Here is a 134843-nt window from a genome sequence, read left to right on the forward strand (position 1 = left end):
ATTAGTTATAGGATAGCTAGTCTAACCCTATTTAGCAGGCAGTCAAGCAATACTATTAAATAGCTATCTAGTAAATTAAATTCCTAGGAAGGGTAGTTAAATTATAGTAGGAAAGTTACTATCTAGTTTACTTTTTTAAATAAAATAGTAAGTTTTTATTTCTTTATTTATTTCTTTCCTAATTAGAAAGTTTATTTACTAATTTAAACTTTAAGATCTAAATTACTAGATCCTTCTATATTTACTAGAATTTTTGCCTATTTATTTAAAAATTACCCTAAAAATGCTACTTGAGTAGTTTAACTTAAGTAATTTAGGACTTCTTTAGGTAACCCTATTCTAGATATATACTATTTTAGGTATTTTCTACCTACTAAGGTTTATAAGGATCCTAATAAAAGTAATAAAGGTCTTACATGCCTAGCACCTGACCTAGTTATATTATTATAGATCCTGACAAAGCAGAATTTGGATTAAATTCATGCAAACCCTACTAGATATTAGAGGGTTGAAATTCTGCCTAAAAATCTAGGTAATCAGACCTTTCTAAAATAGAAATGGGATCTAGATACTAAAATTACTAAAGGAGCCCTTTATTTCTATTACTTTTTTTTAAATATATCTAAATTACAGCCTAAAATTATATAGGGCCCTAATATAGTTTAGATTTATTTTATTTATTTTATTTATTTTATTTATTTTATTTATTTTATTTATTTTATTTATTTTATTTATTTTATTTATTTTATTTATTTTATTTATTTTATTTATTTTATTTATTTTATTTATTTTATTTATTTTATTTATTTTATTTATTTTATTTATTTTATTTATTTTATTTATTTTATTTATTTTATTTATTTTATTTATTTTATTTATTTTATTTATTTTATTTATTTTATATTTCTATACTAGCTACTATTGATATTTTAATTTTAAAAAATGTGGCCTGAAAAATAAGGCATCAACAGTTGCTGCCTAGTAAATAAGGCACCTATATGGTTGCCTGACCCATCTAGTTAACCCTAGGGTATTAGGGTTACCTAAATAGGTCTAGACTACCCACAGCTTGGCATACCCCATCAAAAAAAACCTGTTTTTTTATTTTGACTTTCTACCTTCTAAATTAGGAAATTTTCAATTTTTTTTTAAATATTATTAAAATTTAATTAATTAGCTTTCTAAATATCTAATTTTTATTAAAAAAGACCTAATATTAGTAATTTTAGACCCAGGGTCTATATTAGACCCAGACCCTCCCCCCTGGAGACCCTAAAATTTTGCGCAGACCCTGGGGAGGGTCTGTAACAGAATAGTATTAGTCAAGTTACTAGTATAGTATAGGCAAGTCAATTATGGGCTTACAGCTCAGCGTGGGTAGAAAAAAACTCCGCGTGGGTAGAACTCTGGAATGGATTAACTCTCAGCATGGGTAGAGATTCTACCCATAATAAGGTTAGCCTATACTAGCTCTACCTATAATAAGCTATATTCTTCTAAATTCTCTACCTATAATAAGCTATTACTTAAAATTAGTATATTTTTTACTATATACTAACTATTTATATTAAAATTTAAAGTTAGAGAATTATACATGATATTCTCTTATTATAATTAAACTAGATACTATAGATCTAATTATTATAGCTAAACTAGATACTATTAATCTAACTATTATAACTAAATTAGATACTATAAATTATATTATCTATTTTATAAATAATATTTTACTTAAGGTAAAATATTTCCTTAATATTTTATTTATATATTAAGTATTATATTAAGTATATATTAAAAATATAAAAAATAGGAGCCTAATAGTAATACTTTAGATATAAAATCTAAAATATTAAATATTCCTATAAATATACTAAATAATACTAATAATAAGAATAATCTAGAATTAAGCTATTCTAAACTACCTATCTTAATAAGATTAGATCTAGTATTTATTTATATTATCTATATATTTAAATTATTTTATACTAATATTAATTCTAAGTAGAATAGTATATTAATATATAGTCTTACTATTACTTTAAATAATTAGAGAAAAGTTTAAATTAATTAGATTAAAAAATATTTAATAATTCTAGATTATCCTACTATATAAGATTCTAAAATTAGAATTCTATACTTTATTTATTATTTAAATCTAGTTCTTTTATTATTAGAATCTACCCCTACTATTTCTGATTTAAATTAAATCTTTATAAAGGAAATATTTAAGGTAAGTTTTCTTTATATTAAATATATACTTATTATATATTAAAATTATTATTAAAATAGATTTAATTTATAATAAGCTATAAGAGAAATTCTAACTTAGTCTATTTATCTCTTCTTTCTAAGCTTAGAGTAATAGAGAATTTTAATTAAGTATAGTATTAATCTTATTAATATAGAGGTATTAAATTTTATAAATATATTAATTTTAATATTATATATTCTCCTAACTCTAATAGCTTGAATATTAATATTTAGTATTTTAACTATATTGATTTATTATACTTTTAAATAATTTAAAAGATAAAGTAATTATTATATAGGTTATTATTTATTAATCTTCTAAAATAAAAAACTAAAAAGTATATTTATAAGATATATATTTTATATATTTTTACTAATTTTACTAGATTTTATTATATATTTATATATAACTAGAATCCTAAGTAGAGCTCCTATTATATATATACTTAATATTAATATAAAGATAATATTATATTATGTAATATAAAGGTTCTAGTTATTTTTACTAGAAATTAAGTATATTCTTTATATATCTCTAGTATATACTTAAGGTATTCTAATATTATTTTTAGGTTAAATTTATTAGATACCTAAAAAATTCTAATCTTAAATTATAATATATAGCACAGTCTATTAATAAATAGACTATATAAGTTAATATATATTATCTTAAATAATTAATTAAATAAGGCTATAATAAGCCTAATTAAGATAAATATATATATTTTATATATCTATTTTCTAGATAAGTATTCTATAGTATGGATTTTAAGCTTATCTTTTAAATATATTAATTTTATTTAGATTAGTACTATAAAAAGGGAGTAAGTTAAATTTAACTTTCTTATTATAATTTATTATTTAATATCTATATTTTATTAAATTAGACTAGATTTTTATTTATAATTTTAATTACTCAGGAATAATATACTTATCTATTACTATTACTAATATATCTACTAATATATTTAGCTAATAAGATTTAGTATATTCTTAAAAAGGAAGACTATCTTACTTTAATTCCTAGTAAGTATAATCTAAGTATATACTTAATAGATCTAAAGATTATAATTAATATTTATTCTATTAGAATACTTCTTATTATCTTCCTATTTTATAAATATTTATAATTAATTTAGACTATCTACTCTTTATTTTCTCTATTAAAGTTTAAATATTGAAGATTATATTACTATATTAATTTAAAAATAATAATTACTTTATTATCCTAAAGGCATAAGTTTAATAAGTATATTTATAAATATATTCTTAAATTTAATTAATATTATTCTAGGGGTACTATAAGAATATACTTTTAATAAAAAAAAACTATATAATTAATAGATTTAGAATATTTATTTTTTTAATAATATATATTAATATTATATAATTCTTTACTATATTAATAAGCAAGCCTGTACTTTTTAAAATATCTAGTATATTAAAATTAATTTATCCTTTAAAATAATATAGGAGAATATTAATCTATTTAGTATTATTAGTTAGAATTAATTAATAAAATTTTTAAATACTTATGCATATACCTTTATTAATTTAGAGATATAAAAGGCTTATTATATTATATTTTTAAAGATATTTTAAATACTAAGTATAATTAGTTAAGAAGATATTTATTTTCCCTATATTTATAATAGAGACCATAAAATTTAGATAATTATTATAAATATATATATAAAGTAGGCTAGAGATATAAGTTATTTTAATCTTATGTTTAGTATATACTAATTATATATAGGATATAGGTCTTGGGGATTTTCTATATAATCTAGATCTATTTTAAAAATAGGATGAGTATTTACTCTATATCTTAATATTTTATAAAGTATATATATAATATAATTTTTAAAAAAAATTTAGAAAGTATCTAGTAAAGTTTTATCTTTAATAAATATAGAAAGCTAAATTAAAGAATAAATTTCTTAAGTATATTTAAAATATATACTCTCTTTATTCTAATTCTAGATTAAAATAATAGCTTGACCATAAATTAAAGCCTTAGATTTTAGGTACTTTATATATTAGTTAATTAAAAATTTCTTATTAATATTAGAAAATTACTTGCCTCTATACTAGTATTAGTAAGAATAGTTATTTTTAAGATAATTATTTTACTAGTTAAAAACTCTCTATTCTTGCTACTATTCTATAGTATATATATATATATTAAATATATACCTATACTATACTCAATATTTATTAAATATATATAAATAATCTTTTAAATTTAGACTAATTTTCTACAGGCTATAAAAATATTTTAAGGAGACTTTTGCTAAAGTATAAGTTTAAAATTAAATTAGAATTAAGTTAACCTAGTATAATAATAGTATATATCTTTATTTAGTATAGTATATATATAAAATAGGTATATTCTTAAAATATTTTTATTTTTTAGTTAATATATATTAACTTAAGTAATAGATTTAAAGCTATAGAAGGCTATATAAAGATATTAAAATTATTTAAATATATTATTTAATCTATATAATCTATATAATATATCTATTTTACTATAATCTTTATAGATTAATAAAAATACTAATACTCTTTTAATTATTAGTTTGAAATATTCTAATTAGATATCTCAAGCTAGATTAGTAAAGATAATAATAATTTAAAATACTATTTTAACTTCTTAAAAATATTATTTTTATTAAGAATCTGCAGATATTATTCCTAAGATAAGATATTTAATAGAATTAGTTACTTTATAAAAATAATATATGCAGGCTATAGAAGAAAAAAGGTAAAGATAGGAAGTTTTAGAGTTAAAAGAAAAGCTAGACTAGCTTAAATAGGAAAATAATATAATTTTAAATTTAGAAATTTAGATTTAATAATAATTATAAGACTTTATTTAAAATATAATTTATATATTTAATATATATACCTTACTTATTTATTATTATTAAAAATATCTTATTATATAGTAGAATCTCTAGTAGAGATTACCTATTCTATAGTTATTCTAGTAATATCTACCTGCTTACCTTCTTATAATTTACTTTCTTTCTTAGGGGTGGAACTTATATTAGTTACTCTATTAATAGTATCTTCTTATATTAAATCTATTTAATATATTATTTATAATAAGTATAAATAAAACTTATATCTTACTATAAATAAGTCTGGTATTCCAGCATAAATCTAGCACTGGCAGCATTTATGGCAGGTAAGGATTATAAGGGGACTATTTAGAGTATTTAGATTATACTATTCTCTATTTAATATTATATATATTATATAATTAATATATAATAAGTATATATATAATACTTATATAATATAATCTATAAATAAGAATAACTACTATAATAATATATTATAAAAAAAACTTAATATATACTAAATATATATTATAAATATACTTATATTCTAGTAAAAATATATATTAAATTAAGTTATAAAATTAATATTAAATCTTCTACTTATATTTAGTATATATTTATTATAAGCTTAATATATTTCTTATATAATTTCTTTATATATAGATATATAATAGTCTACTAAGCTATTAATAGGACTATAACTAGGTTTAAATAAAAAATAAATATTATACTAGCTATATAATAAGATAAAGTACTTTAAAGTACTATATATTATTAATATTTACTTTAAATATATAAAATATATATATTTTTAACTAGTAATTAATTTAATTATATAAATATTCTAATAATTAATATTATTAATTAAAATTTTTAGTATATAAAGAGTATAAAGAAGAAATAAAACTAATTAATATTTAAATATTAAGTTCTAATATATCTTTAATATATAGATATATTACTAAATAATATACTATATATCTAGTTACTATTTATAGTAATCTAGTAACTAATATAGTTAGTATATACTCTTTATATTATTAAAATATTATATTATACTTATATTCTGCTATTTAACTTGGATAAAGATAGATGTAGTCTAGTACTATAGTAAATTAAACCTAATATTTCAGTATATTACTAGCATAAGCTAGTATTATATATACTATAGTAGAATCTATAAATAGATAGGTTTACTATAAATACTACCTCTAGGTTATTAAAATTATTATAATTTACTATAATTAATTAAAGTATAAGCAGAATAAAAATAAAAATAAAGTTAATAAAATATAGAGAAGTAGGGAAGAAGAGATAGGAAAGAAGAAAAGTTTTTATTAGAGATAAAATAAATAGATACTTTATTTATATATATATTTACTTTATTTATATTTACTATTACTATATTAATATAAAGATTAATTCTAGTAAAAAAATATAAATAAAGGAATAATAAATACTATATATATTAAAATAAAATTATTATTATATAGAATTCTAGTCTAGTTTTTATTAAGTATATGCCTATCACTAGTATATTACTTACTCTATAGAAGTAAAGCTAAAACTAAACTAATAAATATTTTATTTATATAATATAAATTAATAATTAGGTATATACCTTAATAATAAGAGATAAGCTTATTATAGGTAGAGAATTAATTTTCTACCCATAATAAGGTTAGACCACGCTAGCTCTACTCATGCTGAGGTCCAGAGTTCATCATGAGTAGAACTAGCGCCATGCTAGTTCTACCCACGCGGAGTTTTTTTCTACCCACGCCGAGCTGTATCCCCGTCAATTATTACTATTCTCCTAAATACCCTTGGTTACTCAGCATGTGGTTCGGCATGTGGTTGCGTGTCATGTGGTCGCCGTGACAATAACTAACTATATATTCTTAATATAGAAGAATTAAAGGTAGAACTAATATATAAATACTATAAGAATATAATTACTAGCTACTAAGGTAGATTAAAGATCTATAAATTACTATTATAATTATACTACTAGCCTAGAATACTATAGTTTATAAAAAAATAAATTTATAATTATTATACTTATAAATAATCTATATCTTACTAAGATAGGTATTAAGATATGCTCTATTCCTTACTTATACCTAAGGGTCCCTAGAAAGATATATTTATTAATTTTATTATATATTTACTCTAAAGTTTAGGCTTTAATACTATTATAGTAATAATTAACTAGTTAATAAAGTTTTAATACTATATTCCCTATAATAATACTTATAATATTAAGAGAGCTACCTACCTATTCTAAAACTATATTTAGAAATTTTATAGATTTTCTAAGTTTATTATATTTAATTAAGGATCCTAATTTATATTAGTATTTTAAATATATTTAAATTATATTTTAAAGATAAGATTACTTCTATTTATTACTTATTATTCTAAGATTAATAGATAAATTAAATATATAAATACTATTTTAAAATAATATCTATAAGTTTATATTAATTATTTATAAGATAATTAGACTAAATAACTATTTATAATAAAATTTACTACTAATAATACTAGTTCTAAGATTACTAGATATTCCTTATTCTTTATTTTATATAGTTTTAACCCTTATATAAGATTTAAGCCTATCTTACTTAATTACTATTTATAAACTTATAATACTTATTAATTTATCCTAATTATAAAGTAAATATAGAAATATTATTATATTATTATAGTTATTACTTAAGCCTATTATAAATACTATACTAATTAGAAATACTATCCTACTAGATATTATATTAAGAACTAATTAGTCTAATTAAATATTAAGAATATTATAATTCTATATCTTTAAAAAAAATTAGACTAGAAAAATCTAGATTTCTTCTTTATTAGAAAAATTATTAGTCCTTATATCTATAAATTAGACCTACTTAAAAGTATAAAAATATATCTAATATTTTATATTAAATTATTATACCTAATTATTAAAGACTTATTATCTAGATAAGAGAAAATTAAATCTCTATATATTAAAATTAATAGTATTAAGAAATAGAAGATTAAAAAAATAATTAATTTTTATTAAAATTATTATAATTAAGATAGCTACTTATATTTAAAATATATTATTAAGTAAATTAGATATCTTATAATTATTAAAATTCTTACTAACTATCTAAAGAATATTACTAAATATATTATTATTTTTTATTACTATTATTCTAAAAAGCCTAGATTTTAAGAATACTTTACTAGAGCTTAGCCTAAAAAAAAAGATACTATTATAGTATAGTTATATACTTATCTAGTTAGATTTTACTTTAATTATTTATCTTTATTTCTATATTTAAGCTATATTACTCCTAATCTTATTATAGCTCTTTAAGCTATATTCTTATCCTAACCTGATCCCTACCTATTATACCTATATATAGATAGCCTAAATATACACCCTGCTGTTAGCTACACCTACTGCCTGCCTGCCCTCTGTGACAGTTAAAGTAAGATAGGAATTTAGATTATTAAACTTATTATTAGTTTAATATTTTAATTATTATAAAATACTCTAGATTTCTATAATTAATTATAATCTTAATTAAATATTAATATCTTTTTAATTTTAGGGTTTATTTTTCTAAATAATAAATAATTACTAGTAACTTCTTATTATATATCTTATAATTATATTTAGTTAAAATTATTTTCTTTAAGTAGAATTCTACTAGGTATAGAATTCTATTATTATTATATTATAATAGTACTCTAGTAGATATAAAATCTAAGGTATTAATTTTTAAAATAATTAGTTAATTCTAATTAAAGGATCTTAATATTAGTTCCTTAATAAATTCTACTTTTAGTATTTTAAAAGTAATCTAGTAAGTTAGAGTCTATAAAAATAAGATTTTTTTTTTTTAAAATAATAATAGATATAAGAATCTATAAGAATTCTTTAATAAAATATTAGTAAAATTTAGTAAATTTTATAAAATTCTTAATATTAATAATTATTTTAAGTAACTTCTAATTTACTATAGTCTTAATTTTCTCAGGATCTATATAAGTACCTTCTCTTTTAATAATAATATTTAGGAATTTAACTTCTAATTAGTAGAATTTATACTTAAATATTTTTATATATAGATTATTATTTTTTAGAATTTATAATATTTATCTTAAGTATTTAATATATTTTTTTTTTTATATACTTATAGATTAGGATATTATCTAGAAATATATTATAAAATATATCTATATATTATTATAGGATATTATTTATAAAATATTAGAAAATAGCTAGAGTACTAGTTAGGCTAAATAATATAATTAGAGACTTATATAATCTAAAATAGATTTAAAAAGTAATTAAGTACTCTAACTCCTTCTTAATATAAATATTATTAAAAGTAGTTACTAGATTAATTTTAGAGAAATATTATATTTTTTATAAATTATTTAGAATTTCTTTAATTAGGAATAATAAATAATAATTCTTAATTAATATAGTATTTAGTCCTTAATAATCTATATATAAGTAGAGGCTACCTCTAGATTTATTAATAAATAAGATAGAAGAAATAACTAGAAATAAGCTAGAATATATAAAATCTTTCTTTAGATTCTTTTCTAGCTATTTCTTTAGAATAATTAATTATACTTATAATATTAAATATAATTTACTAAATAAGAGCTATTTTCTTTCTTAAATTTTAATATTATAATTATATAATTAATATAATAGTAGCTTCTTTATTTCTTAAAAATTAAATATATCTTAGAAATCTTATAATTCTAGAGAAAGTATAAATAGTAATTTAAGATTAATATTTTTATACTTTAATTCTTTATTAATTTTATTTAATAAAATTTAATATAGTTTCTATACTAGATAGTAAGTATATATAGCTAGTACTCTTAAAAATATTTAATATATTTTTATAAATATAAAAAGTTTTAATTTTAATAATTCTTTTTATTAATTTAGTTACTTAAGTTAATTCTTTTAAGAAATATTTATTAGGGCTCTTACTCTTATAAACTTAAAAGATATATTATAATATTTATAGTAATATTAGCTATTAAATATAATTATTTAGTTAGAGAAATATATTTTTAAGTTATATATAATAAGCTAGGCTAGTTCTAAAATAATTAGATAATAGAAGAAATAAATAATATAAAAGATAGATTTTTAATTATAATAATTATTTAATAATAAGTTAGCCTTTATATAATAAGTTATTATATCTTTTTCTATCTTCTTATTATAAAAATTAGATAAAAGTATTAAATAAGAAAGTAAAATAGTCTTTAATTTATATATTTTTATTTATTAGTAATCTATAAAGTTAATTTCTTTAGCTCTAGAATTAGTTATAATATAAGTTAATATTTTTAGATTTTTTTAATATAATTATACTTACTATACTATTAGATTAGTATATATATAATAGAGATTAAAGAAATTAGTTAATTTAATAATAATATAAGATAAGTAAAGTAATATATCTAGTAATAAGGGCTTCTATATATATTCTAATACTAGATAGTAATTATAGCTAGGTAGACTCTATTTTTTAAGTTAGGTAGAATATTAGGGGAGTATAATTAGTTAGGTTCCTTTAAAGTAGTAAGGTAGTTATTCTAAATTATAGTATAAGAAGTAAATGATATTATAGTAAGAATTAAGCTAGAATAATATACTAGTATATTTATTTATTTTTAGATTTATATAAGATATTAATTAAGTAAGAAATAATTTTTTATATAATATATTTTATTTTTATAATAAAAATATTTTTTATACTTATATTATTCTTTTTTAAAGAAGTATAGTATATAGTAAGTATAAGATAAATTTATAATATCTAAATCTCTTCTAGGTATAGGAGGTGTAACTAGGTAATTAAATAAGATAGAACTAGGGAAATTCCTTAATATTACTAGACTAGGGTAGTAGGAACTAGATATTAAATAAGAATAGGATATTTATAGCTAGTATTAATAATAGTAATTTTCTAGTAACTAGAGATAATTAATATATTTTTAAAAATCTTAAGATAAGGTAGGATTATAAAGTAATATATTTTAAAATTTAATTAAAATATTTTAAATTAAAAAGAATATTAAAGATTTATTAAGTATTTTTTTTTCTAAAATAAAATAATAAAACTCTATAAAATAAGTATTAAAGTCTAAATTTTTTTATTTTTAATTATAGAGGTAATTTTAAATATTTTAAACTTAATTAAAATCTCTAAATACTATTTCTAGATAGTTAAGTAAGTTAGAATAGTCTAGGAATTAAAGTGTCAGGGGGCAGAGTCGGATTCAGATATTCATTAACTAGGAGCTAACCAGATAGAACAGTAGAATAGTAGGTATCAGGTAATAGATAGGATATAGCTTAAAAAGCTATAATAGGATTAAGAATAATATAGCTTAAATATAGGAATAAAGGTAGATAATTAAGATAGAATCTAACTAAATAAATATTATAGTTTTATACTATAATAATATTCCCCTTCTTAAGATTAAACTTTATTAAGACTAAGGAGGAATTAACTAGGGCTTTTTAAAATAATAAAAATAATAATTATTTACTAGTTAATAAGTATTTTTTAAATATTTAATAGATTTTTTAATTAATTTATTATATTTAATCTACTTAATAATATATTATAACTTAAGTTTGCTATAGCCTTAATAAATTTATTAAGAATTAAGAACTTTCTTAACTTTTTATTTTTTAATCTTTCTATTTTAATAAGTAATAGTAAATCAGGATATTAATTAAGTAAAAAGTTATTAATAGTAGAATAGAATAAAAATATATTAAATATAAGATAGATTCTTATATTTTTAAATAATTTAAATTTATAAGTATATAGGCTAATAATCTTTTTAATATAATATAGCTTAAAATTCTTCTAGTCTAATTTCTTCTATAAATAAAATATTTAAATATTATAAATATCTAGCTAGACTTCTTATCTTATAATATAGTAATATATAGATTATTTTTAATAATTAACTTATATTTTATAATAAGCTTAAGTAAATAAAATCTTAATATAAATAAATTTATAAATCTTATATATAATATTAATAAATTTCTTAGTATTTTTCTTAATAAAGTAAATAATAAGATAACTTAATTTAAATCCTAATATTAAATAAAATCTATAATTAGCTATAAATAGTAATACTCCTATAGACTTAGAGTAAATAGAGTTAATAATAAACTTAATTATTAATAATTATTTAGACTAATTATTTTATAGATATAATATATATACTTATAAGTATTATTCTAAGATAGTATTAATATATTTAATTTAATTATTAATTTTAGAATAATAAGTAATAAATAATAAATTATAAATTTTTAAATAGAATATTAAATATTTTTAGAAAGTAATAATAAACTAGACTCTATAATTTAATATAATTATTTTAAGGATACTATAGAGTTTCTAAATATACTTAAAATATAGGTTAGCTATTCTTTTAGTATTAATTATTCTAATATAAGAGAGGAAGTACTTTATCTTTATTAGATAATTAATTATAACTAGAATAATATTATAATTATTACTTAATAATAAGTATATAATAAAATCTATACTTATATCTTATTAAATATATTTAAAAATTAGTAAAGGCTTTAATACTTCTTACTTTATTTTTTAAAAAAAAGTAATTTAATAATAGAAATAATAATTCTAAATTTATTAATTAATATATTTATAAATCTTAAATTAGAAATATTTATATAATATTAGTTTATATATCTTAATTTTTTTTAAAATATCTAGTAATAGTGTCACAGCGCGAAGCTGTAGTACCTATCTAGTTAGATTCTACCTTGACTATCTGCCCTTATCCCTGTATTTAAGCCATGTTATCCTTAATCCTGTTATAGCTCTTCAAGCTATATCCTGTCTATTACCTAGCATCTATTATTCTACTGTTCTATCTAATTAGCTCCTAGTTAATAAATATCTAAATCTAATTCTGCCCCCTAATATTATATAACTCCTCTTTATTAGAAGTTAATTACTACTATTATGCCTACCTTACTATTTATACTATCTAAAAATATAAAAACCCTTTTATATAATGCCCCTAATAAATTAAGATAGTATATTACTAAGATATACTAATTCTTTATTATTACTATAAAAGAACTTTATAAATTATCTATCTTATACTTTACTATTACTAACCTTCTTAACTATATTTAATAGAAAGATAGTATAATTAAGTACTAGAAGATATAAGCTAAAAAAATCTAATAGAAGCTATTTAAAGTACTTACTTAGAATAATATATTTTTTTAATTATTATTTTTTTCTAAAAAAAATACTAATATTACTACCTCCCTTATTATTATTATTACTCTTACTATACTTATTCTTACTACCTAAATCTCTAAATAACTTCCTGACCCTAATAAGTTTAATAGTTAATAAAGTAATCTAAGATACTTTACTTCTTAAATTTACTAGAAAATAATTATAAATCTTAACTATTTTCTAACCCTAAATAATAAAATAGTTTATATAATTAGTTACTTTAAAGAAACTTTATATACCTAAATCTTATTATATATCTAAGATAGAACCTGTAAATTAAGTAATTATATTAAGATTTTAGAAATCCTAGAGAAAGCTTTTAGAGACTTAAATCTAGAAGCTAATACTTATATTAACTTATTCTATCTCTAATAAACTTATTATAAGTTTAGTATCTTTTTTACTAAATTCTAATATCTTATATTAAAAGAGAATATAAATAAAGATATCTTACCTATAATTCTAGAATAAGTTATTAGCTAAGAACTTTAAGAGATATTAATATATTTTAAGATTTTATTATAATATTATAATTTTACTAATTATCTATAAAATCTAAAAAATTATTACTATTATTACTTAAGTACTACCCTATTCCTATTTATAAAGAATCCCTAGCCTCCCTAATTTATTTTAAAACTAACTCCTACTACCTAAATTCCTATAGTCCCTATTAATCCTATTATTACTACTACTCCTACTAAAGACCTAATAGACCTGTTTATTATTTATTACCTTAATTATTAAACCTAATACTTATATTACTATTATAGTAGTACTAATTATCTAGTAAGTAACTATCTATACCCTAACTAAAGACTAACTAGCTATACTTTTATATTTATTACTAAACTAGACTTATACTCCCTATTAACTAGAACCCTGCCTATTAAATACCTTATATCCCCTAAATTAGAAAATAGAGTATTCCTAACTTAAACTATAATTAGGAATACTCCTAATACTCCCTCTACTTATTAAAGGCTATAATAGCTAGAATAATAGTAGAGGAAGAAAGTTACTAATCTAAATTAATAATCCTGTCTATTAACCTAGAAACCCTTAATAAGACTTTATTAATCTTTATAATAATTAATTCTAGAGCTAAGAGTAAATATTTTATAGATTATAATTAAATTATAAATAATTAATTAGAGATACTATTATTAAGGAATCCTATCTTATTAAGGAGATTTAATAATACTCTAATAAAATCTAGTTATATTACTTATTTTATTTATTTAATCTAAAGAATTTATAATTATACTAAAAAGAATATTACTTTTCTTATAATTTAATTTATATATTTTCTTATTATTCTTAACTTATTTTAGTTAAAGACTTATAATTCCTAGATTAGATTTACTAATTATATTATTCTATTTAAAAGTCTTTATTATAGGAAGTACTATAATATACTTTTAAAATTTATAAAAATTTTAATATTATATAATATACTATTAAAAGTTTCTCCCTAATATCTTGATTCCTGCCTTAAATCTCTAAAAAACTAAAATATTACTAGAGTCTTAATTACTACCTATATTATATATACTTACTATAAATACTAGATATTTACTACTACTATTATTAATATTAAAGTTACTCTAAACCTTATTACTATTACTAAATCTAAGCTATAAGAGTAACTACCCCCTAAGTTTACTAAGTTCTATAATATATTCTTACTAAAGGAGGCTAAGTGCCTGCCATCCTACTAATTTAATAATTATAAGATTAAACTATTATCTAGAAAAATCCTACCTTTTAAAAGCCTATATAACATGTCCTAAGATAAATTAAAAATTCTAAAGAAATAGATTAAAGAAAATTTAAGAAAAGATTTTATTTACTCTAGTTTCTTCCCTATTATATTTCTTATCCTATTTATAAAAAAACCTAAAGGAGGCTTATAATTCTATATAGATTATTAAGCCTTAAATATAATTACTATAAAAAATTATTACCTACTATTATTAATAAAAGAGATACTAAATAATCTAAAAGAGATAAGATATTTCTTAAAAATTAATATTATTTCTACTTTTAATAATCTATAGATTAAAAAAGAATAAGAATATCTTATTATTTTTTAAACTTAATTAGGCTTATTTAAATTCTTAATAATATTATTTAAGCTTACTAGAGCCCTAGTATTATTCTAAAGATTTATTAATAAAATCCTATATAATTACCTAGATATCTTTTATACTATATATTTAGATAATATTCTAATTTATAGCTAAATCTATATTAAATATACCTATTATATTTAATAAGTATTAGAATACCTATAAGTAGTAAAATTTTATACTAAATTTAATAAATATAAATTCTTTATATATAAGATAAAGTTTCTAGGACTAATTATAAGTAAAAATAGTTTTTAAATAAACTTTAATAAAGTAAAAATAATTATTAAGTAAGAAATACTAACCTATTTAACTAATATTTAAGCCTTTATTAGCTTTAGGAACTTTTATTACTAATTTATTTATAATTTTTTAAAAATTATTAGACTATTAATTAACCTAATTAAGAAGGATATTAATTTTAACTAGATACTTATCTATTAAGAAGTATTTAAATAACTAAAAGCTACTTTTATAAATATCCTAATACTAAAATCTTTTAACTAGTTAAAAAATATAATTCTAGAAATTAATATCTCTAATTATATATTTACTAGAATATTATTATAATATAATAATAAAAATATATTATATTTTATTATATTTTTTTCTAAGAAATATTTTATAATAGAATATAATTATAAGATTTATAATAAAGAATTATTAGTTATTATCTACTATTTTAAAGAATAGTATCCTAAACTAGAAGAGACTCTATTACTTATAAAGATTATTATAGATTACTAGAATCTAAAATATTTTATATTAATTAAGTTACTAAATTATTAATAAACCTACTAGTCTAAATTTTTATTAAGATTTAACTTCTAAATATATTATTATTCCAGGAAATTAAGTACTAAGCCTAATATATTAATTAAGAGGTTAGAGAATCTATTTAAGAAAAGAAATAAATAATTCCTTTACTAGAATTAGACTATTCTAAAATCTAAAAACCTGCTACCTAAAACTATTACTAATTTAAGACTAAATACTAATAACTAATATTAAATATACTTTACTAAATAACCTACTACTAATAAACTAATCTCCCTACTACTAATATTATAACTACTATTTAATAGAGCTTATTTATAAGATAAGAAACTCTAGTCTATTTTAAATACTCTAAAGAATAGTTTACTAAGATATCTTAATATTATACTAGCTAATTATAAATATACTAGTTTATACCTAAAATACTAAAACTAACTTTATATATCTAACTATAATAAAATAAAAGCTAAAATATTAAGACTTTATTATAAAAACCCTACTACTAAATATTCTAGAAAAATTAAGATATATAAACTAATATTATATAAATATTTCTAGTCTAAAATCTATAAGTATATTAATTAATAGATCTAGAACTATTATCTCTACTATTAAATTACTCCTTCCTAAAAAGTAAAGTAAGAAATACTAAGACCTCTATTAATTCCTAAATATACCTAACAAGATATAAGTATAGACTTTATTATATATTTATTATTAAGTAATAATTATAATATTATTCTAGTTATAATTAACTATCTAATAAAGATAAAATACTTTCTTTCTTATACTAGAATAATTAATATTAAAGAAGTAATTAATCTATATCTTAAGTATATTTAGAAACTCTATAATATCTTTAAAATAATTATATTAAATTATAGAGTCTAATTTATTATTACTTTTTAAAAATACCTAATATCCTGCCTAAAAATTTATAATCTATTATTTATTATTTATTATTCTAAGACTAATAACTAAACTAAATATATTAATACTATTCTAGAATAATACTTATAAGTATATATATTATATCTATAAGATAATTAGTTTAAATAGCTATTAATAATTAAGTTTATTACTAACTTTATTTACTCTAAATCTATAAAAATATTATTATTTATAGCTAATTATAGATTTTATTTAATATTAGAATTTAAATTAAGTTATTTTACTATCTATTCTACTAAAAAAGATACTAAGAAATTTACTAATACTATATATAAAATTTATAAGTTTATTTATATTAAAATCTTATTTACTTAAGCTTATTATAAAGTACAAGCTAATTACTAAAAGTAATCTATATATTACTATATTATAAAGTAAGAAGTCTAGCTAGATACCTATAATATTTAAATACTTTACCTATAGAAGAAATTAGACTAGAAAAACTTTAGACTATACTATATTAAGAAAATTATTAGCCTATATACTTATAAATTTAAATTATTTAAAAGTATAAGAATCTATTCTATATTTAATATATTTTTATTTTACCTTATTACTAATAACCCTCTACTTAATTAATATCCTAATCTACTACTACTTATTAAAGTAAAAGAATTAAAAAAATAAGAAGTTAAAAAAATTCTTAATTTCTAATAAGTTTATTAAAGTTATAGTAAATCTAAACTATAATATACTATTAAATAAATTAGGTATAATAAGCTAACTAAAGAGCCTGCTAAATATCTAAAAAATACTTATTAACTAGTAAATAATTATTACCTCTATTATCTTAAGAAATCCCAGCCAATTCCTCCCTAGTTTTAATAGAGCTCGACTCTAAGAGGGGGGGTACTATCACAGCATGAAGCTATAGTACCTATCTAGTTAGATTCTACCTTAACTATCTACCCTTATTCCTATATTTAAGCTATATTGTCCTTAATCCTGTTATAGCTTTTCAAGCTATGTCCTGTCTATTACCTGGCATCTACTATTCTGCTGTTCTGTCTAGTTAGCTCCTAGTCAATGAATATCTGAATCCGACTCTGCCCCCTGACAAATAGGATTTTTATAATAAAGTCTTAGTATTTTAGCTTTTATCTTATTATAATTAAGTATGTAAAATTAGTCTTAGTATCTTAAATATAGACTAGTATATTTATAATTAGCTAGTATAATATTAGAGTATCTTAGTAGACTATTTTTTAGAATATTTAAAATAAACTAGAGCTTCTTATCTTATAAATAAGTTTTATTAAATAATAATTATAATATTAATAGTAGGAAGATTAGTTTATTAATAATAGGTTATTTAATAAAGTATATTTAGTATTAATTATTAATATTTAGTCTTAGATTAGTAGTAATTTCAGGTAATAGGTTTTTAAATTTTAAAATAGTCTAATTTTAATAAAGGAATTATTTATCTCCCTTTTTAGGTAGATCCTCTAACCTTCTAGTTAGTATATCAGGCTTAATATCTAACTTCCTAGAATAATAATATATTTAGAAGTTAAATCTTAATAGAAATTTAGACTAGCAGGCTTATTAATAATTTAATAATTTAATTAATATAAAATACTTTAGATTCTAGTAATTTATAATAACTTTTATAAGTAATAAAGTCCCTTCTAATTTAGAATATTATTCTTTAAAATAATAAATAATAGCTAATAATTCTTTATTATAAATCTTATAATTATATTCTATTATAGAATATTTCTTAAAAAAAAATATAATAGAATATAATATATCTTTATTATTATATTATAATAATACTCTAGTAAATATATAATTAAAAATATTAATTTCTAGAATTATATTTTTTAATTAGTTAAAAGATTTTAATATTAGGGTATTTATAAAAGTAGCTTTTAATTATTTAAATATTTTTTAATAAGTAAATATCTAATTAAAGTTAATATCTTTCTTAATTAGATTAACTAATAATCTAATAATTTTTAAAAAATTATAAATAAATTAGTAATAAAAGTTTCTAAAGTTAATAAAGGCTTAAATATTAATTAGATAGATTAGTATTTCTTATTTAGTAATTATTTTTATTTTATTAAGATTTATTTAGAAGTTATCTTTATTTATAATTAATTTTAGGAACTTTATCTTATATATAAAGAATTTATATTTATTAAATTTAGTATAAAGTCTTACTATTTATAGGTATTCTAATATTTATTAAATATAATAAATATATTTAGTATAAGTTTAGCTATAAATTAGAATATTATCTAGATATATAATATAAAAAATATCTAAATAATTATATAAAGCTTTATTAATAAATCTTTAAAATAATATTAAGACTTTAATAAGCCTAAATAATATTATTAAGAATTTAAATAAACTTAATTAAGTTTAAAAAATAATAAGATATTCTTATCTTTTCTTAATTTATAGATTATTAAAAGTAAAAATAATATTAATTTTTAAAAAATATTTTATTTTTTTTAGATTATTTAATATCTCTTTTATTAATAGTAATAAATAATAATCTTTTATAATAATTATATTTAAAGCTTAATAATTTATATAAAATTATAGATTTTTTTTAGATTTCTTTATAAATAAAATAGGAAATATAGTAAAAAAAAAACTAGAATAAATAAAATCTTTTTTTAAATTCTTTTTAATTTATTTTTTTAAAATTTTTAATTTATCTTAAGATATATTATATAGGCTCTTAAAAAATAAAGTTTTTTTAAATAATAATTTAATCTTATAATTATTAGATTAATAAGATAGCAGGTACTTAGCCTCTTTTAGTAAGAATATATTATAGAATTTAATAAATTTAGGAGGTAGTTACTCTTATAACTTAGATTTAATAATAGTAATAGGATTTAGAGTAATTTTAATATTTATAATAATAATAGTAAATATTTAGTATTTATAGTAGGTATATATAGTATAGATAATAATTAAGACTCTAGTAATATCTTAGTTCTTTAGAGATTTAAGATAGGAATTAAGGTATTAAAGAGAAGTTTTTAGTAATATATTATATAATATTAAAATTTTTATAAGCTTTAAAAATATATTATAGTATTTTTTATAATAAAAACTTTTAAATAAAATAATATAATTAATAAATCTAATTTAGAGATTATAAATCTTTAATTAAAATAAATTAAGAATAATAGGAAAATATATAAATTAGATTATAAAAAAAATAATATTTTTTTTAATATAATTATAAATTCTTTAAATTAAATAAATAAAATAAATAATATAATTAAACTTTACTAAAGTATTATTAAATTTCCTTAATAAAATAAGATTTCTTAATAATAATATCTTTAATTAATTATTTATAATTTAATTATAATTTATAAAATATTTATTTTTAGCTCTAGAATTAATTATAGTAAAGATTAATAAAATCTTATTAAGAATTTCTAGATTAATAAATAAGATTATTAATTTAGATTAATAATTTTCTTTTTTTATTATTATTCTAGCTATTATAACCTTTAATAAATAAAGGAAGTACTAGGGGTATCTTTAATTATAATTTAGGTTAAGAATACTCTATTTTCTAATTTAAGAGATAGAAAGTATTTAGTAAGTAAGATTCTAGTTAATAAAAAGTATAGGTCTAGTTTAATAGTAAATATAAAAGTATAGCTAGTTAGTCTTTAGTTAGGGTATAGGTAGCTATTTACTAGGTAGTTAGTACTACTATAGTAGTAATATAGGTATTAAATTTAATAATTAAGATAATAAATAATAAATAGGTTTATTAGATTTTTAGTAAAAGTAATAATAATAATAAGATTAATAAGATTTATAAAAATTTAGGTAGTAAGAATTAATTTTAAAATAAATTAGAAAGGCTAGAAATTTTTTATAAATAAGAATAAAATAATATTTATATAATAATAATAATAATTTTTTAAATTTTATAAGTAATTAATAAAATTATAATATTATAATAAGATTTTAAAATATATTAATATTTTTTAAAATTTTTAATTAATAATTTATTTTAAAATTATAGATAAGATATCTTTATTTATATTTTTTTTTAATATAAGATATTAAAATTTAGTAAAAAAAATATTAAATTTATAATAAATTTATTAAAAATAAAATAAATTAGTATAAATATTAGTTTTTAAATTTAGATTTCTAAAAACTTTCTTTAGAATTTTTAAAATCTTAATATAATTATTTAATTTATAGATTTTATCTTAAATATATAATAAGATTTAAGTATATAAGATTTCTTTAAAATAACTAGTTATATAAATTATTTTATTATTTAAGATTAGAAAATAATTAAGATTTATAATTATTTTCTAGTAAATTTAAGAAGTAAAGTATCTTAAATTACTTTATTAATTATTAAACTTATTAAGATTAGGAAGTTATTTAGAGATTTAGATAATAAAAATAAATATAATAAAAATAATAATAATAATAGAAGAAATAGTAATACTAGTATTTTTTTTAAAAAAAAATAGTAATTAAGAAAATATATTATTTTAAATAAGTATTTTAAATAGCTTTTATTAAATTTTTTTAGCTTATATTTTCTAGTACTTAATTATATTATTTTTCTATTAAATATAGTTAAAAAGATTAGTAATAATAGAGTATAAAATAAATAATTTATAAAGTTTTTTTATAATAATAATAAAAAATTAATATATTTTAGTAATATATTATTTTAATTTATCAGGAATATTATATAGGAGGGTTTTTATATCTTTAAGTAGTATAGGTAATAAGATAGGCATAATAGTAATAATTAATTCCTAATAAAGGAGAGTTACATAATATTAGGAGGTAAAGTTAGATTTAGATATTTATTAATTAGAAGTTAACTAGATAGAATAGCAGAATAGTAAGTATTAGGTAATAGATAGGATATAGCTTAAAGAGCTATAATAGGATTAAGGATAATATAGCTTAAATACAGGAATAAAGGTGGATAGTCAAGGCAGAATCTAACTAGATAGGTACTATGGCTTCGCGCCGTGACATAAAGAATATTAAGTCTTATTTTAAATAGAATTAGTTTATAAGCCTTTTTAATTAGATATCTTATTATATAGATTAGTTAGGCTTTAATAGTTAGAAAATAATCTAAATTAGTATTTATTTTATTATAGATCTATTATATAAAATAATAAAGATTAAAATAAGTATTATTAAATTCTTATAAGTTAGGAAGTTTCTTATTAAAATAGATACTAGAAAAAGAGCTAATAAAAATAAGTATAAGTACTTTTATTATATTAACTATTATAATTTTAGTAAGGAAGGTATATTTAGTAAGAGTAGGGATAATAATAAAAGTAAGTATAATAAAAATAATAATAATTTATAATATAGTAAATATATACTTAAACTTAATTAATTTTTATTAGATTATTTTTAATTCTTTTTTCTAATATAATATTATTTCTTTTTTCTTAACTAATTCTAGGCTAGCTTTATTAATTTAGTTTTAGAAAGTATAAATCTTCTTTTCTAAAAAATTAATATATTTATTATAAGACTTAAAGTAAATAATCTAAATAATAAAATTATTAATAATATAATTTATAAATTTCTTAACTAAATCTATAATTAAGGATAGTTTAGATTATTTTAATATATTAATAATAGCTATATCTAGAGTAGGAGCTATATAATATTATAGAGGGTAGGTAGGTAATAGATATAGCTAATAATAGAGTATATATTTAAGCTATTTATATATAGGTATAATAGGTAAGGATCAGGTTAGAATAAGAACATAGCTTAAAGAGCTATAATAAGATCAGGAGTAACATGGCTTAAATATAGAAATAGAGGCAGGTAGTTAGGGCAGAATCTAACTAGATAGGTACACAGCTACGCTGTGACATAAGATTTATCATTATTTTCTAGTAAATTTAAGAAATAAAGTATTTTAGATTACTTTATTAATTATTAAATTTATTAAGATTAAAAAATTATTTAGAGATTTAAATAATAAAAATAAATATAATAAGAATAATAATAATAATAAAAAAAATAATAATATTAGTATTTTTTTTAAAAAAAAATAATAATTAAAAAAATATATTATTTTAAATAAATACTTTAAATAATTTTTATTAAATTTTTTTAACTTATATTTTCTAATACTTAATTATATTATTTTTTTATTAAATATAATTAAAAAAATTAATAATAATAAAATATAAAATAAATAATTTATAAAATTTTTTTATAGTAATAATAAAGAACTAGTATATCTTAATAATATATTATTTTAATTTATTAAGAATATTATATAAAAGAGTTTTTATATTTTTAAATAATATAAATAATAAGATAAATATAATAGTAATAATTAATTTCTAATAAAGAGGAGCTATATAATATTAAGAGATAAAATTAGATTTAGATATTTTGTTACAGGGAGCAGGCGGGCAGTAGGTGTAGCTAATAGCAGAGTGTATATTCAGGCTATCTATGTATAGGTACAACAGGTAGAGATTAGGTCAGGATAAGGATATAGCTTGAAGAGCTATAATAGGATTAGGAGTAATATAACTTAAATATAGGAGTAGAGATAGATAATTAGGGTAGAATCTAACTAAATAAGTATATAATTATACTATAATAATATCTCCTTTTTTAGATTAAGCTCTAGTAAAGTATTCCTAAAATTCAGGCTTTCTAAGGTAGTAATAATAATAAGTAGTAATATATTTAATAGTATTCTCTAGGTAGCTAGTAGAAATTTTAATAATAGTAGAGTATCTAATCTATTTAATAATATACTTTAAATATAAGTAGCTATTTTAGTTATAATAGTTCTAGTAGAAATTAACTACTTCCTTAATCTCCTATTTCTTAATACTATTAACTTTAATATATAGGGATTTAATTTCCTCTTATTTAAGTAATAAGTCTTTAGTAATTAGGTATAATAATTTAATATAAAATACTAGATATATTTTCATGCTCTTAAGTAAGTCTAGTTTATAGATATAAGGGCTAATAATCCTCCTAATAAGAAAAGGGCCTAGATTTTTCTAGTCTAATTTTTTTTAGGGGTACAGGATTATAATATTCTTAATATTTAACTAGATTAATTAGCCCTTAATATAGTATCTAGTAGGGTAGTATTTCTAATTAATATAATATTTATAATAGGCTTAAATAATAATTATAATAGTATAATAATATTTTTATATCTATTTTATAATTAGAGTAAATTAGTAAGTATTATAAGTTTATAAGTAATAATTAAATAGGATAGGCTTAAATCTTATATAGGGGTTAAAATTATATAGAATAAAGAATAAAGAATATTTAGTAATCTTAAAATTAATATTATTAGTAGTAAATTTTACTATAAGTAGCTATTTAGCCTAATTATTTTATAAGTAATTAATATAGATTTATAGATATTATTCTAAAATAATATTTATATATTTAATTTATTTATTAGTCTTAGGATAATAAATAATAAATAAGAATAATCTTATCTTTAAGATATAGTTTAAGTATATCTAGAATATTAATATAAACTAGGATCCTTAATTAAATATAATAGACTTAGGAAATCTATAAAATCTCTAAATATAGTCTTAGAATAAATAAATAGCTCTTTTAATATTATAGATACTATTATAGAGAATATAATATTAAAATTTTATTAACTAGTTAACTATTACTATAATAATATTAAAGCCTAAGCTTTAAAGTAAATATATAATAAAATTAATAAATATATTTTTCTAGAAATTCTTAAGTATAAATAAGGAATAAAATACTTTTTAATATTTATTTTAGTAAGATATAGATTATTTATAAATATAATAATTATAAACCTATTACTTTATAAATTATAGTATTCTAGGCTAGTAATATAATTATAATAATAATTTATAAATCTTTAATTTATTTTAATAGCTAGTAATTATATTTTTATAATATTTATATATTAATTTTATCTTTAATTCTTCTATATTAGGAATATATAGTTAATTATAATAAAATAAAAGTCTAGAATAATAAATATATTTAAATAATATAATTAGTAAATAATAATTATAGCCCTTTTCTAGACTTTCTAAAATATTATTAAGGGCTAGATCTTATTTATAACCCTTATCTAGATACTTTTTTAGCTATTTAAGGAGCTAGATAGTCTCTTCTTCTTTAAGCTTAAGTAGCTAGAAGTATACTAACTTCCTTCTAGTAATAGCTTGGAGCTAGATTAATTATAATATTTACTAGCTTTATAACTTCTCTAAATATTTAAGTAGGAAACTTACTAAGTTTTTTCTTTTTAATATTATTTAACTCTAGTATAGTAAATATTTATTTCCCTCTTTAAGAAGATTTTATAATCTTCTAGTTAAGTTATCTAATTTTATTTTATACTTACCTAGGTAATAATTAATTATAAAGTTAAAGTAGAATAAGAATTTAAATTATTAGGCTTATTATTAATTTAGTATTTTAATTATTATAAAATACTCTAGATTTCTATAATTAGTTATAATTTTAATTAGATACTAGTATTCTTCTAATTCTAGGATCTATTTTTTTAAGTAATAAATAATTACTAGTAACTCCTTATTATATATTTTATAATTATATTTAGTTAGAGTTATTTTTTTTAAGTAGAATCTTACTAGATATAGAATTTTATTATTATTATATTATAATAATACTCTAGTAAATATAAAGTTTAAGATATTAATTTTTAAAATAATTAATTAATCTTAATTAAAGAACTTTAGTATTAATTTCTTAATAAATTCTATTTTTAGTATTTTAAAAGTAGTCTAGTAAATTAGAGTTTATAAGAATAGGGTTTCTTTTTTCTTTAAGATAGTAATAGGTGCAAGAATTTATAAGAATTCTTTAATAAAGTATTAGTAAAATCTAGTAAATTTTATAAAATTCTTAATATTAGTAACTATTTTAGATAGCTTTTAATTTACTATAGTCTTAATTTTCTTAAGATTTATATAGGTATCTTCTTTTCTAATAATAATATCTAGAAACTTAACTTCTAGCTAGTAAAATTTATATTTAGATATCTTTATATATAAGTTATTATTTTTTAAGATTTATAATATTTATTTTAAATATTTAATATATTTTTTTCTTATATAGTTATAGATTAGGATATTATTTAAAAATATATTATAAAATATATCTATATACTATTATAAAATATTATTTATAAAATATTAGAAAGTAGCTAGAGTACTAGTTAGGCTAAATAATATAATTAGGGACTTATATAGCCTAAAATAGGTTTAAAAAGTAGTTAAGTATTCTAACCTCTTCTTAATATAGATATTATTAAAGGTAGCTACTAAATTAATTTTAGAGAAATACTATATTCCCTATAAATTATTTAAGATTTTTTTAATTAAAGGTAATAAATAATAGTCCTTAACTAATATAATATTTAGTCCTTAGTAATCTATATATAGGTAGAGGCTATCTCTAGGTTTATTAATAAATAAAATAAGAAAGATAGCTAGGAATAAATTAAGATATATAAAACCTTTCTTTAGATTTTTTTCTAGTTATTTCTTTAAAGTAATTAATTATACTTGTAATATTAGATATAATTTATTAAATAAAAGTTATTTTTCTTCTTAAATCTTAATATTATAATTATATAATTAGTATAGTAATAACTTCTCTACTTTTTAAGGATTAAATATATCTTAAAAATCTTATAATTCTAGGAAAAATATAGATAATAATTTAGGACTAGTATTTTTATATTTTAGTTCTTTATTAACTTTATTTAATAAGGTCTAGTATAGTTTCTATACTAGATAGCAGGTATATATAACTAATATTCTTAAGAATATTTAGTATATTTTTATAAGTATAAGAAGTTTTAACTTTAATAATTTTTTTTATTAATTTAATTACTTAGGTTAATTCTTCTAGAGAATATTTATTAGGACTCTTACCCTTATAAGTTTAAGAGGTATATTATAGTATTTATAGTAGTATTAGCTATTAAATATAGCTATTTAGTTAAAGAAATATATCTTTAGATTATATATAGTAAGCTAGGCTAGTTCTAGAATAATTAGGTAATAAGAAAGATAAATAATATAGAAAATAAATTTTTAGTTATAATAATTATTTAATAATAAGTTAGCCTCTATATAATAAGTTATTATACTTTCTTCTATCTCCTTATTATAGAAGCTAGACAAGAATATTAAATAGGAGAATAGAATAGTCTTTAATTTATATATTTCTACTTATTAATAATTTATAAAGCTAACTTCTTTAGCTCTAAAATTAATTATAATATAAATTAGTATTTTTAAGTTTTTCTAGTATAATTATACCTACTATATTATTAAATTAATATATATATAATAGGGATTAGGGGAGTTAGTTAATTTAATAATAATATAGGATAGGTAGAATAGTATATCTAGTAATAAGGGCTTTTATATATATTCTAGTATTAGGTAGTAATTATAGCTAGGTAGACTTTATTTTTTAAGTTAGGCAGGATATTAAGAAAGTATAATTAGTTAAATTCTTCTAAAGTAGTAAGGTAATTATTCTAAATTATAATATAGAAAGTAAATAATACTATAATAAAGATTAGACTAGAATAATATATTAGTATATTTATTTATTTTTAAATTTATATAAGATATTAATTAGGTAAGAAATAGTTCTTTATATAATATATTTTATTTTTATAGTAAAAATATTTCTTATACTTATATTATTCTTTTCTAGGGAAGTATAATATATAATAAATATAGAATAAATCTATAATATCTAAATCTTTTCTAGGTACAGGGAGTATAACTAGGTAATTAGATAGGATAAAATTAGAAAGATTCCTTAATACTACTAGGCTAGAATAGTAGGAACTAGATATCAGGCAAGAATAGGATACTTATAGCTAGTATTAGTAATAGTAGTTTTCTAGTAACTAGAAGTAGTTAGTATATTTTTAGAAGTCTTAAAATAAGATAGGATTATAAAATAATATATTTTAGAATTTAATTAAAATATTTTAAATTAGAAAGAATATTAAAGAATTATTAAGTATTTTTTTTTTTAAAGTAAGATAATAAAATTTTATAAAGTAAGTACTAAAGTCTAAGTTTCTCTATTTCTAACTATAGAGGTAATTCTAAGTATTTTAAATTTAATTAGGATTTCTAAATACTATTTCTAGATAATTAAGTAAGTTAAAATAGTCTAGAAATTAAAGAATATTAAGTCTTATTTTAGATAGGATTAGTTTATAAACCTTTCTAGTTAGATATTTTATTATATAAATTAGTCAGGCTTTAATAATTAAAAAATAGTCTAAATTAATATCTATTTTACTATAAATCTATTATATAAAGTAATAGAGATTAGAATAAGTACTATTAAACTCTTATAAGTTAGGAAGTTTCTTACTAAAATAGGTACTAGAAAAAAGGCTAGTAGAAATAGATATAAGTACTCTTATTATATTAGCTATTATAACTTTAGTAAAGAAAGTATATTTAATAGAAATAAGAATAGTAGTAAGAATAAATATAATAAAAATAATAATAACCTATAATATAATAAATATATACTTAGATTTAATTAACTTTTATTAAATTATTTCTAGTTTTTTCTTCTAGTATAGTATTACTTTCTCCTTCTTAACTAGCTCTAGACTAGCTTTATTAGCTTAATTTTAAAGAATATAAATCTTCTTCCTTAAAAAATTAATATATCTATTATAGAACCTAAGGTAAATAATCTAGATAGTAAAGTTATTAATAATATAGCTTATAAATTTCTTAACTAAGTCTATAATTAGGGGCAGTTTAGGTTATTTTAATATACTAGTAGTAGCTATATCTAGGATAGGAGCTATATAATATTATAGGGAGTAGGTAGATAGTAGGTATAGCTAATAGTAGAGTGTATATTCAGGCTATCTATATATAGGTATAATAGGTAGGGGTTAGGTTAGGATAAGGATATAGCTTAAAGAGCTATAATAGGATTAGGGGCAATATGGTTTAAATATAGGAGTAGAGGTGGATAGTTAGGGCAGAATCTAACCAGATAGGTACATGGCTACGCCGTGACATATTTATTAATTAAGAGCTAACTAGATAAAATAGTAGAATAATAGATATTAAGTAATAGATAAGATATAGCTTAAAGAGCTATAATAGGATTAAGGATAATATAGCTTAAATATAGGAATAAAGGTAGATAGTTAAGGCAGAATCTAACTAGATAGGTACTACGGCTTCGTGCCGTGACACTGGCCAGCCGCAACCTCGCACTCCAACACTCTATTAGGATGGAATGTCTGTCTCGCCTTTTTGGCTGATTGGGAAAGTTTGATAATTACCTTACTACCACACCTCCTATATCCTAGACCTTCAAGCAATCATCAAGAATATACCCTTCACCATATACTACTACATACCAATATTGACATCATGCAGCAGTTATTTACTAAGCTTACGGTCATAGGATCATGGGATGAAGGATTACTCTGGGTCTGTGTATCTAATGGAAGACATATGTACAAATAGAAGATATGTACTTTGCATGAGGCATTATGTGGGATGACAATTTAGTTGCAGCCAGTCATTAACAGGGAGCCAGCACCCTCATTGCTTGAACCCAATACCAAGCCACTGGCTAATATTGCCAGCCTTTCCCGGGTCAGCACAATACGAGCCCTGTGCATGTGGATAGCTAACAACAACAATACCATTCGAAACATGCAATCGAATGCCATCCATCAGAACCAGGATAACCAACACCTTCATCGGGTTATATCTGACATGCAGCATGTGAGAAAGTTGATTTGTTACTCTAACCCTATTCTTTGTTTTCAACACCACACGCTAGCTGAATATTATGTGAGACTATACCTGTTGGCCTGCTCATCAATGCCTCCAGATGCTGCGCAAATGCTCGGCACATCCTAGGTGAGATATCTCGCGTAGCCTCATCAGTCATAGGAATAGAACCATTAAGAATTATGGTGATGTATAGAAGAGCATATAAAGCCTGCTCCTCCTGCTCCTCCTGCTCCCCCTCCTCATCACTTCTGGGTTCAGGGTTTAGTTCTTCGCCGAGTATATTGAATATTTTTCAACACTCAAAGCTAAAGCTCAACCAACTATCAAGTTTGCGTTTCTAGTTAGCTCGCCCTTCAAGATGTTCAAGTCTCTTGGAATACTTGTCTCGTTGCTCCTCTCTACCACTATTGCTGCTCCGAGTCTCACCTCCTCCGCTCGTCGGTCCTGCTCAACTGCATTTCCATGGACCATTGACACCTTGTCGGCTGCAACCCCTGATACTCCATCCATAGGGCATGAATTCACCCTTGCGCGATCTGGAAACCCCTTAAATAATACTGTAATCTCCGCCATTACCTTCTTTATTCCTGACAACGCCTATGGCTGCAACCTCAACATCCAAATCCCTATCCTCGCTGCGAATCAGATAGCCAGTGGTGCTAGCTCTGCGTTGTTTTGGTCTACCGCGCCGTGGGATAATTATAACAATCTTCCCACATGGAACAACCCCCCCGCCATCACGACTAATGTGGGCTCCTTCAACTTCCCTACAGTTGCTGTCACATCACCTTACACCACGACTATCTCATCGAGTTCCTGTGCTAACACACTGAGCTACCTGGTCGAGCTAAGCTCCTGGCAGGGTGCTGCAGGAAGCGTGGACTTTAATGCTCAGAATGGACTTGGATTTACAGTAATTTATAACTGCTGAGATAACTGGAATTAAATGGCAAACAATACTGTTAGCATAGTTGGGAGCTGTGGATGGGAATTATGACAATTTGTAGGACATACCTGGCACAGAGATTAGGTATAACAGAACATTATGTTCTCTGATATGCTCCTATTTGTAGCTAGATTGAAGTGTTACTTCACACCACATGTTCCTCCTATCCAAAGTCCTACACTGGATGTACTACACCCCCAACGAAATTGATTGCGTAAGATATTATCACACTTGGCTTAGGTTGCTCATGCTTCTCTTGGCACGTATGGGATTTGATATACAGCACAGATAATGTCAATCATTTTGTATATAGCTACCCTCTTGAAAGAAAAATAGCTGACCTAAATTTCAGCCAACTACAGGTGAAAAGCTTTTCTATTGGGCATAAATGCTTGAGAACGCCCCATATTCGTCTCTAATAGGATTTAGAAATACTACTTCAAAACAACCGCAGGAAACGAGGGTTTCCAGCTAATATAGGGAAAATGCCACCAAAAATCCAAAGAAATTACGTGAAACAGTTTCGACTGAAAAACTTTTATTAGAGATGTGTATTCCGGTCGCTTGATGCGAACCCTGAAAGAAACAACTTTCAGACTAAAGCCATTTTGTGTTGTTTAATTTCCAGTCATTAAGGCCGTGGCATGAAAATAATATGCAGCTTGGATAGGTATTAAAGTCTAAAATGTTGGATAACAGTGGTAGTCCATGTCAGACTGTTTGCGTAAAGGATAAAGGCAAACTTCTCTATTAGGAAACCTTTAGCCTATGTGGACAACCATTCGCTCAGATACCAAATACCGGGCACCATCAATTCAAGCCCTTCTTGTCAAAAACTCCTTCTGTCCCTCTATTAAAATCGTGGCACAAGGTCCACTAGTATTGAAAACCCCCAGGCGAGAATACGAAGCGCTGTCTATCCTTCCTCGGATGCTTCGGTAATTCGGAAAACGTGTATCCTGCTTATTTTCTGTTCGCCACTTAGGTCAACGATATCGCCACCGTCTTAAACAGGCGAACTTCGATCGAGTTGACGAAGAACGCGTCGATGTTCCGTTTTTAAAGATTTGAATTCCTCGTCGAGCTGATTATGCCATGGATATAGAACAAAGACTTGAAAGGCCAGCGCGGAGGAAGCAACCGTGAAATTGACGAGCGATATCCCGCGAGTGATAAACATGTTGGGCTAGATAATTTCTAGGTATTCTGAAGTAGGCAAACTGCAATAATCAGTAAGATACGAGCTCGGTAAGTAGTAAACAATAAGAAGAACATTCAAACTCACGACAGAGAAAACAGGCTTGATATTTTGTCTTTCCACGGGGGCTATCGCCAACGGTATTAGAATAACGTCTTTGCTGCATAAGAAGGAGAACAGATTTTGCAACAGTCGCAGGGGAGCTCCTGGGCAATGAAGGGAACTAAGGGGTATTAGTACCGAGGATAGATGGAGGTAATTACTCACTCCGTAGTTGGATGTAATTTTCGTCCTCCACTGCCACTATTAATGTGGAGAAAGGAAAACTCTTTGGGCAGGAATAGCTCGTGATATAGTCAACCCTACAGGAGCTGAGCGCCTAATACTATTCCACCTAGGCCCAGATGAATTATTGTTCCAGTTACCGTTCAAGCTAAATGTTTCAGCCGAAATCCCACCCATGGCTGCGCTGCAAGGTGAACCTCGCTTCCGCCCTAGTTCTGGATACGATGAATATGTTGGTCTAGTAACAACGAATTGTTTTTGTGATTGGCATTTGGTGAAACCCAAGGGATTCATGAGAGTAACCGGGTCATTCCGCTTACGAGATCAAGCGGCCAAGAAAGAATATAATGACTCGAAAGAATGCTGTCAACCTATGCAGCATACTCCCTTTTCCGGATGGCATACAAAAATCTTTGGGGTTTTGTGGAGGACAAACCCGGATCAGCTTAGTGTATCGGAGATGGTTCGTATCTGTCGGGTCCGACAAGATAAGCCCCATCTCGGATTTTGAACATTGGGTTCGGAGGTTATCCAACATGTAAATTGCGTGCATTAATGTTAGCTCTACTGGACGAGATACCAAATCTCCCATCGCTCATATTATGGGAACCAATATGGGCCCGCAAACGCTTCAAGGAGTAACAAAATTACTTTACACACAGTATTATGCAATGATCGGTAACTACTGTTATAATGCTTCCAAATTTCAGAGCGATATTTTGTCCTATTTATTGTTGGTCTTGATCTTTCACACAGCGAGTGCTGGTCCTTGCCGATAGGCCGGGCTGCCCTATGGTAAGTAGTTTAGTAGTAATTCTCTAGCCCCCTGTGATTATCATATTCTAGGTGACTTGGCTTGGACCAAAATCAATACAAAGAGGACACATACTTCAGTATCCCGTCCTCCAATCCATAATCTGTCTCTTATTGCAAATTTGGCACTGCGTTAGTAGCATGGGGGTTACTAAGGGGAAAATTATATTATAAATACGCGTTACTGAGACTTGTATTTAAGTTAGGGAGCCTTATTCCACACTAGAGATGCATGCATGGGAGAAATTACGTTCCTGGAGTAAAGGAGACTGTATTATTTATAAATGATATACTCTGTCTGCTTCTGGGGCGTTATATTTTGCTAACGTTGCCTATTACAACTGGCCGCCCAGAATGGATTTAAAGGCAAAATGGTGCTGGCAAAAGGAGACAGTAGATGGGTTGACGAAGACCTGGGTAATGTAGGATATCGTTTAGAGTCTCATACTGCCCCAGGCCAGGACCCATATGGGCTCTGCTGTTATTGCGAGCACCACAGGGAAAACAAATCGAAAAGGAAGCATGTAGGATTAATTGGATGTTTGATATTTTGCATGCGCTCGATTTGAGTGCAAGGTGATATTAATTATCCTCATGATGGGGATACACATGGCTCACATGCTGATTCGGACGTCTCATCCTAAGTTGCTTCTCCTGGGGATGGAGAAAGAGCTTAGTATATGAGGGGGGGTTCCTTGAGCTGTATCTTGACAAGCTAGTAAAGTAAATCTTAACAGGGGAATTTCCCCTTTCTCTGAAAAACCGGGGAAACAACCTCCCGATACTAGATGTGCTGTCTTCGCGCAATAACTAACATCTCATATGGTGTCAATCCAGTATCAGCGGGGAAGCTCAACTCCGTAAATAGGGATTGATGAAAGTAGGCCTCATAGTCAGCCCAATCTATCCGTGGGCCTAACCAGAGAATCAACTCGACTCTTTGATCGCCGTATGTGTCAAGATATTTAGCGACTAGCTTGGGTTGACGTGGGTAAACAAACATCCAAGCGCTCGCCTGCGCTGCTCTAGAATGGATGTCCCATGTCCCCCTAATGGTGTCAATGCTCTCTTCTGGCAGATATCTGTTGACAGCCAAGTCGACTTCAATTCCCTCTATTTGGATGCTCGGATGGCGATGTGCTATCAGCGCTTCAAGAAGGCCAGATCCACTCCCCACTGAAATGGCAAATGCAGGTTTGGACGGCAATAGAGTAGCCAGGCGGGTCACCAGGATACTGGATATGGCTAGGCAGCAATCGGGAAAGGTGCGAGGAGATGTAGAGATTTGATTTGAGAGTAAAGAGATATCCATTTTGGTCATGATAATATATATTATAATTCTTTGAATTTCTGTGTTGATTATAGAGTAGTTACAAGCAAGTGCGTGAATTAACAGAGATCAGTCATGGATTTACTATTTCCCAAGAGAGAAAAAACTTCCCTTTATATGGAATGGAGTACGGAGTACGGAGTACATTGACAATTTGCAGCGGAATGTGGGCCATCCAATGCATTTATAGGGTTAGGGTTTTTTTAGTTGGCAATTTTAGACCCACCAGGGATCCCAATACCCTATGAGCGTAGAACGATTAGTTAACCCCAGGCTTCCTACTCATTATTATATCCCAATGGATACCCCTGTAAGCCTGACGGAATAAATACATAGGCAAATAATAAACTGAAGACATGTGGATTGGCCCAGATATGCCTCCAGGGACCTGTGCTGTCTGGATTTCATTTATGTCCACTTACCGGGCGAAGATAACTACCAATACTCTACATTACAGCGCAAACCTTGACTGTCACATTTCGTGCTTACGTGGCCTGCAAGGCTCAGACTGTCTCAAACAGGATCGACAGGCGTCCGTTCATTCTAGTCTTGACGAAAATTCCACGTCTGAAATTCACGCGCTACCAACTATTTTGAAAGACCAGCTGTAAGAAATCCGAGGGTGACCGAAATGGCCCAGATTAATGTCGAGGGGCATCTCCTCGAGCGAGCTGCGTTGCTCGAGCAAGAGAAAACCCGTCGGCATGACTATGCCTTCAAAACGAGCATGTCCCCGGTCGCTCGGACTGCGGCAAAGATTGTTAGACGCATCCGGGCGGAAGAGTTGCAGTCATTTTGGACGGGGCCAGCGGCACCCGAAGGCAGTCGAGATTTGAAAGAAGTAATGTTTCCTGGCATGTCCTTTGCCCTGTCGCGAGATCGGATGGAGCAAACCTCCATGTGGAAAATCGTCGCTGCCATGCCCAAAGGCTGTCTTTTGCATGCGCACATGGAGGCTATGATCGACATTGACTGGCTTCTTGATCAGGCCCTGGAAATCCCGGGGTTCTTCCTGGCCAGCCCGGAACCCCTGTGTGCGGATAACTCGAAATGCTTCCAGATATTTGGATTTCATTATCGCCCCGGGAGGCAAACTCACTGTACGGCAAACATCTGGCAATCGAGTTACCTACCCAATGAGATGGTGCCGCTTGCCGATGTAGCTCGCACACATCCTGGCGGGCTGTCCGCTTTCAAATCTTGGGCGGCCTCGAGGATGTCGATCCATGATGAAGAGGCCCTTCAGCATCACCACGGGATTGCTGATATCTGGAAGAAATTCACATTCTGTTTCCGTGCTATTGGTGGTCTGTTCTACACCGAGCCTATCTTCCGACGGTGTATTCCAAGGCTTTTCCAGCAGCTGCATGATGACGGAATCAAATACGTCGAGCTGCGCATGGCTCTGGGGCATCATCCTTTTTACCGTGAGGGCTCAGAAACAGCCGATGCTGATTTCTTGTACTTTTGCAGATGCTTCCAGGAGGAACTTGATCGTTACAAATCATCCCCCCAAGGGACGGCTTTTTGGGATGCCAGGATCATTTGGACTGCTATTCGCAGTTTTCCCGATCAATCCATCCAGAATTCCATGATAAATTGCATCGAATGCAAGGAAGCGTATCCGTCCCTCATAGCAGGTTTTGATTTCGTTGGACAAGAAGATCTCGGTCGACCTTTGATTGACCTTTTACCGCTATGTAAGTGGTTCCGGCAACAATGCAGCGATAGGAATCTCCGAATCCCTTTCTTCTTGCACGCTGGCGAATGCCTAGGTGATGGTGACAGCACCGATAGCAACCTTGTGGACGCCATATTATTAGACTCCCGCAGAATCGGCCACGCGTTTTCACTATACAAGCATCCCCTTCTGATTGACCTGGTGAAGGAAAAGAAGATTCTTGTGGAAATGTGCCCAATATCACACGAAGTTCTACGCCTTACATCAAATATCATGATGCACCCTATGCCAGCTTTACTTTCCCGTGGGGTGGCTGTCTCACTCAGCAATGATGACCCGGCGGTTCTAGGCCATGGCAAAAACGGATTGAGCCATGATTTTTACCAGGTCTTGGCTGCCTTTGAGAATGTCGGCCTCTCCGGCCTTGCAACTATGGCGGAGGATAGTATCAGGTGGGCTGCGTTTCAAGATGAGACCGATCTCGAATGGTTGGAAAGAATAAATGAGGGTAGTAAAGGGTTGAAAGCATCTAGGATTGCGGAGTGGAGATCCGATTTCGAACATTGGTGTAGATGGATAGTTGAAAATTTTGCCGTACAGAGCCTGGATGCGGATTGATACAGAAGGCAAGAACACTACCCGCATACTAACTGCAACAACGAATCCTTTCCAAATTATCTGAAAATGGGCAATACCAACCCTCGTCTCTACTTGTCTGATAAGTACGACCTTTGGGCGGCTAGAGGTAATACGACATGACATCTCGCGTCTTCAACATATAATGAGGGTAAACATACAATTATTTCCTCCACACACCCTTCCTTCATCACAATATAATCCCTAACAAGGCTCCAGACGATCGAAGAAGTGTAGCAGTCCGTGGCCTCTATTATTACAATCCTGTGACTACTATATCGTTCCAAGGTTGAACTGACTGAGTCCATCGTGAGCCCACATATTGGTTCACCAAAGTGGTGATTCATACAAGGGTCGTTGAATTAAAGGCCGGTCAGTGTGGTAGTTAAGGGACGTAAGATTTACATCCACTAAGCCATTTCATCAGATATTGCCTCCCCTAGTATGGGAACAACCGAGTTTTAATTCCACGGCTGCCAAACTCCAGCCACGAAATTGCGAGATGTCATTGAACCACCGAATGCTTGGCCTAGGTCTGGCATGAACAGGGGCACTGCCTTGCAAGGTAAGCTCGAAGGCAAATAAAGTAAATTTACTCGAGTGTCACTATCGTGCTGTGACAGATACACCCTACGCTGTTTCTACAAGGAGTTACTAGCCGCCTGTTCAATGCCAAAGCCATTTTGATACTTCGCGGTTGTCCTAAGCAATGGTATACGTCTGGTAGTAAGGCCCTGATGGAGACATGGTTTGATATATCTTATACCGCGCCACCGTCTTCGGGCGAACATGTTTACCGTACATTCATAGCGAGGTCACCAATAAGACAGCTTTATGCTCTACTAGACCAATATTTAGATATATATAGTTTCATGTATTCCTGGGGCGGCTGATTCTATCGGAGCTATCATGCAGAATATGAAGAAACGGTGGAGCTGCTCTGCAGGTTCTTGAGTCAGGAATTCCCAAATCGAAACAAGACAAAAACGTTTTTTTGCCATAATGACGGCCTATAATGCTAATGTCGATCGGGACGCAAAACGGCGCGCATGGACGGTAGGTGGTTGGGCTGTCCCTCGTAACACTCGTGGACTAGGGGTATGGGCTTGGATAGACAGATTACCGCCGCTGTAAGAGTGGCTTCTCGCGCCAATTAGCTATCCTGATTCATTGTTTTCCCTTTACCATTCCTCCACATTGGGCAACGTTAAATCTGGAATGACCAGCACCGATATGCCTAGTTTTGCCTGCAATTGATATATATTCGACCGTGTATGGTCATATCATGTAGTGGGTGTGACAAATGCGGTTCCATTTAACCCAAGGGCCATGGTTCCACATGGATTCGAGATGGCGTAGACCATGTATTGGCCAGATATCACAAACATACATCTATGACACGCACAAATCCAGGACATCATCTGGTATCGTCCAGTCTTTCATCAAATCATCACGGGTTTGAAGTTGCATAAGCAGACCAGCTGCTACGTGCCAAGCGATGTGGCAGTGAAATGCCCACATCCCAGGGTTGTCTGCTTGAATCCTTATGAGTGTCCATGAGAATGCGTCGACCATCACTGTGTCTCTGCGCATTGGATTAGTTGTGTTGATTGAATCGTACTCGTGCCACGGAAAATATTGATCCTGAGAGCTTGCCATCACCCAGAAAGCATATCCATGCAGGTGGAAGGGGTGCGAACCATCATCAAAGTTTTGAAGAAGGATATCGACAACCTGATTTGTCGGGATGTCGAGAATGTATTGGTTTTCCAGTCCATAAGATGGCGCCTGCCCCGTCTCATTGTAAGTCGCGTTTCCGGCACGGAGATTGGGAACCACTCGATTAAGGGTTGGAATTTCTGACATGGTGTAGGACGTCCCGTTGATATATGCACGGTCTAGAGCATAGTCACCGATCTCAAACGAGAACTGAATAACGAAAAAATGATCTGCAGCAGGCGCGACCTGTGCCTCTGAAGGGACCAGAAGGGTAGCATTCAAATCCTCGCAGTATGGATCAACATTGTTCGGCCAACCGACTGAGTCTGTGCCAGGAAGAGCGTCGCTATCAGTATAAGCTAGAATGCCAAACGTAGTAGAGTTCAGGACCGAATTAGGACTCGCGAAGCAGTCCGTGTTCATCTCTGCTCGAATCCAGTAGTTAGCTGCGGATTTGTTAGATTCCAGCAAGAATGAGTAACGTTGCGCCGGCGCGATTTTAAGGGTTTGCACTTCCAAAGGTTCTACCATTGTGGAGTCTCCCTCGATCACCGTCATAGTGTGGTTGTCAATTGTGAACTGAAAAGTTGCAAATCCTCCCATGTTAATGAGGCGGAACCGATATGTGTGATCTTTCTCCACTGAGATCCGAGCCCGTGTAGAGTTATCATAACATGTCATAGTACTATCGGTATCATACGAGGAACAGTTGAAACTGGGTGAGAAAAATAAATTCAGCACATGGTGGGCAGTTTGCGGGTTAATCTTAGTCGAGACCTACTAGTTTGTGCCCTGGAGCAGCCCGTTGTCAGGCACTGGCTCTGCATTCTCATTACCTGACGCCAGGTAGTCAGACAAATATTCGGCACTCAGCATATGGTAATAATCTTGCACAATGATAATCTGATCATGCGTGTACCCATATCGCTTTTGGTATTCGGCTTCTTCTGGGGCGTGGATAATGAGCGGTCCGAAAAGGCCATCCATTCGTTGTGTATCAGAATGTGAGTGGTACCAAAAAGTACCATACTGGCCCTCAACAGTGAAATTATACAGAAAGCTCCGGCCAGGGGAAATCCCACATTGCGTGATGCCAGGTACACCATCCATCCAGTTGGTTCCATTCTGGAATAGGCCATGCCAGTGCAGAGTGGTGGAATTGGTCAATTCGTTCGTCACATTCACGAGCACCCGATCACCACGGTTGACCCTAATGACAGGGGCCGGATACTGTCCATTGATTACCAAGACCTTGCGCAGGATACCTTGGTGCAGGGAAAAAAAAAAAAAAAAAAAAGTCAGCTGAAGCCGATCAATCTTTCTTCAGTACTCACCATCTGGGAAAGCGTCGATCTCTGATATAGTGAAGTTATATACCCGGGTTGTCGGAGCCGCATTTAGGTCCCAGCTTTCCATGTCCAGGATATACTCCGATGCAGGCAGTCTCCATAACTCGTTTGTAGCCAGAGAGTCTGAAGTAGATGTGTTTGTTGCATTTTTAGACGATACGTGGACGTGATTATGAACTGATCTTAAACCAAGCCCAAGACCGAGTCCCAGCCCAAGTGCGATCATGATAAACAGAACAATAGAACCCAAGGCGATGAGGAGCCGATTCCACTTCCCTGACCCTACGGCAGCTGTGGTGTTGCCCGCAGTGGGCCCATCGCTTGATTTCGAATTCATTCTCGGATCTTTTCCCACAGCTCGTTCTTAGATGCCTGCGGAAGAATCTACTCTTAAAATAATAAAAACACACATTTACCAATGCTCCGTGGTCTTGGAGGTTATAAGAAAGATCATGACAGTATGGATCGGACTTGAACATCACTCCGATACCCGTCACAATCACAGATCATGATAGAAAGTTCCAAGTTGGACCCGGGAATCAGAACCAATAGTAAACCAGTTAATAACAAGCAATATCAGGAGAGGGTGTAGAAGGGGAGAGAGGGCCAAAAAAAAAAGAGGGAAAAAACCAAAGGGTAGCATGTGGAGTTGAAATCATCCCATGCGCACAGTTGGGACACCAGGGTTTAATCAACGCAGGGTTGTGAAGAGTGAAACTTGCGCCATATTAGCGGGAATCATAGCCAGGGTTTTCAGACACGACGACTAGGAGTACCAAAGGCAGCCCTGTGCCCCCGTGGTGCATGGACATTGGCTCGTATTTCGCTTCGTACGAGAGGATCAGGGATTCAGGCGGGTGGGGAAAATACGGTGGACAATGTGTGAAAGCTTGGTCAAGCTTGGTTAAGCTTAGTGAAGCTTGCTCAGGTACCCCTCCGGCCCCCAGCCCATGAGATGTTTTTCCTCGCTTGATCCAGAAAATCTCCAGATGGAGAGCCAGCCGATATTGGAGTTCAAATCCTATCCAGTCATACACTTTTCGGGCTACACGTGTAAAGGCGGGAAACATGAGAAACTTCGGATTCTTACTCTATCTAAACGACGGCTAGTTAGACTAATTGAGAATTAATCCTATGGGGCGCAAGTTTGCCATCCAATTCGTTGCATCCTGGTGTGTATCTTCGTCTGTCGTTGGAGCATGCTGTCTCTGCGGGCGATGTAAGAGGGGGAGAAATTGCCTTCGCTCCTGGACTCGTAAAATTATCCTAAAAAAAAAAGAAATATCCAGGGCATGCATGCATGACCCACAGTTTTCTAGATTAACATCAAATGATCATAGTAACAATAAAAATGGTCGTATTCTGTTGACTAGGGCAAACACACAAGACAGGCCTATTTAAGGGTAAAGATCTGCTGAGCGACATACGATCTTCGTCCTTTGTCACATCGCTCAAGCAAACCAAGGTCCCAAGCCTTTCTCCCTTCTTCAAAATGCCGGTTTCTCGTGCTGCGATCCTCTCCCTGCTCACTGCGGTCACTGCGACCACTATCACCACCAGTGAGCCATCTCTGTCTGACATCAAGGCCGCTGCTGCCACCACCACCCCGCTTTCCCCCGTCTCCGATGTCAAGGGCGTGGCTTTTGATCGGTTCTACCAGATCTGGTTAGAGAATGTGGTATGTAGAGAGACACATTCCGCCTACCTTCATCGTCCCTGCCCTTGCTAACAACTTCTTCACAGGACTACAGCTCTGCGGCTGGGGACTCGAACCAGCAATGGCTCGCCAGCAAGGGTATCGTGTTGAGCAACTACTATGCCGCGGGACATCCCTCCGAGCCCAACTACTGTGCTGCTGCCAGTGGTGATAACTATGGCATGGACAACGATAATTTCCATCAGATCCCTGAGGATGTGTATACCGTTGCCCATCTCCTGGATACCAAGGGGATCTCGTGGGCTGAATACCAGGAGCATATTCCCTATCCTGGTTTCCAGGGCTTCAACTATTCCAACCAGGAAACTTATGCTAATGACTATGTGCGCAAGCACAACCCTCTGATGCTGTTCAACTCAATCACCAACAACGATACTGCCACTCGTCAGATCAAGACCTTTACCGATTTTACGAATGATATCAAGAACAAGACCCTTCCTCAGTGGGCCTTCATTACCCCTAACATGACCAACGATGCCCATGATACCAACATTACCTACGGCTCCACCTGGCTGCGCAGCTTCGTGTCCGAGTTGATGGAAGACAGCTATGTCTGGAATAACACCCTCATGCTGCTGACCTTCGACGAAACTGAGGACTACTTTGTGCGCAACCGCATTTTTAGCGTCCTCCTTGGTGGTGCCGTTCCCGACGACCTCGTTGGAACTACTGATGATACCGTATACACCCACTACTCGACCATTGCCACTGTGTCTGCCAACTGGGGCCTGCCTTCCCTTGGACGTTGGGACTGCGGTGCAAACATCCTGGAGCTTGTTGCTAACAAGACTGGATACACCAACTATGACGTCGATGCCTCCAAGCTCTACATTAACGAATCCCTGCCCGGCCCTCTGTCCGTGAAGGATTACTCTGTTTACCGGTCCTCCTGGCCCGTCCCCACCACCAACGAGACCTGCTCGGCTGGACACGGCATTCTTCAAAAGGTCATCGATACTTTCAAGGGTCAGACACCTACCTACAACTACACCGCCCCCTTCCCCTATGATGCCACTGCTGGCCTCGATCTGGGTGTGTCCTACACCAAGAACGGAAAGACCTATGTCTCCGGTGTGAACTCCACCAAGACCACCACCGGCTCCGGGTCCTCCACCACCACCTCCTCCTCTTCTTCCACCACCAGCAAGGGTGCTGCCGCTCAGCTCGCTTCCAATGTTGGCGGTGGTTTGGTCGCCCTTCTGCTGACCAGCCTGCTTGCTCTGTAATTATAGAATAGTGTATATTCGAAGTTGTTTTCGGTAATGGAATGATATGGTAAATATCTATTATAAAACAAATATGAAAAGAAACTGTAGGGATGATGACAACTAGATTTGTAAAGATTGTATTCATATATATAATCCTAGAGGGAGATGTGCATTATATTTTATCATCCCGAACCATAAGAGTAGACAAATATTGAATTGCCTCTGCATTCACAAGACAGCATGGGGAAAACCTGTGTTATAAGGGGGAAAAACCCATACTGAGGCATATTGAACGAAACAGGCACCACCACTCAGCAAAAGTACTGGGACCATGGAGGGATTGAAGTCACCAATGCAAATAGTCGAATATCATGACTACTAGATTGAGGCTTTTACTCCAGACTGCCATGAGATCAGCAACTAGTATGTGGCCGACAAAATATATCCGCAACGCGTACATTCGCCATACCTTCTATTCGTTGAAGTAGACCCTGATATTATCCACAACTCCTTCGGCGCCTCCATCATGAGGTACTGATGGATCTCGCGATTCAGCTCCCACCCACTCCCCATTTCCGACATCAAGTGGATTTTGTTTTCCCTCGGTGCCACCGACATCGAAAGCGCCATGTTGGGGTTTGTTGGTTTCGAAATGGATTCCATTGACAAAACCTTCCCCGTCTCCCGCATAGACAATCATGGACGTGATTTTTTCATCGTCATCAAAGTTAAACGAGGAATGGTGATTGGCATCTATCTTGCCGACGAGATCGCTCTGGTGGCCATCAGGCCATGTAAGTTGAAACCCACCAAGAACAAAGTAACCTGCATAGCTCGTTCCCCATGCGTCAACTTTTTTTAATCTCTGACTGTTATGTTGTTCACGGTAGGGTTGTCCCCCGAACCCTCCGAAGGGTCCGTCGACGATGTTGTCTTGTGCCATAACTTGTATTATAAGATGCTTGGGCTTGGATGTCCGGACTAGGACAGGCCAGGATTAGAGGAGATGTTTGGAAAGATTTTTATGCAAGAAAGTAAAGAAGAAAGGTCCCTCATCAACACTGCTTCTTTATAGAGACAAGAAAAGGGACAAATTTCGAATTCTTTAGTCAGTTTACATGATTACATTATGACTGTGTTCTTGTCCTCCCAGTACCTGCAGATGAAAATGGAATCTATAATAACAGAAAATACATAATGGACTGTTCTAGGCCTTGGTCTGCAAGAAGAGCATTATGTATGTTAGGGATGCATTATTTGCCCAGTATATTCATGCTTCGATAGTACATTAGGAAATCGACCTTCACTCGACGGGAAGTTATCCCAATATTTTTTTTGGTGTCTATGGTTAGACCCCTAAACCTTGAAACTAAGCGGAAATAAGCAACCGGGAATGCCAAATATATAGAAAGGGCACATAACAGCTAATTGGATCCAATATAGGCTGCGAATGGTGGATTTTAGTTGCATGATTTATAATTAGGGTTAAGTTGATGTCACCTGCACAACTTATAGAAGAGAGCTTGCCTTCGAATGTCTCTCTCTGTGCGCAGAAGTTATCTAGGTATGCTGTATGCTCAATATTTGAGTACATTTCAGACTCATGTGCGGAGTAATTATGCAATTGCAGTATGAGAATCAGAGAAGAGATAGTTAGTTGCCCCCACATGAAGACATTATGACATCGGGCTCAACTTTCTCGCTTTATTCAATGCTGATTCTTTACTAGATACTAGTTAGACATACAGAATTACATGCTCCATCCTACCTCACTTCGCGTCATAACTGACGCCGCCATTGCCGTCAATTTCTCGAGAACTAAGCATCACGATTCACCTGAAGTAATGTGCACTGTTTTGTTTTCATCCGCCAGGTAGGATACACCGCATTATTCCTCTGATTGGGATGTTGATTCGGTCTTCTTCGCCCCCTTTGTAGTCTCGTAGCAGTAGCCAGTCTCCACATCTTCTGCCGTGCTGAACGAACGAGCTCAGCGTCATTCGCACACAGCGGGACAACCATCATGTAAGCCAGGCTGTACTTATCCTATAAGCCTTGAAGATGGCATTTCGATTATGCCACACTGGCATCGGGCGAGGGCAATCATGCCACTAATTACCAGCATGCTGAGTAGTTCTACGCCGTCGAGAAGCTCCAATCGCCTCAATAGACGACTCGTCAATCTATTCATTGGAGAGTTCCTACTGTCGGGATCGCTATATTTACCGGTTCGAATTTCCTAGTCTTCAAATCTGCATCATGCCCTCGATATGTCGCATCACTTCATGAAGTCCGTAACGGCAGCCATTTTGATCACTGTAACCCCCTACATCTATACCAATCTAGGCATCGGCGATGGGGTGGCCATTCTTGCCACCGTTTCAATATTTGGCATCCTAGGGACAGAGTTTACACTGTCCACAGTATGGAAGGAATATACACCATCTTCCGGGGCCAGGGATTTGTCCTTCACACCTGGTTTTAATTGTCAAACAATCCAACACCATCATGGCTAAGTACCACCAGGAAATGGCCTACAGGCACGGCCTCTTGTCGAACCACAAGATCCTGCCACGTTCAATGTCAGATTGTGTTGGGGGGGGGGGGATATATCTCTGGATTATGCTGAAAGGAAACGATATTAGTTTGTGATCCCACTATGAATGGGTGCAACTCGGCAGTCCTCGAGGCCAATCGAGCGGAGGGCAACTGTGGAATCTGTGAGCTCTAGCAGACTTATAGCTGCCCGGTTCTATCTTGCCCATGAGTAGTATTTTCTGATGTAGCTAATTAGGTACAATAAAAACGCCTCCACGATTCAGAAACAGCCCATGATTGGCACACCTCTCACGCTTTGTAGGATAAATCAAATGAGGGTCCAAGAGTATCCTTTCTGATCAAATCTGTCTGCTCAGAGCTCAGCCCAGAGGTCGCCCGCCAGATTCTGTCAGCGAGGTCTTCTCTGCCTGAGATGGTGTCAAGCCTCCGCACTCTCTGTGCAGTGTTTGTGCGCCCGATCTCTTCCCCAATTTCATCACGACCTTCATGCGAATTGCCAACTGTTGTCTTTTCTTCCGGCTCTGATGCTGCTTCCTGCATGTGATCTTCCAGCGCTGCCGCAATTTTCTCTTGAAAAGCCTTTTCCTCACGCTCTACTGCAATGACAGCATAGTGAGACCGTCGATAGACACCAATTCCACTTAAAACCCCGCTGGATAGCTCATAGGCAAATAGAACAGGTAGCGCATACCCTAATTGCGGATTACAGCCGCCAGACCAAATATCGATGAGAACCTGAAACACTGCATGTGCAGGGAGGGCATAACCCCAACGGTAGAACGCTGGTGATAGCTCGAACGGTAGTAAGATCGAAGTGACATTGAGAATCACCCACGAGATAAGGGCCATCGGGACGTAGGGAGGAGGTAGCCAGACCGTGAAGACGTCCAAGGTAAGAAAATTGAGATGAGCAAAGAGCCACAGAATAAGCCATGTCAAAGCCCATTGCTTTCCGCTCACATGCCACCCAGCCCGGAATGCCCAAATAGCTCCAGCTGTGCATAAGGAGCCAGCCAGCGTGTACAACGCCGAAATCAGCAGGCGGAAAACAATTATGCGTCTTGCTGAGATACGCCCGAAGAGTTGGAATTGAGCATAGAGACCATTGATGGTGCCCAGAAAGAAGAATTCTTGGATCAAAATTAGGATAATAACCAAGGTATTATAGATCAGACGTGATCCCTGGACGGTTGACTGAATATCGATGGAGGCTAGCTCCCAGGGATTGGCAAAAATTGAAATTGCGGTGGGATCGCTGGCGTTCAGAAGCGCAACTGAGCCCGTGCCATTAATACGCGTGTACACAGCCTCTGCAGTGGATGATAACGTGTTCATAGCATTCGCAAGGGAATCAATGACCGTCGAATATCGGGCTTCATTCCAGACAAAAGTCAGAGCATCGCTGCGATTGTACAATGACGCAGCCTCGCCGCCGCCCAGAGCCTCGGATAAGCGGCTGGAGGCGTTCTGGGAGACATATAGCGCTCCCCAGTAATCAATATCGCACACTGCAGACTGCAGAGCGGCAGGTTGGCCGTATTGGGATGCTGAGTGCTCAATCAAGGTCGGGAAGCTATTCCCTTGCAACTCTTGGTACGCCTGGCGGACCGCGGTACTGACTACACCACCATCATAGTCGACGAAAACCACGTTCAGGTTGTGAAAATGCCCGTTTTCCTGGTAAAGAGACCCGAATATATAGGAAAACAATGACAGAAAGAGTAAGCTAAGGAGGAGGCCGTTGATGGCGGCGGCCCTGAGAACTGCAAAGCGCGAGTGGCGGATAGCTGGGTGCGAGAGGCTCATGCGCCGTTGGTCGGCTTTGGGATAAAAACGCATTGGAAGATAGATCTTGGTCTACTTCATCGGACCGGCTAAATTGTTTCCATCATTCAAATACCTAGGTATGTCGAAACTGAAGCTGAAAGAAATTCTCAGGGGGGGGGGGGGGGGGGTTGGCAGATACATAAGAAGTCGGATAACGGCAAAACCGCACCCCCGTCGTTGAGACCCATAGAAGTATGAGTGGCATGGCAGCATGCTTGAAATTCAGAAGTACGGAGTGGCTTATTTAGTTTACAAGAACCTCGGATTATTTCCTTGTCAAGGCTAAAGGGATGTATGTACGGAGTATGTTTGCTTCGTTCTTTTCTTTTTTGATTTCTGCATCCTACCAGCCCGTCATATGCGCTGTTTGGAGTGTTCTTATGGAATCTAACCATTATTTACTCGACGGTAAGCAGCGCCAAAAGATAAGCTTGTGACGTTTTACCTATCAAGGATACTGAAGCGACGATGTGCTGAATTCAGACATTGCTGACACGGGGTCTTAACTGGCTCTGTTCCGCTATGTATACTGACTGTTTCTACCAGTGGAAAGCCACGGCTCGGATAAAGCCCAGCAGCACGTAGATATCTGCTTGTAGGGAAAAGGTAAGACAAATTTTGACTTGAAAATGAGTCATTCTTTGTAATTTCCATATCCACTGCTTCCAGAGGTCCATCCCAGACGTCCCCTTGGCTAGCCAGTACTTCTGGCAGGGTCCAACACGCGTACCCGACTACTTCACTCCCCATATCTTGAATGAGGTTCCAGGGCACTCGACGGGTAGCTCCTGCGCTGATCTCTTTAGGGCCTGGACGTTACCAGATGTTTATCCAGCGCGGGTCGGTGAGACGCGTCTTCATCATGCTGACTATGTACTAGACCAGCGTCGGCAGGGAAGTAGTGTTGACTGCGAACGAAATGCCTGGATCGTTGCCTACAGACGGTCAGAGGGGATAGAGAGGTAAAGTGTTCAATAGCGAACTTGTTAGTCCAAGTTAACTACTCCGTAGTTAACTGTCAAACTTCACCGATTGGCTAAAATGTATACAGTATCATGTTTTGGTCAACATTAACTAATGTTTAGTGAGCATTAACTAATCACCAGGTCCAATGCAAACAACTGCCATCTTTGCGCCATTATCCCGACTTTACGAGGGGTATCTGAGTACCTACCGAGTAGTGCTTACTTCCGGGTAACCTGGCTGTGTGATCGGCAATAATGGGCTTGTGGGTTCGAAGTAAACATTATCGATCGAATTATATTAATACTGATTGAGCTTTGCTGCTGCTGCAGGATAGCGATCCCCGGCCACAGGGCATCGGCTCAGGATCCCATCAATTTCCTCCATATCCTTATGAGACAGTGACACATGGAGACTGTTTTCTTTGACTCTACCCACACTGCTCGCCCCTGGAATAGGGATAATCATGGGCCATTGTCTGGCGCCGCTCCGAGCCCGGATCCAACTCAAAGCGAGTTGTGCAGGGGTACAACCCTTTCCCTCAGCGACCTGCCCAAGCTTTTCTACCAGGTCCAAATTGATGCTGAAATTCTCGGGCTGGAACCTGGGAAACCACCGGTGATGGTCATTCGGGGGCATATCGTCCGGGCTCTTGATTTTCCCCGTCAGCATACCTGCTCCTAGGGGTGTATGGGCCTCCATCACGATACCCAGCTCGGCACAGGTTCTCGCAACTCCATTCGTGAAGACGTCTGTTGCCCACAGACTAATTTCGGCCTCTACCATATCTATCCGGGCAACTGCATGCGCCCTCATTATGGTCTCTGAATTTACCTCACTCAGCTGAATGCCACCAATTCTGCCCTCATTAACTAATTCCTTCAATGTCGTGACGGTCTCTTCGATTGGCACATCTGGGTCTACTCGAGCAGGCCCAAACAGATCGATCTTCTTGGTGCCTGCGAGAATAGCATTGGCACGATCAACAGAGCGACGGACAGCCGCAGGGGAACAATCCATGGAGAAGGTCCGCATATCCGCAACCCCGCTCTTAACAGTAAGGACAACCCTCTCGGCGTCAGATGGGTAAGCAGCGAAATACCGTTGCAGCAGGTGGAGGGAGTTGTTGTCTGGGGTACCATAAAAATCAGCAGCATTCCAGACGTTGACACCATTGTCTAGAGCAGCCCTAAGGACGGCGAAGGCAGTCTCATCGCTCACAACACTTCCAGGGAGAGTGAAGCCTATACTTTGTTAGCTGCTCGTGGCGAGGAAAGTATATGTATTTCAAACTCATTGTCAAACATACGCATCAGACCGAGACCAGTGGCCCCGATATCTTTTCCAAGAAAAGTAGGCATTTTATCAGTCGGTATCTTCTTCGTCTGTTCCCGGACTACTAAGAGTTAACAGGTGCCTGCGAACGCGTTAATGTAGAACGAATTGCAGAGTATCAGAGCCTTTATAACTCCGTGCGGGGCCCGATAAATCCGGAATCCTGGTTTTTTCTTCGCTTGCTTCCCGCATGTTTGGAAGTACAGAGGATGAGATCGGGTAAGCCTGCACAAACGGAGGAAATGACAGCTAAAGTGTGGAATAGGTGGCCCGGAAATACACAACGGTGTTAGCGAGTCACTAAGGAGTTTTTCTTCTGGGCTAAATGGACTTTGGCGCTCCAATTCCACTCCTCAACATGAACCGAATTGGTCAACCGAATTGGTCTCGCTGCTGGGGCGAAGTATGGTTAGCTGAACTCTTTGCTGATGTACCTATATAGAGCCGGCGACGTATAGATTTTAGCTGCAGTATAGAAGACACGAAGCATAGCTCCAGATAGACCACAACTAGCCCGCAGCTCTCAGTATAATTGTTATTTACATTGAAGGTTGGCAGATCAGGTTGGAAGCAGCGTAGTCTGCCGAGGAATCCCTTATAAAACCACTGTGCTCAGAGTGGAAATGTCTTGAACGATATTCGAGTCCTTGCTACCAGCAACCGCAAGCGCGTCAATAAGAGCCACAAGAACTGGCTCCGGCTCTATTCCAAGGCCAATGTGGTTGAGTAAACTGGTTAGTTCCGTATTCGACGAGCAGCCACTACTCACTATCCCCGAAAACGCGCTTTCAACAAAGTTAACCGCATCAAGCAGGCTGATGATTTCGGTCGTTGCGTGTCCCCCATTGCGAAGATCATAAACGTGACGCTGGCTCCATTGTTACATCATGACTCGACCACGGATGAGGCATTGCTGTCCTGTATAATCTTATCCCGAGTCGCGTGGTACACAAAGACCAGCGCTGTACGAGTCTCCTCTGCGTTCACCCCCAAGGCATTCTCTGCTGGAATCGATTTTATTGTAGGTTTGTTCGAGCATATCCGGCCCCAGGCTTGGGACATCGGTCGACAATATTGACCCGTCAAAGAAAGTTATGAGGCTGGCAACAGCGCAATGGGAGTTGGTATAAAGTCCAAAATAGACTGACCCTTAGCTGTGATGATGCCGTCAATGATCGGCTGTAGCTGCACTCCATATATCTCCACAATGAGCATTTCCACGGAGGAAATGAGGCCTGTCTGGGCCACTCCTAGCTGATACTGATGGCTGTCATGGGCCGTGTGGAATGGAATAAATAGATCCCTCTTGGGAAATACAGGCTTGAAAATGGTGGTGACGGCTGTAATTAGGAGAGAGAAAAATTATCCTATCGTATGTACTCTATAGGTCGAAGTCGTGGGTGTCTGGGGGACCTCACTAAAATAATATCAATATTCTTTTCAGATAACTTGGGCCTGTGTCTACCTATCTTTTTGATAGCTATATTAAACCAGATAATGGGCTTTATAAGACCCGCATCTTGTAGGGCCAGGATTTACCTACTATGTACACTGCCTGGAGGATCTCGTTATCACAGCACAGCTAGCATTACACCCTGCAGTCTTTGCATTGTATATGACTCTTTATGAACTAGCGAACTAGATAATATCTTCTAAAAGAAGCTTCTTATACTCCACAAAAATATACATATGGTATTCCAGGAAGTTCAAATGAGATATCACCGGAGTTGAGGTCTGGTTGAAGTATTACCATTAAATGGCTGGCTATAATCGCTAGTTTCCGATGCTAATGCCACATGTTTCAGTTTATTGCACCTGTTCGTCCCCATTGTAATTGTTTGAAAAAGGGCTGGAGATAGACTACATAATTGCGTTTATTGGACCAATGAAACCACAAGAGTCATACTCCAGGCGGCCAGCTCGTTGATTATGGTCAAAATATTACTACCGGAATATTATACCAGACTATCAGATCCAACCTTTCTCCACGTTTGACCCAGATGAGTAGTAGCAAATATCCCGAGGCCTCCTAGCACTAGGAGCCCTGCTGATATCGTGCTAAAATACCCAACGCCTATTGATTCAGTCGCCGGAATTGCGGTGGCAGAAGCAACGGCTCCAAAGATATACCGAATGAAAAAGTTTCCAGCTATGACCTCTGCACTTTTCCCTGGCATTACATCGAGGCAGTACGTGTTCAAACTTGGATAGCAGAAAAGCTGTGCGACTCCCTGGAGGAACATGAATATCACTGGCACGGCGAGACCCCCAAATTCCTTGTCAACCGACCATCCATATATAAGCATGCAGATTGGAAGCACAAAGAGCATAAACGGAATGCAGGAATATAAGCGATCCTCCGCGACGAAGATTTCACCCCTTCGCTTGAACCATTTCTGCGCAGTGTAATCGGCCCATCGGCCGCCACCAAGGGTACCCACCATGTATCCAACTCCAGGGGCCAAGAAAAGCAGGCCAGACTGGAGAGGGGTCTCTAGATTGAACCTGGGGTTCAAGACGTATCGAATCGGAGTGAAGAGACCGTACTGATTCCAGATTAAGGAACCACTGGCAATCGCTGTGAGCAATAAACTGGGGTACTTAAAGGGAGTGAGGACCCGCCAAGGGTTTGATACAACTAGTAAAACTTTTCCCTGCTCTTTGCGTGAGAGGCCCTGTAGCGGCCTTGGTGCAGTCTCACTCAACGTTTCTGGGAGCAGGAAGAACACTCCGAGTAATGAAATAACAGCGAGCCCAGTTTGGAGCCAGAAGATGACTCTCCATGTGGTGTATGTCACAATAGCACCGGCAAGTAATGGCCCAATTGTTGGCCCAGCCAAAGTCCCAGTATAGAACCATGCTATGGCCGTCCCCCTCTCAAGGGGACGGTATAGGTCTCGGATTACAGCCGGCCCTATCACCAGAATCGCTGTACCAGCGAAAGCAGTGACCATACGGAACACCATGAAGGCGACAATGTTCGGGCTCAGAGCCGTACCGATTGAGGACCCCAAAAATATCAAATTGCTAGCTAAGCAGGACTGTCACAGGAGCTTCGTTAGTATTTCCCTGCGTCACCGCGAGCTTGGAGGGTCTTACTGGTCTCCGTCCAATTGCTTGACACCAAGGACCCCAAAAACATGGGCTCAGAGCCATAAACACCAAGTATAAAGCATTGCTTAGCCCTATAACCGAACCCGAAGTGTGGTACGTGGCTGCGACGTTGGGAACCGCGGATAGCACCGAGGTGCTTGCCATAGGAGAGAGCAATCCGGTCCAAGCTAGAATTACAACCATGACAGTTTTTCTGCGACTGGAAAATCGACTAAACTCGCCATCTTCTGCATTGCCGCTTGGCTGTGCATTGCTTTCTGGCTGATTTTCGGTCATTGTTCCACTCTTGGGTCCGGTTTCAAGACCGGCTGACCGTCGCCAGCAGACCAGTTAACAGGTATATATATTGCTTTCAACTAGAGGTTTAGCAGAATCACAAACGAATGACTCACACATTGCATATTGATAAGGACCAGAGCTTCCAGACCAGAAAAATTAATAACGCAGAAAAACTTCTAATGTGTGCATGGCTAATCATCACTTTCCCTCAGGCTGGTAAACAAGATACCACGGATAAGTATCCGATGGTTGGATTCTCTTCGGTGACATCCACGACAGCCCAATGATAAGCATGAATAGTTCAGTATCTCCCCATTGGCTTCTCGCTGGCTGAAGAGTGTTATCTTTTTTTAGATTTTCTTTGCCAATTGTAGTGGTTCTAGCCAGCTTGCGGCGGATACAACCAGACCGCTGTTCGTGTAGACGGAATAGTTTGATTCTCTTTCCCTGCCTGTTTATGTACCTACCGTTCCTCGGCTTTTTATGTGTATACCAAGTCCTTGATAGTAATGCCAATGGGCTGCAGAATGTAGTTGAGACGTGGCTCATAGACATGCAAGACACCACACCCAACAACTCCATCTGAGAGACCAAGTTGGGTGTTGTTTTGATACGAAGCTATGAGATTGCCTTGGAACTAGACCGGGGACAACTGACCGGCCTAATATAGTGGGCGCTGAGACTGTTCTGAATCCCAACTACAGTAGGTAGCGCAGTGATTCACTGTCTTTCATAGCTGGAAGCCCTGGAATATTACAAGTTAGCACTCCCCTTGTTACTTCTTTTCCACATTCCCGGAAGCAAAACTCACAGTTAGCAGGGCAAGTCCATCCATAGGTATATGTCCACTCTTGTTCTACATTACAGGCTCTTCCAGAGTAGCTCTCTATCAAACAACTCGATAAAATACGAGGTAGTGCACACAGCCGTTGGATGTTTCTGGGAATATGAAGCCCACAAAAAGGCCATGAGATGGGCGGAAGTCTACAGTTCATAAATAGACCAACTCAGTGGTAACTCATTGCCTTTTAATTTAGTAAAGTACGCGAGTTTCTTTCAGCCAGTAGAATCCTGTTCATATGTCTCCTCCTAGCGCGAAGCCCTTCCGTATAAAACACCCAATTCAGCAGTGGGCGTCAGCCTTCTGGCTTCCGGAGCCCAACTTAATTAGAGAATGGCTATGTTCCATTAGTACTGGCCGCCCCGGGGTGAGAGAAACGCACGATCCTGATAAACCTGGTGTAGCAAACTTGGAGTATGGAGTATGCCATTTATCCATCAGGGCAAACCTAAGTTAATGGAGTGGGCGAAAGCTGCTAAAGAAAGTATTTAATATTATATACTACTAAGTACTTTATACTCTGTATTAGTAGTAACTAGATAACTGTACCCCCCTCATGGCGTAACTAACTAACTAGTTATTAGCTAGGATCTTGACTAAGTGCTATAATGTGGTTAATTATAGGTTGAATTCGTCATCCGAACCAACACGACATAACTACTATATTCAACAAAATGGCCCCAATGAACAAGATTGCCCAGCCTGGCGCAGTCTCCAGACAAATTCCCACCACGAGTCTTCAGCTGGCGCATCCTCAGTAAGCGACCCAGTAGTCACCCGTCGACTTGCTCCGCAGAATGTTGACTTTGAGCTGCAGCTTCGTGCCAGCCCCCGCGGGCATCATTATATGTATTATTAATCCTCGTTGGACACGGAATGGGGCTTTGGGGCTGAAATGGAAGGCCTAATATGATCCAGATTGTACATACTCCGTATATGGTGACGGCCACGGTAAAGGACACAGTTAACCACGTATCTAACCTTAAAGTATAAAATGATGCCCGGTTAGTTTGTGAGAGGCAAAGGCAACGTTTCTTCTTTCTTATATCCTATCCTGCTCCATCTTTTGTCTCAATATTGATCTTGGTTGTGAAGACTCGACCACCATGTCACTACCTATCACCACCTACCAAATACCGAATGAGCTGAAGAACAGCCTAGAGTATGTGGGGCCAAAAGATACCCGATCCGCTCGGGAAACTTTGCAGTCGCTTTGCCAATATCGACCTGTAACATCGGAGAAAAATATCTGGGCATATTGGCATGCAGGCGTGGAGGCCATGCCCGCATGGTGCCGGCGTAACGTAGTGGATTGGCATCGGATTTGTGGCCCTTCATGGACCATCCGCGTACTGGATACGGTTCCTGATTCTCCGAACCATGCGCTCAAGTACATCCCCCCCGATATGCTACCGGACACTTTTATACAAGGCACAATGGATGGTCCTTATGTCGGACCACATAGCGCGGACTTCTTGCGTGGTGCTTGTCTCACGCTCTTCGGGGGTGTCTTCATGGATGTTGGCATCATTCTGACCCGATCCATCGATCGCATCTGCTGGTCCCAGCTCGAAGACCCCGGGACACCCTTCCAGATCAGTGTTCCCTGGATGTATGGAACGGTGATGGCCAATCATTTTGTCGCCAGCCGGAAAGCCGATCCGTTTATTAAACGTTGGCATGAACTTTTTATGCATCTTTGGAGGAACCGCACAAATTACCAGGGAATGCTAGAGAACCCACTGGTTTCCTTTGTCTTGCAGCAGGACTTTTCTCAATCAATCGAGCGAGGATTCGCTTGGGAGTTTGATGTCGAGCCCAGAACCGTCTTTGAGTATATCACACAAGTCGTTGCCTGGCAACGTCTATGCCTCCTGGAGGATGCCGGGGATGGCTTCAGTTGCGCAGATTACGCGCAGGATCATATCCTCTGGTTCGACGTGCTTCGCGAGAATTGGGGCATTGAGTCACTGATCGGCTACAAAGGTGAAGACGCTTTTAATCTTCTTGCGACGCGTGTGGACGCAGATCCGGAATCCGACGAATACAAAAGGGCTTACCAGGTCGTTTGGCACTTTTTGTCGCAATGCAGTATGCAAAAGATTACCCACGGGAAAAATCTAACCAAAGCCCCTGCATTAGGCCTCTTGTGGGATTTAAAAGAAAATGAGGGCAAGGACATTGAACCCGGCACCTTTGCTGAGCTTCTGCGTTACGGGACCACGCACTTCCGCCAGACCAGGAGTGAAATTAATTATGTCAAAGTCGAAAAGCCAGACAACACCATGCGTAAAGGCCTCTTGGAACCATAACTTTGAGGATATCTCAGCTGCGGTTTCCAAGGGAATGACTCTTATGTTGTGTATTTGTGGTGTCGCAATCCACACTGTGATGCTGAGAGCCCTAGCCTAGGAAGGCTGAAGGAGATACCCGAGGCAACTACTCCGGACGAGCTACATGTGTAGTTTATTTAGCTCGATAGGGCTCATGCGGACGCTATTGCTATTCTACCCAATAAATTTGACACGTTCCATGTTCTTCAAGGGGTCTGTGGTTCTCGAGGCCTGGGACGAACGCCTTTCTGTAGATCTGCATCCAAGGTCTCCGCGTCGTAAGATGTTCTTACATATCATATGAAGTGCAGGGCGCCAGGTAGTCACGCCTCGGCCACAGTTACCCGAATTGCTGGTGGCTGGCTACGAATCTTCAGCTGCTGCCAAATCTCGTATCCTAACAGCTGAACTTCTTCGCCGCCGGGCTGAGTGCCCAGGATGCACGACGATCTATTGATCCTGGATGTCTATTCAATGAAGAGGAAGAAATTGATGTACATTTAGGGCCCCAAACCCTTGCGCGATGTCTGATCAGACTTTCGTTCCGTAGATTATCATTAATTCATTAACTTTCTCCCCCTTCGCTGTTACCTATGGCATTTAAAACGGGCAAGCGACTCATAGTATGCTGCGACGGTTAGATTCCCACCCTTGTCTCATAGATCTTTAGCATTTCCAGCCATCTCACAGTAACGGTATGTATAGGGACCTGGGAGGACGCAACAGCAGATTCCGATCAACCGCCCTCTAACGTCACTCGCATCTCCCGAGCCTTGAGCCGGACAGCTATTGTCGAGGAAGATGGCCAAACACGAGAGATTCCGCAAATCGTGTACTATCAAAAAGGCGTAGGGACGGGGATTGGAGACAAGTATTTCGGAGGTAAGAGCTCGTCTGTGGGAGGCGATAATGCAACCCAAAAACGTGCTGAGGTGTCTCAACTTGTTTCAAATAGGAGTTACAGGCATTGGACTCAGTGCCAATGTACGAGCCGCTTATGGCTTTCTTGCCGAAAATTACAATGAAGGTGATAAAATATACTTCTTCGGATTCTCGCGCGGTGCGTATACAGCTCGAGCCATCGCCGGAATAGTCTGTCAGCTGGGACTTTTGACACCACGGGGGATGGACAATTTTACCAACGTGTATAACGACTTCTACAGCAGAAAAGTAGATGAATATAGTCCTGAGAAACGCCGGCAGCTCGGGTTTCGAGACCCGCTGCCACGCTTTACAGTCGAGATTGTAGGCGTTTGGGACACGGTTGGTTTTCATAAAAGCTGGCTCGGTCGATTTTTGGGGGAAAAGCTTGAGTTTCACAACACAATTCTTTCTAGGGAAGTCAAATACGCCTTCCATGCCTTGGCCCTCGATGAGAATCGTACCGCATATCAACCAACGCTCTGGCATAGCCCCGATAACGCAGAGGGCCAGGAGCTTCTACAGGTTTGGTTTTCCGGGGTGCATACAGATATCGGCGGAGGAGGCAACGACCCGCGTCTTTCAAACATTGCCCTAGCATGGATGGTCGCGCAGTGCACAAAGTACAATCAACTTAGCTTTGACGTAGAGGGGTACCTGTTCGATATACCTCCTGCTACACTTGAGACCGACGCAACACCGCTATGGGCCACGGCTTTGGGTAAGACCCCTACGGGCGGCTTCACTCAAACTCTAGAGTCTGTCCTTGGAGGCACTTCTAAACGAACACCACTCGCATACAAGCAACCAGGATCCACTCCCCGTCCAACATATGAGATGATTCATGTCTCAATTAAGGATCGCGGTCTCTCTTCAGCAATTAGCGGTCCCGTTTCATGGCCCTGCGGTGTGGTAGGAGCCCAGAAGAAGAGCGGCGAATGGTCCCTGGTGGATGGGAAAGAGCTCGTGGAGACAGTGCCGTTGGAGGGGGAGGTTTTCATGAAAGGAAGGATCCGGATAGTGCATGTTAATAAGGTAGACTGATGATTGTATATAGAACTCTCCGGCAAATTTTAAAAAATGTCCCGAGGATGCACATTTACTGTAGGCTATAGGGTTAGGGTTCTGGCCCAAGTAGATAACCTGATTTATGATCAAGATCCCTATGGATTCCGGTGCAATAACTACTAGTTCCACTCCATCCAGAGTCCTCATTCCTATTGTTATTACGATGCCCGATTCAAGCAGCGGAAATCAACCCATCGACCCTAAAATTGCGCCATCCACCTAGATCTACGGCTACCGTCTGGCGTCTCCCAGAATGATGACACCCAGGCATCGAGGTTTATTCCGATCATATCAACTGCTCCTCCCGTTCTCTCTTCACATAGCCATAAGCTAAATTCATTACTACATGAACCTCCCCTGAGATCTCTCGCCTGTGTAACGCAAGAATCTAGCCGACAACAAAATCATTTATCCTTCAGGGGCCGAAACCTGCCATATATTGCCGAGGACGGTCGACATCTCTTACTTTAAGACGCTCGAGGAATGGGGGTCGAGTGAGACGGACTTCAAGCGGCGAGAATAACTGAATTGGCCCGCCCGAGGCCAGTCTTGCGGTAATTGCCAACAGACTTCCTTCCCCATGAAGCTTCCATTTGGCCTCTTAGAGGTCGTATTTGGCCTGTTCCTCGCTGTCAATGCCTTGACTCTGCAACCCGATGCTCTGCAGCACATTTTTGGTCCCGTTCGTCCAGAGGCTTCGGGAATAGCTAGGGCAAAGCAACCGAATATCATTCTTGTAATCACGGACGACCAGGATCTCAAGTTGGACTCTGTTGAATTTACTCCACACATAACACACCACTTGAGAGACAAAGGGACGTTTTTCAGTAACCATTTCGTCACCACTGCTGTCTGCTGCCCTTCCCGAGTGAGTCTCTGGACCGGGCTTCAGGCTCACAACACTAATGTCACGGACGTCAATCCTCCATACGGTATGTTCGGGTGAAATCCGCCTTAAAACGCACCCCGACAGAGAAATTAGAAAGGCAATCTAATCTGGATTCAGGGGGCTATCCCAAGTTTGTGGCGCGAGGATTCAACGACAACTTCCTCCCAGTGTGGCTGCAAAACGCCGGGTATGACACTTATTATACCGGGAAACTGTTCAATGCCCACACGGTAGACAATTATCATAGCCCATATGTGAATGGGTTTACTGGGTCGGACTTTTTACTGGATCCTTTCACCTACTCATACTTAAACTCAACCTATCAGCGCAACCGCGATGCACCGGTCAGCTATGAAGGCCGACATACCATGGAGGTAACCACAGAGAAAGCCTTGGGTTTCTTGGAAGATGGTCTGGATGGCAGTCGTCCATTTTTTCTTGCTGTTGCACCCATCGCTCCACATTCCAACGTGGATGTCGGTGATCTTAAGGGAAAGTCATCCACGGTCATGACAGAGCCCATTCCTTTGGACCGACATAAAGATTTATTCAGGGGTGCAACTGTTCCCCGAACCGACAACTTTAACCCGGAAGAGGTGAGATAATCCCCCCCCCCCCCCCCTTTCATGATGAATATCCAAGGTTGTTGATGAGATATACCAGCCAAGCGGGGAGAGTTGGATCCGAGACCTCCCCCGACAGGATGAGGCGACGCTACAATACCACGACCATTTCTATCGCCAACGCTTGCGTGCACTGCAGGGCGTGGATGAACTGGTAGATGCGTTGGTGACTCGACTTGAAGACAGTAACCAGCTGGATAACACGTATATTATTTACACTTCTGATAACGGCTACCACATTGGACAACACCGCTTGCCTCCGGGCAAAACATGCGGATATGAAGAGGACATCCGCGTACCGTTTTTTATTCGAGGCCCAGGAATACCGGAAGGTCGAACTGAGGATGCTGTTACCACGCATATTGACTTTGCGCCGACAATCTTTCAATTGGCACAGATACCTTTGCGGGAGGACTTTGACGGGACACCTCTTCCCCTCTTTGCAGGGCGAGGGCACGAATACACACGGCATGAGCATGTAACTGTCGAATTTTGGGGTCTATCATATTTGGAAGGAGAAAAAGGTGCTTTGGGTGAGCGTGGAGTCATGCATATCTTAGGAACTTGACCGCTGACTATAGTTTCCTCTCTCACCAACTACCAGCTCCTGGGTTTTCGCCCGTTGTCACAAATCATACGTACAAATCGCTTCGGATTATTGGCGAAGGCTATAACCTTTACTATTCTGTCTGGTGCAACAACGTGCATGAGTTGTATGATCTTTCGGTGAGTTTCCAAGTCTTCTTTTATCCGATCTGCATCTACTAACCTATGATTCCAAGAGCGATCCGTATCAGATGAAGAATTGGCTCTCATCGCCACGACAGCTAAACGATGCAAAAGAGAACACGATCCTCGGGTACTCCCTGTTCCAGGTAATCTCACGCCTAGATGCCATTCTTCTTGTCCTTAAGTCCTGCAAAGGCGCGTCTTGCATCGAGCCTTGGGGCGTCCTACACCCGGACGGGTCTGTTCAGAGCCTACAAGATGCACTCAGGTCGCAGTATGACTCGTTCTATCCCTTTCAACCCAAGGTATCATTTGACCGTTGCGAACGAGGGTATATTCCCGAATCAGAAGGTCCACAGGAAGCAGTTCCGTATTCCAGATACGGTCTGACTTGGGATGCCTGGGTTTAAGGATCATGGCGGACTGGGAAGACTCTACATATGATCAGTAATGATGGCATATATTAGACTTTGGGTAGAATCACGCTGGACTTCAGTCCACACTATAGCCCTGTATCAATCTGCTCTCCAAGGTATTCCCAACATTGGTTGGCTCTCTGCGTATACCGCAAACCACCCCAGGAACGCAGTATTGCCGTGGCGCACATCAATCTTGCAATCTCCCCACTTCACATGCGTATCCAGGCTAAAAATGGCCGCGATTACTCTAAATTCTAGGATATTTGCGAGAACCCGTACCCTGATGCTTTGCAGAATCATGGATCTCTGGCTCCCGGATCTTCTGTACTATTAACCAGCCTCTTGAGCACTACAGAGAAATGCAAAACGAGACTAGACGCAGCAGATCTATCTGAAGAATCCGCCTTGCGCCAAGTATTAGATCAATGCGCGGAAGAGATGCCGCTCATCAAAGGCGTCATATAATGTGCTACAGTTCTAGATGAGTCTGTATCTATAACAATATGACCCATGAACAGTGGAGAAATGTAACAAGACCCAAGATTTATGGGTTATGGATTCTCCATCATCTCTTGTCTCCCAATATACAGTTTTTTGTCATGCTCGGCTCTATCACAGGCATTGTTGGCAATCGCACTAAGGTCAATTCTACATCTGGCAATACCTACCAGGATGCTCTCGCTCATTATCGTCGAAGCAAGGGCCGTCCAGCCGTCAGTGTGGATCTTGGACTAATGATAGTTAGGCATCGGGCTCATTGCTAAACGAGGCGGGGCCACAAATTTGAAGCCATGGGAAGCAGGGGGGATTCACGCGAACGAATTTTATACATTAATGACAGCTGCAATTGCGGGATGCTGGGAGGAACTATATCCAGCTTCAATCGTTACTTCTCAATGCTTGTTCTCGTGCCTTGTCTTATCTCCCTATTTAACCAGGCCGTAATACTAAACGTAAAGCCCACAGCATGTATCACCACGGTAACAATAGTAGACACAACCCATCAAGCTCTCCTCTTCAAAATGACCTTGTATTCCATAGCATAGTCAACTTCCGGGGATACGTACCAGAATGACCGAATCCTTGGATGGCTCCGTGTGTGTAGCAATGAGTCCCTAGAAACGAAGATACAAGAGAAGTTTATCCATCCGGTCACAATTCCATGCGACCTATCTTACAATTCACAAAAACCTCAATTCACAATTCCCTGGAATAGGAAGTAAACAATGCCACATGGTCAGTTCCAGCAGGAGCCCGAACCCGACTTCAATCGGTCAATCGGGAAGCAAGAGGTCTAAAATACAAGGCAGGCCGCTCGCACGGTCATCGCAGCCAGAATACCAGAAGAGATCACGAACAAGCTGAATCTTCGCCGAACCTTGTTACTGGTGCAGTGGACCAAGCTGTGTAAGACTCGAACGCCGACATACGTCCAGGCAAGGGTATTGTCGATCCGATTATCTTCCCCCCGGCGCGCAAATGCCAGGATCAGTGCGACGGCGTAAAACTGGGTTGGTTGCTCGAGCAGATTGTTGAAATTATCAGCTTTCCACCGAACAGTCGCGGGAGTCTTTTGATCGAGGTCGCTTTTGGTGACAGTGTTATCAGATGCAACCTTGAGCTTTCTAAAGACCGGAATTCGTGTTGCATACATCCAGCCCTCCACGACGAATGTCCAGCCGTTGAGGGCGATCACTGGACGGAGGAGGGTGGGAATGTGGGAGGACATGTCGGCGTACTTGGAATTGAAAAGTCAAGCCTTAAGAGATGATGAACAGCCGGCCTCTGGGGAATAATTGAAGGTTCAACGACGAGTCCGTCAGAGCATACAATACTTCTGGCGGTGACGGACTATATACAGACATCACACATATTTAGGCAGCCAAATTTCGTACTCGGCACCCAATCGGTCAGGGGTTTGGATCAGATTTTAGGCAAATTACATTCTCGCGAATTATTCTTGTTCCGTTCTGGCCGTCAAAACCTGTGGCGGTACTGAATATTCTGACATTCTCCTGATATTCGGCCGCGAATATGCTGCAGCCAGGAGCAAATTTGAGTAACCTTGTGTATAATACTGATTGCAGTATAAATTTCACTTCAGAGTTTCTAGTGATCCGGAGAAACATCCCATATTTTATCTTCCAGCCGTTGCCTGCTGATGCCAGCCACGCACAGGATAACCCGAGCCCTCGCCATAGGCTGCTTGTCCTCAAAATTATCGACCAGGATTGATGGCTATCCCCACGACATACGGTGTTAAGGTCAGACGTACCTATTATGGGTTGGCGCCCATAGGTAGGTTAGTGGTTAGCGCCTTGCTGGGGGTGATACCATCCTGCATATCTGCAAGCGCCCATCCCTCTTGAAATGAAACCGGCGCGAAGGGATATGTTTGGCAGGTTTCACGCCCCCTTTTTGCTTCTGAGTCCTGATCGTCAGTGGATCAACACTGGGAACAAAGCAGCTACAGTTGGCATGCCTATTCCCGAACTGCTGAGGAATGAATATCCAAGCTTGAACCCGGCTCTCCGGTGATGGCTGCTGGTCTGCGAGAGTTTACAGGGTCAATTTACATCACAAAGGCACTTGGTTTCATTTCAGAGAGGGGAAATATATGATATGAGCAGCAAGTTATAGAGGCCGCCACTGCCTAGGGCTGGTGTGGGTTACTGACTCAGGTAGGACATACTTAGAACTCTAAGTATCTACAAAGAATTCATACAAAATTAGCGCTTAGATGGGGGTTCATATTACAATTCAGTAGCCTTCCAACTGGCACCGTCAATACCTCTTCTGGGTAGACTTGCTAAGCTTTTCCCACCAACAAATTCTTTTGCAGCTATCTCGGCGCCAACAGCGGTCATTCTAACTGGCTGAACGAATGTTCGGTCTACCTAGGAGATACGCTTCATCTACCCTCTATTGGCCAAAGAGTCTGGCTGTACGCGCCGGTCCTAAGCCGTTATTATTGGAATGAGGGCACTATTCACCACCCCCTAGGACATATTAATACATCACAACCTCTTTCCTTTCCTTTTCATGTGCGTCTACTCCATACGGAACGAAGTCTAATATCGTACCATCATCATGGCATCTACTGCAGTATCAACAACAACAGCAGCCACCACCACCACCACAGCCACCGCGAGCACAACTACTTTTGCTCTCTCAACAGTATTTACCGCGCCATTGTCGTGCTCGTCCAGCTGGACATATGAAGCGTCCACATACAATAACATCACGAGCGGCATCCTAATGCAAAATGTGCTGTTAGGTTATCGAGATACACGTTGCTTTCCAACCGGATTTAATCAAGCCGGTCGCATCGCAGCGAACGTGGTATTCAGCCCCGGAGCTTGTCCGCATGGATATGTAACGCAGTCTCCCATCTTGGTCGTCTCCTCTACCACTACGGCAACTTGTTGTCCGGAGTAAGTTTCAATTTTCCGTCCCGGCCTTTCCAAGTAAACAGTTTTGACCATGAAAGCTATCCAGGGACTTGCCGAACTATGAGAGTAACGGATACCAAGGCTGTCTGGGGACTTATACCGGCGCTACTAGTGTCGCAGCAAGAGCTGGAGGATTTGGATCCGCCGACTACACCACAAGCACAAGTATTTCAGGAACTTATCAAATGTGGGGACAGCCTATCACCGTTGAGTTTGAGGCCAGTGATATGAGTTTATACAAGACAGCTACCATGACGTCGACATCTTCAACCAGTAGCCCGTCGTCGACACCACCAACCAGCTCGCCCTCGTCCACGTCCAGCAAGCTATCTAGTGGCTCCAAGGCAGGCATTGCTGTTGGTGCAACCGTCGGCGGACTAGTTGTGCTTGGCCTCCTCATTTTCTGGCTATTGATGATGCGGAGAAAGCATAAACAGCCAGGGCGTGCAATCTCTCGAAAAGGCCTGCAGAGCCAAGAGGCAGAGCTGGAGGCCAAAGAGGCGCACTTGGAATTGGACGCCATGGTATACGAGTTACCGGATAGTCAAATTGGAATTTGAATTTGTGAGGGGTACATGTTTACTACTGGCTACTAATGTAGACCATTGGCCCGATGGTTACATTTCGACCGCAGTGACCACCATGCTGTGACTCAATAGCCAGCTACTACCGCAAAACAAAATCGCAAACGACAAGCAAAGAACATCCGGCAAGTTCGTTCGATGCTTTTCCCAGAGAACCTCGTATTCCCATTGGAATGATACGCGTCATACTCCAATAGGTAGCACACATACCTGCATAAATATGTATGGCAGTGAGGCGGTACCTGAACCGTTGAAGCGATGTGCAGGCAGGCTCGACCACGGCGAGCTGAATGCCTACAGCATTCCACGTTGCTTTGGAACGGTTCGAACAGTCATCGAAGCTGAGTACACCGGACACAGGCCAATACACGACGCTTAATGGGGTTTCGATTCGACGGAGGAGGTATACAGGACCGAGAAGTAGGGAGGTCTGCAGTTTTCAGGCGGCGAGTATATCTATCCATGGAACGTGGGACGACAATAATATATAATTTGACTTTCCGGAGGACATACTCGATATTCTAGTATAGAAAGAGCCAGGAGCGAGCAGCGTGTTTCCAGCCGCGACGATGTGTAACGTTCGCTAAAAATAGACTCTTGTCAGGTCATAACTGAGATCTCGTTTCTTTCGTAGCCTTGTAAAAATCTCAATGGATATTTGTAAGATTGAAATTTATTTATATTCTTGCTCTGATGATGTTAATACGGTTCTTCGCGATACTCTACCGGGGCAACTGACGGTCCTCCGCTTCGCTCCCGACACTTATTCTTAATCCCAGGGTTTGTATCATCAGCGCGTGTTATAGATAGGATGGACGCGGCCATAACCAGCAAGCATGAATCTGTTCCTGTACGCCCTAGCTGCGGCTCCACCGGTCTGAGCATGGTTACTCGACGATCAGGCGTAGTTGCGGCCTCTCCAGCACCTGTTGGTAGATATGTAAACCCTTGCCCGTGGTCGAGATGTTTGGTACTGCCTGCCCGCGTGGTAAACATAGTCTCATCCTGATCGAATCTGGGTATGTGCATTCTGTCTTCGTACATGATGATGGGTGGTTGCTAATAGTGATGACAGAAATAGAACTACGAAGGGAGATAAATTCGGTAGATAAATTCCTAAACGTGCACCCATACATAATAGGTGGGAGGTAAAGAGATGTATTCTAGATACATTTATTAAAATCTCATGACCACTAGCTGATCAACAATTAGAAGCTAACCCTCACACATTAAACAGGCATGAATAAACGGAGAACCTTGGGGTTTATATTACAAAGGGTGATCTACTGCCCAATGCGCTGACATGAATGTTATTTAATTAGGAGCAGCGCAACCTTGAGGCTCGCCAGGGTGTCCGGGCTTTGAGCCATGGCCTCCGTGAGCAGGGGCATCCTTAACAAGCATCAGGTAATCCCCAAGGGAGCCATCATCGCCTCGGATAAACTCCCACTTGGCAGCGGTTTCACTGACGACAGTCAACTTACTGAAACCATAGTGAGTGGTGTCCAGGAGGGCGGTGATGTTGGCCAGGCTTTGGCCCTTGCTGAGCACGCTGTGGCTTTCGATGTTTCCGGCCATGCCATTGACAACATGGGTGACCGACTTGCCGTTGTTGGCGCGGTAGGTATTCTTGTCGATAATGGACTGGCGATCAATAGTGCCATTGGCACCAAGAGGCCACATACGCTCATACCAGTGAATGTGACTTGACAATCACTCGATTAGTGTCTGTTACATAGAGGAGAGATAAGGTGGACGTGACTTACCCAGAGAAATAAGCATCAACACCGTACTCAAGCAAAAGACCTTCAAAGGCATCGCGAATGTGCTTCTCATAGGAAGAATAGGCGGAGCTGTACATGGGTCGGTGGCTCATGACGAACACCCAGGGTGTCTTCTTACGGTCAACAGAGGCCAGATCGTTCTTGAGCCACTTGTACTGAGCGTACGACCTGGTGTCCTTGAAACTACCATCAACGGGGCCGAAGGGGCCACTGTCGGTAATGTACGTTTCAGAAGCGGTAGGAAGCTTCTCATCGCCGGTGACATCTTCTTGGAAGGCCCATTCGGGGCTGTCGGCGTAATCGGTCTCGCCATCGATAGAAACAAAATGGGCCAGGCCGTAGTCGAAGGAGTACCAGAAGTTGCTAACACCACCAGTCTCGTCTCCGGGCATATGGAAACGGTGCTGGTACGCAGTGAAATTTCTGGTTTCTTGGTTAGCTTGCCGTACAAGCGGACTTTCATATGTAGCGATTCCTACCTCTGAGAAGGAGGACAGCTGTAATAGGTGAGGTTGGCTTTAGCAGCAGTGCCGTTGGAAATATCGTGGTTGAGATAAGCAGTCAAAGTATTGCCGGGACCATCGAACTCGGCACAGGCAGCCTCGTGATTTCCAGGCATGACCATGTAAGGAATCTTGGTCGTGACGGGGCTCAGCCACTGTTGCCAGAGATCCCAGTTGGACTCGTACAGGACACTCATATCTCCTCCTTGGGGACCTCCTTGGTTGGCAACCTCGCCAGCGGGGAGTGGCGTCTTGTACTCCTTGGGAATGGCGCCGCCCCCTGGGAGCTCGGTGCTGGTGCCATTGTAGCAGACGGGCCAGTCATCGGCACAAGGCAAGATACCAGAGTACCAATCATCTGCATAACTGATGTCACCGCCGTGCCAGGCGAAAGCGGCTCCCTCCTCGGCCGCCTTCATGAGATGCTTATGGGTTCCCTGGGCATTGGTGTAGCCCATATCATTGAGCACAGCTACGGTAAATGGCTGTTTGTCTCCGGCCTTTTGGGCAGTTTTGAAGCTCAAGACTTCGGACTCGGTGGTCCCATTGGCGGCGGGGATCTGGTAGTAGTAAGTCTTACCAGCGTCAAGCTTCTCGAGGCTGACCTCGTGGAAGAATTGACTGCACTGGGTGACCGCCTTGACTTCGGAGCAAGAAGGGGTCCGATCGTAGCTAACTCCAGATCAGCCTTGTCATTCATTTTCTCGAAGACGTGGAGGAGCATACGTGTGGGTTGACCCATAGGCAACCTTGTCCAGGTGGTGAGGATTCTTTCCCCAGCGAACGGAAGGCGCCTCACCCAAGCCAAAGGGGGTCTGGTAGTGAATGTTCATACCACGCGGCAAATACGACACTGAAATAACGTTGACATTATTGCTTGGATTGGCCGACTTGGGTTTCACCGCAGGAGGCTCGACCAGACGCGGGAAGCCCTTGCCATTGCCATTGACCGTAGGATCGACCCAATCGCCCACAGGGACTGCGGGACCGGTATAGGGATACCGATCGTCGACAACCGGACGAGCCTGGGCGGCCGTTGCGGTAAGAGCGACGAGCAGAGCAGCGGTAGTCGGGGCCTTCATGGTCGCGTGCTGGAATCCACAACTCGACAATGATACAGGAACCATCTCGATCAGAGGCCGGCCTGCGGTCAGTTTATACCCGTGGACTGACGGCTAGATCCGCCGTCGCTAATAAAACAAAAAAAAAAAACATCTTATCCCCAGAATCACACGTGTAGATACAGTACCCATCAATTGGCCAAGAATCCGGATATTCAAATTAAGTAGGTGATACACAACAGGGTCCTGAGGTCGTATCCAACTGCAGCCCAGTTAAGGTGTGGACCCCCATTTGTCCGCCGTAAGCATGTGGACAAATACCGCCGGTTTCATTGGCGATATCTAGCTGGAATTAATACCTAGTTAGGGCACTAACGGAGTCCGCAGTGGAGCTGGAATGAGCTTGAGTTGCTTAGCTATTGAGAACGATATACTAGAGTTTCTCGGCTGGGCCGAACACATGGTCTCGGATGAGATTTGATTTGTTTAATTGATGCTTACAGAGAGTATTGTCTCAGTCCATCTCGTATAATAATCATCTACTGACTAGCTGGGTAGATTCTCATAGGTCCGAAGGGTCTTTTCACTGAAACCCTTTAGGTGATTTCTATAATTTCCCTTTTTACTCGGTACAGAGAGGTGCAAAGCTTTACCAATCTATACTCTTCCATTCTTTCTGCGCAACCCTAAAAGACGCAGAGAAAGGGGTTAGGAGTACATCTTATGTACTTTATATACTCGCGGGGTCATAACTATGCTTTTTCCATGCCTTTTGTGCTATCCGTCGAGCCACTGATAGTGTATGTGGATACGACCTCCAATTCATTGAACAAGAACTCTGTCATTTCATCCAGGTATAGATCTGGTTTCTCTACAGCGATCCGAACTGGTTACAAGGCAAGCAGATCCCGTTGCCTGCTATCTCCGGATCTACCGGTAAGCATAAGCCAAACACGCATCTTTGCATACATACACTTGGACGGCTCATCATTTATAGGCATTCCGAACCCCAGGACCTATACACACGAATTCCCGTGGAGAATTTCCAAGGCCAATATCCTCCCTCCACCCGAGGGCAAGACGTATTGATGATCTTTTTTTGAAGGGGAGTTCTTCTCCTTCCTGCCAGCTTTTCCTGTGAGGGACACCAACTGATAAGCTCAGGCTGCGGGCATTGGATGGGGTTTGGTTCTTCCCATGTTGGCGAATAGTATCCCAGTGCTTCCACTCCCGAGTAAGCCTCCTTCCACGGATGGCTGCCTAGAGGCTGTGAGGTGCGGAAATTTTGATTGTGTGATTGTTAGCGAGCTGGGGAATGCTCCAGGGTCTCTTGATGCGGTGGCCACCAAGCTTTAATACCTCTTCTACACGGGTGGCGCCTTGCCTGAAGGTGTGGGTGAATTGGTATCATCTAAAATCCCAGTTTACTCTGCCCTTAGCTCTAGTGACTGCGCCGCGTTTCCCCAGATAAGAAACCCCAACCCTCTTTTTACTGAGACATGGAAATACCATGCATTCATCCTGCTGTCAGACACGAATTTAGAAGTCATATGGACGATTTGTACGAGCTTGTGGTTGTAAAATCAGGCTAATTGTCACTGCCCCGCACATGCACAGATATCAAAAGCAAAAGCTCTCATCTTAGATCCGGAGAAGCCCATGCTCCGTGCTGGCAAGGGGACAGTCCAACGTGAGGGTACCATTCGGCTTTACTCTGATGAGATTGACGCTCTCTACCGCGACGCAGATATTGCGGCCATTCCAGAGAGGCAAATCAATCATTCACTTCTCTCTCTGGAAGATTTAGTGAGTCACTTGCATACATTGGGTTCCAAATGTCACATCCTGGTCCCGGTTTGATGATGACACCAATTTCTTTGAGCTCGGAATGGACTCATTGCAGGGATTGCGCTTGAGTACCCCCATTCGATCAACCTTTACAATTGCTTCAATTTCGCCAGCTCTTATTTACAAAAATCCGTCTGTGGACCTCCTAGCCAGGTGGGCAAAATCAGAGATCTTGGTGCCTGTCGGGGACAACTATAATCGTCTAGCCCTAATAAGGCACACACTAGAAGGTCACCAGCGCCAGGTCGACAGTTTTCCGTCCTTCAGAAGCATATACGACTTGGAAGAGAGAAAGCCCACCTCTCAAGTAATGCTTCTCACTGGATCAACCGGTGCCATTGGGTCGTTCATATTAGACCGCTTATTAGTGGACATGGACATTGCCTATATTTACTGTCTAAATCGGGCTGCGGATTCCAGGCGCTTCAAGCGGCTCGAAATCGCCAAAGGGGTCTTCCATGCAGTTTCAGCTCCGATCGAGTTAAAAATGAATTCAATTAGGTCTAACTGGAGATCTGGAAGGAAACGGTGGCTATTCGCTTAATGGCAGTGCTGTTTGCATTCACTGAATCCAGCACTCCAACATTCTCTGTGTGAGCAAATCTCTACGCAACGTCCAGCGTATCCAACCAGAGTGGCTGCGTGGTTAGATTCGCGGGTGGATCAAAGAGTCAAGCCCTTAAAACAACAAAAAAGCTCTAGTTGTTGAACTGCGTTCATATTAGTGTATATTGTATACATTTACCTGCCATAACTTTAGCCACAATTGGTCCAAAAAGCCATCACCCCTCTTTCGTGCATAAATCAGGCACCAACAATGTATGGGAACCTCGGAAGAGCCTTCGAACCTTCCAATATCACCGGCTTCATTAACATCTCTCACACTAGCAACGATGGCTTCCGCATCAATCACTAGAGACATCAAACCGCTCCGGTCGACACTTCAAGACCAAATCGAGGAACTCTCATCCGCGCCCCACGACCACACCATCCACAGCTTGGCTGTTCTTCTTCCACAGCTAGTTACCTCGATCTCGGCAACAGGCGACCGAGTCATAACTCACCCCGAGTACGAAGGAACAGGCAATCTGGATGACTTGGGACGAATCTACCTCAAAGCTGCCGATCGATGCACTACAGAGCATGCGTCATTTAGCATCCGCCTCCTACATGTGACTCTGGACAGCATGATGGAAGGCCTCTATGTATCAAGTCAAACCCAACTCCGAAACGGTCTAAAGGACGGAACTGTCAACATGCCTCCCTCAGAAGCAGAAGAGTGTGCTTGTTGCATGGGTGAGCCTTTTGCGGTGATTCTTGCTGGATTTCACGAGAAAGAGGCATTGCTCTTCTGGGAAGACGAATACCGAGCCATTTGGGGAGACGAGGAGACCCAGGGAGGGCGTTATGGGGCCGGGAAGCGTTGGCTTCGTGCGTCCATGGAGCAGGTGGAACGCGCCATGGCTCGCGAGACTCCGTTGAATGGGAAGCTTTAATCACTTCATCTGTACACCCCAGAGTGCATCCAGACGTCGATCTACGCTTATGTTATGTACGCACATCTGTCTCTACCGTTGACTTTCAATTAGGCCTGTCAATTTATAGTAACACGTATTCGAACAGTATACACCAGGGGGCTAGTTTTGCTTGTGAAACCACAAGGCCACCTTGTTTTATTTCAACCACTTACGAGATACTTCAGCAATCCATCTAGCTCCTGGTTTATAGAAGAGCTCCCAATGAACAGCCGCGCCGGATGCACTGTCCGCAACGTATTCATTAGGCACGTTGGATCAATAATTCCTTCTCGTAGATTAGCTTAGTCTAGTGATCCCAGAACATACATCCTCTATATTCCCCCCTACAATTCAGTAGAAAAGATTGCCATAGCCATGAATGAAGGGGAACCTACATACAAGCTAGCTCTCGGGTACAGCTCCATATAACCTTCGAAATCGCAACATATAATTCTAGCAGATCTACTCCGTACCCCAGCAGGTAAACCCATGAATTGGGCCAACTCGATTATCGACCATTTCCTTCCGTTTCATTCCATCGACTAAGCGGTCTTTTATTAGTCAAGGCGAGGCTGCAGATGCCATCGGTTATCTGAGCCGTTTCTGGCTGAAGCGCTCCTACATCAGCAGCCACCACCACACAATTTACCAATCACTCAAGGCTGACGGCTCGGGCTCCTATTCCTGCATATCAAGCCGAGTATATTGCAAACTCGTGTTATACGGATATTCAACATGCAGCTGAACAGAAGGGGGTTTTATTATTCCCTAGATTATACCCTATTTAGGTTTTGATTCCCAAGCCCAGTCTCCCAGTCTCGTCGTCGATTCTACACCAATTCTTCACACAGTTTCAGCTTCATATATTGCAGTGAAATATTTTTCCTTTTCTTTTTTTTTTTTTTTTTCGTTGGTCAATATGGAGTTAGATACCCCGATGATCGGGTTGGACCCGGAGGACAACGTTCAATTCAAACCAGGTCCCTGTGTCGTCGCAGAGATGCGACGATATTCTGTCAGTTTTCTATCGCCGTCTATCTGAATAAGCTAAATCTGACCCTTCAGCACACAGTCCAGAAAGGCTAGCGAATATAAGAGGAAAGTCGTAGGCGCCCAAGAGGTTGATAACTGGATTGAGGAGCGAGTATGTTCCGGCATCTCCTAGGTCCCTCGACGTTTCCTGTGTAGAACAACTTATCAAGGCGCGTGGAGTAGGGCGAATTTGCCAGTCCGGCTGCGTCTGAACACTGTGGAGCAGTGCGGTGGATGTATGTATGCGTAATTATTCCTACAAAAGGATCATCTTCACGTCCGCTAACCGGCGGTAGTTTTGCATGTACCTCGCCGACAGCTCTAGATTCAGACGGCAACTATCTGTCGTCAAACGAGACTTTGGAGCTGGCTCTGAGTCAGGAAACTTTTGACCGATTAACAACTCGTTATGGATTCTCTCCTCAAGTGCAAGAAGCCTGGCGATACAGATCATCATCTGGCTGCGGTGCCCGAAAAATAGAATACGATGACAGCAGCGGCGAGATCAAGTCTTTAGGTACGTAGATCTCTAGTCCACGCTCACGGGTCCTTCGGTTAATCAACGACATAGTTCTTGTCATGTCCATTCGACTGTCTGGTAGCTTCGCATCAGTCATCGCGATTAACCACGATTTTCGCAAGAAATGTACGGTCGTACTAGCCTTGCGCGTCAGTCCGTACGATCAGACTCTTCTCCAGAAAGCACTAGAATCACACCAAGACCTTGTGGGCCACCCCCTACTCATACCTACTATGGTCGTCGAGATCAGCCTTGCGACAAATATGCTTTATATGCAGAAAATTCGGCACGAATTAAGCGTCATTGAAAAGGCAACCGGACAGCATGCTTGGCTCCAGATTCCCGCCGCCGATGCTCCCGCGCACGACAGTGAACTGTCAAGACTGGGGCACGCTGTCAAGATTCATATCTCTCTTTCACGCCGACGACTCGATTCGATTAAGTGTTGGCTGGAGCTGATCAAGAAAAGTCTCAAGGACCTTGAACAGCCCATCAGTAACTCCTTCGTGCGCACCGCAGGACCAAAACATGAATATGAGCAATGGATGGGCAACGTAGAGCTCTTAGTCCAGTTTCGTCAGGTTGATCTATGTTATAGCGATCGCAGAGCCGACAATCAAGTTACAGCCGTAGGCTCCCCAACCCCTAAATTCAGAATCGAAGTACTCTTCGGAGCTAACATGAACCGTGCAGATTTATGGCCTTCTGAGCCAACGAGATAATATGGTGGGAGTATCGGTTGCCATCGAATCCAAGAAAATATCAGAAGCATCAAAACGTGACGGATCAGCCCTGAAATCACTTACTGTCCTCACGGCCCTTTTCTTCCCCGCAACGTATATTGCTGTAAGCCATTGTCTCTTCCCTTCTGCATCCTGCTGCAATCAAGTAACAGGTCAAAAAAATCAGACTCTCTTCACGCTTCCCAACTTTGCAGGGACCCCTTTTTGGCTGTACTGGGCGGTTGCTATCCCCCTGACGCTAGTTATATTCGGCTCGTGGGCTTCCTGGACTTTCTACCGACAGCACCAGATTGCGCAGGAAACAACCGCGCGTAATATCGATCAGGATATTGAGCTTGATCCTGAGCGCGCTTTCCCACCGTCGCCGTTCAATGCCGCTTCCTCGTCTTTTGTCATGTCAACGCTACGCCAGATCAGATTACAGACCAAGCAATCCCACGCACACTCTACGTCGGCCGATGCTATGACACAGAGAATTGAACATTCCGTTGGTAACAAGAACATGAGACATTAAAATCGCATACATAGCGGGCTGTAACCGAACTTTGAGGCCGGAATTTGCAGGATTCCAATACACTCGATGGGTCTTCCTGATTGAAGTTATGCTTCGCCTCTGTAACGACCCTAGTAAAGACAAGACAGGACAGAATTTTCCGCTCTCAAACCCTTCAACCAGCGACAATTATCAGCTTCCACGTATAGCCGGCAGTCTCTTTCGCAGGCGTAAACCTGGACCCAACAAACAGACACCAAGTAAACGACCACCACCACCACCACGCTCATGTCGACTGGGACATGGTTACATGTTCCTCACCAGCGGACCTTCCAGACGTGAAATTGTATTCATCATTCCAGTTCTCCTTTGCAGCGAGGAGCGGTCCCCATTTTTCCCGACATTGAGAGAGGTTCTTCTTCAGCCTTCCAAACAGGGTAGACTGTGATGAGTCCCGGTGCTCCTTCATTTCCTCTTCCCTTCGGTTCCGGGAGAATACCCAACACATTCTGTTGGATTTCACTGGCACCGGTTTCGATGTTTCGGCGTACTCGAATGCAACCGGTAACCGTCCTAGTAGAACATCGTTGCTGGCTTAATGAATTGAGCTACAGATATGAAAACAGGGAGGTAATGAAGCATCACCTACTTTTAGTATACTACCTGGTGTCCGGTAGGGAAAAATATCTCGTATAGGAGCTGCCGGCATCATCATCACTACAGCAAAAGCAAGGGAGGAAACCATGATTTGAGGCCCGGATGATTACATCATGACAGCTGGGCCGTTGGTCCATTTTGGTTAATTTACATTCCTTTCTACGGGTATTTCACGTCTCAATTGGGCTATAATTGCCGCTAATTGGTTACAATTACAGTTATATTAGTGCATGGCTCTTTTCATTCCCTTTGGATGGCCTTGTTTAGCTCTATTGCGTTCCGATACCTGCCCACTAAACACTCAGCGCGGACATGCGATCGATCTTGCTGAGAGTAGTCGGAGAGGAGACGCCACCGAGCGAATGATTATGGCTTGATATGCGCTCGAGATCTGGTGGACGTTCCCTGCTCTGTCGCTCACGCCAAGTATGAAGCAGCAAATCTTTCTTTTCCTTCGCCAAGTCAAAACATGCCAGTATCATGGGCCATCGTACTGCACACGCCATGCCGAAGAGACCCCCGGACTACGATGTGTTAGTATCTAGGGGCTTCAAAACAGCCGAAGTGACTTACAGCAAGGAGACATAATGCGATCATAGAAGTAGTTTCGTTTGATCCGATCCAATTCGTATAGCCGAGACACGCACTCGCGTCTCCATTTGCCCGTATCAAACAGTGGACCCAAGGCGCCAGGTCTTGAACAGAGTACTCTGCGGGACTGCGAAATCGCAACACTGCTTGGCCCAGAAAGACTACAAAGGAGAGTATCAGGCAGGCGATAGCGATAGCTCTCCATTGAAGGTTCAAGATGCGCCAGATGCGCGAAGATGTTTCTCGCGCTGCCTCTGCTCTGGAAATCATCCCATCCGGGCTTTCGGACCGTTTGAAGATAGAGAGCCCTGCCGTGATTCCCGTTGTCAATACTCCGCACACACAGTATCCCATGATGTACAGTTGAATCATGAAGGAGACAAAGGCTACGGCGAATAAGGGGGTCCAGAATGACCCGATGCTGCGAGGATAGCTGATATAACATACATCGCCGACTTGATACGAAACGCCGGATAAGCCAAGTGCTATGCCAAGCATAACAAGAGACCCGACGAAGATACAACCGAGAGCAACGATTCGGAATGTCTTTCCAGGTTCTATATCCCAGCAGAGCTGAACGTACAGGGAGATGGACCGGAAAAAGCCTAGAAAAACGTCAAGTCAGGCTCCGCGCCGTGGTTTATGAAATGAGTGAGTTACGTACAGCCGATGATGAGAACCCAAGCCCCATAAAGTAGTAGTGATCCAGAAACGGCACAGCTGGTGTTTGATAGCCAGTTGTTGGGCGTGATGCTATCGTGGCAATGTCGAGCAGTGGTGCCCAGCGGAACAACAAAGGCAACCTGTTCATATAGCCATGGTTAAATGCCAGTAAACGCATGGTTGACCAGTGGATTTATTTAGCTCACCGACATAAAAACAAACCCCATCAATGGAGAGGTTTTCAGATAATGCCGCTGGGTTGTTCTGCTGGGGAGAACAAAATATGTCAAGATCGGGATCACGATGAGGATGAGGACGCAGAGTCCGATCCAGGGTACCATGTCTGTGGTAAAGTCTGCTCCCCAATCAGCATCATTTTCTAGGTAGTCGAGAGGCAGGGTAGAATACCATCAGAGTATACCCAGTCGGTAATTGGACACGGGAAACAGCAAGACACAGTCTCGTTTCCTACGACAAGATCCTCACACCAACGACCAAGGATATCTAGTATACAACGCATCAGCATTTGTGAGGAGAATCGGCTAAGGGGGTTTTCGGTAAATAACTTACATCCGTCCCCATCCTCAATCGACAGCTCTGCAATAAAAGGAGCTGGGCACAAGGTAGTCGAGTTCCCCGTGGCCGTCATTGTGCCAAAGCAGATCTTGTTGCGCAGGCAGCGTTCAGCTCAACCTACAAAATGATACAATCCCTCATACGAAATTATCGATATGGGTTATGTAGTGCGCGTGAGCTGTATGATCAAAGAATCCCAACTGACCAAGTCCACCAGGAACCAGGGGTGTTGGGTCGGTTTTACGTCTCAGCGCAAAGCCATCTGGTCTGACCAGAGCACAAAGTTCCTAGGAGTAGAAAAGGCAACCCGGAAAAGTACCGAAGAGCGATTGACTGCCCGGACTGCATTGCATTTGCCGAGAAACTGCATATCCTTCTCGGTGGAAGGTTCACTATTTCATGCCCTGAAGGATTTAGGGCCGGATTGCGTTAAAAGAAAAAAAAGAACCCCCCAACGGCGCAGACAAGGCCCCGCCTCCCGTGGATTAAGCAGAACTTAGAAGTTAGAAGTCATTTCCACTCAAGCCCACTAAGCCGCCCATAAGCCCATAAGCCCATAAGCCCTGTGTGGGGGGGGGGGAATTCAAATTTGGCATGAAGCTAAGCGCACATCTTCATCTCTACCATTGGTCCGGAGGAGAAGAAGCTGTCCGGCTTCCAGGAGTTTTAAGGATATTTCTAGCGAGCTGTGCACGATTCTCTGTGCGCAGATGTAGTCTATGTATACGATCGCATGTGGCATGTTACAATCACAGGCACAAAAATAATCCACCAGTACGAAGCCATATTTACAAATCCCCATTCATAAGAGTTACTAATGCGCTATATAGAATCAAAGTGGAAATGGATCTGCATTTATGTACTCCGTACTTCCGTTAGAGGATTATACTAATCGCTCTCCAGTATAATAGAGCTTGGTGGCTTCTTCACTCCCAACCCTCATCTCCCTTGCCCAAGAAAGAATTAACCGTTTCGAAATCGTGTCCAATGTTTCGGGCCTACTTGGAAGTATCGGATATATTGTACAAGAGGGCGACCTGTCTAGGTGAACACCATGTTTGTTGCTCCGCTCCAAAATTGACACATCAACTTTGCGCCATCAACAACGCCGAGGCGTCTAAAAGGAACTTTCGCCATCAACGCTAAGGGGCTGACAGCGGGATCGTTTGGGTTTTCCCCCCGTGTATTCAGGGGTATTGCCCTTAACTAGGAAATATATATACGTTGCCCAAAGTTAAAAAGATGGCGTCGAAAGGGAGTTCAGGTCTAGAGCATGGTTTACTGATATAGCGCTCTCCACTTCATGACCAGGACAGGAAAAGCCCTGGGACCAATTTCGATCTTCCTAGCAATTCTCGTAAGGGTTGACATGCATTCCGATTCTTCGAATATACACGCCGGTTTTCCAAACTCTAATGTTAGACAACGTTGTCTGACTCTGGCTTGCTAAACTGGCTGCTGACTGTGAATCTCATACGAGCTGAGCGTTGGTGGACCGCAGTTAACCGGTTGTTTCACGAGATAGGACGGTATAGAATAGAGTGAGTAAGTAGCTAATGAAGAACACCTTGACGACTCCGTATAGGAATGGAGATTCATCACCGACCATCTTGAACTCGCAGCTGGACGTGCCAAAGCAGGTCCTATCTACAGAAAAAATGTCCTTCAGCCTATCACATCCTGCCATTATTAAGATTAAGCTACTCTTGTAATATCTAGGGTGGTAAGTCGGTAGCTAACGCGTAAGTAACCCAGCCGCTTCCGAGAGTCTAAAATGCTTGCGATATTCTTATTATCCCCTGCGCGCTACTGGTAGCCCTTTTCATGGCTAACCCTACAAGACAAAACGGCGCTGGCCTTGCATTAGCCGCGTTAAATTAACGCATAATACCGAATTCATGTCTTCTCGGTATCCCCAAGATTAATCACGGCGGAGTACATCTTCCAAGTTAGGTGGGAGGAAGACACAAGTCCCCCCCAATATCCGATTGTACTCGAATATCCTCATTCAACGAAGAGTTCGGTTGGTGGCATTGGTTCCAAGATGATCAGGATTGGGCGCAGGGTAATTAGGAAACCAAGAGCAATGTCATTGTTTATAGTTAGAGCAAGCAACCGTTTTTAATATACTGGCATAAGTTAGTCAACCTCGTCATCCACTTACGATCTTGTGTTTACTTCCACATGAAGCCCTTTCCACCTCGACCGAGCGTGTGCGTTTCCCCCAAAAAAGGCCGTCGTTGACACTGTTCCCCTTCCGTCCAAACCAGCCATCTCCCACCGGTAACCAATATCTGACCATTTTCGATGAGTCTCAATTCCTCCCAAATGGATTTTTGGGCCGTTTTAGGTCCCTTCGGGGGAGCTTTGCGGTCCCAGAACCCTGAAAAAATTTGATAAACGCTTTCACAGGGCCGGTTGCGTTCTGTTCTTCGTATATAGCTAGATGGGATTGGTGGCGTTGAGTCCTTGGATCTGAATGTAATAGGCTGGTAAGGTCTCGACTTCCATAATGGTATGATTTGGCTTATAAGTTTGGAAGATAGTATAGACGCGGAATAAGGTATCCACTATCTCATCTTTGGGGGAAGTTCAATGTCCAAACAGACCGACTTGTCGTGTTTAAAAGGGGGCGGGTTGCGAGGAGCTTCAGCTTTTCCAGCGGTGGCGGCCATGACAGTATGGATATATCTATATATGTATATATATACATATATAGATATATCATCACATGAATAACAACGCCTTTCTAACTTTTCCTTTTTACCTAGGGGTTTGTTGGGAAATCGAGAATGCCCTCACGGGGGACCAAAAATCCCTCGGAACAGAGGCTGGGAACCTCATGTGATGGAATAGGGAGAATACAAGCTAGGAAGGAGACCAGGAGTGACCGGACCAAACTCTATATCCTCACGGAACGAACTAGGAAAGTTCCCGGAGGCGTTAAACTAGAAATCTAGACCGAAAAAAAAAAAAAATACCAGACAAGCATCTCGAGCCCCTGTCCTTTGGAAAAAGTACCAACCAAATCCTGTTGACTGGCCTGCCGCACGTTCCACCGGATCGGCCAATTGCCAGCTGGAATTGCGAACCTCTAGCTTGCAAGACCGAGTGATCTGCATATATCCATTGGCTCTGCCTGTCTGCATGGGTCTGTTGTGCTGGCGTGTGCGGAACCTCCCCTGGCATGTTACCGTACTCCGGTAGATGCCATGTGGGGAATCCAGTATACATACATACCATTTACCGCATTTTCTTATAACGGGTCACCATTCGCATAGAGATTAGTCAATAAGCTGGGTGGCTGACTTGGCAAGAGTTTGATTTGGGTTGATATGGATTATATTCCGTGCCTAGAACCAGTTTGGATATGCGTCTTAATTCGCCCCGCTTGGGACTTTGTTAGTGGAAATAGCTCCGAAAGAATGAAAATGGTTTAGTATACGGAGTATAGACTACTGTATCAGAGTAATGAACTTGCTTGTGATGTTCAGATGAGGATCCTGTAGTTAAAAATTTTTTGCATGGGTTCAATAACCATGCTTCATCATCTGAGCCATATATCACATATCCATGCACATAAAGGAAAATCTTGACTTGGTTATAGACTCGCTGTCTCTACTGCCTTGATTTCCATGGTAAACCCAAAGATATGTAACAAATCCATGAGAAATTGGTATCCGGAAGGCATAAAAAGAGATGCTTAGGGTTAGGGTTCTTGCTGCTAATATACCACCAGTTAATACTACTCTAAACGGGGCTCTCCCTAGGTCTGATAATAGTCTCTGGGCTCAAATATCGGATTTACCCATCTCATAGATATAAAGCAACCATGTGCTTTGTTTCTCAGGGCACTCTGCCTATACAGAACGTAACCGAGGATGTTAATAACCTGTTTGGCTGCGCTGCTATAGTCAATAAGATCGGGGTCGCACCATGATCTGGCTATGCTGCATTTTGTGCTGACCGCTGGACAGGGATAAGTCTTGCCTGCTGGCAATGCTTGCAGCTCGCCTTGAAAACAGGTCTGAGTGGCCTGTCACGTCCTTTACCACATAGTTCTTGCCAACAATAGCCCGAGACTTCGTTCAGAACAGGTTTATGCATTATACCAATTCACTGATGTATACAGCTCATTCATTTACATATAGTTTTGTCAGATATCATGCCAATGAGATCAAAACTATTTGGCTAAAATAACAAGCCATGGTTAGGATAAGAAGTGTGATGTTCGTATGGAAGATGAAGAGCATCCGGAAAGCGAATCTTTAAGTCGATGGCTGACGACAGGAATGCTACAGGCATCTGAAGAAGCACGGTTCAGTCTGTGGGAGCCTGGGATTTAAGGCAGCCATATCTTGGAGCCACTTCAGGTTTGGGCGATAAAACAGCCTCCAGCTAACCTCAACCATCGCCCTGACAAGTACTTCGTTCCCTTTGAACATATCTAGAACATGAAATGCACAATATGATCGGATTCACTCAACAGGGACGAACGGCTACCTAAACTCCAACGTCGAGACAGCTCCAGTACGGTTCCAAGGGGATACAGCTCGGCTACCCACGATGAACTCTGGACCTCATCATGGGTAGAATCTCTACCCACGCCAAGCTGTATCCCCAACTTGCAGAAGGAACAGCTTACTGTGGACCAAGATAATACTGTATTGGCTAGAAAAGTCCATCTTGACACCTTTTTAGCTGAACGGTAAAGTTGGCAATTTCACTACAGCCGCCGTCGCCTCTGTCCAACAACATTTCTGCCCAGGTAAGTTGCGATGCCTATTTCTGAGGTAGTGATTGATGTAACTAAGTGAATTCTAGCAAATTGACAAGCCAGAACGGAAACCAGCAATTGCACCTCAATCGAAATCGGTCAACGAACGCGAAAACGGAAGCTTTGAGTGGATTCCATCTCTATCAGACGAGATTGAATCACGGTCACGATCCACGTCGACAGACCGTGGACGGCCTCGTTCCGTTTCACCCAGTACGAGTGCCTCGTCCAGAGATGTTAAACCACATGCATCCAAGGCTGTGAACTATGTTACAATCCTTGAGACCAAAGATTGTTTTATGGGCCCGTCAGCCACTGGTCCAACTCCCGAAGATGTGGCTCCTCAATCGATCAGTTGAATATCCGCGCGGAACGTTGTTTGACAATGAGTTTGTCAAGGATTTTCAATAACACATTGCGAAATTGTGGACCAATATAATATGCAGAGAATGCCTTCATCCAAGGAAGGATAGAACTGAAAGATGTGATTGATGGATATAATGATTCATGGCTCAAGACAGGGCTAATATATGGCCCTACACCACAACCAGACCATGCTCGAGGCTGGAGATGGTCAACGTTTTCAGAGAGTCAGCGGCAAAAGCTCGGAATCAGGCCAGAGCAAAAATCACTATATGCAGTGCAAGAAGATATGCACTTCCCATACTTGACAGCAGAAGTTATATGCGAGAATCAGGCTCTAGAATTTGCCGATCGACAGAATATGCACAGCATGTGTATCACTTCAGGCTGTGGTGAATCTAGCTCAAGCGGCTAGTTGCGCACAAGAGGTGCACCGGAGACTCCTTGGATTCTCGATTTCACACGAACTAGAGGGCGTGCGGATCTACGGGTACTATCCGGAGATTGGCGAAGATGGAATTAAATATTATCGTTGGGAGGTGAAACAGTTCAATATTTGGACGGAGGAGAATAAATGGATATGTTATCATTTTGTTGAGAATCTTGATCGCGAATTTCTCCCTATTCACACCAATCAATTGATGCACTTTTTAGAAAGAATTCCTGATCCACAAGATATATCTTTCGAGCGCGATATTGATTATGGTGTTGGTTCCCAAGCATCAAGAGTCGGTTTTCAAGAACCTGGATATAGCTGGGCCCCATCTTCTCAGAACCAAGGATTACAGCCGGAGCTACGGAGCATGATCCAGAACTTACAGCAGCAATTAGATGAACAGAAGGTACGGGAAGAGAAACTTCTTACTCAGTTAGAACCGCAGAGAGCAGAGCAGAAGGCATGGGAAGAAAAACTCTTTCAATTAATAGAACAGAAACCACACAAATGATAATTAGATATTAGTATAAGTACAACCAATAAAAATGTCCTCTTTTAGATAATCTCAAGATATATAAGTCTTTGAGGCAATAAGATAAAGAGTAAGGTTATATAGGGCCTATATACTAATATAATAGCTATCTCTTCTCTTTATTAAAATAAGTTAAGGCAATATTAGTATAGTTCATGCTAATACATGCCTATTAATAAAGAAATGATGAAGGTCGTCAAACTATGATGGTAGAAAGTTGACCGAAATGAATTCAATTGGGTCTAACTAGGAAATAGAGAGAAGGAGAGATGCTTGGAGGAAGCATGGAGATCTAGAAGGAAATAATAGCCTTAAATATATAGAGTAGTCACATGTTACTATCTTCTTCTTTATGGTAATACTGCTTTATAGTAGTGCTAGTTATATTTACTAAGTATAGTACTCTAATACACCCCCCTTAATAATATATTTATTATATAAAGCTATTTAAAGTCTATCTCTAACCTATTAAAATCTAATCTCTTAATAAATTTATTAAATTTTATAGTTAGTAGTATCTTAATTAGCCTATTAATAATATTATCCTCTCTACTAACTATTTATAATTAAATTCTACTATTTTTAATTATTTCTTTAATAAAGAAGTAGTAAATATCTATTTAATAAAATATAAATATATAATTTAGCTTCTTTATTAAAATAATAATATTTATAGAATTAATATATAAAAATATAATATTTTTTATAAACTTTTTTAATCTAATAATTATATATAATTTTTATAATTATATAGCTAGTTTTATTATTATATTCTATATAATAAATTTAGTAATAATTAAATTTAAAATAATTAATAATTACTTTACTAATCTTTATATAATTAATACTTTAAATATAAAAAATATAAAGCTTTTTATTAATTTCTTATCTTTATAATCTATATAAAAGATATTAATATATATATATAATAAATTATTTAAATAACTTAAGATTATTATATAGTCTAAGATCTTCTTTAAATATTAGAAAACTTATTTAATTATATTATAATTTAACTTAATAAGATTATAATTTCTCTATAATAATTATATTATTATATATTAAATATCTAGTTAGGTTTAAATAATAATCTAATTTAAAGATCTAGTTAACTCCTAATAATAGGTAATATTATCTTTACCTGCAGAAGTATATATAGTATCTAGAATAATACTACTAGTATCTAGTATCTCTCTAGTTAATTTCTATTCTAGAGTTATTAGTATATAACATAGCTAAAGACTATAAAAATTCTATTTATAGAGTATTTTTTAGATATATATATATTAGAATATTAATATTAGATTATTAAATAATTTATAAATATTATATCTCAAGAACTATATAGATTTACTTAATTACTTTAATTTAAAATATCTTTCTAATTTATCTATAAATTATTAAATATTTACTTTATTAAGGCTAGTAATTATTATATTATTAATATAGATAATAAATATTAATTACTAATCTAGATTATAATAGAAGTATAAATCTTTATTAATTATTTTTATACTAATTTTTACTAGAATATTATAGAATTTCTTATATTAAAAAAATACTAATTATTATAATTTATATAAGACTTAGAGTAATAAATATATTATATTATCTTACTTATTAAAACTAGTTAATTAATATATATAGATTTTTTAGTCCTTAATTATTATATTAAGATAGGTAGTTACTATATTAAATTATACTTATTTTAAATTAAAATAAGTAACTATACTTAAAAATAACTTTACTAAAGTATCTATTACTACTAGAGAGTAGACTTAGTTAAAATTTATACTTAATTTTTAGAAATTTCTATATATAACCTATCTTATATAAAATTATAATATATTATTATTTATATCTAATTTTAAGTTATATACTTATTTTCCTAGTAAGATCTTTATATCCTTTAATAATAATATAAATTTATAAGTCTAAATAGCTTTAAACTTACTAATTTAATTCTATATTACTTATATCTAGTAATCTTTTTATAATAACTTTATTACTTAAATATAGGTCTATAGGATTCTAACTTTATAAGTCTTTATAGGCTTAATCTCTAGTATAAAATTACTAGAATCTAGTAATATAATATCTAGTAATACTATAGTAATTATATTAGGTAATTTTCCTAACTTTAGATAGGTGTCACAGTGCGAAGCCATAGTACCTATCTAGTTAGATTCTGCCTTGACTGTCCGCCCTTATTCCTGTATTTAAGCCATATTATCCTTAATCCTATTATAGCTCTTCAAGCTACATCTTATCTATTACCTGACACCTACTATTCTACTATTCTATCTAGTTAGCTCCTAGTTAATAAATATCTAAATCTAACTCTACCCTCTAATATTATATAGCTTCTCTCTACTAGAAGTTAATTACTACTATTATACCTGCCTTACTACCTATATTACTTAAAGATATAGAAACCCTCCTATATAATATCTTTAATAAATTAAGATAATATATTACTAAAATATACTAGTTCTCTATTACTATTATAAAAAAACTCTATAAATTATCTATTCTATACTTTACTATTACTAATCTTCTTAACTATATTTAATAAAAAAATAATATAATTAAGTATTAGAAAATATAAGCTAAAAAAATCTAATAAGAGCTATTTAAAGTACTTACTTAAAATAATATATTTTTTTAATTACTATCTTTTTTTAAAAGAGATACTAATATTACTACCTCTCTTATTATTACTATTATTTTTATTATATCTATTCCTACTACTTAAACTTCTAAATAACTTTCTAACTTTAATAAATTTAATAATTAATAAAGTAACCTAAGATACTTTACTTCTTAAATTTATTAGAAAATAATTATAAATCTTAACTATTTTCTAATTCTAAATAATAGAATAATTTATATAACTAATTACCTTAAAGAAATCTTATATATCTAAATTTTATTATATATCTAAAATAGAATTTATAAATTAAATAATTATATTAAGATTTTAGAAATCTTAAAGAAAGCTTTTAAAGACCTAAATCTAGAAATTAATACTTATACTAATCTATTCTACCTTTAATAAACTTATTATAAGTTTAATATCTTTTTTACTAAATTCTAATATCTTATATTAGAAGAAAATATAAATAAAGATATCTTACTTATAATTTTAAAATAGGCTATTAGCTAAAAATTTTAAAAAATATTAATATACTTTAAAGCCTTATTATAATATTATAATTTTATTAATTACTTATAAAATCTAGAAAACTACTATTATTATTATATAAGTACTACTCTATCCCTATCTATAAAGAATTCCTAGCCTTCCTAACCTATTTTAAAGCTAACTCCTACTACCCAAATTCTTATAGTCCTTATTAATCCTATTATTACTACTACTCCTACTAAAAACCCAATAGACCTGTCTACTACTTATTACCTTAATTATTAAACCTAATACCTGTGTTACTACTATAGCAGCACTAATTACCTAGTAGATAGCTACTTATATCCTAACTAAAGACTAACTAGCTATACCTCTATATCTACTACTAAACTAGACCTATACCCCTTATTAACTAGAACCCTACCTACCAAATACCTTATATCCCCTAAATTAGAAAATAGAGTATTCCTAACCTAAGCTATAATTAGGGATACCCCCAGCACTTTCTCTATCTATTAAAGGCTGCGATAACTAGAATAATAGTAAAAAAAAAAAATTACTAATCTAAATTAATAATCCTGCTTATTAACCTAGAAATCCCTAATAAGATTCTACTAATCTTTATTATAATTAACTCTAGAGCTAAAAATAAATATTTTATAAATTATAATTAGGCTATAAATAATTAACTAGAGATACTACTATTAAGGAACCCTATTTTATTAAGGGGATTTAATAATACTCTAGTAGAATCTAGTAATATTACTTATTTTATTTATTTAACCTAAAGAATTTATAATTATATTAAAAAGAATATTACTTTTCTTATAATCTAACTTATATACTTTCTTATTATTCTTAACTTGCCTTAATTAAAGACTTATAACCCCTAGATTAGATTTACTAATTATACTATTTTATTTAAAAATCCTTATTATAAAAAGTACTATAATATATCTCTAAAATTTATAAAAATTTTAATATTATATAATATACTACTAAAAACTTCTCCCTAATATCTTAACTCCCGCCCTAAATCTCTAAAGAATTAAGATATTACTAGAGTCTTAATTACTACCTATATTATATATACCTACCATGGATACTAGATATTTACTACTATTATTACTAATATTAAAGCTACTCTAAACCCTATTACTATTACTAAATCTAAGCTACAAGAGTAACTACTCCCTAAGTTTACTAAGTTCTATAATATATTCTTACTAAAGGAGGCTGAGTACCTGCCATCCTACTAACTTAATAATTATAAGATTAAATTACTACCTAGAAAAATCCTACCTTTTAAAAGCCTATATAGTATATCCTGAGATAAACTAAAAATTCTAAAAGAATAGATTAAAGAGAACTTAAAAAAAGATTTTATTTATTCTAGTTTCTTTCCTACTATATCCCCTATCTTATTTATAAAGAAATCTAAAAAAAATCTATAATTCTATATAGATTATCAAGCCCTAAATATAATTATTATAAAAGATTATTACCTATTACTATTAATAAAAGAGATACTAAATAATCTAAAAGAGATAAAATATTTCTTAAAAATTAATATTATCTCTACTTTTAATAATCTATAAATTAAGAAAGAATAAGAATATCTTACTATCTTCTAAACTTAATTAGGCCTATTTAAATTCTTAATAATATTATTTAGGCTTACTAGAGCTCTAGTATTATTCTAGAGATTTATTAATAAAGCCCTATATAATTATTTAGATATCTTTTATACTATATATCTAGATAATATTCTAATTTATAGCTAAACCTATACTAAACATATTTATTATATCTAATAAATATTAGAATACTTATAAGTAGTAAAACTTTATACTAAATTTAATAAATATAAATTCTTTATACACGAGATAAAGTTCCTAAAACTAATTATAAATAAAAATAGCTTCTAAATAGACCTTAATAAAGTAAAAATAATTATTAAGTAAGAAATACTAACCTATTTAACTAATATTTAAGCCTTTATTAACTTTAGGAACTTTTACTACTAATTTATCTATAATTTTTTAAAAATTATTAAACTATTAATTAACCTAACTAAAAAAAATATTAATTTTAATTAGATACCTACTTATTAAGAAGTATTTAAATAACTAAAAGCTACTTTTATAAATACCCTAATATTAAAACCTTTTAACTAGTTAAAAGATATAATTTTAGAAATTAATACTTTTAATTATATATTTACTAAAGTACTATTATAATATAATAATAAAAATATATTATATCCTATTATATTTTTCTCTAAGAAATATTCTATAATAGAATATAATTATAAGATTTATAATAAAGAATTATTAATTATTATTTACTACTTTAAAAAATAGTATTCTAAATTAGAAGAAACTCTATTACTTATAAAGATTATTATAGATTACTAAAATCTAAAGTATTTTATATTAATTAAGCTACTAAACTATTAATAAGCCTACTAATCTAAATTTCTATTAAGATTTAACTTCTAAATATATTACTACTCCAGGAAGTTAGGTACTAAGCCTGATATACTAACTAGGAGATTAGAGAATCTACCTAAAAAGGGGAATAAATAACTCCTTTACTAGAGTTAGACTATTCTAAAATCTAAAAACCTACTACCTAAGATTACTACTAATCTAAGATTAAATATTAATAGCTAATATCAAGTATACTTTACTAAATAACCTGCTACTAATAAACTAATCTCCCTGCTACTAATACTATAACTATTATTTAATAAAGCTTATTTATAAGATAAGAAGCTCTAGTCTATTCTAAATATTTTAAAGAATAGTCTATTAAGACACTCTAATATTATACTAGCTAACTATAGACATGCTAGTCTATATCTAAAATATTAAGACTAACTTTACATGCCTAACTATAATAAAATAAAAGCTAAAATACTAAGATTTTATTATAAAAATCCTATTACTAGATATCCTAAAAAAACTAAGATATATAAACTAATATTATATAAATATTTCTAGCCCGAGATCTATAAATATATTAACTAATAAATCTAAAATTATTACCTTTACTACTAAATTACTCTTTCTTAAAAAGTAAAGTAAGGAGTACTAAAACCTCTACTAATTTTTAAATATATCTAGTAAGATATAAATATAGACTTTATTATATACTTATTACTAAGTAATAGTTATAATACTATCCTGGTTATAGTTAATTATCTAATAAAGATAAAATACTTCTTTCCCTGTACTAAAATAATTAATATTAAAAAGATAGCTAATCTATATCTTAAGTATATTTAGAAACTTTATAGTATCCCTAAAATAATTATATTAGATTATAGAGTCTAGTTTATTACTATCTTCTAGAAATACCTAATATCCTGCTTAAAAATCTATAACCTATTATCTATTATTTATTACTCTAAGACTAATAACTAAATTAAATATATTAATACTATCTTAGGATAATACTTACAAGTATATATATTATACCTATAAGATAATTAATCTAAATAGCTATTAATAACTAAATTTACTACTAACTTTATTTACTCTAAGTCTATAGGAGTATTACTATTTATAGTTAATTATAGATTTTACTTAATATTAAGATTTAAATTAAGCTACCTTATTATCTACCTTACTAAGAAAGATACTAAGAAGTTTACTAATATTATATATAAGATTTATAAGTTTATCTATACTAAAATCTTGTCTATTCAAGCCTATTATAAAGTATAAGTTAACTACTAAAAATAACCTATATATTACTATACTATAGGATAAGAAGTCTAGTTAAATATTTATAATATCTAAATACTCTACCTATAAAAGAAATTAGACTAGAAGAACTTTAAATTATACTATATTAAGAGAATTATTAACCTATATATTTATAAACTTAAACTACCTAAAAATATAAAAATCTATCTTATATTTAATATATTTTTACTCTACTCTACTACTAATAATTCTTTACCTAGTTAATATCTTAATCTACCACTACTTATTAAAGTAGAAGAATTAGAAAAATAAGAAGTTAAAGAAATCCTTAATTTTTAATAGATTTATTAAGGCTATAGTAAACTTAAGCTATAATATACTATTAAATAGATTAAATATAATAAGCTAATTAAAGAGCCTACTAAGTATCTAAAGAATACCTACTAATTAATAAATAATTACTATCTCTATTATCCTAAGAAACCCTAACTAATTCCTCCCTAGTCTTAATAGAGCTTAACCCTAAGGAGGGGGATACTATCATAGTATAAAGCTATAATACCTATCTAGTTAGATTCTACCTTAACTATCTACTCTTATTCCTGTATTTAAGCCATATTATTCTTAATCCTGTTATAGCTCTTTAAGCTATGTTCTATCTATTACCTAACACCTACTGTTCTGCTGTTCTGTCTGGTTAGCTCCTAGTCAATGAATGTCTGAATCCGACTCTGCCCCCTGACAATAGGATCCTAGTAAATAAGGTATTTCTAGAAGTATTTTTAAAAATAATATAGATTAGAATTAAGATTATTATTCTTATTTTATCTTCTCTTCCTATAATTACTTTACTTGCTTATCTTTAAAATAAATACTTTAGTATTAACTCTTTATAGATCTTGAAAATCTCTATAGAGTAGTAATACTACTACTAGTATTATTATTAGTAGGATTCTATATCTTTACCAGGTTAACTATTTTTATATTCTTAATATTAAATTTAACCTACTTTCTAGTCTTTAAATACTTCCTTTTTAATATATCTAGAGTTATTAAAGCATAGTTATTTTTAGAAGATTCTAAAATTAGTAAGACCTCCTTATATTAGATAAATAATTTTAAAAGCCTTTATATTAGTTATAATATTAATATTCTTTTAAAAATAGATTAACTAGTATATAGATTATTTATAATAAAATAATTAATTATCCCTTTATATCTACCCTACCTAGATTATTCCTCTATATTAAGTCTTACTATCTCCTCTATATCCTTACTAATTACTTAATTATTTTACTTGATAATGGTTTTAGAAACAGTCCTGGAGGCCAGTATCTACTCTAGTATAATAAACTTAGTAGTTTTAGAGATAGCCCTAGAAGCAGCCCTAGAGGCAGGTAGCCACTTGGGTATAATAAGTTTAATACCTGCCTCTAGATCAGGTAGGCTTGGTTCAGGTAGGGCTAGATTAGATATTAATATTTAAATTCTTTCTATAATAACCTTATTATTATTTATTAATAATAAGGTTTAGGGAATAATATTATTTTAAAATATATTATTATAGGTTATTCTTCCCCTTTTAGTATTAATAGATATAGTTACTCTAGATAGACTATTATTATTTAATTTTAGTTTATTAAGAAGTTATAATTATATTTTATTTATTTTATTAGTATTACTTTTATTAAATATTATATTTCTTGACTAAATTATCTTCCCTATATCTAGATACTATATCTTATAGATATAATCTCTATTATATTTAACTAGTTAATTAATTTTTACTCTAAGTAATATTTTTATACTTTTAATCTTATTCTTATATAGAATATTTATAAATATCTTATATTCTTATATATAAATATATTATAAATTAATATTTTTAATTAAAATATTTAATTCTTTATAAAAAAGTTATATAGATAGCTTTTCTTTATTATTACTTTCTTTAATTAACTTATTTAAAATATAGACTACTATATTTATACTATATAGCTATATTATTAATTCTATTTTTACTTATATATATATTATGCGGGCAGTCTAGATTATATAGCTACTAAATTATTTAATAATGTTATTTTCCTCAGGGGTTTATAGTAGTATTAATTCATATATAGTATTAAAATCCTTACTCTACCTAGTATACTTATTAAATTTAGGAGTAGAGTTAAATCTAATCCTTCTAATATAGATACTAGTTATATTTAGCTAACTATTATATATTTTCTTTAATACCTTTAAAGATTTACTTTTTACCTTTAAATATTATATAAAAAGGTATCTAGAATAATTATCTAGAACTAGTAAGATATATTTAATATTATTTTTTCTAATTAATTTAATTTCTTAAAGATCTATATATATAAATTATAATAATTTTATTATATATAATTATAGTTTTTAAAATATTTTTTTTTTAATTTTAATAATTAATATACTTTATAATATAGCTTAGTATTCTAATTAATAGTAGGTAAGTTATTAATAGCTAAGTTATTACTTTTATTATAAAGTATTACCTTATTATACTTTAATTATTTAATAGATAGATAACCTAATTATTAATATAATAAGTTTATTAGTATAGTAGGTATAATTACTATCTTATTTAGAACTAAAAATAAGATATTATTATTTAAGATAGTATATTTAATTATCTTATTTATTACTATTTTATAAATATATTAATTTTTTAAGTTAAAATAAATTCTTAATTTTATCTTTATTCTTTTTACTAGTATTAAGTTATATAATATATTTAGATTCTAAAAATATTTTATTTAGTATAATATTAAAGTACTATTATTTAATTTAAATTAAATTATTATTTTTTTATAATCTTAAGAATATACTATCTTATTATTAGAGATAATAAAACTATAATTCTTAAAATTATTTAGATCTTTAATTAGATTATTAAAGAGATTATAATTATTATATATTATATAATCTACTTTAAAGTTATATAGCTACCTATTCCTAAAAATAGTTAATATTAAAATTATTAGTATATTAACTCTAGATAGTATAAAATTATTAGTATCTAGAATAGTATTAGCTTATATAGTTAGGGTAATAGCCTAGTTTTAAATTAAATTATTCTTATTCTTTAATTTATATAGCTTAAAGTACTAAAGTATTAAAATTAGTTTTTATCCTTTTTTCTACTTATTAATTATTAAATATAGGTAGTCCTTAGTATTATATTTTTTCTCCTTATAAAATAAATATAATATTCTAGATTTTTTAAATTACTTTAATTAATAATTAATATAATTAATAATTATTATATTCTATAATAATATATATTTCTACTATTATTATTATCTCTGTCATGGTGTAGCCATGTACCTATCTGGTTAGATTCTGCCCTAACTGTCTGCCTCTACTCCTATATTTAAGCCATATTACCCCTAATCTTATTATAGCTCTTTGAGCTATGTTCTTATCCTGATCTAATCCCTACCTATTATACCTATATATAGATAGCCTGAATATATATCCTACTATTAGCTATATTTATTACCTATCTACTTCCTGTAATATTACATAGCTCCTACCCTAGGTATAGCTACTACTAGTATATTAAAATAACCTAAACTATCCCTAATTATAGACTTAGTTAAGGAATTTATAAACTATATTATTAATAATCTTATTATCTAGATTATTTACTTTAAATTTTATAATAAATATATTAATTTTCTAAAGAAGGAGATTTATATTCTCTAAAATTAAGTTAATAAAGCTAGCTAGAAGCTAGTTAAGAAAGAGAGAGTAGTACTATACTAAAAGAAAAAATTAAAAATAATTTAATAAAAGTTAATTAAATCTAAGTATATATTTATTATATTATAAGTTATTACTACTTTTATTATACTTACTCTTATTATTATCCCTACTCCTATTAAATATGCTCCTCTTATTAAAGCTATAGTAACTAATATAATAAGAGTATCTATACTTATTTTTACTAGCCTTCCTTCTAATATTTATTTTAGTAAGAAACTCCCTAACTTATAAAAGTTTAATAATACTTATTTTAATCTTTACTACTTTATATAATAGATCTATAGTAAAATAGATACTAACCTAGATTATTTTCTAGCTATTAAAGTCTAACTAATCTATATAATAGGATATCTAATTAGAAAGGCTTATAAATTAATCTTACTTAAAATAAGATTTAATATTCTCTAATTTCTAGACTATTTTAATCTACTTAACTATCTAAAAATAATATTTAGAGACTCTAATTAAGTTTAAAATACTTAAAACTACCTCTATAGTTAGAAATAAAAAAACTTAAATTTTAATACTTACTTTATAAAGTTCTATTATCTTATTTTAGAAAAAAAAATACTTAATAACTCTCTAATATTTTTTTTAATCTAAAATATCTTAATTAAATTTTAAGATATATTACTTTATAATCCTATCCTATCTTAAGATTTTTAAGAATATACTAATTACTTTTAGTTATTAAAAAATTATTACTATTAATACTAGCTATAAGTATCTTATTTTTACCTAATATTTAATTCCTACTACTCTAGTCTAGTAGTACTAAGGAATCTCCCTAGTTCTATTTTATCTAGTTATCTAGTCACACCCCCCATGTCTAGAAAAGATTTAGATATTATAGATTTATTCCATGCCTGCTATATATTATACTCTCCTAGGGAAGAATAATATAAGTATAAGAAATACTTTTATTATAAAGATAGAATATATTATATAAAGAACTATTCTTTATTTAACTAATACTTTATATAAATCTAAGAGTAGATAAATATACTAGTATATTATTCTAGTCTAACCTTTATTATAGTATTACTTGCTTTCTATACTATAGTATAGAATAACTACCTTACTATCCTAAAGGAACTTAATTAATTATACTCTTTTAATACCTTACCTAACTTAGAAAATAAAGTCTATCTAGCTATAATTATTATCTAGTACTAGAATATATATAGAAGCCCTTACTACTAGATATATTACTCTATTTATCTTATATTATTACTAAATTAACTAACTTCTCTAATCCCTATTATATACACGCCAACCTAATAGTATAGCAGGTATAATTATACTAAGAAAATCTAAAAATACTAACTTATACTATAATTAATTCTAGAGCTAAAGAAATTAGCTTTATAGATTATTAATAAGTAGAAATATATAGACTAAAAACTATTCTACTTCTCTATTTAATATTCCTATCTAGCTTTTATAGTAAGAAGATAAAAGAAGGTATAATAACTTATTATATAAAAGCTAATCTATTATTAAATAATTATTATAACTAGAAATTTATCTTCTATATTATCTATCTTTCTTACTACCTAATTATCCTAGGACTAGCCTAGCTTACTATATATAATTTAAAAATATATTTTTCTAACTAAATAGCTATATTTAATAGCTAATATTACTATAAATATTATAATATACTTCTTAAGCCTATAAGAGTAAGGGCCCTAATAGATATCTCTTAAAAGGATTAACTTAAGTAACTAAATTAATAAAAAAAATTACTAAAGTTAAAATCTTCTATATCTATAAAAATATACTAAATATCCCTAAGAATACTAGCTATATATACCTACTATCTAGTATAGAAACTATACTAGACCTTATTAAATAAAGTTAATAAAGAATTAAAATATAGAGATACTAGTCTTAAATTATTACTTATATTTTTTCTAGAACTATAAGATTTTTAAGATATATTTAATCTTTAAGAAATAGAGAAGCTACTATTATATTAATTATATAATTATAATATTAAGATCTAAGAAGGAAAATAATTCTTATTTAATAAATTATATTTAATATTATAAATATAATTAATTATTTTAAAGGAATAACTAGAAGAAAACTTAAAAAAAGATTTTATATATTCTAGCTTATTTCTAGCTATTTTTTCTATCTTATTTATTAATAAACCTAAAGATAGTCTCTACCTATATATAGATTATTAAGGACTAAATACTATATTAATTAAGAATTATTACTTATTACTCTTAATTAAAAAAATCTTAAATAACCTATAAGAAATATAATATTTCTCTAAAATTAATCTAGTAATTACCTTTAATAATATCTATATTAAGAAGGGATTAGAGTACCTAATTATTTTTTAAACTTATTTTAGGCTATATAAGTTCCTAATTATATTATTTAGCCTAACTAGTACCCTAGCTATCTTCTAATATTTTATAAATAATATCCTATAATAATATATAAATATATTTTATAATATATTTTTAAATAATATTTTAATCTATAATTATATAAAAAAAGAATATATTAAATACTTAAGATAAATATTATAAATTTTAAAAGATAATAACCTATATATAAAAATATTTAAGTATAAATTTTATTAGCTAGAAGTTAAGTTTCTAAATATTATTATTAGAAAAGAAGGTACTTATATAGATTCTAAGAAAATTAAGATTATAATAAATTAAAAGCTATTTAAGATAATTACTAATATTAAGAGTTTTATAGAATTTACTAGATTCTACTAATACTTTATTAAAGGATTCTTATAGATTCTCATGCCTGTTACTACCTTAGAGAAGAAAGGAACCCTATTCTTATAAACTTTAACCTACTAGACTACTTTTAAAATACTAAAAGTAGAATTTATTAAGAAACTAATACTAAGGTTCTTTAATTAGGACTAACTAGCTATTTTAAAAACTAATATCTTAGACTTTATATTTACTAGAGTATTATTATAATATAATAATAATAGAATTCTATACCTAGTAAGATTCTACTTGAAGAAAATAACTCTAATTAAATATAATTATAAGATATATAATAAGAAGTTACTAGTAATTATTTATTATCTAGAAAAATAAATCCTAGAATTAGAAAGATACTAGTATTTAATTAAGATTATAATTAACTATAGAAACCTAGAGTATTTTATAATAATTAAAATATTAAATTAATAATAAGCCTAATAATTTAAATTCCTATCTTACTTTAATTTTATAATTAATTATTACCTGGGCAAGTATAGGATAAAATTAAATAATTTAATTAGGAGGTTATAAAATCTTTTTAAGGAGGGGAATAAATACTTACTATATTAGAATTAAATAATATTAAAAAAAGAAAATTTAGTAAGTTTCTTACTTAAATACTTAGAGAAGTTATAGAACTAGTAAATACTATAGTTAATCTAGCTCTAAGTTATTACTAGAAGGAAGTTAGTATACTTCTAATTATCTAAGTCTAAAGAAGAAGAGATTATCTAGCTTCTTAAATAATTAAGAGAGTGCCTAGATAAGGATTATAAATAAGATCTAGCTTTTAATAATATTCTAGAAAATTTAAAAAAGGGCTATAACTACTATTTATTAATTATATTATTTAAGTATACTTATTATTCTAGACTCTTATTTTACTATAACTAATTATATATTCCTAATATAGAAAAATTAAAGATAGAATTAATATATAAATATTATAAGAATATAGTTACTAGTTATTAAGATAGATTAAAGATTTATAAATTATTATTATAATTATATTACTAGTCTAGAATATTATAATTTATAGAATAATAAGTTTATAATTATTATATTTATAAATAATCTATATCTTACTAAAATAGATATTAAGAAGTACTTTATTTCTTACTTATATTTAAGAATTTCTAGAAAAATATATTTATTAATTTTATTATATATTTACTCTAAAATTTAGGCTTTAATATTATTATAATAATAATTAACTAGTTAATAAAATTTTAATATTATATTTTTTATAATAATATCTATAATATTAAGAAAGCTATTTACTTATTCTAAAATTATATTTAGAGATTTTATAGATTCTTTAAGTTTATTATATTTAATTAAAAACCCTAATTTATATTAGTATTCTAGATATACCTAAATTATATTCTAAAGATAAGATTATTTTTATTTATTACTTATTATTCTAAGATTAATAAATAAATTAAATATATAAATATTATTTTAAAATAATATTTATAAGTTTATATTAACTATTTATAAGATAATTAAGCTAAATAATTATTTATAGTAAAATTTACTATTAATAATATTAATTTTAAGATTACTAGATATTTTTTATTCTTTATTTTATATAGTTTTAACCCCTATATAAGATTTAAGCTTATTCTATCTAATTATTACTTGTAAACTTATAATACTTACTAATTTATTTTAATTATAAAATAGATATAGGAATATTACTATATTATTATAATTATTATTTAAGCTTGTTATAAATACTATACTAATTAAAAATACTACTTTACTAGATATTATATTAAGAATTAATTAGTCTAGTTAAATATTAAAAATATTATAATCTTATATCCCTAAAAGAAATTAAATTAGAAAAATCTAGGCCTCTTTCTTATTAAAAGAGTTATTAGTCCTTATACTTATAAACTAGACCTATTTAAGAATATAAAAATATATCTAGTATTTTATATTAAATTATTATATTTAACTATTAAAAATCTATTATCTAGATAAAAGAAAACTAAATCCCTATATATTAAAGTTAATAATATTAAGGAATAAAAGATTAAGAAAGTAATTAACTCCTATTAAAATTATTATAGCTAAGATAGTTACTTATATTTAAAATATATTATTAAGTAAGTTAAATATTTTACTATTACTAAAATTCTTACTAGCTATCTAGAGAATATTATTAAATATATTATTATTTATTATTATTACTATCCTAGAAAGTCTAGATCTTAGGAATACTTTACTAGAGCTTAATCTAAAAGAGAGGATACTATTATAGTATAATTATATACTTATCTAGTTAGATTCTACTCTAATTATCTATCTCTACTCCTATATTTAAGCTATATTACCCCTAATCCTATTATAGCTCTTCAAGCTATGTCCTTGTCCTGACCTGACCCCTACCTATTGTACCTATATGCAGATAGCCTGAATATACACCCTGCTATTAGCTACACCTACTGCCCGCCTGCTCCCTGTGACAATCTCCTTCTATTATTTATTATTAATTAAGAATTTAATATATTTATAGCTAATATTATAATATTAGATATAATATTAAATAATAAATTCTCTTAAATTTTATCCTTTACTATATTATATATAGTATAAAAATACTTTTATATAATTATTTTAATAAAATTATTATTTAAATTATTTAAAATTAAATTTATAAAATTTATATTATTTTTTTTAAATTTCTAAAGTATTATAATAATTATTTAATAAAATATAATAATTATTTTTAATTTATTAAAAGTATTTATTTTCTAGATAAAATCTAATATAAACTTATTAATAATTATATAATTTTTATACTTAATCTTAATAATTTCTCTTTATATCTAGTATATATATTTTTAATTATTATTAATAATTATTTTTTATAACTTTTATATAAAATTATCTATAAAAATATATAAGATAGTATTTATTAATAATTTTTTTACTAATTTCTTACTTATTAAATATAATATTTAACTAGTTATTATTTATAAAAGAAATTCCTATAATTTATACTTAAAATTATTAAATTATAGTCTAGAAATATTATTTTTAAGAAGTTTATTTATTTTATAAAATCTTAGCTCTATTTATATAAATAAAGCTTAAATTTTAAATTTTAAATTATTTTTTAATACTATTATCAGGCTCAAGTTAAATATGCTATTCTTTAGCTTTATTATTTAATTTTAGTTATTAGTAAATAGGGTAGTAGCTATTAAAGGTAGGTATAGTAAGTTAGAGATATCAGGATATTTACTAGGGATAGGTTTAGTTACTATTTTAATTAAATTATAGAAATTTTCTATATACTATTACCTAGGTAGTATAATATAATAATAGTAGGTAATATTTCTACTAAAATCTCTATCTAATCAGGGAGCAGATCTCTAGTATAGGGGTATAATAAGAGTTTTTAGAAGTCTATAAAGTATAAAATAGAACCTTAAGGAGGGCTTATAACCTAATAAAGGTTGTTAAACTATAATAGTAGAAAGTTAACTAAAATAAATTTAATTAGGTCTAACTAGGAAATAGAGAGAAGAAGAGATACTTGGAGGAAGTATGAAGATCTAGAAGGAAATAGTAGCCTTAAATACATAAAGTAGTCACATATCACTATCTTCTTCTTTATGGTGATGCTGCTTTATGGTGGTGCTGGTTGCATTCACTGAGTGCAGCACTCCAACAAGAAATAATAGGCTCCCTTACATTCACTCCGGTATTTCTTAGATACTTGACTTGCAGCTCTTTTTTTGGCCAGTTAGAATATAGTGGAATATAGGAATGAATTCTACACATCTTGTAGTGTGTATTCTTCCTAGATCCTAACCCTAGGGGTTAAACAAAGGGTTGACCACTTTTGCTTATTTATTTACAACTCTTTCAGTGATAAGATAGCTTACTTCGACAGATACAACCAGCGGAAGCCGCTGGAATTAAGAATACCTCACTGGTGGAGATTACACTGTACAATCCGAGTCCGGATCGGGCTTCGCAACTTGGATCAAAACACGAGAAGCGCCTCGGAGTGTACGGAATGAAGACATCGTCGTCTGGCATACATTCCGTGTGGAGGACTGGCCTGTATGTAATGCCGGTCGAGAAACCGATGAACTTTTTTACTAGAAATCCGGCCCTGGATGTTCTGATCTCCAACCAGAGGGACAACCGGAGCGTACTTGTTACTGACCAAGGTTCTTGCTGTGCAAAGTAGACAACATCTGTGATTACCTTTTTTTTTTTTTTTTCGTATACTACTACAACTGTTACTAGAAGATAGAATGTGAAGCCGTTTAGTTGAATATACAAGTCTCCTTGGAAAAGTGGTCTTGCTCCGGCATGTGTGGCCTAAAAGTGATAGCTCCAAAAGCCTATGTATGTGATTCAGCAGGCCGCAGTGCATCATCGGAGCCAATGGAGAACCTCTTGAAGGATTCCTCACATGCAGAAGACCTAAGAAAGTCTTCAGTGCCGCTGGTGACCTCGCCCGAGCGTTTGACTGGGCGTACGGAGTTCAATCTCACCGTTAGCCCTATCCACAGTATGTAAGTCGCGGCCGGCCTCATACTACTGGAGCGCACAAACGACTTTTCCACAACAGATTTTCAGGGTCTATCCATAGGTTCAGGGCAGGTAATTCTTTTTTTTTTTTTAACCCTATTGTCCTTTACCATTCTCTCGTCCGTCAGCTTAAAGTACGACGAAGAGACAGCTAGGGGCCTTGATTCTATGGTCTTTTCCGCGTACAGTGAGTCAATCCACGGACAAGAAAAAAGAAAAAGAAAAAGAAAACACCAGTTCCCCTATTATGAGTATCGCAAAGCACTCACTCACCATGCAGTAGATGCCCAAGACACAGCGGAAAGCCATCCGTCCGAAACGAGACCGCGATCGAAGCGACTGGATCCCAGCATCTTCGCTCTATGAGTGGTGCTACAACTGTATTCTGAATCTCCGGAGGGATCCAACAAGAACATGCAAATATGCCCAAGGGTATACAGCTTGCCTGAACTGTCGTCAGGCCAGATCCAAGTGTGCGTCTGTAAGTGCTTGATGCCTCCTAGAGCTTGACTTGATTGCCTAGTCTGAGCTCTTTAGATCCCGAGCAACGGTCTTCCCCTGGCGCAAGAAGCCCTAAACATCGCTCGCGACATTGGACCCAGGCCGAATCATGCACAGGACCAGATCTCTCGCCTCCACACTGCTATCCACGGACTACGGACGGTTGTACGATCACAGGGGCGACCATCTGTGCAAGATTCGTCGGATTCCTCGGACACTGCCTTGCTAACCTACATGCTTGCCGTCATGATGCCATCCATCCAGCTGTCAAAGCCAATCCCGGCGACAATTTCCTCGCGTGCTGTCTCTACAGTTTCGCGCCCTGCATCGCCTCCACTCTCAGGGACAACCTCCGCGGCGCATGCCACACCTTCTAAAGACGCAACCCCATTTAGCAGTACCTCACCGGTCGCCATGGCTATAAAATGGGAGGAAGATATGTCCGATATCAACAATATATCAGATTTGGCTGGTCCCATACCCATACAGTCCCTGTTGATGGTCGGGAATCAGCAAATATCACGCAACGCCGGTTTGAGATTCCGAGATGCTTTGCGCGCGGCTCAGGAAACCATCTCGCAAGAATTAGAAAATAATTAGCACGGATGCAGAACTCTCCAATGCGTGAAGATGCGGTTGCTGAACCACCCAGTCACGATTCCCGGTTGGTTGCATCTGCCAGGCGCTCGGTTTGCTGCTGCCTATGAATGTCGCGTCGGCTGAAGTCGCCAGAATTTACAAGGCGATACGTACTGCAGAAGGGTATCGAGCAAAGGATGACTGAGATACAATGACAATCGTAGTTCTTCATAAAACAAATATTTGGAAATCTGTTACCCTTACAGATCAATACAATCAATCCCACACCCCCTGGAATTAAACAAGGGAAGCGGAGAAGCCACTTTCAAGAGGCAAAACGCCATCCATATCCTGCATCCCGGATGCATCCAAGCGCCTGCAAATAAATTCAACAAGAATCAAGACCCATTAAGGGTTCCAAAGATATCAAATCCGGTAAACAATAAATACACGAGGACAGCCTGGGCGGATCTGCGGACCACTCGAAGAAAGGAATAAACATGCAAAAGATGGGGAAGTTTCTCTGAAATGTAAACAAAGCCCATCTATGCTAGCAAGGTAACGCTCATGAATGCAATAGATCATTATGCTCACACAAACAGCTAGGACCGATGTTTTGGCTGCGACAACAAGTTCAAGCGGCTCACGCTGAGAACCCCGCGACTCTTCGCACGAGCACTCACTGGAGTTCCAACGCGACCAGGCCTTGAGATCAGCCGGGAAGGGGTGTGCGAACGAGCTTTGAGGGGGCTAGAAGGAGGTAACTTCACGGGTGCCGGGGAGTTAAACTTCAGTCGCTTTGCGCTCCGCTCATCCGAGGGTTTACCAACAGGTGGCACGTTCTCGCCATCCGCCTCGTCGTCAGCAGCACGATGTCTCTTCTTGTGACTGATGCCATGGGGCATGCCGGGGATTTCGGGCAAAGTGGCTTCGAGAGGGAGCTCAGATGGGCGAACGGAGCGAACTGTCGTGAGTTGCTCAACTTGAGTACGATCCGGAGTCAGTGAAGGCAATGTCGGGTAGACGATGTTTGAAGTACCAGGGTACGCAACCACCATCGGGATTTTTGACGGAGAAGGCGAAACCAGCTGCTGCGGACGGGGAGACTGTGCGGCTGGCGTAAATTCGACGCGTTTCTTAGGGGATGGAGTTGGTGCTGGTTCCTGTGAATTCTCGCGGGAAGGTTTCAAGAGTAAATCCGATGTGAAATCTGGGGCTGCGAAGTGCGTTCCGGCAGCTATCTTGGACGGGTCCCTGGAGAAAAGCGGCTGATGGCGGCGCAGGATAGATTTGAGACTACCCAGAGTGGGCAAGTTACTCTTAAAGCGCGGATTAAAATCAGTTCGAGGGGTACATGGAACCTTAGACGGTTTGGGGGCGGGAGATTGTGTAAGAGAGGGGATCATGCTGGTTCGCGGTGGTTTTAGGCTAACAGAGGACGCACGCGCCATGGAAGATCGAGTAGGGGTCATCAAGGAGCTGCGCACTCCAGCTCGGGGTCGAGAAATTGCTCGCTTGGGCGTAATCAATCGGCCCGTTGAGATATCATCAGCCTTGTCACGTTTGACCCTTTTAGCGCCGGGCGTTGCGGGGCCGGGAGATGCCTTGGGAGCCGCTTTAGCGGATGAAGAATGACTCTCTGCTTCATCCAGATGCGCCTTGGAATTCTTCCTCTTCAGAGTCTTCTCGATCTTCACTAACGGCTGGAATCTTCCTGGAGTGGCGCGGAACGCAGAGGCGTGGCCAGCAATAGAATCCATCTTTTTGAATTCAGCCATATGGGCATCGGAAAACCGTCCAGCCTTGCCTTTGGGTTTCGCAATCCTTCTGTCTGTAATCTGCGATGCTTCCGATGGGGCGTCACTGTGCTTTTCGTGGATCATCTGGGCTTTAATGCGGGCAACATCCTCACGCACACTCTCCATGAGATGCTTGGCCTCATCGCTCAGCTGAGAATCAGCGCAAGAGAATTTGAATTCAAAAGCCGGAGTACCGTAATAGTTTGACGCTGGCGAGGCATTGACTTTGCTTGGTGTATGCTGTGCCGGTGTATCCTTCACCACATTGCCTTGGGCATCCTTCTTGACAGGGTTGAACCCCAGAATCAAGCCTGAATCTGGCTTCTTGGTCGTGCTCTGGTGAACTTTGCTGGGATGCATTTCCTGGTGCGTGGGACGCGTCATAACACTGGTTGGTGTCTTTGTGGGCGATTTTTTCTGGCTGTGTGTGCTTCTGGGGGTTTGAGTAACCGCGGCTTTGGGAGTGGGCTGACGAGGGGTGGGCACATCAACACTGGGAATTTCGTCGCGTTCAATCACGGTAGTGAGGTTTTTATGCCTCTTCGCCATGTTGATGTTGTCATTGTTGTTGTCAGTGACGGGTCCCGTAGGAGAATCCTACAATGAAAAGTGAGGGTCAGCAACTCGCACCAAGCAAGGGCGGACAAAAAGACTACCTGGGTCGCCTGCTGAAGGCTCCGAAGACGAGCAGACCGGCGAACCGGCATAATGTCAATGCGCAGAGGAGATGTGGGGAGGAAGATAGAGGGTTGAGCAAAGCAACTAGGAGATGATCTCAATTAATGAAGGAAAGAAACCAGATGGAAGAAGAACTTTGACAATATGATGGCGAAGGTGGTGGTGGTGGTGGTGATGGTGTTGTTGTGGAAGTTGCCGTTGTCGAGTTGAGTGTGTAAATAAAAGGACAAAGTAGGCAGGCGGTGAGTTGACGTCATTGGCCCAATCCGGTTAGCATGATTTGTGGCGAGTGTTTACATTATTCCATTTTGGGAAATATACCGGCTTATTAATTATGCACATTATCTGCATAAACTGATGCCTGGAAGGTACCTGAGGTACCGCACTGATATAACTAATTTGACTGCAAATCTGGGTTGGACGAGGGCAAAATAGATTTACTCCATCAACAAGAACGCGTCCTCATCTGCCTTTGCCAGCCTGTACAACCGCTGCAACTCCCATGACTGTGCTCCCCCAACTTGTATTGGGATGTTCCTGGCATCCTGCCAACTCTGTTGGGCTTCTGTCCGACCCTTTAGTCCAGTGTCCCCATCCAACCTATAGGGCAAGCAAGGCTAGACAAGCAAAAAAACATTCCAACTTACTGATGAGCTTCTCCAACGTACACCAGGCTCACCCATGGCCAAATCTACCAAACCAGTAGCCCCTATACGACTCGGAGCATTTCTTTGTGCATTCATCCTTAGGCGCGCTTGTTGTATCCGCTGGGAGTCGGCTGCCGATTGCTTCATCTGCTCTGCCTGAATGAGTGGAATCCATGCGTCACGTTTCTTGCGAAGTTCGTCCCGTTTATTCCACCAGCAGGCAAAGCTCTGGAAGTCTCCTGTCTCAGCAGCCGCTTGGAGCCTTTGTTGTGTCCTGTGGGTATACGTCTGGCATTTGAACCCGGAGCTGCCCCCTGTTATATACGCCGCTTCTGTTAGATCATAACTGAATAAAGCCGCGTGTGGTCGGCCACGGACCAGGCGCCAGTGACAATCTTCACAGACAATGATGGTACAATCATTTGAACTGCCACTACTGCCCTGGCAGCCGAACCATTTCCTCCCGCTAGCCCTTGTAAAGGCTCGGGATTGTCCCTCACAGGGTGGGGGCTCTTGGACTATTTGTCGTGCCACCTCGAGGACAGACGCCCATTGATTAGTCTCATAGCCTGCTCTCAGAGCATTAAATAGCCTGCGTGCTCGCCATGATAGGGTGCCGCTGGAGTCATTGCCGGTATCTATGGAACAGACACCCGCGGCATTACATTCAGATAGACTGCATTTTCGTATCACACCAGGGACTAAAGGCCGTGTCAGAGGTTTAAAAAGATGACCTCCTCCATACAACTGCACTTTCAGCCAATAGCAGCTGACACAGACCTGCACATTCTCAAAGCCTGACACATGGTACCAGCCAGGCATGGCTCTCATCTCTCTTTCGTCAATGCCTTTGGGACCAGGACATACCCCCACATTGGCAGTCGTTTTCATGCACTCTCGCCAGATCCCTTCATTGCCTCGTCGCACTGCGACTTCCATTGCCAGCTTCGAATAATCATGTGCCAGATCACAAGTCACTTTCCCGATCTGATCAGGCGCTAGTCGGGCCGGCACGAATTCTGCTTCCAGCGACGTATTTGCTAAACAATCACAGTAGCATGAAAAGCAGACGTTTCCGCCTCGGTTGAGGCTGTAATTACAGAACCCTCGCAGGGAACCAGGGAGCGGCACATACGAACAAAATCCAGTAGCGGCTGCACTGTACCCATTGGAGTACATTGACGGTGGAAGATGGCTAAAGGTGCAGGGTAAGCAAAATTACACGCGGATTCTTCACTTGGATCGGTGGAGCGGTAGAGTTCAAATTCATAGACCAGAGATCTACCAGGGGAAACATGGTTGCGGTAGCACGGCGCACAGATCGAAAAAGAAGGGTCTGCTTTGAGGACGAAAAACTGGGTGTATTTAGTCAACCGAGCGTCTTTTCCGATACACGTTGGAGCATGTGAGGACATCCAATCAATCTATGAGCAGCAACGGAATTCGATCATTCATCAATAATACTTCAATAACCTCATACAAAAAGCCAGGTAACTATAGTCTGCGTATATATCATCAAGTAAAAGGAGCATAAAAGTTAAATCGGTGCTCTGGGTCATACTTGGCCTTCAACTCGCGCAGACGGTCCAAACGCCAGGGCTCGTATCCATACCAACTCCGTGGACCCTCGTCGCCAAATGCGTAGTTCACATACGCATACAATTCCTTCTGTCCACTGCCGTGATGGACTATCTGGCGCAGCGATTCCCCAAACGCACGGGCCTCGATCTCGCGCTCCAGACCCGAAGGTTCATATGTGATGACGGGAGAAACCAGGAGATTGCCTGCCCGGTTGGGATAAGCAGTGGATTCGGCGGGGATGCTTTGGACCCCCTGGAGCGAGTAGCCTTCCCAGAGGAACATCGAGTTGTTCAAGGCAGGGTTCTGATGCGTGACACTTGAAAAGATATCGTACGTTGCGCGCTGGACCAGCGGATTGTATCTCTGTAGGTCCACCGGGAAGCGCATACTCGCCAATCCGGTCTTCATGCAAACAGGGGAATCAATAGCAAAGCCAGACCAGGTGGGGATATCGTGGTAGGTGCCTTTGTCCCCGCTGGTTACGATGGGGCCGATCTCGATGAAGGGCTTCGTGTATTTGTCCTCCACGGCAGGCACTCCTTCGCGGAAAATGGCAAAGAGAATGACGGACTGTCTGGATTAGTCTGGTGCTCTGCCCGGAGGATATGTAGAGAAGAGCAGCTCACATGGTCTGGATCCAGATCGGGCAGGTTCAAGAAGACCGAGTAGTTGATCAGGTCCACGGGTTGGTTGCCGTCTTGGAGAAGAACCTCGTTGATGGTTTCATACAATTGCTCGACCTTTTCGTGCGTGAAGATAAAGCTTTGGTAAGACCAGAGGCCGTCATGGGGCACATCGTAGACTTTCATCGTGACCGAGGTGACGATGCCAAAGTTGTGTCCTGCTCCCTTGACAGCCCACCATAAGTCTGAATCCTCGTCGAGAGTGATCAGGGTTCCATTGGCGAGAACCAGATCCATCGAGACGAATTGATCCACCATGAGTCCGTACCATCCTTGGAGGAAACCGTGGCCACCACCCAGGGCCGGCCCAAGCAGCCCCGTACACTCGCACGCTCCAGTTACTATATAGAACGTCAGCCACGAGTTCTCTTACTCTACGCTCTCTCTCTCTCTCTCTCTCACGCACCCGTTTGCTTCCCTTGGGCCCAGAGTGAGTCCATGGCCTGTTTCGAGGAGACGCCTCCGCCAAATGTAGCGGTCTGCCCATCGTCCGCGATCGAGATCGAGTCTAATTTGTGCATCCAAATCTCGATGCCGTTTTCCACATCTCCCAGGGTAGTCATGGTTCCATGGCCTCCACTGTATGCCACAAAGGGGATACTTTGTTCATTGGCATATTGGATCTGGGTAAAAATGAGCAGCACGGTCTCGGGGGATTTCTTCCAATCTTGAACATACCGTTTCTACCACATCTTCTGCGGTCGCGACCTCCACCACCAGGGCAATATCCGGTTCATCTAGGGCTGACCAGCGTTTTGTGCCCTGGATATACCCTGGCGATCCCGGAGGATAGAGATGTGCATGCCTTGACAATCGACTTTCCAGATCCGCGGCAGCATTGTGAGCAGGACACCAGCTTGGAATCCACGCAAACCCAGTCAGGGGGATGATTGTAGAACACAGCGTTGCGATGCCCCCAGACGCCGCAGCCGTAAGGACCTCCATCCCTTTTTTCAATGAGTCCCACAAACCGTTAGTTAGCATTCAGCCAGGGAACGAAAACCCATCTATACATACCTCGGATTAGAATTAAGGTCAAAAAATCAGTGTAATAAATCAATACAGATAGATCGATATATATATAAGAATGTCACGTCACTTCCGGTGCAAAATGTGTGCCCTTGAAAAATTCGAGCTCCCTCCCCCCTTTTAGCTCGGACGGTGATAAAGAGACGCGCGCGACCTTTTCAATAGCTTCGCGTTTCCTAGATTAATTGGGCTGGTTCCAACCATTAGCAAGCGCAGAACCCATCGTGGCCACGTCCTGGTCCCTTGGTAATGAGAACCTCGAGCGCGCCCCTATTCTCTAGAACTTCGCTTGTAAGAACCTGCGCTACGGAGTGAGTGAGTGACTGTGGGGGACGGCGAAGAGACCATGTTTGTGCGTGGCTTTTGATTCTAGAAGCGTGGCGTTTCCACGCTGCGCAGACTTTTTGGATACTGGAACATATCTAATAATGTTTAGATAACTAACTAGTGTGCCGTTTCGACCGCCTAGGTGGCCGCAAGAATGGCGTGGGTATTCAGTAAACAGGGGGATTCAGAATAGCTTCATCAGGGAGCGCCCGTGACGATTTCGGGCCCATTTCCTCAGCATCCAGAGCCACAATTCATGGGATATGTACGTATGTTACTATAATTAATGGATCTGAAAATTCCCTTTTTGTATATGTACCTGAGATTTGCTAATGGCCACCACATACGTTCGTTGCCTTATAATCATGGAGCTATTCCTAATTGTGGAGAGGAACAGAAAACAAAGGACGCATTTGATAATCATATACTTTCAAATCAGAACAACCATTGGTAAAAACGGCAGTCCAGAGGTTCTGCTCAGAATATGCTATGATGTTGTTAGCAGGATGAGTGGGAATAACAGCAATATCAGAGAGAAACATACCACGTGTAGGGGGAGAGGAGGCACAGTTGATAATAATCCAATCTACAACCTTCTTCTCCTGCAGCCAGGGAAAGTACTTCCCTCCAGGATAGAATCGGGAGATATGTTCATCAACGTGATCATAATCTCGAAGCAACTCGATAGCCCACTGCTTCTGTGGAATATAAAAGTCAACTTGACTAGTACTACTCCTTGACCATTCACTACAGAGAGGTACACCAATGCCTGCCACATCATAAAATGCCCTATAAAATTCATCCTGATATTGCGCCTCCATGGGCCTGGGTTTTGCTGCAGTCGAGATTTTCTTGCCTTCAATAGCATGTCTCAGAGTAATCTTTGAAAATTTTTCGAGAACCTCCCGGCATAATAGACGTAACTGGTCAAATCTATCAGGTAAATGCTTCGGCTTGTTGCCTATGAACCATTCAAGCCATCTAAGACAGGGTCAGATTAAGACAAGAAATACTAAATGAGAACTTACACTTCATGCAAGCGTGATGGCAGGACAGCAACATCATGTATTTGTAGTATCTGTCCTTCAGATATGCGGTGAACCCAGCCTCTCTCATAGCATTTCCACATGGTTGTATCATTAATATTAAATGGTATGCTTCTATTGACTAAAATCTTGCCCAATGTACCAGCAACTTCAGATGTAAGGCGCTGTCCGCTAGGAAATGAGCGATAAACAGCATGATTTGCGAGAAACCCAAAGAAATCATTCTCATCCTTTGAAACTTTAAGAACATGATCTATCGTGATTGTACGGATCTTTTTGTGTTTAAGGAGATTGCGATGCCGCTGAACTCGAGTTAGTTGTATAAGAAAGCTTAACACTTTCTGGGTTAGAATTAAGAACAGTACATACATTCTGAAGAAAATCGACTATGGCTGTCACCCCTCCTGGATGCCCATTTGTCAGGTCATACATGTAGTCCATAGCCGCCTTATCAATTGTGAATGGTTCATCGAATTTGTTTGTCGTCAGAAGTGATACAACTTCACGAAATTCGTCTTCCGTGTAAAACAAGCCAATCTTTGGCGATCTTTGCCAAGTTGAGGGGTCAGTGTAATGCGCTGCGCGGGACCGAAGGTAACTGGAGTAAATCCATTTTCATTATCATCTTCCTCCACACCTGTCGAAGGGCTTCCGTAGGAACAGAAAAGACAAATCTTTATGTCTTTGTCTTCCCCAGACCTTCGGTTCTTGATGACCGTGTTCTAGAAGTACGTGTCCCGGTATGAACCCTGAGCTTCATCAATAAGAATTACAGTGTTTGCAGGAACAGATTTCCACGTTTTATCAAATTCAGGATATTTTTGTTGCAGGTGCAAGCCGAATCGAGTCCAAGGGTCTCCGCTTTGGGAAGCTTCCAGTGGTTCCCACGTCTCGAGTAAAAACACCTTTCTATTATTCGTGAGGTAGTAGTCCAGTAGCAGTTGGGACAGGACCGTTTTCCCGCTGGCTGGTGTCCCGCGTATGTGAATAACATTTTGAGAATCGACGGCGGCTGCAAGTTTTGACACCGTATCCTGGCGTAAACATCTCGTTTGATACCTAGTAGCTATCCGTTTTTACAGATTGTCAGCTCTTGACTATGGACTCTGAGGGGACAGTATCTGAGTATATGCACTTACATCCCAAGGAGTGCTGTTGCGTGTGATTAGGGTTGCCGGCAGATGCTGATGATTCGGTCGGAGAAGATTCAGTCGGAGGTGGTTCATTATCAGCAGCCCGGTGTTCTTTAAGTAAATGATTACACGTCTTTGTCTTGCATATCAACAGTTCAAAGTTTACTCCATGGTCCAGTAAAAAAAGACCTCGGGAACATGCACATCGAGTCCCGTTCTCGATCGCTGTACATGGGCCTGAGTTCATTGCGTAAGAGGCTGGAAGGGTAGTTTCCTTTGAAGCGTAGTCGATTTCCCTGGGGGGAGCCAAAGGGACAGAGAAAGGTTGTAAAGATGAGTGAGAAATCATCCTTTGAACGTTTGGGAGCCATAGGATGGCAGAAGTTGATGTGAGAGCTGACTGCAATCAAAAGACATTGCAATCAAACAGGAAGATATGACAGACAGGATCCGATACGAAGATATGGCACTTTACAAGAATGGCTTCGAGAAAGAGGTTAGATGAAGTCGTCACCATTCACAAGTGACGGAATTGAGCTCACTGCCTCTACGTGCCTATTAGGCTGCCTTCCCGGAAGTGGCAATATAATAATACATAATACTCAGCGGCAGTCTATCAGACTCTGTCTCACTACTGTTATATTAAGCAGACCTAGACCACGCACCACGAATTCCAAGCGGCAGTGAGTTGCTTTCCCCCATTAGGAATGCTATGCCAGATCCAGTACATAATTCACCGTCACCGCAGACTAGTAAGTACTACATACCCTGATCATGCCATAGAGGAGGATATACAGGGGCTATATGGATGGGCTGTTGCGGAATAACTGTACTTATAGCTATATGTATATCCGCGGAGAATGGTTTTTATTTTATTTTTATTTCGTTTTATTTTGTTGCCTTTTTCTACAGCCCAAATGGAGGATATGTTTCTTTCTTTCCTAATGGGGTCTTTTGGCTGCAGCGTCCACGACCCAGCAGAGCTATAACTATATAGTACATACAGCAAACTTGTGTTCGACATGTAAGTGGCCACCAGTATGACTTCATCGCCAAACCCAATCCTTTCCATAAATCCACCCGATCAGCCCACTCAACCTTGTACGTACTACGTACTAGTTATTTCACACCCAAATGAACTGGTGTCGGAAACTCCTCGCGCGGCATCCCCTCTCCCTCTCTCCCGCTGTAGCGCCCAGAACCACACACAGAAGAAAAGTAAACCCCACCATGACCAACACCCCCCTACCACATCTCCAACGCTTCCAACAAGTGCTTGAATCCCTCTACGGGGACTTCAGCGCCATCCGGAACCCAGAGCAATGGACGCCCCCCGCAAACTCCGGCGGCCATCGCGGGCGATACCTCTGGACGGACGCATTCGGCCTCCTCAACCTCGTCACTCTCCACCAGGAAACCCGCCGCAGTAACCCGGACGCCAACAATCCGTACCTGGTGCTCGCGCGGCGGCTCGCAGAAACCGTGCACGACGTCCTAGGCCACACACGCGACGGGGCCAGTCGGCTCCCGGGCGCCTCGGACGCCAACCCCCTCGGCGGCGGATTACGCATCGGCAAGGTAAACGAGTACGGCTCCGACGGCGACGGGCAATACCACCACTACCTGACGCTGTGGATGTTTGCGCTGAACCGTCTGTCCCTGGCAACGGGGGACCCCGCGTATAACCAACAGGCGATCGCGCTGGCCAGGGCCATCCATCGGCCGTTTTTCATCAATCGGGGCTCCGACCGCCCGCGCATGGTGTGGAAGATGGATGTGAATCTCTCGCGGCCGCTCGTCGCATCAGAGGGGAACCTCGATCCTATCGATGGGTTTGTGGTGTTTCGGCTGTTGCAGGCCACGGCGGCGGCGACGATGCACGATGGCGATGGCGATGGCGATGGCGATGGCCGTGAATCCGTGCTGACAGAGGAGATCCAGGACTATCACCGGGTGATGAAGCGCAAGGGGGACCATTTTGTGTCCGGGGATCCATTGGATTTGGGCATGACTCTGTGGACGGCGCATTGGTTTGCGGAAAAGGAAGAGTGGGCCACAAGACTGGTTGATCGGTGCTTTGAGCAAATCTGTATGCTTCGTTCCTTTCCTTTCCTTTCCTTTCCTTTCCTGTTTTACCCTTCGTAGATAACAAATCTGGTAGATGACCTCTTTGAAATCAACCGCTACCTGGATCGCAACATCAAGTATCGTCTGGCCTTTCGGGAGTTCGGCACCTGCATGGGCATCCGGTGCATGTCGGGCCAGGACTCGGAGATGGAGCGATCGGTTGATCTCAAGGTATATTCGGATCGAATTCTCGCTGCTTGGGGTCCGTATATGGATCTTGCACTGCGCACCGATGTGACTCCAGAGGACTTGCGGCCCATTACACGCGTGATGTATGCCGCGGCGATGATTCCAGGAGGTAAGCCATCCACGCTGATTCGGGTGAAGAATAGATCCTAACGTCAGTAGCGTTTCAACGCGGGTACCTTGGTCCAGAGCCCGAGTCTTCAGTCCACTGAACTGGAATTGAGTCTTGAAAAAAAAAAGTTAAGTGATCATTAATCGACGAGTTGTACATTCAGTAGTTAATCTACAGCATTCGCACATGCTCTGCAGAATCATATATGTATCCCAACAATACCAAAAGAAAGAAAATAATAAGATCATCTATAAAACGCGCCGCGTGATGGCCAGGCGCGACGTCTATACGCCTGGAATACCAACCACATTGCGCCATGGGATGAGTCGTCGAGGAAGGATGTAGAGAGCATAAATCGTAACCGAAGCAATAACCAACCCGTTAAACTGCCTCCCGTTAGGATAGTTCAGTAGCAGTAGCAGTAGCAATAAAGAACCGGGAGAGAGAACGCACCTTTTCGAACCACGTATGGAACCAAATACCCGTCATCAACAGCATCCACCAACTCAGCGCAATCACGCTTCCCACAAACCGCACCGGCCACGTCTTCCTCCACCCACCTACAGAATCTTGCTTCTTCTCTGCCGCTCCCGTCCCAGTATCGGACTCCGCCTGCGCCTCCATCAACCCCAGAACCTCAAATCCCAACGCCGCCGTGATCAGCACCAACAAAAACACATGTCCGCTGACATCATGTCCACCCCTCCAAGCACCCCCAGCAGACTTGCAAGTCGCGGCGGTCAAGTAAACACCTAGACGTTGTTCGTCACTATCCCCCTCCGTCTGCATCTCACCCATGCTGTTCATAGTCCGCCGACACCGTCCCCCACTCCAGACAAAACTGCGATCGATGATGGGCGGGCCGAGGAACCACTGCGTCATGGAATACCACACCGTCGTCACAAGGATATACCGCAAACCTGCCTGGAGAAGTCGCCGGGGTCTCTGTATGGAAGCCGGATGCGCAAGGAGAATCGTGGCAAAGGCAAGAGTCATCCATGCCCAGCCGACTTTGACAAAGTATATGTTGAAGATGTTGTCCTTGCGGGCAAAGTAGTTGATCGCCACGTGTTGCTGGTGGTGCGACGGCAGGGGGTTTGTGGCAGATGAGGGCTGTGGAGAGGCAGGTTGAGCGGTCGGGGAGAGAACAGAGAAGAGAGAGCCTAGAATTAGAGTCGCTGGGTAGATGAGGAGGACTGCGGCGGAGGGGTGGAAGGGTCTGGTTGGTGGTGTTGTCGTTGCGGCGGAGGAAGGAGGAGGAGGCATTGTCGGGATGCGAATTAGAGGGAGGAATCCCTCTTGCCAGAATATTTTCAGTTCTAATATACTATGAAGAAAAAGAGGAAGTGGTCAAAAGAGAGGTGGAATTGGGGAAAGCGAGAGAGAAGCGGAAATCCGAGGGAAAAATGAAGAGATTCCCGAATTTCCTAAATTGGCAACTTTCGACACATGACGTCGAAGCCGAGGAGGTTCTTTTCTTTTCTATTATTCCCATATTTTCTACTCCGCTATTAGGGATCAATTTTCTACAAAAAATTGTTTGATTCCTCTAGTTAATTACCTCCTCGGCTGAATTAAGATACCATGAAGATCATACACTTCGGCCAGTCTTCACCTCTCTATCAATCTCCATCTTCACCCCCAAGTACGAGCCTCCCCCCCAAACCCCCAGAAATGCAAACAACACCCCCAACGACAGCCCAAACGCATAGTGAAACTGCAGGGTCCAAATGACGGCAGAGACACTCCCCAGGTAGACACACACGCCGAACAGCCACCAGAGGGTCAGAGCGAAGAGCATGCGCCGGAAAGCCTTGGATTGCTCGTAGCGCAGGTTGTACCGGATACGGAAGTCGCGGTCCTGGAGAAAGTCAACGGCCATGAAGTCTTCCGCCGCGTAGTATATGAGTGGTCGTAATGGCGTCCCCCGCGGCTGGGAGTCGATACCGATTGGGATGCGGAAGGGGACCAAGGTGATGAGCATCAGGATGGCCAGAAACCCCAGCAGAAAGGCAGGAGAGTAGAGGAACAGGATCGGCATTTCCTGGCTACTGCTTATGACGAAGGGGATGAGGGCGCAGATCATCGACACCCCGTATACCCAGGAGGTGGCGTCGAGTTCCCATCGGGAGCGTGACAGTAAAGGGGCGCATTCGTCTGGATGCAGGAAGAGGCGACAAACCCGGGCGATGAGGATATAGAGCTCTCCAATTCCAAAGGAGACAATAGCATAGCCGAGGATGTGTCTGTTTATCTGGTGGGATTCCGGGGAGCATTTGGGAAGTTCGGGACCGGATGCGTTACAATCGTTTTCCCGGTGCGAGTGATGGTGAGTGTTGTACCAGACATAGTAGATGATACATGGGACCACGAGATCAAAGAGGACGATGAAGAAGGGGCCGAGGGTGATGGCGAGGTGGTCTGTCGGCCTGGGACTCTTTTGCATCAGCTTCTCAAACGATGGGGCAGCAGCAGGCATAGCGAAAACATTCTATTGCGAGGAGTCTGTAGATCGATCCGATATCTGGCTCCCACAGACATCCAGTATAGCTAGCTGCTCAAGAGCATCGTAATTATACCATAAGAGAATCATTGTGATTGAACCAAGGAGAGGATGAATTCTGTAGCGAGTGAGACCACCACCGTGACATCATTGAGTCACCCGATTGCGATCTTATTCTCTCGACTAGTCGATAGCCTCCAAAACGGAAAATCCAGGTCAAGAGGAGAAAAGCTGGCTGGTGGGAGAGGTGGCTTTGGTGGCGTTATTTGTATGGATCCGTGGGAACTACTTGGAAGCAAGAATCGCAGGATTGAAAGCAATATCGTGTCATTAAAATTGTACCCATTATCTTTAGAACTAATGTACTCGAAAAGACCAGAAGGGGTCCATGATTAAGATGGCATCGAGAGCCTCCCTCCGAAGTAAGGACGACCTCGCTGTACACATTCAACCCGCGCCTATTGCACCGCAGGCAAGGTAGCTTCAAGCGGGAGCTTCCGTGACGAGCTACCGACATACACTTTCTTCGGGTAGGACGAGATAATCCAATCCTGCTTTTGCACATCCCAGTTGGACAGATCCCGGCGGTTTAGAGTGGTGGACCACACAAACTCCTCTCCGGGGTTCAAATTGAGCTTGTCAAACTGGCGCAGGACCACCTTGGGCTCATTGGGGCCACCCAGGGAAACATACTAGATAGGCGGGGAAAAAAAATTAGCCCAACTACAAGTCGCCCAGCATGCGGGATGGAAAGATCCGACTTACCAACTGCGGCACCTCGCCGCCAACCACCGATCCCGTGTTTTTGATAGTCGCTGTCACCCGGAATAGGTCATCATAGAGACCGGGGTTTCCGCCAGGGCCCCCACTAGCCGAGAGAAGCTCTTGAGGGGACCCGTCCTGAGAACCCAGGGGGATATACTGGGACTCCTTCATTCCATAGTTTGCATCGCCTGCCGCGCTCTTGAGATCGGTGGAGCTAATATAGGGGTAGATGAACTCCTTAATCTTGGTCAGTCCCTGAGGGAACAAGTAAGCCGAGGCATCCTGAATCGTTCCGAAAATGGGGGCAGCTTGAGTCTTGCCGGTGGTGGGAACGTAGGAGGGGGCGTTGAGCCGCTGAATTTGGAGGTCCGAGTAGGAGAAAGTGGTGTAGCTCAGGCCAAACCCGAACTCATAGATCGGCTCCTCGTTGTTCTTGTCAAAATGGCGGTAATCAATGAAGATTCCTTCCGTAAAATCGTGCTGAGGTGCTCCTCTGCCATTATTGGGTTCCGTGAGCAGCGGGTCGCCGTACGCAGCGCGCGTTCGGCCCCAAGTAAACGGGGACTTGCCGCCCGGGTTAATACGCCCATAGAGCACGTCGGTGAGGGCATTGCCAGATTCCTGGCCGGGCAGGCCATTCCAGAGGATGGCGGTGATGTTAGGATGGTCATACCAATCAGTCACCAGGACCGGACCGGGAGAGTGCATGATAACTATGGTATTGTTGCAGTTTCCTGCAGCCGCCTTGATCAAATTTTCGCCGTTTTTCCAAAGGGTGAGGTTCTTGCGGTCGCCCTCATTGCCATCCACATTGATATACCCTTCACCCGAGTCTGCATTGACAAACACGAGAGAGACGCTAAGAAAGATTAATTATCAGCACGTACCATCGTCAGCGTCCATCGACATGGGGTAACTTACGTCGACTGTGCAGCCACGGAGGCGACCTGGTCCAGAGCGTAGTTATCGGTCACCGCAAACACGTTGCCACGTCCTCTCAGAACCTCGTCCTGGATAGCCTGTTCCGGAGTAACCAGGTAGGGGAAGTTCGATGTTCCACTACCCCAGCCCATGGCCAGGGTTCCTTGATCGCAGCCACGATCGGCGCAGCCATTCGCGCCCCACGGGTGAGAGCCAGCATCCTCGCCCAAAATTCCCACCATGCGCTCCTTTCCAGTCAGGGGAAGCGAGCCGTGGTTCTTCAACAAAACCACACTATCCGCAGCCACACGGTGGGCGACCGAAGCATGATCGCGCTGGACCTCCACAAACTCATTGACCCGCTCATACGGGCCTTCCGAGACGGCGATGTAGGCATATCCGAACTCATCACGCGTCCACGAGCTGAAGTTGGGTGGATGTTGCAGGCGATCGCGGCCGACCTTGTAGTAGGCAGCCATAATACGAACCGCCATATCATCAATGCGCCATTGTGGAACGGTACCATTGAGAACCGCGATAGTCAGATTGGCTCCCAGGTATGAGGTGCCACTGTTGAACGTGACATCACCCGGCATGGACATATCCATGCCGGCCAGGACCGCACCGACCCCGCTGTGCTCTGCACTCCAGTCACTCATGACAAAGCCCTGGAACCCCAGTTCAGCTTTGAGAAGCCGGTTCAGGAGATGGCTATTCTGGCAGCCGTAACTATTGTTAATCTGGTTATAGGAGCACATTATCGCCCCGACGCCCGCCCGCACGGCATCGGCAAAGGGCCAGAGGTACAGCTCGTGTAGAGTCTTGTCATCCACATTGGCACTCAAACTATCCGTGATGTCGTAGCCATAGCCAACAGCCTCGGGGGCCTGTCGGAAATGCTCCTGTTCGTTGACAAGATAATGCTTCGCGGTCGCGATGACCCCGGCATCCTGGATACCTTTGATCGTCTCTGCAAACATAATACCCGTGAGGACTGGGTCCGGAGAGAAACCTTCCCAGATACGGCCCCCGTCGGGACTTCGACCAAGAGGGCCCGCGGCAGGGCCGAGCTGGACATCAATCCCCTTGTCGCTGAATTCTTGGCCCATAGCGTTTCCACGAAGATAGGCGAGCGACTTGTCCCATGTGGCGGCAACATTGACCCCAGCCGGGAAGGCTGAGTTATAGTCCGCTATAGTCATTGTCAGTGATGGGTTTCCCGTGGGGCGCTGGTGATGGGGAGACATACTAAAACGGATACCTAGAGGACCATCCTGGGTACAGATAGATTGAATCCCAAGTCTCAGGCAACGTTAGATTGATTTATGAGTATGTGTCAAGCACCCGTTTGGGAACTAGTTACACACCTAGGCACGCTTCCCGTCTGACCGACACATCGTTCCAACATCCATCTGCAGAATCTTTAGCATTGCGCCGTTGAACGGTCTTGCAAGAATCCTTTACAGAACCTACCCAGTGCCGGTTGTCAGGTTCACCTTCTCATCCAGAGTCATTTTCGAAACAATCTCGATGGCACGACTGTATGCGTCGGCCCAGTCCCCCTGACCGGTAGCCCATGGGGACGGGTAATATGGGGGGGAGTATGCAAGATCATTCTAACAAGTCCAAGTTCCAGTCAGTAATCATTAGTTTGTTTTTTTTTTTTGTTTTTTTTTTCAAGCAAACAAGTATAAAGAGGAAGCAAAGGAATGAATACCTTCGCACTGACTCCTACAGAGGAGGCCGTTGTCAGGACCGCAACCTCGTACCAGCCAAACTTCATTGCTGCGGGGAAGTAAGCAGAGAACCAGAAGGCAAGCGTGGAGAGAAGTGGTAGGATGGGAGGGAAAAAAGCGAAAGGGGCAGGGGGGAGAAGATACATAAATAACCCGAGCACCTCGAATACCCCCATGACCCCAGGAGAGGAGGAGGAGGATTGTTTGTATGTTTTCGTTCTGCTTCCAGGGATTGGCGTGTTGATCGATGACATGGGAAGATCAGAAATGACCAGCCATCCGGTGGGAATCGGCCCTAGGGATAATAATAATATCCCTTGAGCTATGGAGGAGGAAAAGGATGAATCATGGGGGTCATGAGAGGAAATAAGACTGAAGAGGGAGCTGAGACTTGATTCTGGTGAAAATGTGATTTGTTCCTCTTTGCATCGAGGATGAGGCAGTTAATTAAGATCCTCAGAACCAGAACAGACGGGAATACAGTTGACTAGTGATCCAAAGGCCACTAAACCAATCCAAATAAATCAATTTCTATTTGAATCGGATACATTCTTTTTTCTATTATTACCTAACCTAGTTATATCCTGGAATGTCTGTTTATTCAACGCGTAGCATACAGAGATGGTAATAATACATCATGGACGATATTACTGTCCACAGTAGGTATGTATGTATGTACAATCCTCAATCAAGGCAAAATCAATGTCTTACTTCCCTTCTCCCCTGCAAGGGTTACCAAGTCATATTTCCAGGGGGCTTTGAGACTTGAAAGGGTACTTCCAATTCATCTGGCTTCTGTCTGTGCGTCCATCCCCAATTTCCCAATAATTTCCCGACAACGGCTGCCCAGATGACAGACGGGGTTTCTCTTCTATGCATCGTTTATGCATCCATCCTAGCCTATCTATCATGAACAGAGAGCTTTCCTACCGCTACAACCAACCAAAGTCACCTGGTGGAAACATGTCCCGCCGGGGCGTTGAGTGGATTTCATGCAAGGTCCTTGTTGACAGTGAGTGAATCCTGCGCAATTCTGGTCGCCATCAATTCCATTCTGCAAAATGGTATTTCTCGGAATACCCTTGGGAGTGGCCATGGTCGCCGGGTTCTCGCTGAAACTGCTCGTCGGTAGTGAAACGGATTGCCCAAAAGGCAAAGATGGGGTGGTCGCAACAGTGACCGGCACACATCAGAATAGCACCGATACTAAGATATCGATATCAGTCCCCACTAATTTCATCCAGAACCTGGAATAATAGATGATTCTGTACTCTGCACCCTTCCGATGCAATGCCCCTGGAAAATCCAGCACGAAGCTTCTGCTGGATTTCCGAGATATCGACACCATGTGTGTTGTATTGATGGATCAGAGTTTCTGCAATCGCACAGAGAGTCGTGTCGAGGACCTCGTCGCTAGCCGGGACAGATTCTTCTCCGTCGCCAGAAGGGCAGGCGCACAGTGGCAGGATTTTAGGTTCCCGAGGTTCTTCGTCGTCCCCCGTACAACTCTTTTCGCCATTCGTCACCTTCTTATCGTCGGTGCATGGGACGCGAGGCACCGGGGTTTCCAAGGAAGGAGTAACGGGGGGACAATCTCGGGTCGCCGAGCATGGGGCACCTCTGGCGTCCTGGCAGCGTGGCTGAGACTTGGCCGGTGGACGTTGAAGTGCCGGAATCGCGACTTTCTGCGCCATCATGGGGTCATCGCCTGCTTGCAAATACGTCTCTAGCGCGTCGGCGGGGAGTCCCAGGCACGACAAAAGATACCGCAGCTTTTTGTTTTCGGCCTCTATTCTCTGGATCGACAGCCGGTGTTCTACATCCTTCCGGTGAGCGTCTCGCTGGAGAGCCACCACCTTCTCCTCCAGATCCCGGATATGGTCTTGTCGTCGAGCCCGGCATTTGCGCTGGTTCTCTCGCACCCGAGCGAGTCTATCGAGTCGCTAAGAACAAGAAGAGCACGATCAGACATGAACAGCCGGGGTAGATATTTCACAAGCCAGCATCGATCACGTACCTTTTGCTCGAGAGCGGGGTCCATTTCATTCATGAACTGGTTTGGTGTCAAGTTCTTCTTCTGCTGAATCCGAAGCAGGCTAAAACGCCACCAAAATCAAGGCACGTTCCTACCATCCACACTAAGCCCTTTGGGGATTAATTAAATATTAAATAATATAAGAAAGTCTCGGTGCTGATTGGAAGAATTACGGCCCGCATGGGCTGTCTTTTCCTTTTCGTTGCGCCGTGGAACCAGGTCGTTTTGGCCAGCTAGGGAGATTCTAGGGAGATTCTCCAGGACTCGACGCGACCCATGTTCCCTGCACGTGACTGTCCAGGCCATTAATAAGCAGTCTCGGGTCACGCGAGGTTTTAAATACAATGTAATTTCTACTGAAATTCAATTTCTATTATTCTCCCTACATCTATCATTGATTTCAACGATTGCCTAGTTATCACGCAGATATTAAGCGGTTATTAAGTGGTTTATAACCTATTATGGATCCTGAACCACTAAATGATATTGTTGAGCTAGACCCGGAAGATACTACTACTAGTAACCCAGTGATGGAGGTATGTTATCCAGTATTTACCAAGTGGTTTTAGGTATTTGTAAGAGCATGCGATTCGGGCAACATGTCTAAACCATTGGACCAAAAAGGTCACTATGATCAGACCTGATGTCTGATCTGCCCGAATCCCACCTTATATACCTAGCAATCATTGCCTTGACACCAGTGCACCTAGTGCACGCCGTGACAACTTGCTAAATAGTTTCTATATAATTAGTTAACTAACTACGTACTTACTAACTGCATAGTTATTATCGATCAAAAGTTAACTTTTTTAAAAGGGGTCATGCCTGTATGGATCAACTTCCTACATGCAAACCAATTTTTAAGAGATATAGCCAAATGGTCTGTTTAATCTACTTAATATCTAGTTTAAAAGTAATTACTAACTACTTATAGAATATTCATGGGCAATGTCCTCCTTATATTGGTTGTGTTAATCAATTTAATGAAATTCTAACTAAACATCATCACGGAGCTATTAGGTTTTACCACCAGTTGAAGAATGCGGTCATCCCGACGAAAATATTGTGGTCAGTCCTCAGTCAGTATGTAACTAACTGCTTCTTAACTCGCTACTGACTAGTTTAAAGATCGGGATCATCCCCAGGGTTCTGGTCGACTAATACATACTACATGCAAAGTTATTTTCAATGCGTTGGTTCCTGTTAATATAGAACAGTGTCCATATGCTATATTTACATCCCATGGAGTTCATAAACACCCACCACCACCACCAAGCAAGGCACCAGAACGGATTCTCCAAGGAATTAAGAATCTAATTCAACAGATCCGAGATCCAAGCCTTACAACAGGTAAGTACTTACTTATCTAGCACTGGTTAGGTACTTAGTAAATGCTTGTTAAGTGCTTATTCTAGCTCAATTTCTTCGAAACCCCCAGCTTGAAAGCTTTAAATCCATGCAAGCTTTTGTAATAAAGACCGGATTGCAGCTATTATTCAAAAGCAAAGATTACTCTGTTATCCTAAGGGACAGGATATTAATGGTCTTAAATTTCTGCAAAATACAGACCCTAATATTAAGGTATGTTCTCTTTAACTAGTAGGCAGGTAGTTGGTAAGTGCTTAATTCGTACTTAGGAATATATCCAGGAGTACTTTCAGGATGCATGTGGTACTATGGTTCTATGTGGATATAAGGAACAAATTCAACTTCTTGCAAAGCTTTCCTCCTTTGAAGTTGATATATCTTATCAGCGCATTTGATCTAAGAATATGAATGAGGTATCATTTGCAACATTTTTACCAGATCAATGTAAAAGTAGGTTGCGAACTGCTCGCTAACGACTTGATCCCTAGTTATCACTCTACTTCGGGTCTACACAAGTGAAGATTCAACGGAAGCGTATTTTGCCGGGTTCATTTCCAACGAACTATTTTAAATATTCTTTGGAACTCGATCTAAAGGAACCCCATTATGGAGTCAAATGATGAGTTTATTAAATTGTCACTCCGAGGCAGATTATGACGAGTTACTTGCCCTATTAATTAGTGTGTACTCGCTCCGCAAGCTTTTTTACAGAAGGAGTATTTATTCTTTGTTCTCCTATCCTTTATGGTCCGTAACTACTGGGTCTAGCGATAGTTAATTAGGTAGATATCCTACCAACATGCTAAACAAGAGAAAGGTGCCCCTGACTGGGAGAAGTAGCTGAAGGATCTACGAAATCTCCATGATCTATAGGTAAGACAATAATCCCCACTGATTGAACTCTGACCTTAAAATCTGCGAATGGCTTCAATTTGAGAATGTTGGTTATAGCCTGGGTACGTACGGAGTCCGACAACAGTCACGTCACTACTTGCGGTTTATAGCCGCGGTCCGTTCATTTGGAATATTGTACCTCTTCTTCTTCTTCTTCCTCCTTTTCTTCTATTATAAAAATCCATCTCCTTGGATAATTTCAGTCATCTCTATATCTTTTTCTCATATACTTATTATTGTATCCTCTCCCTTGTCCTGTCATGGTTTCCACACGACATCATCCCCGCGACTTCCCTCCGCCCGGAGCTACCAAAGCGTCTACCCCTTCCACGCCTGCTCCCAGCACAAATGGACCCTCCAAGAAGTGGAATCATACTCCCGCAACTCATATCATCCTATGGCTTGTTGTCTCGCTCCCACTCGTCATCTGGGATGCGGGCTACGTGTTGTTGCGGCCGCATTCCATGCCCGGTGGTAAATGGCACTCCCCCATCTGGTCTCCTTATGCGCTGTACGGAACGGTCGACTACATTTACGGCTGGCCGGCATATAATGATCGCAATGGCTTTACCGCTGCCCAGGCGGTGCTGAATCTCCTGGAGACCGCCAGCTATCTATACTACCTCTGGGTGGTGTACGTACATGGGACCTCGGCAACCGGTTCCGGTCGCGGATCCCGCACCACTCAAAAGGGGCTCATGTGGATGTTGACTGGAGACAAAGTCGTTGCAGGGCGAATTGGCGCTGTTGCACTGCTTGTGGCGTTTAGTGCTTCGGTGATGACCTTGTCGAAGACGGCCCTTTACTGTGAGTGAGCGAGCGAGCTGAAAATTCTCAAAAAAAAAGAAAAGAAAAACCTAACAATAAGCTATTAGGGCTCAATGAAGCTTTCTCCGACTTCGCCAATATTGGACACAACGATGCAACGACTCTGACTTTCCTGTGGATCATTCCTAAGTAGGTTAACACCCCCCATTCTTAACTTAGGGCTATAGACTCACGCCGACACTAGTGCACTCTGGCTTATTTTTCCTGGTTACAATCTCCACATCTTGGGGGAGGAAATTGTATCTTCTCTGAGTGATGCCGGAGCACGCCAGCGTGGCAGACCCAGGCTGTCCTAGGCGTATCTCGGAGCAGGATCGATTCAGGTCGAGAACAGAAGGAGCCATTCATTATTCGACTGAACCTCCATACAACACACAATATTCATATATATATCTATATCTATATATATATATATCCACGGCGTTATCGTGCTTTGACGGGTCTGGGGCAACAACTGGGACATTTATTCACTTGATTACGACCATAAAAGCTCTAATCATCCAACGGTTTTAATAATGTTTACTGGAAACTATTCCATGATGTCTAATATTCGCTCCTTGATCCCTCTGGATGCATTCTCGAAAACATCCATCCAGGGATGCCATCTTCATGTAACGCACCTTACCTGGGCTTAACCTAGAAAGAATTAGAATAATAATTGCTCTTCCAAGATTGTAATATCCCCTTTAAATGACCTCCCAGTGGTCCTGCATCCGGAGAATTATGATGATCTGTTGGATTTCGATATTGTCTCTAATTTTCCGGGAATAAACGTTCCCACTTGCTCCATCAGGACGCATTTCACTGCGTTATATCAATTTTTGTTCAGGGTCTAGATTCATCTAAGGTGGAGGTTGAGATTCTTCATGAATGAACCAACAGCTTGGACTAAAGTGAGTAACTGGAGGAGTCAGGTATTCTGTGAATTCTTTTGAATATAAACTAGAGACTAGAAAAAGCAGAAAAGAAAAAAAGGAAGAAGAAGATGAAGATGAAGAAGATGAAGATGAAGAAGATGAAGATGAAGAAAGATTATTATTAATTCCTCTCAAAAGCGCCAAGACCTCAGACTCTCTTCAACATCTCGAAGAAGAAAAGAAAGAATTCAAGACCATCTAACTATCTCATCTCATCTCATCTCATCTCATCTCTCATCCTATATCAATATCATCATCATCACTATTATCTTCATCATTGTCATCCTCATTATCACAATTCCTCCCATTACTTCTCCCCCCGTCTTCTTTCTACCCACCACCTTCCTTCCCATCTCCCCTTCTCTCTTTTCCCCTCTCTCTCCCTCCTTCTCCTCCACCTCCTTTGACCTTTGATTCCCCTCCCCCCCCCCCCCAAAAACAATGATCCGAGTCTCGTCGTCGGGGTACCTGCGCCCATCATGATCCCTCCCGACTCCGACGAATCCCCCTTGCCGAGCTCCTCAGTGCCGTTGAACCCCAGCAGCCATGACGACCCCAATATCCCCGATGATCTCGACTCCCACAGTCCCACTAGCTCACGCGAGCCCGGCAGCGCACGACCAGGCGGCGATTTGGCGGGGGTCCACGATGGCCTGCTCGACCAGCCGCACGACGAGGCCAGAGACGACCCCTCCGCACAGATCCCGGACCAGAAGGACAACAAACCGGCGTGGAGCGAGATGAAGACCAAGGCGGGGAAGGAGCGAAAACGTCTCCCGCTGGCCTGTATCGCCTGTCGACGGAAGAAGATTCGATGCTCGGGCGAGAAGCCCGCCTGCAAGCACTGCTCCCGCTCCCGAATTCCGTGTGTATACAAGGTCACCACCCGCAAGGCTGCCCCCCGAACGGACTACATGGCCATGCTGGATAAGCGATTGAAGCGCATGGAGGACCGCGTGATCAAAACTATCCCCAAGGATGAAGTTCGGGATATGGCCGCGATCGGTCGGTCAATGGTGCGGCCCTCACAGCCGGGACAGGGCACCAAGACTCAGAAGAAGCGGTCGGCCGATGAAGCGTTTGCGGCCGACATGGACGACTGGACGCGGGGGAGCCGGAATGGACCGCAGGATACCTTTCCCATGCGCCGCGAAAGCAAACCAGGCGACAGCTCGAGTCTGATGACGGAGGGTGCCGAGTTCCTCCCGTCGCTCGAGATCCAGGAACACCTTGCGGAGGTGTTTTTCGATTGCGTCTATGGCCAGTCGTACCCTCTCCTTCACAAACCGAGTTTCATGCGCCGCCTCAAGGCTCGCACCGTGCCTCCCGTGCTCATTCTCGCGGTGTGCGCCGTCTCCGCGCGGTTTTCAACCCACCCGCAAATGAATTCCGACCCCCCGTTCCTCCGCGGCGAAAACTGGGCGAACCCGGCGGCCGCCATCGCCTTGAGTCGCCATGATGAACCGAACATTACCATCTTGACCGTATTCTTGCTGCTGGGCCTGCACGAGTTTGGCACCTGCCATGGCGGACGGAGTTGGTCCTTTGGCGGGCAGGCCATGCGCATGGCGTACGCCCTGCAGCTCCACCGGGAACTCGACTACGATCCGCTCCTGAGCTCAAGCAAGGGCGGTGCTACGCTGCTCGGCTTTACTGATCGAGAAATCCGGAGACGCACTATGTGGGCCTGTTTTCTCATGGATCGGTACAACTCGTCCGGCAGCCAACGTCCCCCGATCGGGAACGAGAAATTTTTGCACATCCAGCTTCCCATCAAGGAGTCCCATTTCCAGATGGAAATCCCGGGGCCTACAGAGGACTTGGAGGGGAATGTGCTCAATCCCGTTCCCGATAATGTCGGTCAGCTGTCCAATGCCAAGGCGAATATGGGCGTGTTGGCCTACATCATCCGCGCCATCGTGATCTGGGGTCGCATCGTCGACTATCTCAATCTCGGAGGCAAGCGGCGTGACGGCCATCCCCTGTGGTCCCCTGAGTCCGGGTATTCCACCCTCAAGAAGCAGATCGACGACTTTGCCGTGGCGCTTCCCAGTCATTTAGCCTTCACATATGAAAACCTGCAGGTCCACGCGGCGGATCGAGTGGCCAACCAGTTCCTCTTTCTTCATATCATCATACACCAAAATACCCTCTTTCTCAACCAATTCGCCATCCCACTCTCCCCAGGGGGGCGGCCTCCCCGCGATATGCCCCGCACGTTCCTCAGCAACGCCGGACGCGCCGCAGTCGAGGCCGCCCATCATATCTCCCTGCTCATCGACCACGCAGCCCCATATCCGCTCACCGTTCCGTTCGCGGGATACTGCGCCTATTCCGCCAGCACAGTCCACATTTGGGGGATTTTCTCCAAGAACGCCCAGCTCGAGGCTCGATCCAAGGAGAACCTCCGACATACTTATCGATATCTCAACAAGATGAAGAAATATTGGGGCATGTTCCATTACATGGTAGAAAGTACCAAAGACCGCTACCGCCAATTTGCGGACGCTGCCATCAAGGGTTCGATGGCGACCCAGAACGGCCATGTTGCCCCCATGTTCCAGTACGGTGACTGGTTCGACAAATACCCCCACGGTGTATCAAGACTGCACTGGGAAGATCCCGACCCGCATCCCAAGAAGACGAGCAATGATGACGCAGTCATGAGCCAGAAACCCGACCTCCAAAGTGTGGAGGATTTCTTTGCTGGTCTTTCCCCGACCCCCCAGTCGAGCATCACCCCCCGCCAATGGCATTCAAGGGCCGGCAGCAAGATCGAGAGCACACCTGGGATGGAGCAAACAACCCCCACGCCCACCTCGCAACCGATCGTCGATGTCAATATCGAGACTACCCACGGCATGCTAGGGACATCCGGGACAGGATTCCCCCAGTCAGGTCTCTTCATGCAAAACCGCGGGCAGCCAACATTCGGACACGCGCCGTTCGATTTCGCCGTCCCGGCAACAGACCAACTTCCCCAACTGGACCGCCAATTCGTCTACGACTCCTTTGCCGGCTTCCACCCGCCTCCTGCCGCCTATGGTAATCCCGATGGCCCTCCTGCTCTTCCAACCATGGACCGCGCAGAGATCGTGCCCCTTCCAGACGGCTCCATCTTCACCGGGCAACTGGACCCCAACGCCCCGTCCGGCGCAGGCGAGTACTACCAACCCAGCGCGTGGTTCCTCCCGTTCAACCTCGACCCGATCGGCGCCGGCGCCAGTCTCGACCCTACCTCCCAACCCGATGCAGGCGCCGACCTGTCCGCTTTTAGCAACCCCGGGAATTTGGTCATGGGCGCCTACGATCTCGGGATAGCAGGAGTCAACCGCGGACCTCATCTGAGCCAGTAACCTTGCCGTACATACCTCTTGCCAGATTTTTTTTTTGTGACCAATTTTGATTTCATTCAGCGATCGATAGCTACGATTGGCTGATTGGGTAGACGGACGGACGGATGGATGGTGTGGCTTTTTATTACTTGAGTTTGTTTTTTTAGCTTTTGGGGTTGTACATATATTTTATATTGGGTTGGAGAATGGACGGAGTTGTGGACGGAGTTGTGGAAATAACAGGTGCTTGATCTTGATGTATGTATGTGTGGTATGGACTGTAGACAGTGTAATATATATGCAGTGGTCTTTTACGGCGTGTGGTAGCTCCATCGAGAGGGATTCCAGTGGTAGCGCAGAATCGAGATATACATACAATACTATATATACTATGCATCTACATCACGACTACTTCATGCATACACCTCCATGACACAACACGTCAATACTCAATATGTCTATGCTTATACCTACATAACTAATTCACAGCAGTAGTAACGATAATAACAATAGAGAGGATAAAAAGAAGAAAAGAAAAAGGTCACTGTCCAAAGCTAGAGACGGCTAGGAAAAAAAAAAGAAATCATCTTTTCAATGCATCATCCGCGAATCGAACGCGGGCCTCATCGATGGCAACGATGAATTCTACCACTAGACCAATGATGCTTCTTGATGTGTTTTCGGTTCCGAAAATGCTTCATCAGTGAATCAGTTGCCTTGGTAGGTTTAGATGGGTACATGCTATTTATACTATTTATACTCCGTAGTTACATTCTAGTATACCGGGGTATAGCCTGGAGAAGTAATCAATACTAGTAGTACATCTAATAGGACCTCCTTGCGTCTCCTGAATGAAACACGTCCATATGCGAAACTTGGGTAAAACTATCTGGTATTCGTGCATCATTTCCATATCCATTCCATATCCATCCATGATCGTATATCAAGTTACCTAACCTATATAGTACATAAACAAAACGCTCTATATCAAACCGAGACACAATTTCGAAAATGCAAAGAACAAATCCATCATCCATCATCCATCATCCATCATCCATCCATCAATCATCCCATTCCTCATCCAACTGGTCTATCAGCCGGTTTTCCGCGTCCACATCGCCCCCAGACCCCTGTCGCCCCCCGCCGATGAAACCGTCTCGGCTGCCCCCACGCGTGTGCTCGAGTCTGGGGGATCGGTTGAACCGGAGTAAACGGGCGAGGGAAGAAAAGAGGATGACAATCATATCCTGTGTTGGTTCCCAATCAAAAAGGAGGGGAGGGGGAGGAAGACCGTTAGCTGGGGCTTGATGCAAAGATATATGAAGTATCAAACGACAAGGCAGGAAAATTCAAAATGGGAAATATATGGGATAGACAGGATGTGGCCAGGGTTTTTTTTTTTTTTTTTTTTTTTCTTTTTCTTTCATATGAATTGCAAATATCCAAAGCCTCCGACGCGACTACTGCGCTGGATGACACTGTTTTGATAACCAAAAGAACGAATCCCCATGATCCGCTTGGGGAATGCATAATTTGTACAATCCATAAAAAGAGAGCGTGGAAAGAAAGAAGTAAAAAAAAAAAAAAAAAGGCGCCAAGACTACTGCTCCCTCGATATTCTTTCCATGTTCTAGGCAAGCAAGTTCAATCCATCCTCGAAGTTGGTAACTTTGCGTTGCTCAAGTCCCTTCGTGGGGGAAAGTCACGGCGCCAGCGAGATCGGGATCGTCGGAATGGTATTAACGCCAGGATACTTACTTTCACAAAGTCAATCATTCCTGCCCACAGGCTGTAGTTAGGGCATTGCCTCCAGCCGCGCTGGTGCATGACGGTGCGTTGATAGGCGCAGCCACCGACTAGATAGGCTGCGACGGCGATTAGAGCACTATAGGTAATACTGTTAGCCTCTGATTCGTTTCAAAGAGGATGTGCACTAACATCACGCCGAATATGCCGGCAGGAGAGAGGCCCTGCCCAGCAGGACCGTGGGCAAAACCGCCACATGCGGCCGCGCTACGGATTTCAAAGAAATAGGTGCACTGGTCCATAGTGCCGACAAAAGAGATTGTTGGCTGGGAAGCCGATACGTCGCGGTCGCACAAGAAGGACATCATTGTCGCCTTGGTCCGTGGCTCCTTGGCGTCGCTCGAGCAGGGAGAGCCATCTGTGTAGTTCATCACCAGTTTACGACCGCGGAAGAACGGGTCTGAGGCTTGTTGTCTGGATGGGTCAGTTCGTACCCCGTGGGTAGTAGTTAAGAGTCTCAACGTAAAGGACATACCCAATTGAGTAGACCTTGCCCTCCTTCGTATAGTATGCGCTGATATTCTGCCACTTCTTCTCCTCTACTCCGACCACATCCTTCAGCTTCTCCACGACAGGCGCGCAGATGTTCAGAGTAAAGTTGGCGTTATAATCATGCCCTTTCACATGCCAGCTCTCGGGTTGCGAATCCTGACGGGATTTCTGGCCCTCGCCGGAGGGTGCGGGAACGGTCAGGGTGCTGAGGTCGTAGTAGAGTCCTGTTGTTGGGGAGCGCGCTGCACACGGAGAGAGGTCATCCTTGGAGCCGGAGGAATCCGAAGCGGCAGAACCGGAGAAGGAGGCGAGGAGGAGGGGGAGGTAAGCTAGGAGGGAGGACGAGAGCGACTTCATCGCGGGTATGAAGTCTGCGCGAGGAGGAGCCTGCGACCGGATGGAATGGGAAGTAAGAAACCAGGAGCGGAGGAAGGAAGAAAAGAATGACAGGAGATAGGAAATAAAAGAGGGACACTCCTGAACCAAGAGAAGAGAATCTAAATCCGATTGAGAGGATTCAAGGAATGATGGAAGTTCAGAAGATCGACGTTAAAGAAAAGCACTAAGAGTTGTTGGTGCGGAGAAACTTCTTGTCTGGATTCGCACGGCTTCTGTTCATCCGGTCTCAGACGTTGCTGCACCAGGAGATAAATACCTGGCGCACTCCCAATTACTTTTGACCAAGGGGGAGATTTGATTAATGATCTCCAATTGATCTGTCTCTCTCAATTTCTACTCTCCTGCATCTCTGACCGTCTCCTGGATATGGCTGTGAGAAAAGCCTCCCAATCCGCCCCCCCAATCCAGCCCGTTCCTGAGAAGCGTGGTTATGAATTCTGTGGCCCGTACGTTATTGTTATGCTTACCCCCCTCCTGCGCTCTTCTGGTCTGTTTTCACTGATGGTGTGTGGGTTTTCTAACACAGAATTGGGGCATTTGGCATCGTCTTTGGCCTCCCTGTCCTTATTTACGCCTTTACTTTCCTGTGCAACGATGTCACCGGCTGTCCTGCGCCCTCGTTGTTGCACCCGTCTACCCTTACTCTTGATCGATTGAAGGAAGAAGTTGCCTGGCCAGAGGGCGGGATTCGTGCTTTCTATGACACGGAGGTGACTCTCTGGGTACTGAGCTATTATTTGCTGAGTTTGGTGCTCTATGTGGTCCTGCCCGGCCAGGTAGCGGACGGCACTGAATTGGCCTGTGGAGGAAAGCTTCGGTACAAATTCAACGGTAATTAATTGCTGCTGGTGAGGATCGCGTCGTATTGCTGACTGGTCCGACAGCATTCTCCACTGCTGCTTTGATCCTGTCTGGCCTGGCGGTCGGCACCTACTTCCACGGTGCAGACTTCGTGGTCTGGACATTCCTTTGGGATAACTACCTGCAGGTGATTACTGCGAACTTGATCATCGCCTCGACGATTGCTATTTTTGTTTATGCGAACAGCTTCTCCGTCCCCGCCCCTGGCCAGCCCAACCCGCAGCTGCGACAACTAGCACCCGGTGGCTATAGCGGCAATGTGCTTTACGACTTCTTCATCGGACGCGAGTTGAATCCTCGAATCAGCCTCCCGATTCCGTTCGTTAGTGAAGAGTCTCGCACAATAGACATCAAGGTGTGGTGTGAGCTGCGACCTGGTTTGCTCGGATGGATTATCTTGAATTTGTCCAACATGGCCCATCAGTACAAGACGTACGGCTACATCACGGACTCTATCGTCCTCTCGACCGCATTCCAAGCCTTCTACGTGCTCGACGGTCTCTACATGGAACCCGCGATTATGACAACCATGGATGTGATTATGGATGGGTTTGGCTACATGCTTTCCTTTGGTGATATGGTTTGGGTCCCATTCATCTACAACTTCCAGACCCGATATCTTGCCGTGTTCCCCCATGAGCTGGGTCTGCGCGGCATCGCGCTGGTCCTGGCTGTGACGGCCGCTGGCTACATGATCTTCCGCGGCGCCAACAACCAGAAGGACCGTTTCCGCACCAACCCTAACGATCCTCGGGTCGCGCACATCAAGTATATCCAGACCGCCACTGGGTCCAAGCTCATGACCTCCGGCTGGTGGGGATATGCCCGTCACATCAACTACTTTGGTGACTGGCTCATGTCGTGGTCGTACTCCTTGCCTACTGGTATCGCCGGGTATGCTATTATTGAGTCGGTGAGCCCATCTACCGGCGAGCTTCAGAAGCAGGCTGTGCAGCTCCCGGAGACGCGTGGCTGGGGGATGATTTTCACCTACTTTTTCCTGATCTATTTCGGCGTCCTGCTCATCCACCGTGAGCAGCGCGACGAGGAAAAGTGCAAAAAGAAGTATGGAAAGGACTGGGATCGTTATACTTCCCTGGTTCGCAGCCGTATCATTCCAGGAATTTATTAATATTCTTTTTAAGGGATTTTCCCAAGGAATTAGACGGTAGGACGGGAAGGACAAAAGGTCTTGGTGTCAGAACGAATTTGGCGATGGATATGTATTTATTATGTACTACCTTCATGAACATTATAGTGTGACGCTATTGGCAGCAGGCGTTATACTTCATCATAATACTAATTATTGGTTTCCTTCAACGCTTGCGTTTCTTCGAGTCAACAAGAACCTCTAACCCCCAATTCTCATCTCCTATATTAGGTACCCAACCAGCCAGAACCTCCTTTGCATCCTGTATAGCGCAGCTGCGGGCTCGAATACACTCTAGCGAAACTGCAGGCTCCTTCTTGAACTCTTGATAACTCGGTGCTTCCACTAAAGCTCGAAGAGCCCCCAACTCTTCTTCTGCAGATTCATTCTTCTTCTCCCCGTGAGAATCAGATTCCAACGACAACGACACGATCTCCTGGAAATACCCCCACAACTTCGCCCTCGAGAGGGCTGACGCACCCCGCGCACCCGGCCCCGCTCCGGACGCCTTGTACCCCTGCTTCACCCCGTTGATGATATTCTCAAACAACCCCGTCCTGGAGCCACGAAGGACGGGTAACGTTTTCGAGCCGTTCTCGGCTACGAGAGACGATAGCTTGGAATCGCCCGGGATGGGAGTTGTAGGGGCCCTGATCCATACAGCTGAGATTGTACCCGGTTTGGTTTTTTTGAGAGCGTCCTGGTTATTTGATCTGGGGTTTCGGAATGGCCACAGCGATTTGAGTTTTTCGTTGGGTATGGAAAGGACTTGGAATGGATAGAATGCGTATTGATATTCTTTTCCATTTCCATTTCCATTTCCGGGGTTTCGGCTTTGTTCCTCTTCCTCCTCCTCCTCCTCTTCCTCGCCTGCAGCCCTGGTACCCCCGCTCATCGTAGTTGACCGCGAGTACGACCAGCTCCTCCCCCCTAAATCTTTCATCCGCCCTCTCTCTCCAAAGGCCCTCTCACACCCAACCCGAGTAATCTCTTCCTCTGGAAGAACCAACCCCGATATATAAGCGTTCCGGGTCGGCGCAACCAGCAACCCAGCCTCGTAGCCGAGTAACGACGACACCTGGCGGAGTGCAAGCTTATCCGAGCACGATTTACTCTTGGTTGCTTGGGCGTCCGCGCGCGACGGTTTTCGACGGACGATGCCGAGGTTGGAAAAGTGAGCGCGGCCGTCTAACGAGTCTGGGGGGTGAGATTTCGGGTGTGGATTGGTAGTTGAGGAAGATGATGTAGTCCAAGGTGTGGGATCCTCTTGCGCTGCCATGCAGAGTTCCATGCTTGCATCACCGCAAGGAGCACAGGTGCAGTACATGTAAATAGCGATATCAGGGTGGAGCTCGAATGGCGGGAGATGGGGTTTCCTGGTACTTTTTCGGCGGCAACGA

At 38.1% G+C, this 134843-nt stretch overlaps 42 protein-coding genes and 1 non-coding gene across 43 annotated transcripts in view; 19 read left to right on the forward strand and 24 right to left on the reverse strand.

The window, feature by feature from the left end:
- Positions 1-17025: 17025 nt before the first annotated feature.
- On the forward strand, positions 17026-17187 carry P175DRAFT_0437927 (uncharacterized protein; the record flags this gene model as incomplete). The annotated part of the gene is made up of 1 exon (XM_040893877.1): positions 17026-17187. A coding segment is annotated over one exon (162 nt), but the record flags the coding sequence as incomplete, so codon positions are not given.
- A 13189-nt stretch (positions 17188-30376) lies between these two features.
- Positions 30377-31231, forward strand: P175DRAFT_0501091 (uncharacterized protein). The gene has a single exon (XM_040897089.1). The coding sequence runs from the start codon at positions 30481-30483 to the stop codon at positions 31051-31053; it is 573 nt and encodes a 190-aa protein (XP_040751850.1). The 5' UTR covers positions 30377-30480; the 3' UTR covers positions 31054-31231.
- An 811-nt stretch (positions 31232-32042) lies between these two features.
- P175DRAFT_0217410 (uncharacterized protein) lies at positions 32043-32526 on the reverse strand. Its single transcript, XM_040892614.1, has 2 exons — positions 32354-32526; positions 32043-32274 (listed from the first exon to the last, which is right to left on the reverse strand). The coding sequence occupies exon 2, from the start codon at positions 32246-32248 to the stop codon at positions 32075-32077; it is 174 nt and encodes a 57-aa protein (XP_040751851.1). The 5' UTR covers positions 32249-32274; positions 32354-32526; the 3' UTR covers positions 32043-32074.
- Positions 32527-34148: 1622 nt separating this feature from the next.
- Positions 34149-34676, reverse strand: P175DRAFT_0492817 (uncharacterized protein; the record flags this gene model as incomplete). Its single annotated transcript, XM_040895918.1, has 1 exon — positions 34149-34676. One exon carries the CDS (start codon positions 34674-34676, stop codon positions 34149-34151), a length of 528 nt encoding a protein of 175 aa, XP_040751852.1.
- A 363-nt stretch (positions 34677-35039) lies between these two features.
- On the forward strand, positions 35040-37449 carry P175DRAFT_0501092 (uncharacterized protein). Its single transcript, XM_040897090.1, has one exon. The coding sequence runs from the start codon at positions 35326-35328 to the stop codon at positions 36991-36993; it is 1668 nt and encodes a 555-aa protein (XP_040751853.1). The 5' UTR covers positions 35040-35325; the 3' UTR covers positions 36994-37449.
- Positions 37450-38403: 954 nt separating this feature from the next.
- Positions 38404-40305, reverse strand: P175DRAFT_0438122 (uncharacterized protein; the record flags this gene model as incomplete). The annotated part of the gene is made up of 3 exons (XM_040893895.1): positions 38404-39445; positions 39512-39995; positions 40065-40305. 3 exons carry the CDS (start codon positions 40303-40305, stop codon positions 38404-38406), a joined length of 1767 nt encoding a protein of 588 aa, XP_040751854.1.
- A 1201-nt stretch (positions 40306-41506) lies between these two features.
- On the forward strand, positions 41507-43114 carry P175DRAFT_0478292 (uncharacterized protein). The gene is made up of 2 exons (XM_040895351.1): positions 41507-41757; positions 41823-43114. Exons 1-2 carry the CDS (start codon positions 41572-41574, stop codon positions 43020-43022), a joined length of 1386 nt encoding a protein of 461 aa, XP_040751855.1. The 5' UTR covers positions 41507-41571; the 3' UTR covers positions 43023-43114.
- A 45-nt stretch (positions 43115-43159) lies between these two features.
- On the reverse strand, positions 43160-44039 carry P175DRAFT_0217466 (uncharacterized protein). The gene is made up of 2 exons (XM_040892615.1): positions 43474-44039; positions 43160-43406 (listed from the first exon to the last, which is right to left on the reverse strand). The coding sequence occupies exon 1, from the start codon at positions 43945-43947 to the stop codon at positions 43477-43479; it is 471 nt and encodes a 156-aa protein (XP_040751856.1). The 5' UTR covers positions 43948-44039; the 3' UTR covers positions 43160-43406; positions 43474-43476.
- A 1235-nt stretch (positions 44040-45274) lies between these two features.
- Positions 45275-45735, forward strand: P175DRAFT_0531800 (uncharacterized protein; the record flags this gene model as incomplete). The annotated part of the gene is made up of 3 exons (XM_040899901.1): positions 45275-45482; positions 45531-45596; positions 45650-45735. 3 exons carry the CDS (start codon positions 45275-45277, stop codon positions 45733-45735), a joined length of 360 nt encoding a protein of 119 aa, XP_040751857.1.
- Positions 45736-45753: 18 nt separating this feature from the next.
- P175DRAFT_0478295 (SNG1 family protein) lies at positions 45754-47452 on the reverse strand. The gene has a single exon (XM_040895352.1). It carries the CDS (start codon positions 47400-47402, stop codon positions 45852-45854), a length of 1551 nt encoding a protein of 516 aa, XP_040751858.1. The 5' UTR covers positions 47403-47452; the 3' UTR covers positions 45754-45851.
- A 1201-nt stretch (positions 47453-48653) lies between these two features.
- On the reverse strand, positions 48654-49714 carry P175DRAFT_0516180 (aldo/keto reductase family protein; the record flags this gene model as incomplete). Its single annotated transcript, XM_040898895.1, has 2 exons — positions 48654-49597; positions 49663-49714. The coding sequence occupies 2 exons, from the start codon at positions 49712-49714 to the stop codon at positions 48654-48656; spliced, it is 996 nt and encodes a 331-aa protein (XP_040751859.1).
- A 1929-nt stretch (positions 49715-51643) lies between these two features.
- On the reverse strand, positions 51644-53180 carry P175DRAFT_0478303 (putative MFS transporter; the record flags this gene model as incomplete). The annotated part of the gene is made up of 2 exons (XM_040895353.1): positions 52788-53180; positions 51644-52729 (listed from the first exon to the last, which is right to left on the reverse strand). The coding sequence occupies exons 1-2, from the start codon at positions 53076-53078 to the stop codon at positions 51644-51646; spliced, it is 1377 nt and encodes a 458-aa protein (XP_040751860.1). The 5' UTR covers positions 53079-53180.
- P175DRAFT_0217482 (uncharacterized protein) lies at positions 53179-53773 on the reverse strand. Its single transcript, XM_040892616.1, has one exon. The coding sequence runs from the start codon at positions 53661-53663 to the stop codon at positions 53280-53282; it is 384 nt and encodes a 127-aa protein (XP_040751861.1). The 5' UTR covers positions 53664-53773; the 3' UTR covers positions 53179-53279.
- Positions 53774-55028: 1255 nt separating this feature from the next.
- P175DRAFT_0478305 (glycosyltransferase) lies at positions 55029-56326 on the forward strand (the record flags this gene model as incomplete). Its single annotated transcript, XM_040895354.1, has 1 exon — positions 55029-56326. One exon carries the CDS (start codon positions 55029-55031, stop codon positions 56232-56234), a length of 1206 nt encoding a protein of 401 aa, XP_040751862.1. The 3' UTR covers positions 56235-56326.
- A 522-nt stretch (positions 56327-56848) lies between these two features.
- On the forward strand, positions 56849-58220 carry P175DRAFT_0531806 (T6SS phospholipase effector Tle1-like catalytic domain-containing protein; the record flags this gene model as incomplete). The annotated part of the gene is made up of 3 exons (XM_040899902.1): positions 56849-56891; positions 56961-57137; positions 57211-58220. 3 exons carry the CDS (start codon positions 56849-56851, stop codon positions 58218-58220), a joined length of 1230 nt encoding a protein of 409 aa, XP_040751863.1.
- Positions 58221-58744: 524 nt separating this feature from the next.
- P175DRAFT_0546198 (sulfatase family protein) lies at positions 58745-61070 on the forward strand. Its single transcript, XM_040900401.1, has 5 exons — positions 58745-59180; positions 59231-59729; positions 59797-60295; positions 60361-60482; positions 60539-61070. Exons 1-5 carry the CDS (start codon positions 58825-58827, stop codon positions 60893-60895), a joined length of 1833 nt encoding a protein of 610 aa, XP_040751864.1. The 5' UTR covers positions 58745-58824; the 3' UTR covers positions 60896-61070.
- Positions 61071-61401: 331 nt separating this feature from the next.
- Positions 61402-61668, forward strand: P175DRAFT_0478307 (uncharacterized protein; the record flags this gene model as incomplete). The annotated part of the gene is made up of 1 exon (XM_040895355.1): positions 61402-61668. Exon 1 carries the CDS (start codon positions 61408-61410, stop codon positions 61666-61668), a length of 261 nt encoding a protein of 86 aa, XP_040751865.1. The 5' UTR covers positions 61402-61407.
- Positions 61669-61745: 77 nt separating this feature from the next.
- On the reverse strand, positions 61746-62990 carry P175DRAFT_0501094 (MAPEG family protein). The gene has a single exon (XM_040897091.1). The coding sequence runs from the start codon at positions 62631-62633 to the stop codon at positions 62199-62201; it is 435 nt and encodes a 144-aa protein (XP_040751866.1). The 5' UTR covers positions 62634-62990; the 3' UTR covers positions 61746-62198.
- A 1004-nt stretch (positions 62991-63994) lies between these two features.
- Positions 63995-64916, forward strand: P175DRAFT_0492829 (uncharacterized protein; the record flags this gene model as incomplete). The annotated part of the gene is made up of 2 exons (XM_040895919.1): positions 63995-64338; positions 64403-64916. The coding sequence occupies 2 exons, from the start codon at positions 63995-63997 to the stop codon at positions 64914-64916; spliced, it is 858 nt and encodes a 285-aa protein (XP_040751867.1).
- Positions 64917-66047: 1131 nt separating this feature from the next.
- P175DRAFT_0478312 (purple acid phosphatase family protein) lies at positions 66048-68323 on the reverse strand. The gene is made up of 4 exons (XM_040895356.1): positions 67954-68323; positions 67204-67899; positions 66707-67147; positions 66048-66645 (listed from the first exon to the last, which is right to left on the reverse strand). The coding sequence occupies exons 1-4, from the start codon at positions 68307-68309 to the stop codon at positions 66255-66257; spliced, it is 1884 nt and encodes a 627-aa protein (XP_040751868.1). The 5' UTR covers positions 68310-68323; the 3' UTR covers positions 66048-66254.
- Positions 68324-69053: 730 nt separating this feature from the next.
- Positions 69054-70680, forward strand: P175DRAFT_0531814 (uncharacterized protein; the record flags this gene model as incomplete). Its single annotated transcript, XM_040899903.1, has 6 exons — positions 69054-69088; positions 69166-69224; positions 69286-69370; positions 69453-69522; positions 69906-70094; positions 70192-70680. 6 exons carry the CDS (start codon positions 69054-69056, stop codon positions 70678-70680), a joined length of 927 nt encoding a protein of 308 aa, XP_040751869.1.
- Positions 70681-70965: 285 nt separating this feature from the next.
- P175DRAFT_0501097 (uncharacterized protein) lies at positions 70966-72045 on the forward strand. Its single transcript, XM_040897092.1, has 2 exons — positions 70966-71688; positions 71760-72045. Exon 1 carries the CDS (start codon positions 71030-71032, stop codon positions 71630-71632), a length of 603 nt encoding a protein of 200 aa, XP_040751870.1. The 5' UTR covers positions 70966-71029; the 3' UTR covers positions 71633-71688; positions 71760-72045.
- Positions 72046-72982: 937 nt separating this feature from the next.
- Positions 72983-74303, forward strand: P175DRAFT_0417640 (uncharacterized protein; the record flags this gene model as incomplete). The annotated part of the gene is made up of 4 exons (XM_040893087.1): positions 72983-73202; positions 73257-73867; positions 73899-74051; positions 74115-74303. Coding segments are annotated over 4 exons (1173 nt in total), but the record flags the coding sequence as incomplete, so codon positions are not given.
- Positions 74304-74430: 127 nt separating this feature from the next.
- On the reverse strand, positions 74431-75158 carry P175DRAFT_0501099 (uncharacterized protein). The gene is made up of 2 exons (XM_040897093.1): positions 75105-75158; positions 74431-75031 (listed from the first exon to the last, which is right to left on the reverse strand). Exon 2 carries the CDS (start codon positions 74947-74949, stop codon positions 74728-74730), a length of 222 nt encoding a protein of 73 aa, XP_040751872.1. The 5' UTR covers positions 74950-75031; positions 75105-75158; the 3' UTR covers positions 74431-74727.
- A 187-nt stretch (positions 75159-75345) lies between these two features.
- Positions 75346-77256, reverse strand: P175DRAFT_0217589 (uncharacterized protein). Its single transcript, XM_040892617.1, has 6 exons — positions 76923-77256; positions 76761-76856; positions 76559-76707; positions 76354-76492; positions 75672-76294; positions 75346-75622 (listed from the first exon to the last, which is right to left on the reverse strand). The coding sequence occupies exons 1-6, from the start codon at positions 76999-77001 to the stop codon at positions 75392-75394; spliced, it is 1317 nt and encodes a 438-aa protein (XP_040751873.1). The 5' UTR covers positions 77002-77256; the 3' UTR covers positions 75346-75391.
- Positions 77257-81163: 3907 nt separating this feature from the next.
- P175DRAFT_0557172 (uncharacterized protein) lies at positions 81164-91340 on the forward strand (the record flags this gene model as incomplete). Its single annotated transcript, XM_040900751.1, has 8 exons — positions 81164-81251; positions 81327-81351; positions 81418-81592; positions 81643-81696; positions 81753-82059; positions 82152-82460; positions 82540-82910; positions 91332-91340. The coding sequence occupies 8 exons, from the start codon at positions 81164-81166 to the stop codon at positions 91338-91340; spliced, it is 1338 nt and encodes a 445-aa protein (XP_040751874.1).
- Positions 91341-100858: 9518 nt separating this feature from the next.
- On the forward strand, positions 100859-102106 carry P175DRAFT_0557173 (uncharacterized protein; the record flags this gene model as incomplete). The annotated part of the gene is made up of 4 exons (XM_040900752.1): positions 100859-100985; positions 101046-101077; positions 101289-101486; positions 101543-102106. 4 exons carry the CDS (start codon positions 100859-100861, stop codon positions 102104-102106), a joined length of 921 nt encoding a protein of 306 aa, XP_040751875.1.
- A 581-nt stretch (positions 102107-102687) lies between these two features.
- On the reverse strand, positions 102688-104591 carry P175DRAFT_0509073 (uncharacterized protein; the record flags this gene model as incomplete). The annotated part of the gene is made up of 2 exons (XM_040898403.1): positions 102688-104481; positions 104541-104591. The coding sequence occupies 2 exons, from the start codon at positions 104589-104591 to the stop codon at positions 102688-102690; spliced, it is 1845 nt and encodes a 614-aa protein (XP_040751876.1).
- Positions 104592-104999: 408 nt separating this feature from the next.
- P175DRAFT_0531822 (uncharacterized protein) lies at positions 105000-106624 on the reverse strand (the record flags this gene model as incomplete). Its single annotated transcript, XM_040899904.1, has 3 exons — positions 105000-105137; positions 105210-106249; positions 106345-106624. 3 exons carry the CDS (start codon positions 106622-106624, stop codon positions 105000-105002), a joined length of 1458 nt encoding a protein of 485 aa, XP_040751877.1.
- P175DRAFT_0217630 (putative FAD-dependent oxygenase) lies at positions 106557-108596 on the reverse strand. The gene is made up of 5 exons (XM_040892618.1): positions 108491-108596; positions 108152-108420; positions 107880-108096; positions 107417-107814; positions 106557-107360 (listed from the first exon to the last, which is right to left on the reverse strand). The coding sequence occupies exons 2-5, from the start codon at positions 108416-108418 to the stop codon at positions 106725-106727; spliced, it is 1518 nt and encodes a 505-aa protein (XP_040751878.1). The 5' UTR covers positions 108419-108420; positions 108491-108596; the 3' UTR covers positions 106557-106724.
- Positions 108597-109206: 610 nt separating this feature from the next.
- Positions 109207-111357, reverse strand: P175DRAFT_0492840 (uncharacterized protein; the record flags this gene model as incomplete). Its single annotated transcript, XM_040895920.1, has 7 exons — positions 109207-109316; positions 109374-109810; positions 109858-110177; positions 110245-110473; positions 110513-110597; positions 110624-110941; positions 111015-111357. The coding sequence occupies 7 exons, from the start codon at positions 111355-111357 to the stop codon at positions 109207-109209; spliced, it is 1842 nt and encodes a 613-aa protein (XP_040751879.1).
- An 881-nt stretch (positions 111358-112238) lies between these two features.
- P175DRAFT_0531825 (uncharacterized protein) lies at positions 112239-113533 on the forward strand (the record flags this gene model as incomplete). The annotated part of the gene is made up of 3 exons (XM_040899905.1): positions 112239-113097; positions 113170-113433; positions 113484-113533. 3 exons carry the CDS (start codon positions 112239-112241, stop codon positions 113531-113533), a joined length of 1173 nt encoding a protein of 390 aa, XP_040751880.1.
- A 17-nt stretch (positions 113534-113550) lies between these two features.
- P175DRAFT_0501105 (putative inositol phospholipid biosynthesis protein Scs3) lies at positions 113551-114867 on the reverse strand. Its single transcript, XM_040897094.1, has 2 exons — positions 113887-114867; positions 113551-113819 (listed from the first exon to the last, which is right to left on the reverse strand). Exons 1-2 carry the CDS (start codon positions 114697-114699, stop codon positions 113718-113720), a joined length of 915 nt encoding a protein of 304 aa, XP_040751881.1. The 5' UTR covers positions 114700-114867; the 3' UTR covers positions 113551-113717.
- Positions 114868-115024: 157 nt separating this feature from the next.
- P175DRAFT_0478337 (uncharacterized protein) lies at positions 115025-116136 on the reverse strand (the record flags this gene model as incomplete). Its single annotated transcript, XM_040895357.1, has 1 exon — positions 115025-116136. The coding sequence occupies exon 1, from the start codon at positions 115910-115912 to the stop codon at positions 115025-115027; it is 888 nt and encodes a 295-aa protein (XP_040751882.1). The 5' UTR covers positions 115913-116136.
- A 103-nt stretch (positions 116137-116239) lies between these two features.
- On the reverse strand, positions 116240-119778 carry P175DRAFT_0501106 (beta-glucosidase). Its single transcript, XM_040897095.1, has 8 exons — positions 119503-119778; positions 119340-119407; positions 119096-119238; positions 118990-119034; positions 118872-118924; positions 117623-118814; positions 116702-117560; positions 116240-116628 (listed from the first exon to the last, which is right to left on the reverse strand). Exons 2-8 carry the CDS (start codon positions 119403-119405, stop codon positions 116395-116397), a joined length of 2592 nt encoding a protein of 863 aa, XP_040751883.1. The 5' UTR covers positions 119406-119407; positions 119503-119778; the 3' UTR covers positions 116240-116394.
- Positions 119440-119778, reverse strand: P175DRAFT_0478340 (uncharacterized protein; the record flags this gene model as incomplete). Its single annotated transcript, XM_040895358.1, has 1 exon — positions 119440-119778. A coding segment is annotated over exon 1 (171 nt), but the record flags the coding sequence as incomplete, so codon positions are not given.
- Positions 119779-120578: 800 nt separating this feature from the next.
- On the reverse strand, positions 120579-121619 carry P175DRAFT_0478344 (bZIP transcription factor; the record flags this gene model as incomplete). Its single annotated transcript, XM_040895359.1, has 2 exons — positions 121376-121619; positions 120579-121301 (listed from the first exon to the last, which is right to left on the reverse strand). The coding sequence occupies exons 1-2, from the start codon at positions 121406-121408 to the stop codon at positions 120579-120581; spliced, it is 756 nt and encodes a 251-aa protein (XP_040751885.1). The 5' UTR covers positions 121409-121619.
- A 2296-nt stretch (positions 121620-123915) lies between these two features.
- P175DRAFT_0438307 (uncharacterized protein) lies at positions 123916-124779 on the forward strand (the record flags this gene model as incomplete). Its single annotated transcript, XM_040893906.1, has 3 exons — positions 123916-124462; positions 124531-124612; positions 124668-124779. The coding sequence occupies 3 exons, from the start codon at positions 123916-123918 to the stop codon at positions 124777-124779; spliced, it is 741 nt and encodes a 246-aa protein (XP_040751886.1).
- A 1083-nt stretch (positions 124780-125862) lies between these two features.
- P175DRAFT_0501111 (putative C6 transcription factor) lies at positions 125863-129116 on the forward strand. Its single transcript, XM_040897096.1, has one exon. The coding sequence runs from the start codon at positions 125880-125882 to the stop codon at positions 128754-128756; it is 2877 nt and encodes a 958-aa protein (XP_040751887.1). The 5' UTR covers positions 125863-125879; the 3' UTR covers positions 128757-129116.
- Positions 129117-129330: 214 nt separating this feature from the next.
- On the reverse strand, positions 129331-129401 carry P175DRAFT_0t76. The gene has a single exon. It is a non-coding gene; the product is annotated as a tRNA-Gly (tRNA).
- A 166-nt stretch (positions 129402-129567) lies between these two features.
- On the reverse strand, positions 129568-131592 carry P175DRAFT_0457815 (putative vacuolar sorting receptor (Mrl1)). Its single transcript, XM_040894660.1, has 4 exons — positions 131017-131592; positions 130674-130955; positions 130494-130620; positions 129568-129982 (listed from the first exon to the last, which is right to left on the reverse strand). The coding sequence occupies exons 1-4, from the start codon at positions 131388-131390 to the stop codon at positions 129797-129799; spliced, it is 969 nt and encodes a 322-aa protein (XP_040751888.1). The 5' UTR covers positions 131391-131592; the 3' UTR covers positions 129568-129796.
- Positions 131593-131675: 83 nt separating this feature from the next.
- erg24B (c-14 sterol reductase) lies at positions 131676-133425 on the forward strand (the record flags this gene model as incomplete). The annotated part of the gene is made up of 3 exons (XM_040900753.1): positions 131676-131878; positions 131959-132263; positions 132317-133425. The coding sequence occupies exons 1-3, from the start codon at positions 131799-131801 to the stop codon at positions 133423-133425; spliced, it is 1494 nt and encodes a 497-aa protein (XP_040751889.1). The 5' UTR covers positions 131676-131798.
- A 184-nt stretch (positions 133426-133609) lies between these two features.
- Positions 133610-134843, reverse strand: part of P175DRAFT_0478356 (tRNA-specific adenosine deaminase) — a gene marked incomplete at both ends in the record, with an annotated part of 1819 nt that continues 585 nt past the window's right edge. Inside the window, 2 exons of the mRNA XM_040895360.1 lie at positions 133610-134276; positions 134358-134843. The exon at positions 134358-134843 is cut by the window's right edge and continues 222 nt beyond it. Coding sequence (XP_040751890.1) covers positions 133610-134276; positions 134358-134843 — 1153 coding nt within the window. The remainder of the gene's footprint in view (positions 134277-134357) is intronic.

This window comes from Aspergillus ochraceoroseus, assembly GCF_002846915.1.
Source record: "Aspergillus ochraceoroseus IBT 24754 chromosome Unknown P175scaffold_4, whole genome shotgun sequence".
NCBI lineage: Eukaryota > Fungi > Ascomycota > Eurotiomycetes > Eurotiales > Aspergillaceae > Aspergillus > Aspergillus ochraceoroseus.

Coding starts and splice junctions, on each gene's coding strand:
- P175DRAFT_0501091 (XM_040897089.1), top strand. CDS start 30,481: ATGTTCAAGTCTCTTGGAATACTTGTCTCGTTGCTCCTCTCTACCACT.
- P175DRAFT_0217410 (XM_040892614.1), bottom strand. CDS start 32,248: ATGTTTATCACTCGCGGGATATCGCTCGTCAATTTCACGGTTGCTTCC.
- P175DRAFT_0501092 (XM_040897090.1), top strand. CDS start 35,326: ATGGCCCAGATTAATGTCGAGGGGCATCTCCTCGAGCGAGCTGCGTTG.
- P175DRAFT_0478292 (XM_040895351.1), top strand. CDS start 41,572: ATGCCGGTTTCTCGTGCTGCGATCCTCTCCCTGCTCACTGCGGTCACT. Junction 41,758..41,822: donor AGATCTGGTTAGAGAATGTG/GTATGTAGAGAG, acceptor ACTTCTTCACAG/GACTACAGCTCTGCGGCTGG.
- P175DRAFT_0217466 (XM_040892615.1), bottom strand. CDS start 43,947: ATGGCACAAGACAACATCGTCGACGGACCCTTCGGAGGGTTCGGGGGA.
- P175DRAFT_0478295 (XM_040895352.1), bottom strand. CDS start 47,402: ATGCGTTTTTATCCCAAAGCCGACCAACGGCGCATGAGCCTCTCGCAC.
- P175DRAFT_0217482 (XM_040892616.1), bottom strand. CDS start 53,663: ATGGAGTTGTTGGGTGTGGTGTCTTGCATGTCTATGAGCCACGTCTCA.
- P175DRAFT_0546198 (XM_040900401.1), top strand. CDS start 58,825: ATGAAGCTTCCATTTGGCCTCTTAGAGGTCGTATTTGGCCTGTTCCTC. Junction 59,730..59,796: donor ACAACTTTAACCCGGAAGAG/GTGAGATAATCC, acceptor GAGATATACCAG/CCAAGCGGGGAGAGTTGGAT. Junction 60,483..60,538: donor ATGAGTTGTATGATCTTTCG/GTGAGTTTCCAA, acceptor TATGATTCCAAG/AGCGATCCGTATCAGATGAA.
- P175DRAFT_0501094 (XM_040897091.1), bottom strand. CDS start 62,633: ATGTCCTCCCACATTCCCACCCTCCTCCGTCCAGTGATCGCCCTCAAC.
- P175DRAFT_0478312 (XM_040895356.1), bottom strand. CDS start 68,309: ATGAAGGCCCCGACTACCGCTGCTCTGCTCGTCGCTCTTACCGCAACG. Junction 67,900..67,953: donor GCCTATGGGTCAACCCACAC/GTATGCTCCTCC, acceptor ATCTGGAGTTAG/CTACGATCGGACCCCTTCTT. Junction 67,148..67,203: donor AGCTGTCCTCCTTCTCAGAG/GTAGGAATCGCT, acceptor CCAAGAAACCAG/AAATTTCACTGCGTACCAGC.
- P175DRAFT_0501097 (XM_040897092.1), top strand. CDS start 71,030: ATGGCTTCCGCATCAATCACTAGAGACATCAAACCGCTCCGGTCGACA.
- P175DRAFT_0501099 (XM_040897093.1), bottom strand. CDS start 74,949: ATGTGTTGGGTATTCTCCCGGAACCGAAGGGAAGAGGAAATGAAGGAG.
- P175DRAFT_0217589 (XM_040892617.1), bottom strand. CDS start 77,001: ATGACGGCCACGGGGAACTCGACTACCTTGTGCCCAGCTCCTTTTATT. Junction 76,295..76,353: donor TTGGGTTCTCATCATCGGCT/GTACGTAACTCA, acceptor ACGTTTTTCTAG/GCTTTTTCCGGTCCATCTCC. Junction 75,623..75,671: donor TCGCATTATGTCTCCTTGCT/GTAAGTCACTTC, acceptor AACACATCGTAG/TCCGGGGGTCTCTTCGGCAT.
- P175DRAFT_0217630 (XM_040892618.1), bottom strand. CDS start 108,418: ATGGAGGTCCTTACGGCTGCGGCGTCTGGGGGCATCGCAACGCTGTGT. Junction 108,097..108,151: donor CAGAAGATGTGGTAGAAACG/GTATGTTCAAGA, acceptor ATTTTTACCCAG/ATCCAATATGCCAATGAACA. Junction 107,361..107,416: donor CCGATCTGGATCCAGACCAT/GTGAGCTGCTCT, acceptor TAATCCAGACAG/TCCGTCATTCTCTTTGCCAT.
- P175DRAFT_0501105 (XM_040897094.1), bottom strand. CDS start 114,699: ATGCCTCCTCCTCCTTCCTCCGCCGCAACGACAACACCACCAACCAGA. Junction 113,820..113,886: donor TCCATACGTGGTTCGAAAAG/GTGCGTTCTCTC, acceptor AACGGGAGGCAG/TTTAACGGGTTGGTTATTGC.
- P175DRAFT_0501106 (XM_040897095.1), bottom strand. CDS start 119,405: ATGAAGTTTGGCTGGTACGAGGTTGCGGTCCTGACAACGGCCTCCTCT. Junction 118,925..118,989: donor CAGACGGGAAGCGTGCCTAG/GTGTGTAACTAG, acceptor ACGTTGCCTGAG/ACTTGGGATTCAATCTATCT. Junction 117,561..117,622: donor TCCGTGGCTGCACAGTCGAC/GTAAGTTACCCC, acceptor AATCTTTCTTAG/CGTCTCTCTCGTGTTTGTCA.
- P175DRAFT_0501111 (XM_040897096.1), top strand. CDS start 125,880: ATGATCCCTCCCGACTCCGACGAATCCCCCTTGCCGAGCTCCTCAGTG.
- P175DRAFT_0457815 (XM_040894660.1), bottom strand. CDS start 131,390: ATGAAGTCGCTCTCGTCCTCCCTCCTAGCTTACCTCCCCCTCCTCCTC. Junction 130,621..130,673: donor GCCGGCATATTCGGCGTGAT/GTTAGTGCACAT, acceptor TATTACCTATAG/TGCTCTAATCGCCGTCGCAG. Junction 129,983..130,493: donor GAATGATTGACTTTGTGAAA/GTAAGTATCCTG, acceptor GAACCAACACAG/GATATGATTGTCATCCTCTT.